Source organism: Hippoglossus hippoglossus, chromosome 20 (assembly GCF_009819705.1).
Source record: "Hippoglossus hippoglossus isolate fHipHip1 chromosome 20, fHipHip1.pri, whole genome shotgun sequence".
In the NCBI taxonomy this organism is placed as follows: Eukaryota; Metazoa; Chordata; class Actinopteri; order Pleuronectiformes; family Pleuronectidae; genus Hippoglossus; species Hippoglossus hippoglossus.
This window is the reverse complement of record NC_047170.1, coordinates 14878262-15009788: the sequence shown is the minus strand read 5'-3', so window position 1 is coordinate 15009788 and position 131527 is coordinate 14878262. Positions and strand designations below refer to the sequence as shown.

At 42.3% G+C, this 131527-nt stretch overlaps 9 protein-coding genes and 2 long non-coding RNA genes across 17 annotated transcripts; 6 read left to right on the top strand and 5 right to left on the bottom strand.

The window, feature by feature from the left end:
- The first annotated feature begins 21994 nt into the window (after positions 1-21994).
- Positions 21995-27696, top strand: LOC117753967 (delta-type opioid receptor-like). The gene is made up of 4 exons (XM_034572554.1): positions 21995-22188; positions 22379-22646; positions 24582-24934; positions 25303-27696. The coding sequence occupies exons 2-4, from the start codon at positions 22399-22401 to the stop codon at positions 25830-25832; spliced, it is 1131 nt and encodes a 376-aa protein (XP_034428445.1). The 5' UTR covers positions 21995-22188; positions 22379-22398; the 3' UTR covers positions 25833-27696.
- Positions 27697-28881: 1185 nt separating this feature from the next.
- On the top strand, positions 28882-32247 carry chmp5b (charged multivesicular body protein 5b). Its single transcript, XM_034572556.1, has 8 exons — positions 28882-29027; positions 29617-29721; positions 30421-30467; positions 30616-30709; positions 30798-30869; positions 30983-31091; positions 31681-31796; positions 31886-32247. The coding sequence occupies exons 1-8, from the start codon at positions 28959-28961 to the stop codon at positions 31934-31936; spliced, it is 663 nt and encodes a 220-aa protein (XP_034428447.1). The 5' UTR covers positions 28882-28958; the 3' UTR covers positions 31937-32247.
- Positions 32248-32291: 44 nt separating this feature from the next.
- On the bottom strand, positions 32292-35674 carry fastkd3 (FAST kinase domains 3). The gene is made up of 7 exons (XM_034572553.1): positions 35565-35674; positions 33805-35255; positions 33624-33709; positions 33090-33264; positions 32933-33002; positions 32718-32832; positions 32292-32554 (listed from the first exon to the last, which is right to left on the bottom strand). The coding sequence occupies exons 2-7, from the start codon at positions 35219-35221 to the stop codon at positions 32456-32458; spliced, it is 1962 nt and encodes a 653-aa protein (XP_034428444.1). The 5' UTR covers positions 35222-35255; positions 35565-35674; the 3' UTR covers positions 32292-32455.
- A 1609-nt stretch (positions 35675-37283) lies between these two features.
- On the bottom strand, positions 37284-40961 carry myl12.1 (myosin, light chain 12, genome duplicate 1). The gene is made up of 4 exons (XM_034572529.1): positions 40809-40961; positions 38504-38703; positions 38151-38312; positions 37284-37853 (listed from the first exon to the last, which is right to left on the bottom strand). The coding sequence occupies exons 2-4, from the start codon at positions 38685-38687 to the stop codon at positions 37681-37683; spliced, it is 519 nt and encodes a 172-aa protein (XP_034428420.1). The 5' UTR covers positions 38688-38703; positions 40809-40961; the 3' UTR covers positions 37284-37680.
- Positions 40962-44695: 3734 nt separating this feature from the next.
- On the top strand, positions 44696-65328 carry myom1b (myomesin 1b). 5 transcript variants are annotated; one of them, XM_034571875.1, is made up of 38 exons: positions 44725-44832; positions 45155-45374; positions 47598-47732; positions 47849-48011; positions 48957-49114; positions 49289-49381; positions 50255-50343; positions 50514-50555; positions 51366-51380; positions 52026-52187; positions 52376-52537; positions 54271-54412; positions 54493-54692; positions 54905-54958; positions 55040-55164; positions 55287-55470; positions 55678-55852; positions 55933-56054; positions 59240-59436; positions 59547-59673; positions 59766-59950; positions 60041-60155; positions 60243-60399; positions 60484-60590; positions 60673-60717; positions 60815-60951; positions 61040-61184; positions 61580-61639; positions 61961-62028; positions 62124-62237; positions 63045-63132; positions 63219-63257; positions 63359-63464; positions 63619-63782; positions 64021-64057; positions 64226-64248; positions 64576-64631; positions 64755-65328. In XM_034571875.1, exons 2-38 carry the CDS (start codon positions 45217-45219, stop codon positions 65013-65015), a joined length of 4410 nt encoding a protein of 1469 aa, XP_034427766.1. In that variant the 5' UTR covers positions 44725-44832; positions 45155-45216; the 3' UTR covers positions 65016-65328. The 5 variants fall into 5 exon arrangements, 4 of the variants coding, with proteins under 4 accessions (XP_034427769.1, XP_034427770.1, XP_034427766.1 ...); XM_034571879.1 differs by lacking the exon at positions 45155-45374 and having other exon boundaries at positions 44712-44832; XM_034571877.1 differs by lacking the exon at positions 51366-51380.
- On the bottom strand, positions 56021-82351 carry LOC117753668. The gene is made up of 3 exons (XR_004612291.1): positions 82338-82351; positions 81642-81646; positions 56021-56163 (listed from the first exon to the last, which is right to left on the bottom strand). It is a non-coding gene; the product is annotated as an uncharacterized LOC117753668 (long non-coding RNA).
- LOC117753667 lies at positions 66662-67874 on the top strand. The gene is made up of 2 exons (XR_004612290.1): positions 66662-67744; positions 67833-67874. It is a non-coding gene; the product is annotated as an uncharacterized LOC117753667 (long non-coding RNA).
- On the top strand, positions 69802-82486 carry LOC117753664 (phosphatidate phosphatase LPIN2-like). 3 transcript variants are annotated; one of them, XM_034571883.1, is made up of 20 exons: positions 69802-69859; positions 73718-73918; positions 75434-75520; positions 75608-75900; positions 76261-76374; positions 76540-76666; positions 76767-77220; positions 77608-77707; positions 77946-78133; positions 78481-78574; positions 78660-78729; positions 78808-78891; positions 79177-79256; positions 79635-79785; positions 79866-80014; positions 80115-80201; positions 80292-80444; positions 81070-81184; positions 81305-81408; positions 81490-82486. In XM_034571883.1, the coding sequence occupies exons 2-20, from the start codon at positions 73727-73729 to the stop codon at positions 81632-81634; spliced, it is 2787 nt and encodes a 928-aa protein (XP_034427774.1). In that variant the 5' UTR covers positions 69802-69859; positions 73718-73726; the 3' UTR covers positions 81635-82486. The 3 variants fall into 3 exon arrangements, with proteins under 3 accessions (XP_034427774.1, XP_034427773.1, XP_034427772.1); XM_034571882.1 differs by having other exon boundaries at positions 77587-77707; XM_034571881.1 differs by having other exon boundaries at positions 77584-77707.
- Positions 82487-82959: 473 nt separating this feature from the next.
- Positions 82960-92893, bottom strand: emilin2b (elastin microfibril interfacer 2b). The gene is made up of 9 exons (XM_034571880.1): positions 92595-92893; positions 92329-92454; positions 91614-91792; positions 89708-91498; positions 84368-84577; positions 84227-84280; positions 84096-84146; positions 83902-84015; positions 82960-83506 (listed from the first exon to the last, which is right to left on the bottom strand). The coding sequence occupies exons 1-9, from the start codon at positions 92720-92722 to the stop codon at positions 83169-83171; spliced, it is 2991 nt and encodes a 996-aa protein (XP_034427771.1). The 5' UTR covers positions 92723-92893; the 3' UTR covers positions 82960-83168.
- A 307-nt stretch (positions 92894-93200) lies between these two features.
- Positions 93201-111747, bottom strand: smchd1 (structural maintenance of chromosomes flexible hinge domain containing 1). The gene is made up of 46 exons (XM_034571874.1): positions 111459-111747; positions 110337-110412; positions 110027-110185; positions 109845-109927; positions 109083-109310; positions 108839-108958; positions 108554-108720; positions 108354-108444; positions 108059-108275; positions 107873-107972; positions 107348-107534; positions 107043-107240; positions 106839-106952; positions 106233-106339; positions 105948-106030; positions 105730-105843; positions 105150-105227; positions 104938-105057; positions 104704-104848; positions 103920-104022; positions 103659-103731; positions 103143-103282; positions 102644-102778; positions 102313-102537; positions 101536-101678; positions 101297-101382; positions 101087-101205; positions 100159-100320; positions 99488-99616; positions 99305-99384; positions 99029-99186; positions 98690-98805; positions 98535-98596; positions 98203-98290; positions 97943-98074; positions 97699-97854; positions 97126-97252; positions 96639-96758; positions 96387-96466; positions 96170-96292; positions 95891-96072; positions 94855-94964; positions 94256-94326; positions 94002-94170; positions 93551-93709; positions 93201-93462 (listed from the first exon to the last, which is right to left on the bottom strand). The coding sequence occupies exons 1-46, from the start codon at positions 111603-111605 to the stop codon at positions 93371-93373; spliced, it is 5874 nt and encodes a 1957-aa protein (XP_034427765.1). The 5' UTR covers positions 111606-111747; the 3' UTR covers positions 93201-93370.
- A 209-nt stretch (positions 111748-111956) lies between these two features.
- Positions 111957-121558, top strand: mettl4 (methyltransferase like 4). The gene is made up of 8 exons (XM_034571884.1): positions 111957-112353; positions 113087-113152; positions 113658-114015; positions 114267-114336; positions 115200-115374; positions 115456-115562; positions 115648-115739; positions 120437-121558. The coding sequence occupies exons 1-8, from the start codon at positions 112135-112137 to the stop codon at positions 120625-120627; spliced, it is 1278 nt and encodes a 425-aa protein (XP_034427775.1). The 5' UTR covers positions 111957-112134; the 3' UTR covers positions 120628-121558.
- The last annotated feature ends 9969 nt before the right edge of the window (positions 121559-131527 follow it).

Below are 131527 nucleotides of genomic sequence, written 5' to 3'. Positions count from 1 at the left end.
ATAAATATCGAAACATCTCAGCAACTATTGGACGGGTGGCAATGACATTTTGTTCAGACATTCAGGGGCCGAGAAGACGACGCCCACAGACTAGCGCCATCATCAGGTCAAAATGCCACACTGTAAAACACACTCATGAGCCCGACCTCCACCATGTTGGTGGATGGGACCCTAGACTCTATATAAAGAGGGACGACATGACACCTCTCCAAAAGTGTAGCCAAAGCGTCTTGATCGCCACCTGGTGGTTGGCTCTCGTATAGAAATAAACCCCACCTCCTCCATGTTAGTGGATGGTCATTATTTTTAATTAAAAGATAGTTTCTGTCATTTTAGGTATAACAATGTCTTCCTCTTGATTTACAATATCACCTTGATGCTCAACAATTTTCTTTATATTTCAAGACCAGAACTCGAGCAAAGTCAACTTACTGATTCTGTTACTTAACACATGTTTTATCAGCACATCTCCTGCGACTCTCAGTCTCGTTGAAATCTTAAAGCTGTGATCCAGGTGTTTCCTTTGTGAGACTGCCTCCGTCCTCTTGGCGGATTCCATCTGATGAGCCGTGCTTTGATGAGACGTAGCAGGCGTCTCCCTCTTGACTGTGACGAGCTGAGGTTTATCCCACATCTTCTGCAGGCGCTGGTTCACATCTGAATTATCTGCCCGCTCCTGCAGCCTCGGCCTGTTTTGTCATGTAAATCACTGAAGATACAGATTCGTCTTTCAATCAAGTCCAACATGCAGAAAGTCCCGTCTGAGACTATTTACACTGAAGTAGGGAAATAATTGCTCCGCATGTCGGGATCACACGTTTGAGAGAGGGTGTAAATTGCAGGGTTCACGGTACGCTGCTCGGTGCAAACTGTGATTTCACTATTGCTTATTGACAACCTTGTTTCTACAGGTCAGCTGTTATGTGATGTAAAAATCAAATGGGCTGAGAGTCTGTCATTCTCACAGCTGTAATCACATTTTAAACCTCTGTCTACGAAAGCAGTGAAAGGCAAAGATAAATATTAGATGACAGCATTGATGATCACTCATAATAACAACAGAGGTTCCCTTTTTTTTTTTAAATCATCTTTATTTATTTTGTAGATTGAAATTCGGGGGGGAAGAATAAAACCATTGTGTGTCTATCAGCTTCCAGAATCAGATTGATCTCACTCGTGCTGGAACGTGGAAGAGTCGGGACAGTTTTGTGAAAGATAGAACAATAAACTGGTGAACAACAGACTTCACACACACTCTTCTTGCCAAAGTGATGGAGGAAGAGTGGGAGCAAGTTGGCTGCGAGCGGGTGAAACCTTCGAAAGTCTTTACAACCACAATAATCAACTGTTTGTTGTTGTCCTGTTTTTCTTTTACCATAGACTGTATTTTTCCTGGTTGCTGGCTGCAGTCATAAACCCAGCCTCCTCCATGTTAGTGGATGGGACATGAACAAAATTAAAAACCAGCTATAAACACACAACACATTAAGATTATTCATATACTCTGAATATGTACTTGCCCATTTGAGTTATGTACAAAGCAGCAGAAAATGACTTCTAACTGTAGAAAAACATGTGTCTGAGAGTCGCTGTGTTTTTTTATGTATTAAACCAAGAGTATGAGGCCCTAGAAATATTTATATTTTATATTTTATACCATATTTTTATCTTCTGAACTGAACTTGGTCTCCTGCTGGTTCAGTGCAGCACAGACCACATGTGATCCATCCTGCCTCAAGCAGAACAACCTTAAGACCAGAAAACTGTTATCTGGCAAATGTCCGTGATGAGAAAACCCTCCAGTCACAGTGAGAACATTTAACACAACTGAAATGTATGAACTCTTAGCAGATTCATGGCTGAACTCATGTGTTGACTACATGTTATATGTTCATTTGTTCTTATGTGTCGAATGCCTGCATTTTATTTGGTTTAAATTGAGTTCTTCAAAAGGAGCAGCTTCCGTCACATTGCAGGATAATACGATGACTTGAGTGATTATCATCAAAGTGTCGCCTTTAAAAGACAATTAACACAAAACAAGGTTAACGAGCTAATTAACCTTTGTCAAACTCCTGATGTCTCCTGGGAGAAGCGTCTGTTGAAGGGACCTCAGCTTCCTCACCGACGAGTTTGATGTGTGTTAAACTGTCGTCTGTCGTCGTTGCGTCGGCAACAGTTTGCTTTTGTCGTTCCCCACGCGAGGCAAAGAGCGATTAGTCCAACGCACCTAGGACGTCGGCTTCGATCACTTCTAAACGAGCCGACATGATGTGACTGACAACAGCGGAGGGTGACGGAGCCTGAGGCAGAGCAGGGGAGAGGTGGTAATTAAACCAGTGGAGAAGGAAAAAAACTGAAAACACATTTCTCGTTTTGATCTGAACCATCTTTACTGTTTGGATGGTGGAATGTCTTTGACTTTGCGATTGGATTTCCGGGAAATCCGAGTCTGAGCGGTCGTAGCTTGTCGTTATAACCCAGTAAAGTTCAGGTCATTCTCCCAGAGCACAGTCACGACTTGAGGGATAACACAGATAAACAGTAAATAGGATTATTTAAAGTCCAAGTCAGTGAAGATAAAATCAGTGTAGAGAGTAGAAGAGAATCCAGGACTGTAAATACCGTAAATCAGCCACTGCAGCTTCTGTCAACACCAGAGTTTCTGTTCTTCTGGAACAAACAAACATCTTAATGCAAAGTTAATCAAGATAAACTGTTAGATGACTGCTGGAGCCATTTATAGTTAGATCAGTGACGGGCAAACCAGTCGGGCTTTAAATTATTCCGATTTCTTTGTGTATTTGAATAATTGAGTTGTCTCATTTTGCACTGGTCGTATTTCAAAGATAGAAAAATCCATCTGCCATTAATGATTTGATTTAGAGAAATGAAGGGGGCAACACTCAGCAATGGAACTGCAATTTAGAGGAATATTGTACTTTTCTGAGAGAGTTCAGATACACAGTTTTATAAAATATATTCAAGAGGGGAACTGATTCACTGATCCAAGTAAATGAGATAATCCATCCATCCATCAATAAATCCATCCCTCCTGCCTTCCACTTATCCAGGCTCCGGTGGTGAAGGTGCATGGACCAAGGAGGGTGTCCCAGATGTCCCTCTCCCATTCCAGCTCTTCCTGGAGGATCACGAGGCCTGATGGGATATGCTGTCCCTCCAGCGAGTTCTAGGCCTGCGCCTGTCTCCTCCCCCGGAGTAAACCGCCTACGGGAGTCTCCCAGGATGCTTACTGACTAGTTGCCCTTTTGAAATTAGAAATATAATTGGTTTTATATAACCTTTTATACAAATACTCTATGTAATATACTGAATATTATACAGAGCATGTGTTATTCATTCAAACATCACGTCCACCTCAGCTACAGTACAAATAAGCAGCATGTATTATTGTATTAGAGGAGTGGACGGTGCCAGTGTTTATCCGTTACTCCCATGTCAACGTGTTTCCCTTCCTGATTAAAAGTGACAGCGGCTGTCCTCAGTCCCCAGTTCTCCTCACCTGACCTCAACACCCAGCTGTGCACCTGCTTCTTCCTCTTCTTCCTCCTCGGTGATCCTCCCGTAAACAACACGTCCCCGTCCTCCACCTCAGATTGTTTATTCAGCCACAGCGTTACAGACTCTTTTCTACTTTTTCTTCTGCCCTTGGACACTTTTGCTGCCTCGACCATTTAGACGTGGCTGCCTGCTGTCTTTCAAACGAGCAATCAGCCCTGTGCAATTCAACCAACTGCGTACTTGATCTTCTTATTTTATCATTACATGTTCATTTATTGATACACATTTCGTCCTATTATGTGTGTTTTTCTTATTATAATCATTGTTTTTAAATTACTCACTTAATTTATTTATTTTTGCTTCTACCGAGCTTCCCTGTTTTTCACATGATTTTACTTTTAACAGGTGAATGAATAAAACTTCTTGGATTTTAAATGTAAACATCGTTGTTTTTCCATCTTCCTGCTTCTGGGTGCAAATATTGAGTTTCCATGTTGTTAGACATCAAATATTTACTCACCTAGTACAGTAATGTGAGCTCTATATATTATTTCACTGGTAACACTTTACTTGAACTCCCATCTGCAGCATTTATTAGCACTTCATGCATATTTGATTAGGTTCAGTTGTATGCAGCTGTAAGGACATTCGTAAATGTGTAATATTTAGTAGATACATTGAAAGAAACTTACATCTGTGTGGAATTGTCTGCCGCGTTGTTTGCCTCTTTGCTTCCACCAAGTTTTGTTGAAATCTCTTTGATAGTTTTTGCTCAATCCTGCTGGCAAACGAACAAATAGACAAACAAACCAAATGGACACTGGATGAAAGCTGAACCTCCTTCGTGGAGGTGTCGGCTATTTTATAGTTTAGTGTTCAAGCTGATCCAGGAGGTTAATAACGATCACAGAGATGCTCACACTTCAGTCATTCGGTGCAGATCACCTCTGACCTCCGAGCGGCTCAGTCTTTGGAAATAAACCGTTCTTATGTCGCCTGATGATGCTTCACGCTGAACCGAATCCATATGTGACTCTAATGCCCAAGTTACTGAAGTGTATTTCTGGCTGATGAATGTTTCTCAGACACTTTGGATGGAATGATAACAGTCCTATAATTGCCTCAGGCGTGTAGTTTAGAGGATGTAAGGTCAGTCAGGATACAGGCCCCATTAACAGGCCGCCTGTCAGGCTGATGACCATTAGTACAACGGTACTTGCTGGCTGTCACCTCCATCAGCCTGAAGAGCCGACTCTGGCCCCAAAAGGTCTGGAGAAATATGAAGCTGGATGATGTTGGATAAAAATCACAGATAAATAATTGATAGCTTGAGCCTCCGTGTGTTTGCTTCGGAAAAAAATTACAAAAACTCTGATTAAATCAATTAACAAATGGTGGTCAGATGCAAAGCTCAGCAGTTTCCAGTTGTGGTTTGAATACAGACGGAGGCATTTATGGATCTAATCACTGAGGCGTGCACGAGCATGAAGGATATTAGCATCATTATTGATGTTTACTTCTCACTGACCAGACCCCACTCATTTTGGTCGGCCTGGTTCTGACTTGAATTATTTGCACAATTATTGCTGTTTTCATGCAGCAGGCGATCGGCATGAACTCCCGTCTGAACCGCGTCTGAAATAGATGTTTACGACTCGATATCAACGACTCGATAACTTCAAATGTCAATCATCCACGTCCTGCGTGCGGCAACATCAGGGGTTTGTTGACGTGCTTCACTGATCCGAAAACACAACTCAAATAACGTCTCTAACATAAATACAGTGTTTTCCTGTGGTGATGTTTTCAAGCGAGGGAAAGATGTTGATGACATATAAAGTAAATATTCAATATCTCTTGTGTTTGGTGTCACTGAGCTACAAGAAACCAGTGCTGACATTTCCTGTGATTCTCGATGTCCTGAACACACCGCAGTTTCTTTATTTTAATGTTTTTTTTTAACATGGACATCTTATGATAATTTGTTTTGATGGTTAAACTCTTAATTTGAAAGCCTGAATGGCTGTTGAAAGAGATGATGGAGGATTCACATGCAAATATCTGCACACAATGTGTTTTGTATCTGCGAGATATTTGCATATTTGCAACGCACTAATCATGTTTTGATAGAAGGACTGTCATTTTTTTTTTAAAGTAAATTGCTTTGGAATATGATTTATGGCTTTTGAATTCTTTATTTTCAAGTTATTAGTATTTAGATTTTTCTGCCGGTGTAACATGAGAAATCAAAAACCCCATTTTCAAAATCTCATGTGTCCATTTGCACTTAGAATTCCAATCCATCTCCTTTCAGGCCCTAACTGAGAGAAACTTTATTCCTCAAAGGTCCATTTATTTTACATGAGTGGTGATAAACAGCGATCGCTCTGTGTGCGCGGACGTTCACAGCATAGTTTTGTTATTGGCTGATTGATGGGTGGCGTGTTCCACTCTGACGGCCCTCGTTAGTGAGATTAACGCCTGCTGTCTGGACGCCACCTCTGGCCTCCGACTGATTATTGCCGTGTGGACGTGCTGGTTCTCGGTTTTGGTCGTCACTGTCTCGCCTGCGGGACGATGTGTGAACACATTCGCTGACAAATGAGAAGAACGTCTGGTGGCTCCTCAGCTGGAACACGTATAAAATGATAAGGAGACTAATTGTGTTGCCATTAAAAAAAAGAAATCATCATCATTATTATCGTAAAAAAAAGACAAAAGGAACAGATTTTTAAGACGTTGCAGTGACAGATCTCGATCCTTTAAAGTTTAATCTCAAGATTCCATCTGCTCTATTGCCTGGAAATCAGTGATACAGCTTTTATTGGCCCAAATAAATCCAGTGAATCATCGCAGATCACTGAACAAGCCAAAGCATCAGCCCTTCTCCCTCTCTAGTGGAGTTAGGTTCAATCTGTGCCTGTGCAAGGTTTGACTCAACTGTTCTTGTTTCAAACATCAAACCGCAACTAAAATGACGTGAGCTCGATTCTCAGCTAAATCTGCAGGGATCCAGTTATTGTTAAGAGAGGACTTTAAAATGGCACAAAAACTTATTTGAGATAGCTTCTGGTTTAAAACAAACATACAACTAACTCCAGAGAGTCAAAACTCACAAAAGCAATGTATCATTTAACAGTTGTCACGTCATCAAGTTAATTATCAACACGGACTGAGTCACCATCGATGCGTCCAGGTGGGTGATGACGTGTCGTCCAACCGCCGGCGCACCTGGCACTCAGCTCCGTCAAACACACACAGCGTTAGAGAGCCACACATTATCTCAGATGAAAACTGTATAACGCTTTGGTTCTGACATTGTATTGATGTTGTGCTTATTAGTTTAGACACAGTATGCACAGTGCATCCTCCTATAGCATCGTTAGAGGACCTGTGATGATGCCGTCGGCTCAATCTGATACAACATGCGTTAATATTTGAAAGGACTCCGCTCCTCGTTGCTTTTAGCATCAAACTTTCAGCTCGGTGGAACGGATGCTGCATGGATTCGAGGAAACATGACATTAATGATTAAATATGTGAAAGACACGTGTTTCTGTGATGAACAGAAAGATGTCCACGGACAGTTTCCCCCCTGGAGTTTCTATCAATCCAAAAAACAAGGAGGGGATAATGTCAACTGTCAGATTGTTCTGACAAAATGAGCCCGAATCATCTCGTCCTCACAGTCAGCTGCTGCCTCTCTACTCTGCTGAGAGCTGAGAGTCTCCTGCTGTCACAGTCACCGGGTGTGAGGGATTTCATTTTGAATTCAGCTGCCACATGAATGATCAATTTTGAAGGGTTTTCTCGAGGGTTCACGTCTTACATTTGATCCAGTCACTGTTGGTTTCCCAGTAATTACACCATATTCAATCAAAATGTAATGTTTTTGCAGGTTTAACAAGTTCATGAGTTTCTGTACTTCTACTTAATAAGCTGTGATAAAAGAAATAATTCTGGGCGAATGCAATTTTGCTCAAATGGTCAAAATAACACAAAGTTAAGTTTATAACATCGATGCAATTATCGTCAACCAGATCCTGTGATAAGAACAAGACCCGTCTTCGTGCAGGAGTTGATTCCGATGTGTTCCGACAGGGTGGGAAGAAAATACAAGAGAAAAGAGTCTAAAATAGAAAAGAGTCCGAGACGACACCACTTAATTGCACTCAACAGCAACTTCACATTTGTTTATAAGCACAGGCTTCAGTAGTTTATTAGCTGCTGTTTATTTGGTACCACCTTGATGACAGTGGGGGGGGGGCGTTCATCAGCGCACTCGAGCTCAGCGGGGGGGTTCGGGCTGATCTTTGATAATGATCTCAACTGTGGCCTTAATGAGAAGTGACCGGCAGGAGAGGGTGTGGAGGCCTCGGGGTTTAAACTGAGACCTTTTCCTTTCGGGGACAAAGACTTTCCAGGTTCCCCGGTTGTCGCAGGTTTGTCGTTATCGTAAACACATTAGCGGTAATCGATTTTGTGACACGTTCAATGACTCCGAGGTAGTTTCGGTTTATCAGACGGACCGAGGCAGTTAATTAGTCGGGATTACGGATACTAAGACGTCCAATTATCGAGAACTCCACAGGATGACCAGAACAATATGTCGGGGTACAAGGGTTATAACTCACAATCTGGATCGCCCCCTGGTGTCTGGCCGCAGTATAGGTCATAAACCCGGCTTCCTCCGTGTTAGTGGATGGGACATGGATCACACTTACATGTCAAAGTACATGTTAAACTCAAGGATGGTTTCTCATTTTAGGTGTGATTATTTTCACACTGATTAGTAATATTTGTAGTAAGTCTGGTTTTAATTGGTTATTTGACGCTATAAAAACAGGGTGAAACTTCGTGATTGACAGCTGAGACTGAGAGTTTCCAGACGACTTAATCCGTTAACGGCTTTTCGTAACGTGGAGGATTCCAACAAGTAAGTCCACGACTAACACATGAAAATAAATAACATTCTCCGTAATATGGATAGAAGCATAAATGCCACCTCACCAGGATAAATTTTTTTAGACTTTGAACATTTTACTGTGAATCATCTCACATCTGGTTTTAAGGTCAAGTCTTAATGTCACATCTTTTGATCAACCCCCCACATACACACACACACACACACACACACACACACACACACACACACACACACACACACACACACACACACACACACACACACACACACACACACCCCCCAGCCAGCCTCTGATGTATTCAGATTCTCGGATGCGTTCACACTGGCTCAGTACCCTCTCAGGTCATTTATGGCTCCCAGCAGCATTTCAGATGAGAGCCAGAGGACTCAGCGCATGTTTAGATCTAATTGTCGCAGCAGCTGGGCTTTTAGCAAGACGCATTGTGCAGAAAATGACTCCAAATATTCCAGACTTGATTGAAGCGAACGCTGCGGAGCCTCCAAACAGCCACTGTGCCTGGACGCGTTCCAGAGAGAGAGAGGGACGGGGATCAGAATCTGATTCATCACATCACGACTGTCCACGGTGATCTGATTTAAAGTTTCCCGTCAGGAGTAAGAATAACACTTCAACTTTAAAACCTAGAGGAGACGCAGAGGTAAAAAATGAGCAGGGTGTAATTTGGTGATGTGTCGCCTGTGCTCCCAGATGAAAAGTGAAATAAATTATCACGTAGGACACCGCAGGAGATTCTCAGGAGGCCTGTGCTTCATCCTTTTGTTGCAACATCAAAGAACATTTCCCACGGGAACGTTCTTTCCTTTCTCCTCCTCCTCGCCTCCTGAGATCTGTCATGTTCGCCTGCTGAGTGTTGCATTCAGGCACTAACGTTGTTCTGCGGCTGATTCCGGAATTGACCTGTTTAGGAGTTCGGACTGTGGACGGAAATCGAACCGTAGATATTAAGATTGTGTTGGCAGTTGTAGTTGATAGTTTGAATCACAGACCACTTTTAATTCCACACATAATGAGCAAACTAATGAATAACATCATCAAAAGTACAAATCTTTAAATCAAAATGAGTATTAACGAGTGTGGGTCTATTCAAGATTAGATATGAATGAATAAGAAAAACTATAATGGCACTCAGTAGAGCAGATACCGAATAACAGGTCCTTCAGATTCAATCAAGCTGCACCAAGTTACACACACTCATAGATAACAGTCTACTAAATGCGCCTGATTTATTTAATCAAGAACCATGAATTATTCTCTATTCTGCAAAGGAGAAGAAAGTGCCCTCATATTGTTAAAGAAAGGGGAAAAGGAAGTTTTGTGGAAATCTGTTTGCTAGTTTTTGCGTAATCCTGCTGACAGACAAACAAACAAGAAAACACAACCTCAATTAGCGGAGGTAAATATCCTTAATTCTTACAATTGGTAAATTCCAATTCTCATCGGACTGCACATAATATGTGACCTAAGTGGCTGATCAGATGGATCCACGACCCTTAAGTCAAACAAAAGCCATCTTGAAATTTCAGAAAACCTTCACCTCAATCATCAATCCCCCTAACCCATCAGTCTGGTCTGATTTATTAATTTCATATCGAGGGCTCAGACGCAGGATTACGAGGATGTAGTGGAGGTAGCAGATGACAGAAACTGGGCTCAAATTAGGTTTCAGCGATGACAGGCCTGCGGGGATGGTTTCAAACGCAGCAGGTTGAATCACTCCTCGGTTCAGCTGCGGTTCAAGTGCCGCTGATGTGCCCTGGAGCAAGACGCTGAACGCCTGAAATCTCCTTCGTGCACCGAGGAAAGATCCGAAACAAGAAGAACATGACGACACGATTAAAGAAATGGGCTCAACTATGTTCAACGTTCAACAACCGGCCTGTTCTTGTCCTACACGAGCAGTGTTTTTAATTGGCTTGTCTCTTTTTGCAGATTTTACGATCAAAGTATTCAGGTGCTGCAGCGAAATGCTTGTTCAAGCTGTTCAATAGAACAACTCCACACTACGCAGGCTATTTGTACTCGGACCGCACTTCATTAAACTGTAGCTCAAGGTACAGTTTAATTGGCGAGAAAGAGCTTCCTCTGACTTTCCACTTACAATCCACCATTTAAACCAAATGCATCTCTCTCTCTCTCTCTCTCTCTCTCTCTCTCTCTCTCTCTCTCTCTCTCTCTCTCTCTCTCTCTCTCTCTCTCTCTCTCTCTCTCTCTTTCTCTTTCCATATGGCAATCAATGAACTTCTATCTCTCTGCTCGGATTTTAGTGGTGTGTGGATCTATTGCTAGGCACCAAACCAGCCGTCTATAGCACTCATCTTTATGCTCTGATAATTTATGTGCCGCTGACAGGACTTAATAGAAATGCATTTCCAGCACCTTAAACATCCTCCTCTGCGTAGCTGATGTATTTATTATGTTCTGTTCCCTGCAGTTTCCCCAGACGCAGCCATAAAAATCACATTCAGAAATGTCTGCTTCCCACCACGTTTCCCTTTCATTGAAATCACGTCAATCATTAGAGGAAATGGATCGTTAGGTTTGTTCATTATGAGTTTAAATTATCAGCAAGTTGGAAGCAACTTTGCAGAATAACTAGGAAGCAGCATTAAAGAAAAACGTTGGTTTTGGTCGTCAAAGTTTCAGTCAAAGTTTGATTAAGTTTCTGCTACAAAACTAAATAAAATAAATAAATAAGGACTTTAAAACAAAACTTGATTCAAGCAAAGCTGAACTCGTGGATTCACATAATTACCTCCTCACGTTTTCACCCCTTATGTTTGTTTGTTTGTTTGTAAGCAGGATTACGCAAAAACAACTGAATGGATTTCCACGAAACTTGGGTCAGGAAAGAACTAATCTTTATAAACAGATTCTGGTGAGGACCAAGATTGTGTGGATGGTAGCCCTCTGGTTTCTGTTTCGCCAATCACGTTTGAACAGATAAAAATGTCGTCTGCACCTAAAACACCAACAAAAAGTGCTGCTGTTTGTGTTTTATGTGGACAAATGTTTGACTTAGAAAGAAAACTAGACGGACTGTAAACAGTGTACAGCAGAAGGAAGATTCTTGGCCTCAGATATTCGCTGTCTACACCAAAAGACAGAATATATTGTCCATTGATCCCAGAGGCTAATTCGTCATCAGACTATAGCCAATGGGCACCAAGAATGGGGAAGAACCAATTCAATGTTGGTGCCAATTGTGAGGTAGTGTGTTTTTCCACGTTTTCATTGATTTCTCAACAAATAATTGATGAATCTTGATGCTGGCAGATTTTGGGGGGACTGATATTTATGAGTCTGTGCAATTTGGTTCAGATTGGTTGAATTTAAGGGGACTGCTGGGGCTTGGCAGAGGTATACGCCCGACTGACTTCCATTCCAGTTATATTAAACAACTGGAAAATAAGCAAAACCCCACAGAAGAAGGCTCAGAAGAACAGAATGTGGTGTAGTGACAGTGTCATTAAATCAAAATGTCTCGTCTCGGTTTTATAGTGAGAAAATTTCCCTCAAACTCTATCAGACTTTGCACCGAGTTGAAGGAAACTGTCCTGATATCAGTAACACGACGCCAAATAGAAATCAAATCAACGCAACAATCAGAGAGTCAGTGGAGCCTGATATTACACAGAGGAAACAAGGAGCAGCAGTAGAAATCCTCACAGCGTCAGACGTGCTCTCACTTCTCAATGATTCTCCGTCTTTTAACCCCTCTGACATCATGTGCATAATCCTGATCTATTCTCCGCCGTTGGCTCATGTGTGTATGTGTGTGTTTTTTTTTAAGTGCAAGGTGCCCCGGCCCCCTCCGCACATCCCCCAGGGGTAAATGTAGAAGCTTCTCTCTGTGATCCTCCACCAAGATGCACCATGGGAACTGTTGGCTGTTTGATGGACGCCTGCGACTTAATGAGACGTGAGAGCCGTCAATAGACACGATCAATAGGCGCACACTTCCACTGTAGATTCCCCCGACCCCTCCACCACAAACAAAGAGAGCTCTTGACCTTGATTGCGAGTGAGACACAAGTCAGCAGCGCAATCACATTCAAAAGATTGGAAACTAACATTCACAGCTAGTATTCACCGCTGCGTATATCAGGAGTTCTGCTTTTGAAGCAGGTAGTGATTTCCGATCTTTTCCATTGGTGACATTTAAAATCGATAAAGGGTGCGTTGTGTCCGGGCATGAATATGTAAAGAAATCGACGTTTTAGCAACATGTTGTCATGTTGTTGTCTCCGGGCAGAGCAGGGTTTAGTCATTTGACACTGATAGAAAATGGCACATCAAGAAAATATACATTATTATTAATATAAATATTGTCTTGTATTTTATCCACAGAAATCAGAGACCACCACCATAATTAAATGGTTAAATATGTATATATTTAAATATGTCTATATCTCTTGCTGCTATCGTTTGTATGTGATTGACTGTTTGTTTTCAGACTAAGGTAAATGGATTTTTCACGTGATAAGAATATAAAACACGTGTTTTTCTCTCATCTGTATTCTTCTGGGAAAGTGGACGTGTTTCATGTAAACATCAAATCCCAGCAGACGTCACGTTTGTTATGTATTTGTATGTATTATGTTATTATAAGGGAGTTGTATCACAGGTTATTGAAAATATTCCGATAGTAAAACCTCGCAGCAAATGTGAAAAAGCTGGGAAGAGATATAAATAAAAAGACAAATAAATTACAATCCCAACATCAGCAGATTAACTTCAACAATACTTGAGAACAGCAATACAGGAGAAACTGTCTCTGCAGAAAAAAATACAATTTGCAGTTCTCTTCTGAACTGGCTGTTAACGTGTGACATGCTGTAACACACACTGTGAAGTTTGCATTGGGCATCAGGTGCGTATCTGTGCTATATGTTCTGATCAGAGACAGATGGATAAAACATCGGTCACCTACTTTATGCACTGAGTCCTCCCCCACACTACAGAGAAACAAGCTCAGCTCCTCTGCATTCGTCACATTTATTGGATAATCGTTTCTGACAAACAACGTGGAAACATGATTGTGATTACCAATCTCCCGTCTCGGACGGTAATATATGAAGAAAAAAGTCTAACTTATTTCTGCAAGAAGGATGGAATTAATTAGATCTGGCTCCCTGCGGCTTGTAGAACGGATTTTAATTATTGGTTTACAAGACTATTTAATGGTTTAACAGGTGATTTGTCTTTTCTTTTTATGCAACTGCAGCCTATTGCATTATTTTATATTGTTAAATTGTAAAGTCAAGACAGAGAAGAGAGGAAGCGATTAGGTTCATGGACCAAACACATGTACAAGCATATTATCATTCATAGTAATAATGGTAATTGGTTGGATCTGGCATAATAATATGTGTGAGTATGTGATATTTGGTGCTTATTGATTTAATTTAAGAGAACTGTTGGGCCTTGGCTTCTCAATAATATATCAATTTATCACAACATGGATCTGTCGACAGAGATAAAAGCTAAAAAGCTGAAAGTACAATAGAAGCATGTCAGTGTTATACCAAATGGGAGGGAACAGATAATAAGTCTAGGTCACGATCAGGTCAAGATGCCCATTAACCTCATGAGAGTGCAGCTTCTCAACATTCCTCTTATCACAGAACCAGAAACAGGACGGTGACAACAAACACAAAACATGTGACATCTCATTTAAACCAGGTCAACCATGTGTGAAACATCATTTTTAGTCAGGCATAATATGTCATACACAACATTAAAGGTATTAAAGGTATTATAAGTAACAGGTTTCATGACAATGCGGTTTCCAGCACGAGGAGCAGAGCCGACTCCAGCGGAAACTGAAACTATGAGTCTGCCTTTAGAAGATGAAATAATAAAACAAACTTATTCTTCATTTCATTTCATAGATGTTTCTCTCCAGTAATATCACATCTTTTAATTTACATCTCGTATTCAGCTTCAGTTCTGTGTGAAAACAGATTCAATCTTAGGATTTCATTAAAATGTGTAATATTACTTTTTTCGGCGTCAGAAAACCTGTTAATGAAACCCTGTGCAACAACAGTGCATCACACTGTTCTCTGTAGTGAGCCGGTTTCACACTCAGACCAAAGAAACAAGTCTGTGAGATTTCCTGATGGTTTTTCTTTTAAAAGACCGATGATCCAGTGTTGCATGTGGATCACTGAAGAAGCACACGGACGGACAGATGAACAGATAATGAGTTGAAGGACCCCTCCTCATATTATTCATGTCAGCCCTGTGGTTCCTGTAATAAAACAGAAGCCATGTGAGCATCAGACCTGCTCCCTGCCTCGTCTGCAGATGGATGCTCTCGGCCGCTGACACACACCAGACGGATGGAGGTGAAGTGACGAGGTCTGCCGAGCGCCGAGTGAATCACTCGCTGCTCAGTTGCGTCCCCGTCGCCACAGCAACCATAAGCGGTGGTCACACCTGGAGAGAGTGGTGACCTTTCGATGGGATTCACTCTGATAGAATTTGGAGGAGCTCATGAGGGAAGTGTGTGAACTGTAAAGGATGAACGAATAACACAGAAAAAAAGTCGAGAGGCCTCAGCGAGTCGTAAATCAAAGACAAACTTGTCGAAACTCAAACATGAAAATGGGATTAGCACCGTTTATTACAGCTGCACCATAATTATTGCTTTATAATGTGGTTCTGCTGAATAATTAATTCTCTGTTACATGTGCTTTAAAAGTGGCCGCGGGTTTGTCGCTGGTGGTTCTCGGTTCTTCATAAAACGAATTGCGGATTAAAGTGATAAATCACTCTGACGCCGGGCTGAGAGGCTGCAGGCTGTTTTTCCAATCTGCACATAATAACATACGGCTGGAATAACACTGATTTGACTTCACGTTTTATAATAGAGGCACAGAGGCTAATGCCGCTGCATTAGGCCAAGAGAATAAGTGATTAGTCCGAAAAAGCTTTTGTGCTGCAACGTTATTAACACGGTTTAATCAACGCTGCTGATGCACGGAGGCCTCCAGGGCATTCTCAGGTACACATATTAATACGAGTCTGCGACACTGTGCGGCAGAGTATGCTAATAGTCCCATTTTATCAGTCAGATCAATTACCTCAGGGAAAATGAGTGCAATTTTAATAGCTGTCCTGAAATGTCCTCCAGGGAACGAGCTTGATCGGGAAATAAAAGGTAAATGGTGTCCTTTGTTTTTGTGAAAGAGCTGTTGGATTGATTTGTGCAGATCTCCTCTGTGTCATACAGGAGGAATCAGGATGACTGAAGTTTAGTGCATGAACTTAAATCGTCCAACAGAGAAGTGAAGTGAGAGTGATGCCAAAACTGTTCACTAAACAAAAGTCCCATTTATAATGTGTTGTGACTCACTGATGGAGCTACAGCTTGGATCAGCTTCAAACTCCCGTGGTTGGATCATCGGTACGACATGATCACGTGACTCCGGGTACGACTGTGACTCATGGGTAATGTAGTCCCGCGATACCATCTGCCATGCCAGACTGAAACAACAACTTCTTCAGCCCATCAGGAAAATGTTCAGACTCAAATCTGTTCTGAATAATAATGCAAATTGCTGCTAAAATGTTACTTTACTGTCAATCTTCACCATTATTTGGCGTTTCTATATTTCTGTGAATGTTCTAGCTGTGTCGGCAGATGTTTTAGTGACTGCAGATGTTCTGGTAGCTTCTGGTTAGTTAATTCTAGAAATCCATGCTTTTTTTTTAATTTAACACGTAAACAATGACATTAAACATGATTGGGATTAGATCCTTTTTGAAATATGTTTAAAAATCAACTGGTAAAGTTTAACTTCTCAGCAACATTATTAACTATAGTACCTTAACAGCAAGACACATGAATCACGAGTAAAGGTTTGAAGTCTCTTGTCCTCACCTGCCTCATCATTCCTGGCCTCCGTCCTCACCCTCCATCACCGCCGCCTCCTTCTCCAACTTTTTCCCCCACATCAACCCCTAGATTTTTACAACTTTCTCGCTCCCTGTGTGATGTAGAGGACCGTCTGTGTGCCGTCCAATCCCTCGGCCATTGATTGTAAATGTCTCTCGGTGCACATTCAGCATTTTTGAAGATGATCAGCTGTTCCTGTGGCTCATAGATCAAGTACAGTGTTCCCTGCTGGCTCCACAGCTCAAGGTGCAGCACATAAACAGCCACAGTATGGATGTGCATCAGGGGGACTTTTTCCTAGCAGTTATATATCTGTGTATGAAAGTGTTAGTTAGAAAATATGATACAATTTAGTTCAATGTTTGCTCACACCACTCATATCTTGACAGGAAAGACGTTCCTCTAATTACGATTATCAACGTCTTGAGTTCGCAAAATATTCAAAAGATATCAAAAAAGATTTATCAAACACAAAATAATTTACCCTCATATAGCTATGAAATAAAAAAAAAAGCAGGAAATCCTCATATTTAAAAACCTGAAACCAGCAAACGTTTGGTGTTTTTCCTGAAAAATTGTGACTCGTTGATGAAGTGGAGTCTCGTCCATCGTGTGGATGTGTAGCCTGTTTTTAATGTTACTTCCAGATCGAGGGTCGGACTCATTATTTAATATCATCACGTATCATCACAGTGTTTAATAACACATGAGTTTCACGTTGTAACAATATAGGAATTTATCACATTATAACTTAAAGATGTCAAATGTCCTCAATTCTACATTTTTGTAACATTTGATAAGTTTGTAAGTTGTAAAAACATGAAAATATCTTTTGAAAAATATCTTTTTACGTATATTACAATAAACTTTTCAGGTTATAACATGACACTGATAGTTTTTTCTTTTTCTGACGTGGCAGTAATATGCTTCCGTAGAATTGAGTTTATCGTCTTATCAAGGGATCAGACGTTTGAGTCCAAAAAGAAACGCGGTCAGAGCGTCTGATGTGTTTGAGCAAGAAGAAACATTGTTGAGGCATTTTGCAATAACAACATTTTCCACGTCAGTCCACTCAAAGACAAATCCCTGAGGTTCATCCCACATGGAGTCTCCTCGGTGAGATTTATATCAGCCTCAGTTACTGACAGATTCTTTCTTCTTGATTTTTTTCAATATCACAAAAATGCAATACCGCTGTGCACACACATCGTGCTGGGAGGAAGTCGACTGACTCCCCACAGCAGAACAACACACTTGATATCCCACACAGCGCTGCGTGTATCCAGCAGGGACCGCCTCCAGCTGCTCCTCTGAACCTACACATTTTCCATCTCTGCTTCATGCCTCGTGTTACCTGGTGCAGCTCGGATGCTTACTCACAACAATACAACACTCGCACCACGCAGCACTGTACACACGGCAGACACACACAGAGGTGATTTATTGGCTGGCATCACTGGGATGACCTCTGCTACTGCTCCTGGCGAGATTAGGAAGAGAAAAGGAATCAACAGCTGAAGCTCGAGGAGTTTAGAAATCAGAAATGAAATGTGCCTCACATGCAACATGTCTGCCAAGGACGTTATGTTTTTATCGCTGATGTCTGAGACATGACCCAAAGGAGAACTTGTTAAATTTTGGAGTGAATTCAGATAAATGGGCAGATTCAGGAACTGTTTTCTCTTCCTTTAACAAAGTGAGATTGGAGATTAGCCTTGTGGGAGCTATGTGGCCTCAGAGCGCCTTTCTGGTGAAGTAGTTGTTTTGTTGCCACACCAATTGATTTTGTTGATTTTCAAGCTAACTCTTTGATTTAATCTTGATTCAAAAGTAGGAGGGGGCAGCAAATTTATGTTCATGACGTTTGGTTTGGTTTGGAGATAATCTATATAATTGATGATGATGATGGTGATGACGACGATGACGACGACGACGATGATGATGATGATATATGATTACAGTTCCAATCTAACAGGAACGTGGATGTCCCTGAAGGTGGCACTGTAGGAAATGTCAGGAGATCTTTCGAGTCCATATGGTGCATCCTCTGGAAAGTCTGAACCAAAGTGGTGGATGGATTGGCGGATTGTGAATAAACATTTTAAACCTCCGACAATTGCTGTAGAACCAGACCTTTGTTTTAATCCACTGTAGATCCCCCGCTGTAATCCTCTGTCCACAGATGTGGATCTCCTCTGTGTCATAAGAGATTCAAACAAATCCGGTTCAAGCTGAGCTGGCAAACGTCCCGCCGATGCTTCCTGGAGTGAAACCATTAAATCAGCATCACCTCCAGGACTCTGCTACCGGCCGTGACCCCGTGACCCGACACCGAGGAGGAGCAGGCCTTGATCAGGATGAATATGAAAAGATTATTATCAACCACGTTTATCCTTTAACAAGCATCACAGCTTTGACTTATTTATTTTAACCCAATTACCAGAACGTGGTGTGAAGGCACATTGATCCTCTCCTGGTTAGTTGATGACTAATGTGCATCACCGACGATGACATTCACAGTTTAGTTTGCAGCTTTGGTGACGACGTGTGGGCGGCGGTGGAATATCTTTCACAGCGTTGTCTTTATTCAGAGCCCGGAGAGGACAGATGGACGACATCACGTGTTTGTGATGTGAGGGAATCTTGGATCTAACTTAAGCTTTTGGAATTATGTAAGGGCAGTGACGACTCGCTCAGTTTTCCTTTTGGTCACAAAGGATTTCCGAGTAAGTCTGTTCAAAACCCCAAAAAAGACACTGAAATACAACTTAAAACCTGACTGTTTTTAAAGATGGACGACATGACGGCTCCCTGAAAGTGAAGCCAAAATATTGCAATCGCCCCCTGGTGGCTGGCTGCAGTATAGGTCATGAACCTCCTCCATGTCATTAGAAGGAAATCAAACTAAAAAGTCAGAGTACACATCAAATAAAATGTTTTTTCATGTAGCTCTTATCACACTGATGTTTGTTCAAGTGTTTCACTGAAAAGTTTGGTTTTAATTAGTTGATTGATGCATGATTGCTGATACTGACTCCTGATTGGTCGAGCCTCTGTATCAGAGTATTGACTTGTGGAGTCACAAAAAGAAGATGAATAAGAAAATAAATCTTTGAATACTTTTCCATCTCTTTAACTCAAATAACTTTAAGGGCTCGAAGTCATTGACCTGAAAACCACCCAGAGAAAATCCTGACTACAAAGACACATAATGAAAGCAGATACTGAGCCGGATCATTACTTGGATTGAGTCAGCAGCTAAACTGTTTAAATTATTTCCTTGCTGCTGTAATGGCTCTTGACTTTTCATTGGTTTTTCCTCCTTATATTTCCCATAATTACCGACTCACAGATCTGCGGCTGCTCCTGAGCCCTGAGGACAATTTAATATCCTCCGACGTCAGCAGCTCTGGATACTTCACCGACCGACGTCATGCTGAGTATAACTCACATCATGATAATATTCGGAAAAAGCATCAGCCTAATGCATCGAATGTAAATGTGTACGTTTTCATATGATCCACGAGTAAGAGCAGCCTGAATGTTAGGTATAGCTGAATAATACGATATATGGTGTAATGCATATATCTAATTGTATTCCTTTATATAGATTTTCCTTTTTATGACCTTAAGCAGTTTTCTACAACAGTAAAATATATGATTCTTCCCTTCAACACAAACTGAGCTTGTATGTTTCTTTTGAAGGTGATAAAATACAGAAAAGATCTTTTTTTTTATGTCACAAAACATTATTAAATACTATATGTTATATGTGCTGTTGTGTTACATGTTATTTACTAACTCTGCTATAAAGAGGTTATGTTTTGACCCATGTCTGAGCAGGATTACACAAAAAGCGCTGATTTGTACAAAACGTGCTGGAGGGATGAGAAATGGGCCGAAGAAGAACCCATTGAAATTTGAGGTTAGTTCTGAATCATTACCTCTGCTGAGGAGTTCATGCCTCCATTACTGTTGGTAATTCTATTAATTCATCCATTGAATTTGTCGTTGTCTCTTATCTTTGTACTGTTAGTTATCATTTCACTTTTTATAATTTCTACTTCTTGTGTGCATCTGCCTCAAGTTATTGCATAATTCATATTTGTTTTGTCAGACACACATTTTGTGCACCTCTGTCATCTAACACACTTCACCAGCTTTCATCAGACTTTGTTTAATAATGGCGTGTGATGCTGGTCTTGCAAAATAAAGGAGAGCTTTACATCAGGCTTCTGGGTTCATACAGCACGTCGCAGTGTGCTATTAAAAATCTCTGCACTTATTAGAGTAGAAATAAACTCTTGCACTGCATGTGGCTCCTCGGATCTTGACAGGTCAGGACAATTTGCATTTTTCGCTCTTGAATTCCTTTTTAAAAAGCAACAATACAACCTACATTTGCTCTTAAAAATCTGTCAAATTGAATCGTCATTAGTAAAGCAGCAGAAGCCTGAGATCCATGACTTCAATGTTCCAGCGTTTACTTAAAAAAAAAAAAAGACTTAAATAGTGAAATTGTGGTGTGAAGGTTTGAATCCCATCTGTGTTGGAGCGTGGTCATACATCATCTCCCTCTCCCGTCCCTGAACTGTTCTCTGTCCACTAAAGCAGAAATGTCCTGAAATGTGCAGCGCTGAGAGTGGTTATGACCCTTAACTGCGACCACCCAGGGCTGAATGTCTCCAGATTCATGTCACACCTCCCTCCAACCCTCTGTCCATCATTTATTTTTAATATGGAGTAAATTGGGATGTCCACAAATGAGGGATGTCTCGGTCAATGATGCTCAACACTTGTTACTCCGCTGTGACGTAAGACTGTGGGAAGCCCAGTGTCTGCCTGCAGGTGACTGTCATCGCTCTGTCGTCTCATATTTTGGGTGAAGCTTGACAGTCGTGTACACGTGCATGTGCATGTGCATGTGCATGTGCGTGTGTGTGTGTGTGTGTAGTGTTACCTCTTTGGGGCCTTTTCCAGCATAAACACTAAACCTTGTGCAGGAGCAGGGGAGCTAATGGGGACCAAAGCCTGTTCGAGACTAAATATAATTTCTGAGGTCCTGGTTTAGGTTCAGGGATGTGAATCGTGGTTAGGTTAAGTTTTGGCATGAATCATGTGTCATAGTTAAGGTAAGGGGTTAAGGTTAGGCTGTCCACAATGAATGGAAGTCAATGCAAAGGATAACTGCGTATATCTGTGTGTATGATGCCGGTATTACTCATGTTGTGGGGACCTATATGTTTATGTTTATGTTAAGGTTATGGGTAAGTGTTTTCGGTTAGGTTTAGGTTAGGTTTAGGTTAGGTTAGTGTAGGTCTCTAGGAAATCAATGCAATGTCCTATGAAGTGATTCAAAGTGCTGTTTGAGGGTTATGACTTGGCTTTAGGGTTAGGGTTAGAATTAGGTTTAGGATAGGGTTAGGTTAAGGTTTAGGTTAGGTTTAGGGTTAGGCATTGAGTTGTGATGGTTACGGTTAGGGTAAGGGGCCAGGGAATGCGTTATGTGTCCTCCCAACTATGACAAGACAAGTGTGTGTGGTGTGTGTGTGTGTGTGTGGGTGCATGCGTGCGTTTCTATCCTGATTGCGCGCCCCCACCTCCTCTCCATCAGTGCGAGTGCACGAGTGTCCGCAAAGCTGTTGGCTGCTCCTCTCCAGGCGCGCAGAGCCGTCCACAAACTTTGATGAGCTGTTACCTTCAGCAGGACAACACAAACAACCCGGGCTGAATATTAACTCCGGGGATACATTATTAAATATTACATATTGTGGTTAATTTAACGGGAGCGTGCGCTGATTCCTGTGGATAAAGGTGAGTAACCTGCGAGCTTCACATCACAGTGATATGTGATTTTATTCCAGATTTATTCCGGACTGTGTTTTGCATCATCCACAAAGTGTCTCCTGCTGCAAAGTGAAGTTTGTGCCTCGTCTTTCTCCATTTTCACGATCACACATATTTTACGCATCTGGTTTTTACGCACGTCTCCTACTTTACGCAGCCGGACAAACAGGTGCGACGATGGAAAACACCCCGGTTGAAATTTTCAAAGAAGACAGTAAGTGCCTGTCCACGCTGCTGGAGGACTGTCCGCTCAATTCCTCCACCGCCTGGGTGTCCGGGTCCTCAGAGAGCCGCAACGTGAGCCACGACGATGGCTGGGAGTCGGAGAGCATGTCCCCCATCATCCCCATCATCACCGCGGTCTACTCCGTAGTGTTTGTGGTCGGCTTGCTGGGCAACTGCCTCGTCATGTATGTCATCATTAGGTAAGGTCTGATTTAAATGACTATAACACATATTCCTGAGAGAGAAATAAAAAATATGAATCTTGCAGTTATTTCAACTGATGTGGCAGCTATGAGACTAATTATAAGGAACAATATCTCTGTTGGCACATGCAGATAAGTCGAATTTATATGTAGGTGATAAAAAACAGAAGTCCAGGTGTTTTATTGTTTATGCAGAAGCCACTGGCCCCAGTCCATGGGCGGTCTGGTTTGTGTCAGAGTTCTTTTAGTGCCTGTATTTTGTTCTTGAACGCTCTCCAGAGACAAGTCCTACACAGAAAAAAAAGATATTGCTCATATGTCCACTTATGCTGCGAGTTTATTAGAAGAATAAGTATGTAAAGTGAATTTAAATGACTGTCCACAGAATCTAAAGTTGAAAAATCTTTTTATCTATAAGTCACAAAACTGGGCTTCAAATTAATGCTCCCATTTCTCACCCAGCATTAAATGTGTGAAACACTGCAATATATATAGAATTGATTTCTGCCTCCTCCAGTGCCTGAAACCTTCAGAGTGGCCCATTTTATGAATCTAATAACCCTCAAGACCCCGAGGTATAATAACAATATACAATAAATCAGCCCCATAGTGTGGTGACCATGATATTAATTATAGTTGAAACCAGCAGCGCTTTATCAAGCTGATAGTCGGCCTGCACCTCATTGGGGGGATATTTATGGCGTATGAGAGCCACAAATCTCCTCTGATGTAATGTGAAAAGCAGCAGTGCCATCCAGAATGCCGCGGTCCATGGACAACAATTACCTCAGATCAGACTGATGGCGTCGCCTCTCGGCAGAAGCTGATGCTATCACAACGGTTTTAGAAAATAACGATAATATTTTACTGTTCGGTTGCTCAGTTAACTGAAGGAGGAAGAGGTTTATGTTGACTTAGTGTAAACAAATTACTCTCAGCCAAAGTCAACATAGGCCATGTAAACACTGAACCTCAAGCCATTAGTAGAAGTAATGTAAGTGCACGTTGTAGGTCTTTAAAACTGCTCTAATGGATATTTTGTATTGACAATGAATCGAAACACAATGGGTGTCAAAGAGAGTTCCTCAGCTCCCCAGAGCGTTTTAGGATCTCTCAGCTCATTGTTTCGGTTTGAGGACGCACAAACATTACCCCCATTAGCCTTCCACACTTTCTTCCAGCTGAAAATCTCTGATAAACCAATTGTACATTAAATCCAACCCTGAACCAATCTGCAGAGATGGTGGAGACCAAAACAGAGCATTGATACAAGACTATATCTGCCAGTGAATGAACAATAATGTTCATTCACAGGCACATCTTGTTGCCATTGGACTGAGACTATTTTTTTAAGCTAATGGGCTGTAGCTTCGTATTTAATGTTCAAACAAATGAATGCATATTTCCAGAAATGTCAATTTATACTTTATACTTTTAAAAATTTGGATGCAAGAATGACAATCATGGGTTTATCATTGTTTTTTATTCTGATCCAGTTTACATGTGTTTACTATAAACAAAAAATGCATCACTTTCTGTGAGCCATGACTGTTTAATGTGGTAGACCCACTTCAAATGAGGATATTTTAATTCTAAAGGGTTAATCTCAGTGTTATAGGTGCTCAATAAAACTTTAAATTAAACTTAGTAAAAGTCATCACACGGAGCTTTAATGCTGTGACAATTTAATGAGGTGAAAACGAATTGATTAAACATTGGACTCCAATCAGCAGCCAATATACATAACAATGAAGCGTGAGTCTGACAAATAACATTACTGATTCAAGGAAGCCGTGTGGACTAATGATGAATGTTTAATTCATAATGAGCGAGGTCCACCACAGAGTCAGGAAGCCTGGATGGATGTTTGGCTCTGGTCACCTCTCTCTCCTCACTAATTAAGGACAACCTGGTGTTGTGCATGTTGAGCAGGTACACGAAGATGAAGACAGCCACCAACATATACATCTTCAACCTGGCCCTCGCCGACGCCCTCGTCACCACCACCATGCCCTTCCAGAGCACCGACTACCTGCTGAACACCTGGCCCTTCGGCGAGGTCGTGTGCAAGGTCTTCATCTCCATCGACTACTACAACATGTTCATCAGCATCTTCACCCTCACCATGATGAGCGTGGATCGCTACGTGGCCGTGTGCCACCCGGTAAAAGCCCTGGACTTCCGCACTCCGATCAAAGCCAAGATGATCAACGTGTGCATCTGGCTCCTGTCGTCGGCCGCGGGGATTCCGGCATTTATTCTGGGTGGCACCCAAACAAACAGCGGTGAGGAAGTGCTTTCACCATCCACCCGATAAAGCCTCGAGGTTTCTTTCTGTATTCTCTGGACATCCAATTCAAGCATGTGTTAATAGTAGTAGTTTAAAAGCAGAAATATATTCTATCTCGTCCATCCATCAGTTTCCCATTAGCCACACATCACGCGTCGCCCTTCCTGAATATAGATGGTGTTAGACGGATAGTTGTTTCGAGCAAAATGTTCCCTGTAGATTAGTTCCTCTGTTACCAGCTTGTTAACTTGATAATAGAAAGGCACAGAGTGGAATTTTATTTATGATGAAGCACAAGTGCACTTCATCACTTAGTTCTCATTTTCCTCCTCCCTCCCTCCCCCTCTCCTTCTCCTCCTGCAGACATAACTGAGTGTGCCTTACAGTTCCCCGAGCCGTACGTGTACTGGGACACTCTGATGAAGGTCTGCGTGTTTGTCTTCGCCTTCGTCGTGCCTGTGCTCATTATCACCGTGTGCTACTCCCTGATGGTGCTGAGGCTGAAGAGCGTCCGAATGTTGTCCGGCTCGCGCGAGAAGGATCGCAACCTGCGCCGGATCACCAGACTGGTGGTGGTGGTGGTGGCCGTGTTCGTGGTCTGCTGGACGCCCATTCACATCTTCATCCTGATCAAGGCGCTCGTCAGCGTGCCGGAAACCACCGCCATCATGGCCGCCTACTTCTTCTGCGTGGCTCTGGGCTACACCAACAGCAGCCTCAACCCTGTGCTCTATGCCTTCCTGGACGAGAACTTCAAGAGGTGTTTCAAAGACTTCTGCCTGTCGGCCAAACTGAAAGGGGAGAGGGTGTCTGGGGGCAAAAAGGCCCCGAGCACAGTGCGGGAGGCCTCCGTTCCCCGGGAGAACCAAGGCGGGACTAGTAAACCGACATGACTAGCAGTGGAACTGTCTTCAATTTCCCACATCGGAAAAGAAGACTCACACGACCTGGGCTTAACCCACATCACGTCAGCAATGTAGAATCCATGACTCTATTGCAAAGGTTGACTGGATTTATTTTTATCACCCGAAGTTTAATCCGTGCCAACGTCGGTGATTTCGTTTCAGAGCTCAAATGAAAGTTTCAAATCATACATTGTATATAATCTTTTCCATCAATCCACATAGAATCAAAAACACAAACCGGCTCTGCATGAAAACAATCTCATCGTCCTCCTCTGCTCTGACTTCAGCCTCTCGAAGCAATTTACTTCCTCGTGGAAGATTGTGTGTATTTATTATCTAAACGTTCAGGTGGATTTAAAGTGGGGGAGGGTTTGTTTATGTTGGAAAAGAAAACCTGATGGGATTGAAACTTTTTTCTTTCTTAAGATTAATATTATGATTTATTGAACTACAATGATAAACTTTATAAATGATTAAATCTTCAACTAGTTACATTTATTGGTTCAAGTCTAAGATGGTCAATTGAATAACTTTTTTCTTTTGATTGGACGAAGAAGACATTTCTTAAGGCATCGTTTTGGGCCGAGGGAAATGATAACAGGCGTTTTCACTATTTTTCGCCCCCAAAAAGTTGCATGTCCCAAACATACTGCATAAGAGGTCAGAAGAATATAATTTGATATATATAAATTATTTTAGTTGCATTTTCTTCACACCTCTCTCCTCCTCCTGTCATTTCCGCCTATATTTTTTTTCTATGACCAAATGTGCCTTTGATAGTCCAGGATAAGATGTTTGTAGCAGCGGGAAATGATTTCAGGGATGATTACTGAAGAGTACATGTATAATATTTTCAGATCTGTGCCAAAAGCTTCTGAAGTCATTGAGATGGGAAAAAAAAATTGTTAGCAGGTGAATCCTGGACTTGAATGTGCATTTAAAATTTGACAGAGGGCTCTCTATCAGCTTTGACTCTGGAGTTGTGTCCAGATGGATAAGTTGTTAAATTATATATATATATATATTTCAATCACGTGTGCTGTGTATGGCTTTTACCATGATACACATAGTCCTATTGAAATGCTCATGCTTTTACTGTAGAGACATATTCAATGAGTGCAATCTGAAAACATGAATATCTGTTTACCATGTTGAATCAGTTTATTCTGTCCAATGTACAGCATTATAATTATGTATATGATTATTTTGTATAGAGGAGAAAAGAAAATCTTTGCACAAACATCATTGAGATAAACTGTATTTGTAGCATGTCAGTAACCATTGCTATGATAGTAAATGCAACATCAGCTGCCTATATGCTCAATGGACTGTGCTGTTATTTTTGAATGTATTTGCAAATAGACTATGTATTATACAAACATGATATTTAATCATGGGATGAACTCATCTCTCTCATTAGAAAGAAAGACGACAATATTTAAGAAATTAATTTACACAAACACTTTCAGTTTCTCTTGTGCTGCTAAAACCAGAGCTTGAGATAAAAACCTTTTTCAAATAGTTAATTAATCTTTCGCCACAAGGTGTCCGCTGGCATAAAAATGAATAAAGCACAGTAGACCAGGGCGTCATTATAATTTTTCTTTTCTGTGTGTTTTACTGGTTCATCCTGGGACTGTACATTGGCTTCGTCTGCTGTCGGCCGAGCAGGAGATATATTGTTCAAAAACATCTTGTCTGTGAAGAGCTCAATATTAAAGACAGTTAAACAAATCCACATCGATTCTCTTCTCTCGCTGTGACACAATCAACTGGTTGACAGTTGGAATCTGTCGTGTGGCAGCAGTGATATTCACCTTTCGCCTCATTCTCTCTACCATTTGATATGTGATTAAAATAAAAACAACTTTGTAAATCGGACTGGCTAATTTGAAGAAGAGCGTTTTTTGTTTTCAATACATTTCCAGCATGGAGATGAGTTTTAATGAAGAGTCTTTGGTTTTAGTGTGAGTTCCTCTGCAGGTTTAGATTTGATTTTATACTCTATGACAGCAGCTCCCTCCAGAGGACAGTAAAAGACATAACTATAGATGTGGTCCAATTAAAAAAAGAAAAACAGTGATTGATAGTTTCATACACACAACTTGTCGTGTGCAGAAGCTTCAGATTCTTTATTAGCCGATTACATGATTCCCTATAGGGAGTTTTTGATCCCCTGTGAACTGGACATATATCAGAAGTTTAATCCATAGAGTGAAATCGATTGGTCAGCTCAATTTGTACCAGTTTAGTACTTTCATTTTTATTCCTAGTCGAGTGAATGTTTTTTATTGTCTAGTTTTCCATTTCCTTTAATTAGATTTGATTTTCAATGGTATGGCATCTTTTGTATCAAATGTAATTTAAAATGTGCAAATGACATATGCAACTTTAGTATTATCTCAGGCAGGAAAAAACTAATATCACTAATTAAATACACCTGAACAGCCACAAATAGAGCAACGAATAACAAGGTATAGTTCTCAGTATGATAAATGTATGCAAGTATTACATAGGTGGTGATTAAGCTTTTCAGTGACAACAGAAATGATAAAAAGAGTCTGTAATCCAGCGTATAGGAACTCGTCATCATCGTTAAATATTATATTGAGCTTTAATGGATCAACCTTTTCCTACATTCTTCTTAACCTCCTGCTCGCTGCACCCTGGTCACCTCCTGCTCACCCAGGGTAGTATTTTGATCTGTTTTTATAACTTGTCTAAGGAAATCACACCAAACAACTATATGAAGTCAATAACTAAAAAAGAAGGCCCATTATCAATACTTTTACAAAGTACAGGGCCCTGGTACCAGCACGTGAGGTGAGGAAATTAATAGAAATACAAACAGAAACAGCAAAACTACACAGACAAAAAACAAAAACTTGAAGCTGAAGCAGATAAACAAGTTTTGAAAAATAAAAAAATCCATCAAATCTGAACACAGTAAACGGAGCGCTGAAGGAGGGCGGGGCCGAGCGAGAAATTAACACGTGACTCCTGTGACGTCACGCAGAAGGCTCTTCCGGGTGTTTTCCCCCCTCCTCAGTCGGACGGTGACGGTGACAGCGAGCGCCGCAGTTTTTCTACTTCTGAAGCCTCAACTCCGCCGACATGAACCGTATCTTCGGCCGAGGAACCCCGAAGGCGCCACCGCCGAACCTCTCCGACTGCATCGGAAGCGTGAGTGTCGTGTTTCCGACGGGTTTTAACCGCTGTCTCGAGCAAAGTAAACAAAAGATGGAGCCCTGCTGCTAGCTGCTAGCTAACTGCTAGCCGTGTTTATGAGCAGGAACCAGGCCAGGGCTCGTCTTGTTGTTCCTCCCTTTTCTCAAAATAACCGAGTTTAATATCTTACGAATTGATAAATACAAACAATAGCTCGATTGTGTAAAGTAGGACGTTTCCCTTTTACACTTTGTATATCAGCTGATGTTTCCATAAAACAATGTGTATCTGTTCAGGTTAGGAATCCGCGTCATGCAACTGAGCAGGAATTTGAGTCATTTGACAGCCACACAGCTGAGACTGTTTTATTCTCTGTGAGGTGGCTCACACACTTCAACCAGTTATACAGGTTACCAGTCACAGCTATTGTCAGCTGTCTGGAGTTTACTGGGGAGGAAGAAACCTGTGACAGGTTGTATTTAATGGTGATCAATTAGCTTTCACACCAGCCCACAGAAATAGCAAAGTCATCTCTTTATGGAGTCTGATGGTAACAGTCACCTCACACAAAGCTGATGCCTGATGTTCTGTTTTCTACTTTCAGGTTGATTCTCGGGCGGACTCCGTCGAGAAGAAGATCGCCAAACTAGATGCTGAACTTGTCAAGTACAAGGATCAGATGAAAAAGATGAGGGACGGACCCTCGAAGGTGAGAGTTCATGTGGGAATGTTACTTCCTGGTACAGATTACGATACATGGACTTTGTGTATTGTCAATTACTGAGTACTTATCCGATGCCTGTGAATTTAATAAAACATAACATAAAACACAGTTTAACACATGTATGCTTCTATCACTGTATGGAAGTGAGGATTGCCATCATTGTTGTACGGCCTTGCTCAGGGTAAACCGTTTGTAAAACAAATACATACAGAGAATAAAGGCCAAAGAACTTATTTAGTTTCAGAGTCATAACTGAAATAAAATAGAATAAGAAAATAATCCAGGAATACACAACAATGAACTTGACAAGTTTGTTGGTTATCTCTCATTCTGAAAGGCTGTGTTTGAAATGTGTGCGTTTAATTGACTAGCGGTTATTGAAATTAAAAAAGTAGGAAGACCGTGAGTTCTCATCTTTTCTTTTATTCTGTTAAATTAACAGGTTTTGTCATTATTATGACACCCTTCAGTCAGACCTCTGAAATGTTAAATACTGTCGAAAACATCTCCTCAAAGAAAAGTAAATCTGTGAAGGTGACATCTTCTGTTTTTTTTGTGCTAGGCAAACATTTAGGCTGTTTTTTTAAAAAAGTGCTGATAAACATACTCTTGTATCTAGTTCATGTTTATTTTGTTTGGTATTAACATGTTTACTAAGTGCTTTCATTCATTTTCCTCTATTAGAACATGGTCAAGCAAAAGGCATTGAGAGTTCTGAAGCAGAAGAGGATGTAAGTACTTTTACTTTGAGAGACCTCCGGGTTTTTATTATTGACCATATAAAATGCATTTTAATCTTCAATACTTCTATTACCAAATCCAGTCATGTTCCTTATTCCAGCTCTCGTCAAGGCCTAACTTTATCTGTGTGTCCTCCAGGTATGAGGGTCAGAAAGATAACCTGATGCAGCAGTCGTTCAATATGGAACAAACAAACTACACTATATCGACGCTTAAAGACACTAAAACCACAGTAAGAGACATTATATTTTAATCCAGAAAACTAAATGTGTTGAAAAGTAATGAGTTTAATTTCTGCTAACATCTGTTTTTCTTTGTAGGTCGATGCCATGAAACTCGGCCTCAAAGACATGAAGAAAGCTTACAAGAAAGTGAACATCGATCAGATTGAGGTAATTGATTTGGACTTAAATTTGTTAAACTTTCCTCACAGTAAAAGTATTTGATTGTTTTCACAGAGAATGTGAATGAAAGAGAATCATGACCTCTGTTATTTTGTATACAGGACGTCCAAGATCAGCTGGAGGACATGATGGAGGACGCCAATGACATCCAGGAGGCACTGGGCAGAAGCTATGGCACACCCGACATCGATGAAGACGACTTGGAAGCAGGTCAGGAAAAACTATTTTTCTTCATCGTTATAACTATAGTATTGAGTCCAAAGCTGCAGTGGTGCTAACAAATTTAGCTTTGTTATATTTGCATTGTTTATAAGGTGTATAAGGAGTTCATAGATACTGCTGTCCTCTGCTAATGTTGAATAATAGTCTTTTTTCACTCATTAACAGATTTTATTGAAAACTATGAAAGTGGTTTGGCTAATATATAGATAGATATAGATTATAGGACATATTTGTTTCGGGATTTTATTTTTATGATAGACGAAAGTCGAGAAACTATTGTCTCTTGACCAATCAAAAGGCTGCCGGGTCAGGCATCAATGAATATGCAAGTCTTTAAAGAATATTAGTTTCACTCAGACTGAACTGGCAAGTACTGTTCAGTCTGAAAGAGTGGCAAAGAGGAAGTGATTTCCAGTAGTGTAGGAAACGTTGGCCTCCCCCTCTGACATTACGTGGCTTTGTTAGAGGCCGTGCAGGACTATACAATGGTTTTGCATTATGCAGATGTGGGTTATCATGATATCATGGCTGAGTGATGGACGTTTTGTGATGGTACCTTACGCTGCTGTGTCCACAGAGCTGGATGCTTTGGGAGACGAGCTCCTGATGGACGAGGACAGCTCCTACCTGGACGACGCCGCGACAGCTCCTTCCATCCCAGAGGGTATGCCTGGCGACAAGTCGACCAACCGGGTACGTCACAGCTTTAGGATTTTTCAGTTTCACATCATCTACATTACTCATTGGCTTGATTAATGAATATTCTTTTCCCTTTCTGACAGGATGGTATTCTGGTGGACGAGTTTGGCCTTCCTCAGATTCCTGCTACATAAAGAAGTTATCGCTGCACTCATGCTGGTTTTATATGTATCATAGCCTTTTTTTGTATTTATCCAAATGACACTCCCAGCCTTTAGAGGGAAGCCTTGAAAATCAAAGCATCTACTGTACAAGGAATGATGGAAAATTACATCAAATCAGGTTTCTTGAATAAAAGTGGATTATTAATTACTAGTGAGCTTCTTTCATATGTATCTAAGGTGATTGGTGGAACTGGGATTCTCTCTCTCTCTCTTCTCTCTTTGTACAGTCTCTGCAGCTTGTGTTTACCAAGAACCAAATAAATTATATTTTTCAATCCATACTTCACTTGGTGTGATGCATTCGAGTCATTCAAAAGTCAATATGTACTCAAAGTAAATTTATTAAAAAGATAAATATGTGGATGCGCAGAATCAATAACTTAAACACCTTCATTTGACAACTTATTAGCAAAAATAAATATTGATTTATTTTAATAAGAAAAAACAAAAATTCCTGATGTCACATCTGCAGCAAAGTCATTTGTGTCATCACCAGCTCAGCCTGTACGTGTGAGGGAAGATCTTCTGGTGCAGGTACTCAACCACGCTGGTCATGCTTTGGAGTTTCTCAAATTCATGGTAAGGAATCTAGAAAAAAGATATAGCAGGTTCACATTTAACTGATACATTTTTGAGCCACTTAGCATTGTAAAAATACACGGATCTAACATTTGGGCGGATAGAGATGTGGCAGAACTCTCCCTGAGGAAAACAAACAGATGACTCTAAAACGTGAATGTGAGGGTCTAACCTGAACAACTTCATATCCCAGAAGCCTCAGGTGTCGCTGCTTGATGGCCTCTTTTCCCAGCAGGTGCCTCGTGTTTGTAGTGAATCTCTTTGGTCCATCAATACAAAGAGCTACCCTGCAATCACACGTCAGCTCTAAAAGATCAACTCCAGAACTCTCACATCTAATACATGAAAAATCTTGCAATCGTGCATAGTGACCATAACACAATTTACCTTTTGTACACATCGTCAGTTTGACTGGCAGTCAGCACATATCCCTCCTCATCAAGTTTAATCTCCACGTCTACAAGAACGGAACAAACGTTAAGTTATTTGTAAATAAAACTCTGGGAACCATTGAGAAGATTAACAGCTGTTTTGTGTCTGTTACCGAGTGTGTAGCAGTACGGCGTGAGAACTTTGGATCCAAAGTATGCACGAGCCCCGAGCAACTCGATCAGTCCAGTTTTCACAGAGTTGTACAGATGTGCATCCACCGGCGTCTCCAGGGAGCGCCCAGACATGAGGAAAGACTTAACACGGAACTTTGGAAGCAGCTTGGGACCCTGAAGAATAAATGCATACATTCATTCACATGAGAATGAGATATCAGATCTTAACGTCTATTTATGACACAACCAAGAGAAAAGGAGACAGTGGGGTTCTTATGTCTGAGAAAACTTTACTTGATTAGTGGTACCTCTGCCTCTCAAATTGAAAATAAATCATTATGGGCTTATAGATGTTTACATTACAAGCAAAGACACATATTTCTTGTCTTGCTGTCTGTTGGTTTTTATCACAGGTAACTTGGAATGCACTGAACCTCACGTATTGACTGCGTGTTAAGCCAGAGGGTTTGTTTAAAGGCTTCTGCTCATCCATTGGTCACATTTAACCCTTCGCATAGTCTAAAATACTTTACCTGATAGAAAGGACACTCCAGCTTCACGGTCATGTAGAGCTGAGTCAACTGTGCCAGGACGATCCGATCCATCCCTGTGCCTTGCTCTGAGGCACAGAAATAAACACAAACATACATGTCAACAATGTTTTTAATCTCTTATCGTGCATTAATCTGTCAGCTGCCTGTTGAGGTGTTTTACCTTGTAACTGCTGCAGGAAGTAACTGCTGAAGACCTTGGAGACAAAATTAACAGGGAACCTCTCCACCAGGACGCAGGCGTGGAGCAGGTTGAGCAGTGTTCGAGGTTGGAAGTGTGAAAAGCGCGTGTGCAGGATGGTTTCAACCTTCCTGAACACCTCGCCTGCGTTTGGCGGGAGGTATCCCAGCTTCCCGAAAGCCATGATCTGCGTGGCCACCTGGCTGGTGCTGTAGTCGTCTGCTCGGTACACAAAGCTCTCCGCGATGGCGTCGAACACAGTTGGGGAGAGGATGTTCCTCCGGCTAAAGAACTGCATCACCTTGGTAATGGTCTCTGGGTGGGAGGCGAATGCCATGGTGGGGATATACTTCTCCATCGCCTCCACAAAATAATGATCGCTGTGACCAAAGTATATTAGCGCCCCGACCACAAGGGTGAGCTCCTCATCAGTGAAGTGAGGTACATGCCGCACAGCCTGTTTACACAGATTGATAACCAGAGGCATGGCCTGGGTCTGGTTCAAGGTCACAAGAGCACTGAGCAGCCCGCTGACAGAGGTAGGGTCCATACGGGAGGTGAGTCTCAGAGCAGGCGTGTGCATGGCATTCAACAGGTCTCTGTATTTTCCATCTTCACCCACACCACCCTGCAGAAGCCTGTAAACTGCAGTGAGGTCTGATAGGCTCCACTGGGCAGGCTCCTGCTTCTGGATGTCCTCCATCACCTGCTCCAGCATCACACAGCCAGGTCCCTCCACGGCGAGCATTGCCTGGCCTAAGGTACACAGCTCACCTACACTCATCTTCCCCCTGTCGAGCCGCTCCTGGCTCTCAGACACCAGCCGCACCATCAGAGTGCTCCAGGGATCCAGGAAGAGGCGAGTGCAGGCCAGGAGAGCTGATACCAGCCCGGCATCCGTCAGCCGCCCGGAGTCCTGCTCCAGCTGGAAGCACAGGGCCCTGATGGTGTCCTTCTCCAGCACGGCAGGGTCCTTCAGTGACTTTCCCCCCTGCTCCAGGTCGGCCACTCGATGAAGCGCTGCAGCAGCCATGGTGTCAGACAGGATCTCCACCGAGCGCAGCAGTCTGAGGACCTGCCGGGAGGAGGAGCAGCCGTCCAGACGCTGCTGGAAAGCCTGCTCCTCTGCAGAGGTGGGTCGGTGCAGCTGGGTCAGACGGAGCAGGGGGATGTCTGCATCCTTGTGGAGTCCTACAGAGCTGCTGGCGACAAAGGACGGCTCCCTGATGATGGTGGTGAGGCCCCTGGTCCCACAGCCCGGCTTGAGTTCCCTGCTACCCGGGCCGGCTGCACATGAGGGCCGACCCGCACTGCTGGTGCTCAGGAGCCGGGTGGAGGGGCAGACGGAGGGGAAACGTTGAATCCCGAGCCGGCCGAGCAGAGGAAGTCTCCGGATCATCTTGAGACCCTGGTCCAGGACCCCTCAGGACCAGCTGATTCAGAAACAACAACAAACACGTTCATAACTACAACAACACGTTTACACAACCTGGTTAGAAAACAGTACATCAGTAAATCAGAGAATAGAACCAGCAGCAATGACAGAACTCAGCCTCCTCCTCCTGTTAACTAACCAACCTTGAAGGATGCTGTTAGCTAACGCTAGCCTTAGCCGCTAGCGCCCTGGCTAGCACAGGAGAGTCGCACTTTTCCCGGTTATTAGCGCTTTTTATGACTGAAACTTGAGCTTCGTGTGATAAACAGAATAAAAAATGACAACATGGAGTCAGTAAAGTTCATACCTGGTCCTGTCCAGCAGCGGGAACGTGTCAGAGAACCGGCGGCAGAGAAGAAGTCAAACTAGCGTGGTTCCGTAAGGAGCGAGAGGCGTTCAGGGGCATGTCGGTAGTTTGTATACCGTAAGTACACTAAATCAAACCTCGTGTAAAATCTTTTTTTTATAAATCAAAAACAAATGTGGATATCAACAGAAAAATCGCTTCTAGAGAGACAGACACTGTTTAACCTTCACTGCAGTAGGATGAATGCTTGATTCATGCAATCTTTAGCTACAAAACATACTTTCAAGTCATGTCATATATTCCAACAGCACCTGAAGGCATCACCCCCTGTTTTCCTTTAGCCTGTAAAGAGAGTTCAAGTGAGGAGAGTGTTCAATAAAAAGATGATGTCATGTAATGATTGTTTTACTTGTTTTCTATTTATTTAATCTTTGAAATAGAGGGTAAGTGTATTTACAACTTGAAAAATGCCTATTTCAATGCATTGTTGGCTTATTTAATCCAGTTCTGATTTTACAGACTAATAATTGTACAATGTTTTATTTCATTCTTTTGCTCTTTTCCAACATTTCCATTCTTGTATTTGCTCTTAATTGTTTATTTATGTTTGCCTTCAGTTCTGTATTTTTTAACTTGTAAAGCACCTTGTAACTGTATTTGAAATGTGCTATATAAATAAAGTTTATTATTATTGCTGTATTATTGTTTTGACCCCTGTCCTTTGATTTGTATGTTTGCTTTATTTTATGATTACTTAAAAACTACTGACTGGATTATTACAAAACATGACGGAAGGATGTGGTATGGGTCAGAGAAAAACCATTACATTTTAATGCAGATCCAGTATAACTTCCCTTTGCATTATGAGAAAGGGAGTTTTGTTTTCTGATTTCCCAGGGGGAAAATGTATGGATCTTGATGGGGGAAAAAATCTGATATGTTTAGGGGACTAATATTCATGTATGTATGTCTGTAATTTGATGCAACGCCAAATACAAATCTGAATCTAGTGCTCTTAAATGTGGCTCCATAAGAGGAATGTTGGGCCGGCTGTTTGATGAACACTTTGGCTTATTTTCATGCCAGTTTCCTGCAGTGTACTTATTATAGCTACTTGTTAACAGCTCCTGTATCGGCTAACATGATAATGCATGACTATATACTAAAACACTTGTGTTGTCATATGAGAAAACATTTCTATTATGAACCGAAAAAGCCAGAGACATGTACTCTGTGAAATTAGACTTTGTTGTTGATCAGAGTAAAACATGAGCTCAGGAACTTCTGTTGAATCAACTGTAGCCTGATGCAATCATCAACCAGGAGAATTTCATTGTGCTTGTCTAATCGACAGCTGTGTCCTCAAACATCTGCTTTGAAAAATATGTTTTGCTACACCAGGCCACTTCCTGTACGACATAACTGAGTCACCACCAAATAGAGCAAATCCTAACATAGGGGCACTTTCCTTTTCTCTCTAAGAGGTTCATTTTAAATATGCCACACCAATACACTGTTTTCTGTGCAAGTCGTATCCATTTCAAGCCAGAATTTTCCCTTTCAGAGAAGGAATTCAGCTGACGCTCGTCTGCACACGCTCAATGAATTCTGTGGAGGAGGGAGAGTTGACTTGTCAGGACTTGACAAGCTCCTGAAGAAGTGGGACTGAGCATTTAAGTTCATTAGCCCCAGGAAAAATAAAGACAGAGTAATGCAACACGTATTTCAGTTGTCGTTTATGGAAGGGAAACAGTCAGCAGAGTATAACTTGATAGAGGGCTTTATTTAAAAAGTTTATATTATAAAATGTAAAAATTCAGCTATACCCGATCACATGAATTGCAAAGACTTATCCCCCAAAGAGCTTCCAAAGAGCTGCCACTTCACATCTTTAAATGACAGAAGAAAAACGCTTTAGACAAATGTTAGAATATTTTCTTCTAATTAGAGACGTGTAAATTTGGCAGTACTCGAAGTTCACTACAAAGAGAGTGGATAGTTATTGCTTTGGTTTGGTTGAAAGGGTTCTATACTGGAGAGTTGAGCCATGCAGCACGGTCATCTAGCTGATGGAAAGAGGCGAAGAGGGTGAGGAGGTCAATGCGGGGGTGGCTCTTCAATCGTCCTTATCCTTGGCACCATGCTTTAGGATGCGTGTGAACTCCACGTAGTTGAAGTTGTTTTTCTTGTCAATGGGGGCCTCCCTGAAGAGCTCGTCCACCTCCTCGTCTGTAAACCGGTCACCCATTGTTGTCAGCAGCTCTCTGAGGTATTCATCCTGGATGAAACCTGACGAGGGAGAACAGAGAGAACAGATAAGACTGAGAAGGAAATCACCAGAATCTTCTCCTAGAGAGATTACCTTTGTTGACCATGATTTAATTACACCTCATTTGTATTGATACAGCTGGATTGTTTTAGGCAAGTAGTCTGCATTACACCTTTCAAAACACACCTCAAATTAAAAAAACAAGTAGGTGTGCTACTTTCCTTTTTAAATTTTCTATCATCTATATATTAGCATACGCCACTTGGACACCACAGGCTACACACATGGGAGAAAAGAATAAATGTATATATATTTACCTGTTCCCTCTTCATCGAAGCAGGCGAATGCATTTCTGATCACATCCTCGGGGTCTGTGCCATTGAGCTTCTCTCCAAACATGGTGAGGAACATGGTGAAGTTAATGGGTCCGGGAGCTTCATTCATCATGGCCTCCAGGTACTCATCAGTTGGATTTTTTCCTGTAAAAAGGTAAAGTGCACTCAAATGAGTGGTGAGCCTTTACAAATGCAGCGCTGGTTCTACATTAACAGCTGATGAAAAACTAAATCAGTATGCTTCAAGAACTACTTTTCTAACAGCTCACAGCTTCACACCGACATGTTTGATCTTGTTTTTATTCTTGAGGTTCTGAAAGACTCCCCCCACTCACCCAGCGAGGCCAGCATGTCGTGCAGGTCCTCTTTGTCGACAAACCCGTCACGGTTCTGGTCGATCATGTTGAAGGCCTCCTTGAACTCCTGGATCTGAGACTGGTCAAACATGGCGAAGACATTGGAAGTGGCGCGCTGAGGGCGCTTCTTGGTGGTCTTTCCCTTTGCTCTTTTGCTCGACATGTTGACGGTTTTGTGTCTGTAAAAAAACACATGATTAGATATCCTGTTACAGACAACTAGGGACATACTCCTTAAAGAAGACCAACAAAAACCTAATAGCAGTGTCAATGAGAGTCCTGAAGACAACAGCTGTAGCTGGGACTTTAACAAAGGCGGTTCTTTTCTTTTGAGTTCTTGAGCAGGTTTGTTGTGTGGAATGTGTGCGCATGTCTGTCTGTGGAAAGATTTTAAACACTGTGATGATGGCTGTTGTCCAACCCATGAATACCAAGCAGTCATGTTTTATTAACTCCAGAGTAATCATGGGTCAAATAACATCAAGTTGAGGGATGTTGCAGCTGGTGTGAGTCTATCACAACATTAATTCCCCTAAATGATGATTGAGCCTCATTTTGAGAGGAATTAGTGGCTCATAAAGGTTTATGACGGAAAATAATCAGTCAACAAATTGACTATAAGTATTTTAGATTCGTTCTTTTGCTCACCAAATTTTAGTTGCCAAAGCAGAAGAAAAATGCCAATTATTCTACTGTTCTTTGTTCAATGTGAGAGTAAAATATTTCTATACACTTAAATAAAAGTTACAATCAAAGAAAACAACTCTGAGTTGCAGCCCTATTTTGTCTCCATGACTTTAACATATTTCACATAATATGAGCCTGTCCCCATGAGACAGAAGTTGACAGTACACGTGCCAGGCAGGGAGACGATCTGGTCTAAACTAAAGTGGATCATGCTGTTACTCAAAATAATATTTCGTCAGCCGTGCCCACAACTCGGTGGCAGTCATTTAATTCTCTGGGAGTGATTCCCCTGTGTGGTGTCCCTCTCTCTGAGCTATAAATGGGAATGTTTCTCATCTTTCTAGGTTGATCAGCTCGCTGGCTTCACAGAGGGCGAGAAAATTACCTCACAGAGGGCAGGAAAGTTAGTGATGTGAGGACACATGTCCTTATCAGGCAATGTCTTGAATGTAGACTTTTAACTGTCCAACAGTCACAAATTTATGTTGACAGACACGTATGTTTTAGCTACACAGCGCTGATGGAAAATGGACTCCACCATCTTGGATAGCAGGGATTACGCAGAGCCGGGTCATGTGTTAATGCAATGATAGTATCTGAGACGTTGATAAGTATATTCAGTGATACAAATCTGAATTTGGGATTAAACACTGTTTTAACTACACTCATATTTTAAGACTCATTTTACAATGAAAACAGAGCAGCAAATACTTTTGCTTTGACATGAAAATGACTAAGAACTGACATCTTCAACAGATTATTGTTGAATACTTTGGTGTCTTCTGATCATTAGATAAGGATAAACAACAGGACTATATCTCTAAGATCTTTGAAGCTATAAAGGCTCTTTAGTTCATGCTATTTTATTGCTAACAGTAGAAAGTGTATAATTAAAACTGCATTACTCAAAATGAAAAGGGTTTGGACTTTGAACAGGAAAAAATATTTATAATGATAAATGATGCCAATAACTATAACTTGGCAGATGATCATTGTTTTTTGAATTCAGTTTTAAGAAGAAAAAAAACTAAATACTCGAGTAGCATTTTAAACACTATTGATAATCGATTAATCGAGGACACAAATTGTAATTCACTACTTTACTTATATTTACTGTGATTATTATTACTTGTGGACTTTGCTAACAGTTCAAGTCAATAATCAGCTTTTACCAAAACAAATCGATCTCCATGTTGAAATGTTTGAAGAAATAACTTTAGCACGATACTTTATAAAGTACGTACACAGTCCTGGTGGTTCGCGGCCTGGTTGACGCTTCCTGACACAGTTCGTGTTCAAACCGCAGCTCATTAAAAAGCAACACGGTTTAAATTTACTCAAAAGCAAAAAAATCCAACTTTAGAAGTCTACAACATAACAGCTGATTTGAAATAACTACGCTAGCTTCCGAGGTGTTAGCCGCGCAGCTAACAGTTAGCCGTGTTTTCAACGCTACCAAGCGAACCCTCAAAATGGCAAGAGAGCATCTAATCCACGTGAAGAGCTTTAATACCGCAGATATATATTAGAGGAGTATTAATAACTCGGCTAACTGTTGTGTAAAGACACGGGAACACAGATAAAAACACGGTCTTACCTGACTACGAGGAGAAATGTCAGTTAGCCCGGTGCTGCTCAGTCTTCTCAACCACCGCCCTTCACTTCCTCATCCTCCTGTTGGCTTCCGCACAGAGCACCAGGCCGGACCAAAGCAGGAGAATAGGGGGGTTCAACAAACACGAAACCCTTATTACTTGTTTTAAAAGCACTTCACTCCTCACTACTATCTTACTTTCACTATGAAAGATTCTCTACTACATTATGTTTGAAGAAACGTGTCTTAATATCTCAGTATTAGCAGTAATAAAACACACAGTGCAGACGTTAACTCCCCCGCGGGAGTAAATGTAACGTCCTCAAACGCTCCCTTGACATTCCTGGATTTGTCCTTTTAAGGAGAGAAAGAACACATCCTGCTTCGTATGTGCAATTAAAGGAAAGGGAACAGTTTAAATAATGGGAATGAACTGGAGTTACCATCAATAAAACAATATATTTATCATTTTATTGTTAGTATTGACCCATTTTATTTTGTTGTAAAGATGCAAATAATCACAATCTCTCTAATAAATGTGCATAGGGATACTATTAGAATATTGGCATGATATATACAAGAAAAATAGTACTAATGGGTTTTTTCTTATTATTTAACAAATACATGTGCAAAAGGTGACATCAGAATTTGGTTTGGATCTGATACAAGCTATTATGAGGACCAGCATCACTGATATCAATACCAATATCAATAACTCTTAATATTGTTAAAGATAGTGCTAACATATAAGAGTAGGGAAATATAAATGTTGTTTGTGCCCATTAATCTGCATCCGTATTCCTGACCTAAAAGTGATAAATGATGACAACCCTCACGTACTGAAAGCAAAACAATAAGTTCAAAATGTTGATAGGATGGGTAATAATAGACACTGATGGCCCAGCGTGGGTCAGACAACAGTTGTCGTCCAGGTCATTACTGTGAAGAGAGGCTTACTGCTGCAGGGCTTCAACAGTAAGATGTGGAACCGTTGACTCACAGGTTAAAACAAGCCACATCTGTCTTTCTGTCCAGCGACCGTATCAATTTCAGCGTCGATAACAAAATTGTTGAACATAAGCCACGAGCCATTTATAGTTAAACAAACAGATTAGGTCAAAAGCTGCATAGTCCAAAAACATCATGACTGGTGTTTCTGAGCGATACAATAGAAGTTGACTGTTTGAAAAAAAGACTTTGGAACTAAACATTGTTATTGATATTTTTCTGGTCTCTCAAAGGCCCAAATTAAATCCATTTCCTAACATAGTGTTGTTTTTAACAGACAAAATAAAAGATCCTTTTTGAAAAACAAACACAAGTCAGGAACATTAACCATTTCTGCTTTACCTCTTTGCATGTACGTAACACAGAATTATATGGGTGAAAAAAGACTACCCCTGTTAATAATTTTTTTTAAATTGTCCACCAAATTGCACACAATCATAAACATGAGAGAACTTTATATGACAGATTATAAAAGATAAAGGTCCATGAATTAGTCCCTGAAAAAACAATGCAAATATTGAAAAATGCTGCTATGTTAAATAGTGTTTAGTGGAAATCAGTTAAATCGTTTTTGTGTAATCCTGCTGAAAAATAAACCAACAAACAAATAAAGGGGAAAACTGAACCTCCTCTGCAGAGGTAAACATCATTTGATATTGTAGTGCTGCTTTAAACCACTAGAGGGTGCTAGTTTTATTGGAAACCTTTCATTTCCTCAGTGTTACAGAGACTTTTCTTGAGCTAATGAATAGATTGTCTCTCCTGTGTGTCCTCAGTGAATTTCTTTATGTCTACAGTTGTTCACTTAAATGTTCATACAGCAACTGTGTAAGGAAATTATTCAAAACAAGACTTAAAATAGTCCAAATAAATCCCTGGAGGCGGCCACACAGTTGGAATTTTCTGGACAGCTGAACTCAGACACATAAGTGGGACCATGAACAAGATTCATTTCATGGACTTGGAGAAGATTTGGAGGGAACCAAACCACTTGTGTATACATGTGGGATTGGACAGAATATTAGAAAAACCTCTTATGCAGTGTATTACGATCCCATTACCATCTATTTAATATACCTTTTTGTCCAAGCGTCAACAAAACTGATCGTTATAGTCCGTTACAGTTGCAGGGTTCATTAGATTGAACTGATGCATTTGCTGTTATAAAACAATAACTGAGTATAGGTGATGATATTCCCCTATTAAGCTGCAGACATTTTTATAGCGCTACCGCTAAAATAGATTTATACTCCTCAAATACCCTGGGATACAAGTGGATAAGGTCATTAGGTGTCCGTGTTATCACATTACAGCGAAGATATTTGGGCTACCTCAGGTTTTCTTATGAACTGCAGAGTTTCATGGAAGAGACTCTTCTATACGAGCTGTGATTGGCAGCTGTTCAGTTATTTGGGCTCAAAATCAGATCAGCACAAAGCCCAAGATGTTTGTAATAAAAGCTACAGAGGCCGTGTGGGATTCTTTGACACTCAGTCATTAATCCTGTTGGTTACTCTACCTTTGTGCCAGACAGGGTACTAAGATATGAATGTATTTAATGTGAACAATTTTAATACAGCTAAAACGTGAAGGAATTTAACTCTTAATTTTAATTTAATGAAAGGAGGCAATTTAATGCCATCCATTGTATAACTGTCCTTGCCAGCGAGCAATGGAAAGGCATTTATTTGGTTTTATGCATTTGAATTACACATACAGGCTTTTAAAGAGTCAACTGAACACATATGTATATCACTTTCACTTTTTTAGGCTATGGTCCAGTGGCGAATTATGTAGCTTGACATTATATTCCATTTGATTCCATTTCATATCAGCCAGCACGTAGTGTTGTGACCCTGCTTAATGTCTCGTTTTAGCTCCCCTCACTGTTGATCTCTGGTAACGAGCTTACACTTCAGACTGCTGCCATAACATTTTAAACATGTTGTCGTACTGATCATTGTGCTGGATGGTGATTGTGGGTGAGGACCAAAAAGGTTCAGCATTTCTTTGGCTTGGAAATTACCACGTGTTTGTGTTGCAGACAATTTCCAGAACAATAGGCAAAACATCTGTAGTGATTTGAATTAAATCTAACTGCCAAGCAACCTTTTAACATCCATGTATTATCAAGCATGTGCTTTTATAACAACTGGAATCCAACATCAACCACTGGATCATGAGTCTCTCATCTATTTCCACTTTTGCTTTCAGTAGCTGTTAATGAGCACAGGCCACAAGAGGGGGCTTTTGTGTACCTCCACAAGTGAGCGAGACAGAAAGAGAGAGTGAAAAGAAACAGTAACTGGCATTTGTTGAATGTGAAGCAAGTAACAATAGCATAGCTAAAGTTAGCAACAGCCACAGCTGAGACTGCTGCGGATAAACCTCAGTCTATACGTCAGCGAGGCCTTTACGGACAAAAACATACATTCAATTAAATATAAGTGAAATAAGATTGATCACTGACCCTTTGAAGGTTGGATATTGAGGTATTTGTATTCTGATCCAACCCTTTGTCATGTTCTTTTTGTCTATGGTCATATTCATAAATGGTGGACTAAAATGTGTGTCTCATCCTTTATCTCAGGAGATTAAACAAGTATGCAATACAAAATAAAAATAAAAATAATATATACAATATATCTTTTCCATACAGGTAACAACAGGAGGCCAAAAAGGAGATTAAAAGATTAAATGCTAATACAAAAATTAACCCTGTGTTTACCTGCATATCAGCCTTTGCTGCTCAGAGGCAGAGACCCTCACCCATAAGTGCGCTGCACTACGGGAGCTGACTTGCCCCCCAGCTCTGCTCCCAGCTATATATATCTCCACCCTCACCATAAAAGGCTGCGACTGCTGCTGGACACTCTGGCAAGGGCCAATATTATTTTTGTTGTGTAGACCACAGCCCTGTACGCACCTACCTGTACGACTGCTGGGATATCGAGCTCGAAGTGTGGAGTTGGACCATATTTTCCTTTAAAGCTTTTGAGTCTGAGGGGTTTCGTCTGGGGTAAGTGCTGCACATGCTGTGCAGGGATAAGATGTGATGAAGCAGGTTGTGTTTGTTTCATATGTCTGTGTAAGCATGAGGAGAATGTGCCTGATTGCCTGAATCTTAAATCATGTCTTGCAAAAACTCTTTGCAAGTAAATTTCATTTCTCTTGTTGTTTTCTTTTTTTGATCAAGGGGATATGATGCATTTTTCGCCGGAATATTTTCATTACACTTATGGCACGTTTAATGGAGCCAGTTTTTAAAAAGTCTGTAAGTCATGATGAGCCAAAAGTATAATAACGATAAATCCACCTGCTCTTGAACATCAACTCACCAGACAGACAAACAAATAGGTGAAACTCGGAAACTCAGCGCTCGTTACCAAGAGCGGCCTGCAGCATGTCTGGATCTTTACCGTTCTACCAGAAGAACCACCGCCACTATGACCGTGGCTACCGTAACAAGGAGACGGCGTCTAAAATGAGCCAGTACCAGTCCAGCAGCAGCAGCAGATACTTTGCGGGCAGCAGCACCTCCGCCACCAGCAGCAGCAGAGGGTAAGGAGCAGGAGGAAGATGAGGAGGAGGAGGAGGATGGAGGGGTCATGCCCTGCCTTCATCAACCCATGTCTTTGTCACAGGAAAGCTCTACCTCCCCCCCACCACCGCCATCCCGTTAACACCATCACCCCCCCGATCCAACTGATCAAGTTCCCCTCCATCACAGTCACACGATCATCTTTCCTGCTCTGCAGTAACCTTCCTTCTCCCACTTTTGTCTTCATTTTCATCAACCCTCAGTTACACCTGAGGATCACACACCTGAATCCTGCACGACCGGCTTTGCATGTGGGCTGATATGAGCCCAGTGTGCTCTCATGCATGCCGACCAACTAATACAACCACAACTCAATGGAGATGGGAAACATAACAGCTCTGAGCAGGAACCCTGGTTAGATACGCTGTATGGAAATGCACTGTTATGTAATGGCTGAGTTATGGTATAGGGCATAGACCGAAATAGACTGTTGACCTGTGAATACCAATGACAGTTTCTCAGTCGTGTCCTCTTAAAGACAGGTCACAATTCTTCCTTAAAATATCAAAACAATGAGACATATGTTGTTTATTTTCTTTACTTGTGAACTTACGTTATCAAAAGTGTTTCCAACAAAAAACTGAAAACAAGGTTACAGAAGCAGCAGATTTCCTTTGCCCGTGGTTTGGCAAAAGAAAAAACACACTGCTAGCCTGTTAGCCGGTTGGTTGTTCATATTGGTCACGCGTAATGGATCACAATTATTCATTGACGTTTGCTACGTAAAAAATGAATGAAACTTTTATACGTTACCCATTTTGAGAACATGATTTGCACTTGGGTTGCATCAGACAGATTTTCATTGGCAATGGTGGTGAAGACAGAAACTCCCATGATCCCACGCTGCTTCACCACATCACCAAACTGGGTCTTTTGCAGGTCTTCACTTTCTTTTAAACCTGATAGTATCCACATTGATTATCAGGTCTTGATTGCTTTCAGTAAATATCCAATAAGGATGAAGACAGTTGTTAGCAGATGGTTTTGAGATTTGTTCGGCCCCTGCTGAATGCACCGTCAGCTGCCTGGTGTTTACATATACAGTACCTGGTTACAATCTATTGATAGAACGAAGATATATATATTCAGATTTCCTGATATTTAAAGGAGGAAGTGTACTGAGCTTTATCGTTTACCCCAGGATTCACAAAACGGTCAGTTTACATGTTACAGTGTCTTTAAATACTCTGGCCTGGAGAGTGTGAACAGGTCAGAGGGCTTAGGTTTTACTAACATCTGATCTTTACTCTGATACTGTGGATCGCTGGGCAACACATCAGGAATCTGTGCTGCAGTGAGGAGAGGAGGATTATGATGTGACGATGATTTAACAGGCAGGGTGGTTATAATAATGTGGTCACTGCAGAGATTCATGAACATTTCATGGGCTTCATTCATACATAATAATACATCGTCGCAGCCCTGGTCCTGGAGAGTCAAGTGGATGGACACGGTGTGAGCTAAATGGACACTGACCCTTCCTGCCCCTGCCTCTTTATCGTGTTCATGTTACCTCACACCCTGAGCTCCTACCCCCAACTCTCCAGTACGACAGATAGTGTTTCCCCTTCCTGCAAAACGACAAAGAGTCTGAGCTACAGTCTGCAATGGAGAGTCTGGAAAAAATATACAAGATGGATTTTTCTGTGCGCACTTCTTTTTAGACTTAATTATATTTCATAGCATTTTTCTAGCTTAAACACAAAATGATTGCCAAGTGAAAAGAACAGAGTAGAAATTAAAATCAGAAACCTATCTCTTAAAATCCATTAAGGCAAGTGGAATTTACATAAAGTAATACATTTTAATGGGCAGTCGTACATTGAGTTGGATTGATGTAACATTACTTTGAATGTAGACTAGAGTATTGTTATAAACGGTGCATCAAGAGGATGAAGTGTCAATATCAGTATCAGTTGTATTGAGGATCTGGAATCCCCAACCTGTTCTACTGAATTCAGTTGCAGTCGTGTTGTCTGGGTGTTTTAATGATTCAGTAATAATTGATTTCAGTTGTCTTTGATATTATAATCATGACTAAACCATCAACACCTCCCTCCCACTGAACACTAATCTACCACTCATCTACACGTGACCCGAGAGGCACCCCCACATGTTGATGTCATGTTATTGGTTGCTCTTTCTGGCTGTGAGCCAGGCTGATGGTATTCTGTATGTCTCAGACTTAGAGTGTCTTCACACTCTGGGCTGGAAGAGAGCCGACTGAGCCCCATACCCAAGAGAACCAAGCCAACTTACTTGGCTGTGGATAAAGAGAACCAAATCATCGGCTATGTAATTCCTATCTTCAGGGGCAGGTAACAAACTCCTCGCCGTCGGAAAGTGGAACACTGAAAATGCTGTTCTCTTGAAGTTATTTCAGTTTTAATGCTATTCCTTACTCCCCTCCGACATCGATCCATGCGACTCCCAGTCAAGAGTTTGCTACAGGATTTTCGGATACAGAGGAATCAAGGGTGAGGGACATGGCCCGCAGGGATTTGTTCAGCAGTGGCCTGGAGATGGAGAGGTCAGAGCTGATCTCCAGGAAGGAGGCCATGCGCGAGTCAGCTGATCGCATCTGTCTGAATAAAAGGGTCAGTGAAGGGGTTTCAAGCTGTTCCAAGGTCGTAGAGGAAGGCAGAGTCTTTTATTTATATCGAAAACACGTCTATGACACGGTCGTGACATCATTGATTGATCTTGATTTGCTCTGCGACATTAGAAGTTTGCTTTTCTTGCTCATGACATCATCGTAAAGAATTATTATGGGAACAACACAAACTGACGGACAGGACGAACATCAATGTGACATCACTGATGTTAGTCTCCTTAATGACATCACAGTGGACATTGTCCTTCGTGACATCATCAGTTCTTTTGTCACAGAAGTAGATCATCTTCTTTTATCCCATCACAAAAAGTATTTCCTTTACGACTCCATTCTTAAACATTTAAAATGTATTCAGCTTCAAAACCCAGTCAGGTTATCTGCATGGTTGTGTATCTGAACAACTAATTGATTGCAGCATGTCTGAGGAACGCCAAGTGCCTGTGGCTGAGTGGTCGGGTTTACTATTCCTTACACAAGGGAGTTATTTAAGTCTGAGTGATTATGTGAAGTACGCAGCCATTCACTGATCTTCATAAAAGCCACAGTGAGCTCCTCACTGTTTTCATCTGACTGCCCTCTGCCAGATTACTGGGTGACAAATACCTCAGGAGATTGTGTTTCTTGAGACACAGGGAAGGAGTTGTCCCGTGGGTGTCGTCATGTTATGTGCTGAGTTACTGGTCGCACAACGAGACAAGACCTCAACTCCACTAGCTATTCATAGGACATAATGAACAACACGTTGTCACACTGGTACTGTGACACGTGTCAAATGAACACCTTGCATGTGTAAACAAATGAAGATATGATGGGAAAGCTTCGATTTTGCTTCAAGCATGCATTCTGAATTCTGAATTTTTTGATGTTTAACAGTTTATGCTCTGGAAAACGTCCAGTTGCCCTGAGTGACTTACTCTGCTGTCTCTAGATCCATGATCAAGAGGAACACTCCAAGCGTATGAACGAAGACAGCCTGATGCATCCCCCGGAGTTTGTGATTAAACCTCGCTCCCACACTGTGTGGGAGAAGCAGTGTGTGCGGCTGCACTGCACTGTCACTGGCTGGCCTAACCCACGGGTCGTCTGGTAGGTCACCAACACACAGCGACCTAACACACAACCTCAAGTCTGTCCTCTGTTCTCTCAACAACATGCTTATTTCATAGGCTCCATCTGTTTTCCATTGCTTTCCTTTTCTATCCTTTTCAAGCTTCTTCCCTTTGTCTTTCCTCTATCCTGTTTTCTGCCTCCCTCTAAAAGGTACAAAAACAATGTGGCCATTGAATCGATTGCAAACCCTGGCAAGTATAAACTTGAGAGCAGATACAGCGTCCATTCACTGGATATTAACAGGTGGGTGTAGCATTACCTAATGTAAAGGCATCTTGTAACATCCCTCACATTTCACCACCTTGGTGTCTTTTGTAGCTTGTGTGGATCACTCTCTGTTTCAACAACTCCTGGATCCTAATTCTTTACCACTGCTTATTTTAAAAAGGCCACTGGCATAACATATGTTTATTTCTTTCAATTATCCAATGAACAATGAATCACAGATATTTGTTTCCGGCAGTTAGCTGTAGCATTAGCAACATTGTCAACCTGGTTACTGTCCAAAGCAAGAAACAACCCCAAAAACACAATTAGAACAGGAGACCCCGATGTCAGTGCTACGATAAAGTCAGAGTATAACATCCGATTTTGTTATGTTCTGATTTGTATAAATATGACTAAATGTCCAGCTCTCCACTATCATTTGAGACTACGGTGGGGCAATGGATGGTAAACAAATCCATAATGATTTTACCATCCTTGCATTTACCTCATTACCAACCCTCTCTGCCTGTCACAACAAAAGAAAAAAGTAACATCCACTGCCACTTTAAAATGTCCTTTTAATTTTAAATGTATGATATTATACTTTAGAGCACAAAGCTTTGGGGGATATTGATTGTGGTTCCCATCATGTACAGCACACACCAGATACTTTAATGTTCAGAAATTCACACCACGTGGTACAAATGACATCACCAGTCGTGTCTATTTATTGCTGCAGTATTCCTGGCCAGGAGCTATGGAACACTTCAGAGTCAGGCCTCACATAGTCGGTATTATTTACATGGTTCAGAGGGCTGAGGTTGAGGAGGGGGAAGGGCTCCTTGCACACGAATCCTTGAAGAATGTGTGCATCATGGACATTGATCCCCTGATCCTCTACTCTTTCAGATGCGATTTTGATGACACAGCTCAGTATCATGTCTCTGCCATGAACTCCAAGGGGGAGCTCTCTGCGTTCGCCTCCGTTGTTGTTAAAAGTAGGTTTTGATGAGCCCCTACATCACACCTTAGTTTTCCCACAACCACCGATTTACTTAAATCACAATAAAAACTATTCTACACTCTGTTTTTAATATTTTTTCTGTATAATATTGTACATGCAGTCCATCAGTAGAGTTATATATCAATATGTATGTGTTCTCCATAGGGTTCAAAGGTGAAGTTGATGAGTATATGCCAGCTCCCAGACGTAAGTGTTTGTTCACTGTATTCGTTGTTCTTATGTATATTTAATGCTGCATTTTTGAATTCATGGTCACTAGGGTGTAAAAAATCTTCTAAACAAGTTGAAAGACACATACATTATTGTCCTATTAAATTGCTACTGCTAAAATTCTAGCATTTGGCATTCACCTAGAGCAATTTTGTGTCTTATGTTCAAGAGACGTCCACAATTCACTCCCCTTATAGCTCTGGTTTGTTCTCCACCAGTTCTTTAGCTCAACTGCTCAACTTTCTTCCCCAGCTAAATGTGCTAAATGTTGTCTGTCTCCTGTTATCGCAGCAGCAAACCTGACAGTAAAACCAAATGAATGGGCTAAAAGAAGCTGTGTGATAATGCTCTGTTTGTTATTATAAGTGATCACTTTTGCTTCACATGTTCTTATTTGATTCAGTGTTAAAATGATGCCACTACTATTTTGTTTTCATGTATTTTTTGTTCAATCTTAAAGGTCCAGTGTGTAAGATTTAGGTCTATGGGCAGAAATTGAATATCAAATAATCCTAGAGATGTTTTCACTAGTGCGTTTCATCTTAATTGTACAAATTGCTGGTGTTTTATTTACCCCAGAATGAGCCCTTTATATTTACATCCGGAGCGGCTCCTCTCTACGGAGGCTGATGTCACTAAATTCTACAAACTGAACCTTTAAAACATAAATCTAATCTTTCAGTATCTAAAGAAGATGTATCTGTTTTTAACGTTTAACGGAGATCAGTGGGAGCTTCTGCACTAACAACCTTTTTGTCTCTCTGATGCTGCGGGGCGACAATGCAGGGGCCAGTACTAAAGGTAACAGGTTCAAAGGAATCTGGTTTGTTGAAGTTGATGCTTCCTGCATGGCCACTCACTGTAAAGTCCACAGTGTTCTCCTGGAACTGTGAGGTCTGACGTAGCCGATCTGAGGGTTTTTTCAGTGTTTCTGGTAGAGAAACAGTCTGTGTTCCTCATCAATGTTGCTAGTGGGCAACATTGTAAGCTTAAGTTGTCCTAGTTTGTAGGCAGAGAGTTCCTAATGAACTGCTGAAGCATTTGGCAAACCCTGGCTTCAGAGTGAGATATTACTTTTAATTTTGGGAACCATTATTTCATCCTGGATACTCTCTGGACTGTTTTTATTTTAGCGATTTTTCACTTGCATTTGTGGTGCTTCACTGTTCTTTGCATGCAGGTTGTCACACACACTTTTTGTGAGCACTGTGTTTCAGAGTCACTCTGTCGCACACCTCTGATCCACGTTTTTTTTTCCTCTGTCTTCTTCTGTGTGGCTACAACATTTTTATCTTCATGTGTCTTCTTTCTTTTGGATGTGATTTGATCTGCTCCCTCTTTTTTATTCAAGAGACTGTTTGGTCTTTTCACTTTTTCTTTGAATTTAGTTTAGCACAACAGCACCAGTCCAAACTCTGACTCTGCTGTGTCTCGCTTCCTCCGCAGATGGCCCAGTGTCTGAGTATGGCGTCACCTTCCAGACTCACATTGTTGATAAGTTTGGTGTTTCATTTGGAAGAGAGGGGGAGACCATGAGTCTGGGGTGCACAGTCGTCATCTACCCGTCCCTGCACCGCTACCAGCCAGAGGTTCAGTGGTACAAAGATGGTGAGTAGACAATTCAGGGTTGCTTGTCTTTGACTTCCAGCAGGATGATGGAATTTAGACTCACATTTTAAAGCTCTTGCAAAAGTTCTTCGTATATGATGGGCTCTAAAAAATTGTATTATATAAGACTTAATTTCTGTCCTTGGTGTTTTTTTAACCTTGCTAACATTCACTGGCATGTCTTCCAGGTGTTCTGCTGTCTCCATCTAAATGGTACCAAATGCACTGGAGCGGAGACAGAGCCACACTGACGCTCGCGCACCTCAACAAGGAGGACGAGGGTCTCTACACCCTGCGAGTCACCACCAAGTCGGGATATGAAACCTACTCCTCCTATGTCTTCGTCAGAGGTGAAGGAACCTTCTATAAAACTTAAATTGCTGACTAAATGAGGCATTATGATCTATTCTTATGATTCTATGTGTAAAATCTGGGAGATAACAATCCTTATGCTGTGTGTTCAACGCATAGTTTCAACGCACCTACATTTCACACTCCAGAATTATCTTAGCTGATTTATTTCTTTAAGTTTTACTGATTTTGGAACATTTCATCATGAATATTCCCCAATTTGACTGTTACTTGCCTCGGACCCTAAGGACCCTAACCTCTGACTCTTATTTATTCACCGCCATGCTAAATATCAAACCACCAACAAGGCCTGTTCCAAACTCCCTAAGGGCTTGAGTGGGCACACTCAAGCCCTTAATTCCTCAAAATGTTGTGTATCTAAGAAATCTCCCCTCAGACATTTTAACTGCAACCATCAGTCAACACAAGATAAATACAATCCATTGGCCCCGGCTTTGTTTTGGTCGAGTGATGTTATCAAATCGAGGTCGAAGTCACAACAGCACGTCCTCTGGCACCTCATGACCAAACGGCATTTAACAGTCAAAGTGTTGTGAATGTGAGTGGCTGGTTTTAAATAGGATGTCTCCAATAGAGAGACGCTGCAAAGTGGCAGCTCCCTGGCATCTGTTTGAATGCCGTGGAAAACAGCGAAGCTTATCTCTGCTGCCTTCAGAGACAATCTGACCTTTGAGGCTCTTTGACAGAGGAACCATGTTCAGTATCAACAAGCTAGGAAATAGACCCCAGTTAAGAAGATGCCAGGTACAACCTCCACAGCAAAAACACTGCATGAGCCTGGCTATTCTCAGAGAGCTCAGCTGAGGAATGAGTCTGGCTGTGGGCGCAGAGAGATACTGTGAATATCTGCCTCAAGGAGAAACAATAGGCTGCCCACTTTCCTTCCTGCACTCTGGTTCCTTCAATACCGTCTCTATAATTACTCTTTCTTGAATTGTCCAATCTCTTCCACCTTCCAGGGAGAATGTTAGAAAAATAATAGAATATAACGTTGCTGATTTTGCCTTAATGGCTGTAACAAAGGCTACACACACACACACACACACACGCTGTTAATACTTAGTCTTAGGTTATGATGCAACTCATGTCTGTAGTGACGCCTCTTTGAGACGGCCTCACTTTACCTTGATGCTGCTTATAAGAGTCACCTCTCTTATCCCCTTTCACTCGGGGCTGGGCTGCTGCTAATTCTGTCCCCCTGCCACCGACTGCTCTCGGCTTGTGTTTGACTCCAGGACCCAGAGACATTCCTGGCATACAGCCCTGCAGCTACACAGATAAACTCAGGGCAAAGCGAAGCACACTTAAACAGCTAGAAATAAACTGTTTTGTAGTTGCATCTTAGGGTCAAAGTTGAATAAATATAAAAACTAGAATGGCACTCAGTATAGTGCATGCCTCCCCCCAAGTACACATGATTGTTTTATTTATTTGTCGTAAAACATAGTCAAAGAATGTTAAAAAATATATATACCTGGATTCGCCCCGTTAATCCACATCCACACCACCCACTCCCCATCCCTCCATCAAGTTTGGTGGAAACCAGTTCAGTAATTTTAACATAGTCTTGCAAACACATTAACAAACAAAACCAGACCCAGGTGGAAATCTTTATATACAGTCTATGGTGAAAACACAACTGAACACAAAGGTTTGTATAGGAGCGTATGCATATAGTCATCAATAATGGTGTTTTTCATGTTTGTTTCAGATTCTGATGCTGAGATGGAAGGCGCTCCAGGAGCCCCTCTGGACGTTCGCTGTCTCGACGCCAACAAGGACTACATCATTGTCACTTGGAAGCAGCCGGCTGTCGATGGCGGCCACTCCATCCTGGGCTACTTCGTGGACAGGTCAGTCAGTGCGTTGCTGCCTGAGCTGTGCGTCAGTCGTTGATAAAAAGCTGTGATTTAAATGTATAATATACATACAGGTGTGAGGTTGGAACCAACCACTGGATCCAGTGCAATGACACTCCGGTCAAGTTCGCCCGTTTCCCTGTGACCGGTTTGGTGGAGGGTCGTTCTTATGTCTTCCGCGTGCGTGCTATCAACAACAGCGGCATGAGTCATCCGTCCAGAGTGTCCGAACCAGTGGCCGCCATGGACCCGGGTGACCGCGCCCGCTTGAGAGGTACAACTGATACAGCATGTGTGATCCTATGCCATACTCCCACTGTCCAAGAGCTTTGTTACCTGAAAACCGTAGAATAACGGCAGTAAACTATTATATATCTTATCTTATTATTTAACGATTACAACAAATACAATTCTCGTCAGAATTACTGATTTGAAAATGCACCAATTAACAATTACATGATAATGATGATGATTATTTGCTGACAGGTACTTCTGCTCCCTGGACCGGACAAATCATTGTCACAGAGGAGGAACCTGCAGGTAGGAGATGAACATATTCTCCATGAAACCCAGCGACATGACTGCTATGTTACCTTATCCTTTATATCTTTTGACCAACAGAGGGCATTGTTCCTGGCAGACCTCTTGAACTCCAGGTGACGGAGGCGACCAAGAATTACGTGGTGCTGAGCTGGAAGCCACCTGGAGAGAAAGGCCTGGAGGGAGTCAGGTACTACGTGGAGAAGGTAAATATTATTCTTACGTGTTACAGTAAAATCGGAATTAAATAGTATAAACTACTAATACATTTTTCAGTATCTGTAACTGTGACGGCTGACGGATGGATTCTTGTGTCCTTGTTTGTCAGTGTGTGTCGGGCACAGACACCTGGCAGAGGGTGAACACAGAGATCCCAGTCAAGTCCCCTCGCTTTGCGTTGTTCGATCTGGCCGAGGGGAAGTCCTACAGCTTCCGCGTCCGGTGCTGCAACCCTGCCGGGGTCGGTGAACCCTCCGACCCGACTGAGGCCACCACAGTTGGCGACAAGCTTGGTGAGTAAACGTACATAGACGATAAATAAAGATGTACGACGCGTCTTGTCTTCCTCCCATTGAACAAGCAAAAAACTACTGAAAAAAACAAATTTTGTGGGAAAATGTACCTTTGATCAGTGGTCCATGTCCCAACCACTAACATGGAGGAGGTGAGGCTTAGTTTCATTCTCAGTTCAAGTATCTGAAATATACTTTGTTCTGCAGATATCCCATCAGCCCCCAGCAAAGTCGTCCCCATTCGAAACACAGACACATCAGTCGTCGTGTCTTGGGTAGCGTCCAGTGATGCCAAAGAGTTGGTCGGTTACTACATCGAGGGGAGCATCGTGGGCAGCAACGTGTGGGAGCCGTGCAACAACAAGCCTGTAAATGTAACCAGGTAAAACCACACCCCCTATTATTGTTTTTATGAGGATGTAGGTTATTAAGACAACCAAACATTTACGTCTATGTTCCCAGGTTCATCTGCCACGGTCTGATGACGGGAGAGAAGTACGTGTTTAGGGTGAGGGCAGTGAACGCAGCAGGGCTCAGCGGGTTCTCCCCTGAGTCTGAGCCTGTGGAGGTGAAGGCTGCTATTGGTGAGTGAGATGTCGGGTTCATACCACAGACATGGTCATTTCATTTTGAATTAAAACTTAATTTTGGGTTAAAAATGTTAGAAAGTAATGTAAGATTCAATATTCTTCTCTGAGACATGTCTCCAGCTGTTTTTATCATCAGCATCTACTGTACACCCCCCCCCCCCCCCACACACTTTCTCCACCATGGTCCCACCCCTTCACCCTGTCACCTTATTCTGTGTGACCCACCCACCCCCCCACCCTGTTCAGCCGCACGTCCACCCTCCTCCCACCTCCTCCACCTCCCTGCTCAGCCTGAGTCAGGACTTGTAGACTTCCTCTAATCTGGGTCAGAGTGATCCAATTCAGCTGTTAAACCAGCACAATGTCACACACCACCCCCCCCCCCTCCATTATCCCGAATCCCTCACCCGTCCTGGGCACAAAACGTGTCGGCAACCCCACGTGGTGCTAAAGGTATCAACGCACACTCTCTCCCACCCTCACCGTTACCTTTAAATAAATAAACTCTCTCCTAACCTCTTTCTAAGCAGTTAACCTGGCAGTGGTATTGTTCTGTTGAGTATCTGTATCTGAATTATGAGATCAGAAGTTATTTTTTGAAATCAGATAGAAATAGTCTCAGTCAGTGAGAGGCTGTATTTTTTTCTCTACATCAGAATTAATGGCTCAGACACAGAGCAGTTACTCACCGTGTGTGGCTGTAGAGGGCGCTGTTGCTCAGTAAAGGTTATATAGTGTCACTTTAAAGAACAATGTTTTGCTCAAGTTGGGACAGAATTAATTCAAACAGAATTCAGTAAAAGAAGAGTAACTAAACATCTTCATATTATCAAGATATGATTGTACTGAAAGTCGATCGATGATTATATTGATCTGGAGCCTGATTCTAAAACAAACAATGCAAAACAGAACAAAGCTGCCATTGTAGTAATTGTCTCTTTCTAATCTCCTGCACGTGTTCCCTAAATTCTCTCTGCATTAAAACTAACACAACTCTCAAGCTTTGGATCTCACTCATTCACTGGTTGACTTTGTGCTGAGCCGCATGCTCTGTTTTCCTTTGTGAAACACACTTGGTAAAAATGTCGATTAGATTCGCTGCTCATTGGTACTGACATCCATCGACATTGTTACGAAAGTAAAGTGGGTTTTTTTCACGAAGGGCTCGTGCAAAGTCTGCACATCCACGCTCTTCGGCTGTTCTTCTTCACGCAACTGCATGTTCTCATACTCCTACCAGTCTCCTCACATGGATGTCACTTTTTGATCATCTTGTCTTCATTTTTCACTTCCAGTCAGATGAAGACATTTTATTGAACGTGATGTAATGACTATAGATTTTTTTAGTCTTTAAAGCCTGTTTCTATCTTGTGGGACTGAGATAAGAGCTGTGATTTTTTTTGCCTGTTTTTAAAGAAGCCTCTTCTGCTTTAACTCCTGTAGGGGGCGGCATCCCTCATGGTGTGTTGCCGGAGATGGGGCCGGGGGGTAACGTTGGCCAACTAACTGAGCACAGGCCACGCTGGACGGGCGCGCATGAAACTGTCCAGTCCTCCCCTGACACAAAGCAAAAGTGCAATAAAAAAGCTCAGACTGACACCGGAGCCAGGGAGGGGGCCGGGGCTGCTGGGCCCGGCTGCTGCACAGAGCCCGACCCCTCCAAGAGTAAAAACAAGGGGGGCAAGAGAGGCAGTGTGTCCCGGGCCCCTGACCTGGCAAAAGACCTGGTCCCAGAGTCCGTGTCAGGCTCGGTTTCTAACTCACACACTGACAAAGACACAGCTACATGCTTAGAGCCAGTCACTGCTGAGGTTCAGGATGTAGAGACAGCTGACGGGCCTGAGGCAGCACAGGCACGTAAGTTCTCTGTAGACGCTAACCAGGAGACAGCGAGGCCGAGGAGGGAGTCGACAGGTGAGCACCGGTTACTGATGAAAACCCTCAAATACAACACCATCCCCCCCCCACCCAACCTACGATCCAATAAATACGCTGCTCTGACTTTCAAAATAAAAATAAAAGAGTTTCCGATGTTTTATCAATTCTACAAGGCTAAATAATCAATAAACAGAAGTTGATCAGCTCTACCTCCAATCAAAGGTAAGTCTTTGTAAAAGCAGCAAAGTTTAACTGGACACTACAGTCACGCTTGTCAATACCTTTTGCTGGACGCCACTCTCCCACAACCTCCTGCACTCGGTGGTCTGGCGTCAGTCGTGTGGCGCCTGGGAGCTGCCGCCACTCTGAGCACTTTAACACGCAAACACACGTGTATGTCACGGGAGCACAAGTGGTTTATCCAGCGAACACAAGTGCAGCACACGTGTGATCTGAGACCTTTAATGAGTTAACGTGTTCCATTATATAGATGCAATTATCGACCTATTTCTTTATGTCCCTCCTTCAACCAACTTTCTTTCAATTTGAGACTATTAAGTAATACATTTAATTTTGGAACACATGCTTCTTTCCTTTCTTGCTGGGAATTTGCTGATGAAATCTATTCTACTTCTAAGTACTTATTAAGTTTAATAATTTACATGTTGCTTTTGACTAATAATTAGAATGTGACAATTTCAAGTTGTGGTTATACTGGGGTTATTTGACAGATCTTTTACCAGCTAAACGTAGTGACTTCCTGGTTTTCACATGTTTCTTGTGCAGAGCATTTATTAGCAAGTTATCAAATGTGTTGTTTGTTGGATTTGTTTTTGAAACAGTCATTTCCAGTTTGTATGCTAGGCTAGCTACATATGTAGCATACAGATATGGTCGCAAAAATCTCGTCTAACTCTTGGCAAGAAAGATAATTTCCAAAACCTTAAATGTACAATTATGTTGAGGGTTTTGACAATATTCTGTTAAAGCAGATGTTTGTCCATCACTGTCTGTAAAATTATACACAATCCAGTGATGGCTGTGGTAGTTTTTTGGCCTTTGAAGAAACTGTATCGACAGATACTTTGTGTAAACTGAATAATTTCAATAAGACGATGAGGCCAAACGGCATCTGTAAAACTCACCAAATACATGAATTCAATAGATCGAGGGTTTTAAATTGCTGAGAGCAGCTGGACAGAGGTGTGATCGCAGATGGGATTTAAAAGTTATAGTAATGTTATAGTTTCTCATGACATCATCGTGTTTGTGGTGTTAATTTGAGTTTTCTGTCCTCTCAGCCTCCCCTGCTCCACCCTTTGGCATCAGTGTCCTGGAGTGTGTGCGCGACTCCATGGTGCTGGCCTGGAAACAGCCAAGCTTCATCGGCGGTGCTGACATCTCCGGCTACTTCGTGGATTACCGTGAGGTCGTCGATGGCGTGCCGGGGAAGTGGCACGAGGCCAACATCAAGGCTGTCAGTGAGCGGGCCTACAGAGTGAGTATGAAACACCCGTCTCAAGTTTAAAACCAATGTGGATGTGGATCGTAATGGTAAACAAACAATCTGTATAGCAAGGTTTCATCACCATGTGTCTTTTTCTTCAGGTGTCCGACCTGATGGAGAACAGGAAGTACCAGTTCCAGGTGCGAGCAGCCAACATGGCAGGTGTTGGCATCCCGTCACTGCCCAGTGACACCTTCCCGTGTAAGGAGTGGACCATCGCTGTGCCAGGTTGGTTCCACCAGCTGTTTCACCTCCTGACAGAAAGTGTACTGTGCTGATCTGCAGATTTTTATCACATTTTCTCATTATGTTTCCCACAGGACCTCCTCATGACCTGCAGGTGAGAGAGGTGCGCAACGACTCTCTGGTGTTGCTATGGAAACCACCTGTGTACCAGGGCCGCGATGCGGTCAACGGGTTCTACATCGACATCAAGGAAGAGGACGCCCCAGTGGAGGCGTGGAGAAGCGTCAACAACAAGGCCACGGAGAAGACGTACATGAAGGTCACCATCACCTGGAGTCCCTCTCATCATTCATGGTCACATGTCTCTGAAGCTGGTCTGTAATCTGGTTATTTTTATGTAATTTCACAGATCAAGAACCTGAAGGAGGGAGAGGTGTTCGTGTTCCGTGTTCGTGCTCAGAATAAAGCCGGTGTTGGAAAAACGTCTGAAGTGACAGAGCCGGTTTCAGCTGTGACCAAACCTGGTAAGAGGAAATACAGGCGGTGTGATGAAATGATGGTGATAATAAAATACATTTCTACAGCATTACGATATTTCTCCGTGGTTTCAGGCACTAATGAGATCAGCGTGGCTGTGGACGATGACGGCATCATCTCCCTGAACTTCGAATGCTGTGACCTGACCCCTGACTCCAAATTTGTGTGGTCCAAGAATTACGAGGAGATCACAGACGCCTCCCGCTTGACTATGGAGACCAAGGGAAACAAGTGAGACGTCCAAATCTGTAAAGCCGAGAGACTCTTTGATGTACACACAGTTGTTCAAATTTATAATACTGTGTTTTCCTGCAGATCTAAAGCTGTCTTCAACACACCTGCAGAGGAGGACATCGGGATTTACTCCTGTATCGTCACCCACACTGATGGAGCTTCATCCAGCTACGATCTCTCTGAGCAAGGTAGGAACACATTTCAACAATCATTTCAGTTTTTTAACTTTTCGTAAATCTCTGTTTATTAATCTTCTCTTATCTCTGACAGAGTTGAAGAGGCTGCTGGAGGTCAGTCACGACCACAAATTCCCCAGTGAGTACTTCAGCCTCACATCCTCTCACTGCTGTGTTTAGGACTGGATTGGTTTCTCTGAGCTTCTTCATTCCCCCCCTCTCTTCTATATATTTAGTTATTCCCCTGAAGTCAGAGTTGGCTGTGGAGCTGCTGGAGAAAGGCAGAGTTCGCTTCTGGCTGCAGGCCGAGAAGATTTCCGCTGATGGCAAAGTCGATTACGTGTTCAATGAAAACCTCATCTCTCAGGGGGAGGTCAGTGAGCAGCAAAGGAAACTCATCTTAAACAAATGCTTTTCTGTGCTAAATTAACACTTCTGAAGTTGTCCTCCTTGTTTTGCAGAAATACAAGATGAACTTTGACAAGAGCACCGGCGTGATCGAGATGATCATGGAGTCTCTGACCCCGGCGGACGAGGGCACCTTCACCTTCCGGCTGAAAGACGGGAAAGCAACCAACCAGTCCAGCTTGGTCCTGATAGGAGACGGTATGTTCGGCAAATGAAAACATCTCGGAAAGGTTTCTGGACCAAACTTGTATACAACTGGACTCCAGTAAGACTTCTTTACTTCAAGATAATGAAATTACATCAGAGGCTTAAATCTATGGGAAATTCAGTGGGTATTTACTCACTTCTTTGGCATTAATATATGATAAATAGAAATGACTGAAGCCCAAATAAGGGTTTATGTGTAGCTGGCAGAGATGCAGATCTGAGTCCAGCAGCTCCATACTCCGGACACTAGAGGGCAGTAAAACATTTAAGAAGGCACATTGTAAACCAGCGTCACAAACTATATTTGGATACTGTAACCTGGATTGAGACGGATTCACCAGATTCAAGTATAACATATCAATGTTTTAAACTTTTTTTATTTGCAGTGTTCAAGGGGCTGCAGAAGGAATCAGAGTTCCAGATGAAAGAGTGGGTCAGAAAGCAAGGTATGTTACAGTCACTGGAAACTAGAGCTTTAACTAACTCAAATTATGGTTTTCTCTTTATCATTTAATCTGCTGATTATTTGACTGATTACATTTTTTTTTAAAACAGATGATTTCTCCTGTCAACAGTTCATAACCAAACATATTCAATAAATAATCCCAATTAAGAGAAAAGCAGAAAATTCTCATACTGAAAAATCTGTAACCAGCAAATATTTGGAATTAAAATACTAAACATTTTAGCTCTACCAAATACAGATGATTCTTAATCTATATTTGCTTTAAAGGTTATGATTTCCATCCTCATTATGTTTGTTCCAGGTCCTCACTTTATCGAGTATCTGAGTTATGAGGTGACGCCCGAGTGCTGTGTTCTGCTGAAGTGCAAGGTGAGACAGAACTTTTAAAGAGTTTCCACGTAGAACATCTTTAATAAAACCCTGTGAGACATTCCCTCACATCCTGCTGTTGTGCTGCGTTTCAGGTCGGCAATGTGAAGAAGGAGACCTCGGCGCTGTGGTACAAAGACGGACAAGAGATCAAGGCAGACGAGCATCTGGGCTTCACAGAGGGAGTGCTGAAACTGGAAATAGCTCAGGTGAGGATGTGAGAGAAGACGCCTGCTTGAAGTGTGAACTGATGGGTATATATATTTATATATGTGTATATCTGTGTACTGTATATCTGTCCCTGAATACATTTACACATATGACTGTGAAGGGTGATATCCTTGCACAGCTCTGTTTGTCTCTATACTTCTTTACATTTAACGGTTTTCTTCTTCAAGATACTGTCTTTGAGTAAGAGGACGTAAGTTAAAAGATAAAGACTAATAAAAACATTTATTTATATCATGAGTCCTCAGCATTAACTTTATTTTTAAATAAATGTTCACTTTCTTTCTCTAACTTCCCTGTCGTCGTCCCTCAGCTCTTTTCTCTCAACCTTGATTTAAACCCTGTCCTCTGTCTCCACTCTGTCTCTCTCAGCTCACTCTCATCCACTGTATTGTCTCTAAGTGTCTGTCTGTCCATCTCAGTTTAACCCATAAACATGATGTCATGTGTCCCATTTCAGTGTGACTGCCCGGCAGACACAGCCGACAGCGACGTAATCTGGAGAAAGATAAAAGTTGGGATCAGTTTTCTGTTGTCGTCATCGCTCATTTCTGTTTTGCCTGAGAATGCTTTTTCTTTTTTTTTTATATATATATTTGTTTGTTTGTTTGTCTGTTGGCTTTTTTGCTTTTGCGTCCTATATATGTGTTTTCTGCAGCATCCAAAGCAGAAGACAAAAAGCTTGTCTTTTCTCATGAATACAAACATCTTCCTGTACAAAGTCTTGGTGATGCTCAGTGTTGTTTTTTTTACGACTGAGGTTAACTTCATTGTTTTCTCTCTGTCAGATTTCCAAGAAGGATTCCGGTGTGTACGAGGTTGTTCTGAAGGACGACAGAGGAAAAGACACGTCCAAGTTGAATTTGACGGATCAAGGTGACCTTCAGTGGAGAACACACTCACATAAATGTTACTTATCCCTTTTATATCACTTCAAATGATCAAAACCTCTTGTTTTAAAGGTTTCAAGGACTTGATGAATGAAGTTTTCAGTTTTATCGGTAAGAAGAAACATTTTGTCGCTTCATAATGTTGCAGCCGATAAATTTAAAACTTGTTCTTTTACTGAAAATAAAACCTTTTTTGTTTTCTATACTTGCAGCCAATTCCTCCACTCCGCTGAAGATCACAAGCACAGATGAGGGCATCCGACTCTACACCTTCGTCAACTTCTATAACGATTTACTCCAAGTGACATGGCACTACAAGTTAGTCCTCCATGCACTTTTATATATATATAAAACCAAGCACATGCACACCTGTGTTGAAATGGATTAACTGTTAGCTACTCTAGCAACTAGAACGGCATTTCATGTGGACATGTTTGTCACTGTCCTCTCGTCTGTATCGTCTCCCTGACAGAGATTCAGCCATCTCCTTCTCTGACCGTATAAAGAGCGGCGTGGTGGGGGAGCAGCTGTGGCTGCAGATCACTGAGCCCACAGAGAAAGACACGGGCAAATACGCCATCGAGTTCCACGACGGAAAGGGAGGCCTGAGGAGGACCGTGGAGTTGGCTGGTCAAGGTGAGAGCGAGAGTGTATTTATAACCTCCTGCTCCAAAGTGACGTCATACATTCACTGAGATAGCTTTTTAATCTATATTTCACATGCAGTATGTCTGAATTTAAAAGTTTTAGTTTTATGACCATTAACTGACTTTTTATACTTCTGTTTTGTAGTATTTTGCATTCATCAAGCTGAATGGCTACATCTCATTTAGCCAATAAATAAATATTAAGATTCCTAACTTTTGTTTTGCAGCATTTGATGACGCTTTTGCAGAATTCCAGAGACTCAAGTAAGTTATTATCCACTTGATAACCGACACATTAAGATGTATGGTGTGTTTTTCTTATTTGAGGAAATAAATAAATAAGTTCTGTATGATGAAGGTTAAGTCTTAAATTTCACTTCTCAGCAACTTTGATGTAATTTGTTGTTCCCTCTTTTTTTTTTACCTCCTCAGATCCGCTGCCATTGCAGAGAAAGGTAAGTAACATCTGATGATGAACCATCAGCAAGACCTGTTTGTTTTCTACTTTTATATTAACAATATAATGTTTCATATGATTTTTAAAAGCTATGTTTTTATTGTGACTAAAATTGAAAAATATGAGCAAACAACTTATGGATCCAGGGTGTTGATTTATCAGAAGTCTTTAAATACCGTCATAGAACAGGAGCTTTTAAGTGTGCGGATCTTTTCAGACTATAATTTAAAACACATTTCATATTACTCTGATTCATTCTAACAAGTCAAAGCTATCGGAGAAATGAAATGTTTATTCCATGTAATAAAATACATGTTTCTTTCAGGTCGTGCTCGAGTAGCAGGAGGTTTGCCTGATGTGGTCACCATCCAGGAGGGCAAGGTGCTGAAATAACAAACTAATTCATATGAGTCTTATAAACTCGACAGCTGACAGTTATTCCAAATGCTAAAATATAATTGTAATTTCTGTAATGTTCGATATTGTTTATGATCTGTGCCTCAGGCCCTGAATCTCACCTGCAACATTTCGGGCGACCCCGTGCCAAAGGTCACCTGGCTGAAGAACGACAGGGAGATCACGTCCGACGACCACTGCATCCTGAAGTTCGAGTCCGGCAAGTTCGCCAGCTTCACCATCACGGCCGTGAACACGTCGGACACCGGCAAATACAGCATCCTGGTGAAGAACAAGTACGGCACAGAGAGCGGGGACTTCACCGTAAGTGTCTTCATCCCTGAAGAGGCGGCCGGCAAGAAAAAATAGAAGCGGTCCAAATCTTGTCGTAAATATGTATAAAAGAAAGAAGAAAAAAAAACACTGGAAAAAAATATTTAAGGAGAAATAAAGGTGTGAGGTGTTTGTGTAGAATTTAAAAATTTACTCTAGAGGTGCTAAAACACAAAATGTGAAACAGTTTGGAGAGAATTTGATAAGATTTGATCAAATGAATCTGACTGAACATGAAGAGGTATTTGTGACCCATTCAAAAATGTCACTGGTGCAATTTTAGTTTGTGTAAAGTTGTGTTTGTGCAGAGAGGCACGTGTTGGCTTCTGTTTGCTGTAGAATAGGAAACGACACATTAGTTGAAGATAATGTCGTGTTGGTCGGACGCAACGTGGAGAAAACAAATCCTGAAGTCAGTGTCGAATGAATTTTAAACCCATGTTTTATCCTGTTTGCCTCAAATTATGTTGACTTACTTGCTGAAGCACATGAAAACTTAAATAAGCAGAGCTACTACTTTTTGTTCACGTCCTTGATATCAGTCTGTCAAGGACAAAACTGTTTTTGTGTAATCCTGATGATGAACAGACAAAGGGACAGGGGTGAAAACATAACCTCCTTGGCGAAGGTAAAAAAAGAAGAAGACAGTGTTTACAGACAACTTTAAAATCTCAAAATCACAAATGGCTTTTCTTTGATCCCTGTCCCCTCTAATGGGATTCACTGTCACAAAGAACAATCCACAATGTACCTTTCTAGCGGCTCGAGCTTGTTGGCTAATCAAGCTGAGATCATCTCTACGAGTTCCTCACACTTCTTGTGTTTTTGGTTTTTGGAGAACAACCTTTAAAGTCTGCCGTGACTCCACAGTCACTGCTGGAGAAAAGTTTGTCTCCTAACAAACTTGTTGCAAATGGACTAAAACGTGGTTCTTTAATGAAACGTGTCATTTCATCAGCCCTGTTTTCTGTTTGTTCCATTTGATTCACAGTCACTTTGAATGTTGTGATCATGACGACACTTCCCTTGTTTCATGTCTGTAACGAACACGTCAGCCCACCTACTACTCATCATTATTATTATTATTCACCGCTGTGATGACTTCCCCTTCACTGTGCACCATGTCTCCTTTACTCATAATGATGATGATGATGTGATGAAGATCACCATGGTGATTATTTCCTGTTCTCCCTGTTTCTTGATGAGACTAATAAAAAATGAGCATGTTCTCCCCCACTTCCTCTTCCTGCTCCTCCTCTTCCTTCTTTCTGAGTCGTCTCACTTTGGTCTGAACCCTTCACCCTTCACCTTCTCACTCGTTTCAGTAGATTCACCCCCCCCCCCCCCCCCCCCCCCCCCCCCCCACACCACCATTTCTGTACACTCGGACCTCCTGAGGATCAACCACCAGCATGGAGTCAACCCTCCCCTCCACTGTAATCCAACCCCAAACCCCTATTGGTTTATTGTTCATGGTGCACTTCACTGATGGTGCGTTGGAAACTCAAATAATGTGACATTCACGTCACTAAACAAATATACGGTAGAAATATACATTAACAACAACGGCAAACTTTATTATATAGCATTTTCTATGTGTAAAAAATGCAGCTCAAGGTCCTTTACATTAAACAGATTAAAAATAGAACATAGTAAGACAGGAAGCGAAAAAAGGGTTAATATGTCGACAGAGGATGCATTTCTAATATGTTCTATCATATAATATCTGAAACTTGTCTCGGCCTCTTCATCCAGACAAGCTTAAAATCTTTTTTTTGTTTCCTCCTGTCAGAGAACATGTGGATTAGCAGATCCACGTCTCTATTTAAGTTCACTGACTGGAAGTTATAGATGATGTAAAGCAACAGTGTTTTCACAGCAGCTCTAATAACACACAGAGTTAAAGGGGCACGAGTTCTCACGACAAAGTTCTTCTTCTATAGACGACAAATCTCTGCAGGAAGTCTGTGCAGCTGGGGACGTTTGGTTTGAAAGATGTGGGAATTTCCCAGACAGGGTAGATGTAACAAATACATTCTCAGATTGCATGATGTAGAGTTTTATTCTCTTACTTGTCTTATCCTGTAACTATTATCATGATGGAGGCCTCACTGTCTAAATCTGCTTCTGATTGAAATTGTATTAGATAAGATCAAATTATATTATGTAAACTGAGGAACACTTGCTTTAGCATTATAATAATATAAGATAATAATCACAACATGATTATAATAGAGTTTTTTAAACAGTAACTGGGCCTAAAAGTGTGTGTGGGCTAACTGACTTTTTGAATTTGGTCATTTAGGTTAAAATAAAAACATTGTCCCAGAGGGCTTCATAATTTTATACACGATATAATGAAGACCCTTCATATGGAAAAGTCATAAAATGTGTTTCAAAGAGAAATCATGTGATAAACATGATTCACTACAACACACTTAAAAATTAAACAAAGTCATATGACTAGATGACTTATTTTATGCAAGATTTCTTGTTTTTACTGTGATCAAGTGGATTATTTTGACAATGGTAGCTCTGCCCTCATTGCACTTCATGGGTAAGTAGTGGACCACAATTCTTTGGCTGATGATGTGATGGTTGAGTTTGCTGATTGGTTTCTAATCTCACGTTTGCCTCCTTTCAGCTGGAGACCACAGAGGGGACGCCTGACCAGGGCGTGACGTCATACTGGACCGACGCAGATGGAAATGTGGTGTTTGGCCCAAACACTCCCCAGGAAAAGATTGAGATGCAAAAGCGAAAGGGTGAGAGGGAATGAAACAGGTTTATATATGTGTGTGTGTGTGTGTGTGTGAAATGTTACTAATGATTGTTCACCTGCATAATCTCTAGCTAAGACGCCCCCTGTGAAAATGAAGGAAGACAAAAAGGAGAGAAAAAGTGAGGAATCGAAGGAGCAGAAGAATAAGATTAAAGTCGATGTCGCTGCCGAAACAAAAGCTTCAGATTCAGCCGAGAGGACACAGCCGGAGTGAATGAGAAAAGTATTATTTACTCATACATATATATATTATCTACAAGTTTGATGTGCAGTTTCATGTCAACTGTGATAGTTGTGTTTTCAGTTATCACAACTTTGATCACGTCTGTTTCTACTGTTTTTCAAATCTTTTTGATCTGGATATTTTATCTGTCAGTTTTATCCTTTTCCTATTTGTTTGAATAAAGAAGCTGTTGAAAATATTTCTGGATTGAACTCATCTCACTTGTTGGTATATGGTGTTTATAATGAGATTTGAGAATGCACAGAGTTACACAGGCTCGGAGGATTAAAGAGGCACAACACTCTCCTGTTGGAGAGAAGAACAAAGCAAACAGGAGAAATTCTTCAGGTGAAACAGAGCAGAAGTGATTCAAATCAACAAGTGTAAAAAGTTTCAGGGGTTCAGTTAAGATCATGGAGCTGCAAGGAGAACTGCAGCCCCTCAAATACTCACACGTGCAGATTTGGTGTTTTAAGGTTTATATAAATTCTTCTGCTTTAATGAAGCTAATTTTAATTCCAAATTAGTTTCGTAAACATTTTACTGGATCAGAACAAATAAAATAATACTTGTGGTGTATTTTAGCAAGAAAAAGGAAAAAAAAAATAGGAAGCATTAGTAAAAAAGTAATAAAGTGGAATTACATTAAAAACATGATTTTTGAGGTCATCGTGACCTTGAACTTCACAGTTTGTGACATTCCCCTCGAGGTGTTCTTGAGATATCATGATAACACGATGCCTCCAGCCGCTGGTTGTCACCGGCGCTGGGCCATAAAAAGTAAACATGCAATATAAACACAGAAATATAAAATAATATACACAGGGGTAATAAAGTGTTAACAGGATTGCAGACGGGAAGATGTTGACATTGCGTAGACATATTGAAACTGAACAGATAAGATGTGTCACACACGTCAATGAGGTATCAGTCCTCCTGAATCTATCCTCTGTGACTCAGCTGCTCATGAAGAAATGATACTTCCCCCTCCAGAGCCAGTGCACGGTTCACTTCATTTCTTCCTCCTCATGTTCATTTATCTGGTGACACTCCTGGAGCTGACGATTCAGGCTCAGTGTTGTGGAAATGTTCCGCCCTGTTGAGCTGCACAGGAGCAAATCCCCTGAAATCCTCCACCATCTGCAGAGCTGCTGCTGCTGCTCTGCTGCTGGAGCTGACCCCTGACCTCAGAATGGAGAAGGTGGTAAAATTAACTTTGTCCCAGTAAATGATTATAATAACTGACTGAAATAAAAAATATATATATGTTATTTTACACATGATTTATATTTTATCTGCGGACCATAGACTGTAAATAAAGAAACAAAGATGCTCACACAATCAACAAATTAAATAAAAACTGTCATCACTGTGTGATAAGAAATGTTTAAAATGACAGAAACCATAGAAACCATTATTTAACACGTGGGCTACTTTGACCTTTTTAATTTGGCCCATGTCCAAAGTGCTAACAAGGTTACAACAATAAAACAAGCTCAACCTTCAGCACACACACAATAACAAGTGGCAGTATGTTGTAAAACTGTATTATAACTATATACATGTACAATGTAACTCTGATAATGAACTTTAGTGTCCTTGTGCGGGAGGTGCAGGATGATCACGTGCAGGCTGAGCGGTGCGGAGTCACGTGGTGCGGCGGCTTCAGCAGCAGCAGAGAGGGAGAGAGAGAGAGCAGAGAGAGAGAGGGCAGAGAGAGGGCAGAGAGAGAGCAGACAGAGAGAGAGAGAGAGAGAGAGAGAGAGAGCGAGAGAGATAGAGCAGACAGAGATAGAGAGAGAGAGAGAGAGAGAGAGCAGACAGAGATAGAGAGAGAGGGACCGACTACTCCTGCTGCTGCTGCTGCTGTTGCAGGTACGATCATTTCACCTCTCATTATCCTCTATATACATGTATATAATAATAATAATAATTAAGACTCTGAGTTAGTGTTTGTTAAAGTCTCCTGTGTGATCGTGAACATCGCATGTGAACGGGCGAGAGCGGAAATTAGCGGTGAGCACGAGAGAGGAAACATTGTTTTTACAACAGCAATTTATTTATGTGCAATCTTTCTCTTTCTCTTTCTATGAAAAGATTGTTGTGTGTCCCTGAACGCATCATATCTGTGGATACCTGCAGGTTCCAACGTCCAATCTTAAGATACAAGTCACATTAACATCATCGACAGGTGCATGTGAGGCTGTGGAGCACAGTTTAAATATGTCATGAACCTCAGATCCTGTGGGGCTGATTGTTGCTTGATTGTGTGTTAACAGTAGCCTGTACTCGGATTTAAGAGATGTACACATCAACATACTGCCTCACATATGATCTGGGATATGAGAGTCAAATATTTACTGAGATTTATGGTGTTGTGACTCTGTTGCTATCATTTTAATAACTGATTCACTGTATGAGATATTTTAATAGAAAATCCTCTAAGTGGTGAGGATTTGCTGCTTCTCTGTTTAAAAAAAAAAATCACTTTTAACTGGAGCTGAACGATATGACTACAAAATATATATGAAGATAAATATTTTCATATATTTTGATAAATGTCAAATTCAAATTTCTGATAATTTATTACGGTTTTATCATCTGAAGTGAATTAAAACTTATTGTAGGCACCAGAATATTGCCGTGTTTTGTTGGTTACACACAGTGGCCATCGATCGAATACTTTTTTTATTGTATATGTTACTTTGCCGCTTCTTATTTTAAACCAGGGCTGAGCAATATGGCCCAAAAGTATATCATCATTTTAATATCAGTCATAATTATCAAGACAAGTGTCACATTACATAAGTGTAAAGACTGATTGTTGCCCCTGAGTGAAGGTTGTGGTTTTAAACTCTTCTTTATTAGCAGAGAATGAAAAATCTGATAAACAGCAAAAGATTTTGCTGTATTTTATTTGACGAATATTATATTGGGATAATTGCTGATATGGTTTTATTGCCCAGCCTCACTTTAAATTTAACATTTTCCAGGTTTGAGCTGTTTAGAACCTTTGATGGGTTTTTTTTCACAATTTTAAAAATAGATTAATCGTTATCCTTATCTGGATCCTTAATTTACAGTTGAGTCAAAACCCTGTGGTGCTAATTTGATTAGTTTGGTATTTATGTCTGAAATGAAAACATCAGTGACACGACACACTGGCTGACGCAGGCTCACGTTGGACACTTGGACGCATCGAGCAGGAGAAACGTGCAGAGACAGGGAAAGCTAGATTAGTCCTAATCCAGTGAACAGGATTAACACCTCTTTAAGGTCCCCTCTTTCCAAACAGGGAGTGTCATGGGTTGTGTTGGATTCGTCCTCAAACTCTGGCTCGAGAAGGAACCTGGATCTGTCAAGTTTAGGGAGCTCGGTCAGCTCATTATCATCTTATTATAATTGTACTGTCTCCATGGAGATCAAGTTAATGTGTTGAAACTTTAAACATCAAGCTCAACCAATCACAGGTCGGTCTCAGCTGTCAATCATGACGTTTCACCCGAATTCTATAGTGTCAAATAACCAATTAAAATCAAACTCATCATAAAAACACCTGAACATAGATCGGTGTGATAAGAACTACCTAAAATGACACAAACCAATTTAGAAAATTCATTTGACCTGTATTTTGACCTTTTCGTTTGTTCCATGTCCCATCAACTAACATGGAGGAGACAGGGTTAATGACCCATTCTGCAGACAGCCACCAGGGGGCGATAACAATGATTTGGCTTCACTTTTAGAGAGCAGTCATGTCGTCCTACTTTATTTACAGTATGAGCCATATACCTATATATCCAAACTCCTCCAGTCTAACTCCCTCAGTGGGTTTGAGTGGCAGTGGTCCCCACCTCAGCGAGAGGGGTTATGTAAGGGCTCAGGCTGGGGGTAGTCCTGTGGCTGTGGGGCTGGAGAGGTTGTGGGACGTGTGGTGCAGGAGCAGGGAGGCTGAGGACGGTCCACGCAGACCAGATCCAGTGCTCCTGTTAGATCTTGTTGGGGACACATGGAGCTCTCGGAGCGGTCACCCATAGAGCAGCAGGGCCAGCGGCTGCACCTGAAGTCCTCCTGGACTCTGGTGAGTTTGGGACTTTTTAAGTCTGGGCCATTATTATTCTTTGCGCTTTATAAAGATAAATGTCTGACTGGACGTTTTAGTAGGAATTTATTTGAAGCGTTCACAGTTTTCCTCTAACAATCTGGTGATAAAAGTATCTGATAGGGCTGCTAGCAGTGATTTTAATCATTGATTAATCTGCAGATTATTGTTGGATTAATCGAATATTGTTTAGTCCAAACAAATGTGAAAAAATTTGTGTCCCAGTTTCCCAGAGTCCAATGTGACGTCTTTGATATTCAAATCAACAAATATGAAACCAATCAGTTTCTGTCACCCAAACACTGAACCTCTGCAGATCATATTAGATTATGTGAAATGCTATTATGGGATGTGTTTTATAGTCTCATCCAATGAATGAAATACTTGAAAATGTATTACAAATCAAACTACTTTACCACACACACCAATTATGTTACCATGGAGCTGTTACCCTGATTTATTTGCAACTAGCCACACTGATGTCAAATGAAAGTGAAACCTTTACCTGAGCTGAATAACATGTTGTGGTAGAAACATCTCCATCATGGTATCCGTTGCCATAGTACCCAGTCATACTGTACATACTTTCCCATTGTGGTTGATATAATTTAGTGTTGTTTACTTTCAGCAGATGGTTTCTTTTGTATTTTCTCTTTGCCGTCCTCTAAGTTCATTCGAGTTTAGCTGGTGCAGAAGCTGCCAGTCATAGAAACTGAATGGTGTCAAAGTCCATCAGCTGGTATGCAGCTCCGATTTAGTCCATTGTGTTCAATACTGAAACACACACACACACACACACACACACACACACACACACACACACACACACACACACACACACACACTCACACTCACACTCACACACACACACACACACACACACACACACACACACACACACACACAGGAAAGACACAGAACGATTCTGAAAGTCGTGGTTGACGAGGATCAGGTTCATCCACATCCGTCACCGTCCACTGATCACAGCTGTGCGTAGAAGTGCTGTGACGTCATGTTGATGCCGAGTTAAGATGCACAGATTCGTTTTTTATCATCATTCAGTCGACCTGGATTCAAACTTTCATGCTCAAATCCATAAGTCTTTGTCCATTACAGATTTTCATTGGCTTTATGTTTTAGAAATCCACCACAGTGACATTGCCCTAAGTCCTTGTAGTCTCATTAGCCAAAGTGAATCATAAATAAACACAAAAAGCAAGTATTTACAGCACATTCAAATCCTTTTAACCTATTTGTTAGACCACAAACATTGAAAGTCGCCTATTCTATACTCACAGTTAAAGCCACAAGCATTAAACACAAAATTTGGGGTTCACCCTGGACAGATCTCCAGTCCACCACAGGGCCGACACACAGAAAGAACCATTCACACCTACAGGCCTTTTAAAGCCTCCTATCGACCTAAGCTTCATGTCTATGTGTTCTTTGTGGAGACAGAAACACTGAGTGTCTCCTCTGCAGCCGCCGTGTTGCTGCATTCAAGGACCTGATCAGCTCAGCTCTCTTTTGAGGCGCTGCGTTTAGGGACCAGCTTGCCTTTTCTTTGCAGACTTCATGGTGCCTTCTGAGATGTTTTTTTCCACAGGTAATTCAGGTGTGTTTGTGGACAGGTGGACACCATGAACTACGTGGGGCAGCTGGCGGGCCAGGTGCTGGTGACAGTAAAGGAGCTGTATAAGGGGATTAATCAGGCAACTCTGTCGGGCTGCATCGACGTGATCGTGGTGCGACAGCCTGACGGGACGTTCCAGTGCTCCCCTTTTCACGTCCGCTTCGGTAAACTGGGAGTGCTGCGCTCCAGGGAGAAAGTGGTGAGCCAACATTTTGTAGAAGGGAAATAATACGATTTTATTTTTGTTATCAACATGAGTAATTATTGCATTTTTTTTACCAACAATCAGAACCTGTTGTCTCTGTGCAAATCTGGCATTCTGCAGATTAAGGAGGATTAACTGGAGATAAGACGTAATACCTTATTAATTGGGCAACTATTAAAATCTAAAAAAGCTCCATCATTTATTTATCTATCAATAGCTGCACACTGATAGATTTTAGTCCTCCAAGCAAAACAGACTCAGGTGCCTGAGGACAAGAAGTAAAACTGTGACGCTTGAACTATTTCCGTCACTCTGCTTCTCACAGGAGCAGGTCGCCCTCTCGCTCTATTTATAGCCTCTGTGTGTAGTCGTCACTGTGGTGGTGGGACAAACAGGCTAAATCTCATCTTACCCTCTTACTGTCCTCCCACCTTGTTAAGATTCATCCCATTGAAGACGAGTGTCTCACAGAAGAGTCTTATCTGCCACAGACGAGCACGGAGACAGGCCGAGCGGCAAACAGTCACAGATAAGACTGAAAACCCTGTGGGTTCCAAAAACATCCTGTGTCACTGTGAAGGAGACAACCAGGAAGAGTTAAACCATCTTTACCTCTTATTAAATGTCAGTTGTGATCAATTTCACAAACTTTCTGATAATGAAAAGGTTGAAGGAGACTTTTCTCTGCACTAGAGAGCGATAAGAATTATATGAGCTGATGCAAATATAATTTAAAAAAAGAAGAATTGGCAATGTAATTGAGGTTTGATGTGAAAAAAAGTTCATATTGGTCTATTTTTGATCGATTAACCAATAAATTGTTTGGGCTTCACAAATTCTAATGAAAAAAGAAAATTGTTTCCCAACTTAGAAGAAATTACTCCAGTTGGTAACATACTTCAGTTATTAACACGTAAACGAATTAAGTTTGTTCAAATTTAAGTTGAAGACTTTGATTTGAAAGAACTTAAATCATTTGTGTGTGACCAATTTTTCAAACTGGTGAACAATTCTCTTTTTTCAGTAATACGTTGACTTGTTTTTAAACCAATTCAGAGAAAACCCCAGTTTGTTAAATCCAGGGACAGAAGTTGTGGTACAAGCTGTTCCCTGTTTTTCTCTGTGGATTAACTCTAATTCTTCCGGTAAATCTGTGGCACAGTTTTATCCACGAACCGTATTGTACACATTCCTATGGTGCTTTAACACCTCATACATGCTTGTTTAAAACCTGAGGCCAACTGAGGAGAACATGGTGACCTGGCGAGTATCAAGCTATTTTCAGACTCAGGAAAATGGCTGAAAAATTGGGTCTGGACATTTTCCAGAGTCTGTTTCAGATAAGAGGAGCGTAGCAGGAGATTGTCGGATCAATCACATTCACAACAACAGGAAAACGTCCGGAAGCCCCGATAGAGCAAACGGAAAATCACGTGTATTTGTTTGCAGCACATCGACATCAACTGTTATCACCAACAGCTCCTGAAGTGTTTTTGTTTGACTCTGCAGATTGACATAGAAATCAATGGAGAACCTGTGGAGCTACAAATGAAGCTTGGAGACAACGGAGAGGCCTTTTTTGTTCAGGAGCACAATGTGAGTTCTGTACAGTAGGTGGTTAAAATGAAGCTGTTCACTCGTAGAAATCAATCACGTTGATGCACGTCTCCTCCCCCGACACAGGACATCGTCCCGGCCCACCTGGTGACCTCGCCCATCCCCACAGAGGAGCTTCAGTTCCGGAGCAGGGAGCCCAGATGTGGGGGATCAGCGGCGGAGATCGGTCTGAGTCCGGAGGACCCGGCCTCTGGAAACATCCAGCCCTGCTCCAGCTCAGGAGGCAAGAAGAAGAAGAGGCGCCGGAGGAAGCACAAAGCTGAGCCACGCAAGGAGGAGCAAGCGGCCACAGCTGCAGGCGGAGAGCTGGAGCTGTGTGAGCTCAGTTCAGACGAGGAGCTCAATGCACACAACGGACGGTGAGTGGAGACGTTAGGTTGGTTGCTTAGAATCTCTTATAAAGATGGATGACACGACCGCCAAAACACCTGGATTGCCCCCTGGTGGAGAACATCTCATAAGCCCAGCCTCCTCCATTTGAGATAATTGGACAAAGTCTAAATACGCGTTAATACTGTAATCAGGGAAAACATCAGGCTTAGTTCAGGCTCGGACACAATAAACAGAATTCCTGTCCGGTTTGGTTAGTTTTCTGTCAGGCTCGGACCGGTTCGGACAGATTTTTGCACGACAACTCTTTATTCTTTAAATCTTTATTTACAGTCTATTGTTTATTGTTCTTTGTTGTGGACCTTTTGTTGATCGTCTCCCGTCTCCAGGGCGTCTTCTCTCTCCACGGTGAACAGCAATGACCACAGACAACCTTCCCCCTTCACCGCCCTCGAATGGGACAGCTACCCCTTCTCCGACGGCGACTGGTCCCCCTGCTCCACGTACGACCCCCCCACACGCTGTCTACTTACACATTTACACTGTTCATACAAGCAGAGAGAAGAAGCAACATTTCAAATTCACTTGATCAAAACAGACAGGGCCAAGTAGAACAACTCACTCCCACCCGTTACAGCCGACTCAGTGAAAATGTGTTTTTCTTGCAGGAGGGAGATGTCCGAGCCCATGTCCCCCAAGAGTGACTCCGAGCTGATGGTGAAGTCGACAGGGAGCGCGCTCAGGGCCGAGTCCCACATGCAGTGGACGTGGGGGGAGTTTCCAGAATCTACAAGGGTAATGGCTCAGATCTAGACTCGTAGAATCTGCGCTAAACATATATATTGTATACACGTATATTAAAGCTTTACTTTGTGCCGCACTGTCTTTCATTCAGGTCAACAAAAAGGACAAACCCGTGCCAAAGGTGTTGACCATCACTCCCTTGGGGAAAACACATTTCAGGGTTATCTTGAGCTCCGAAGAGATGGAGGAGGGGTCGAGGGAAAGAGCGAGGGACACGTATCCCATTTGCAGTATTGTTAAACCAGAGCCTCGCACCATCAAACCACAGCCCGCTGGAGCTTCGCAGCATGATATAAACATCGAACAGCACCAACCCGACCTCTCAAATTCAGCGTGCAGCAGTTTCACCTCTGAGCCGTGTCAGAATAACTCCGACCCCAACATAAAAAATGAGCGGAAGACCCGGTGGACGTCCTCGCCGCCCGGCCGCAGGGAGAGCCGCTCTACTGCCAGCGGAGGCAGCAGAGTGGCCGGAGACTCTTCGGCAGTTTGTGTCGAGACAGAAGCTTCGTCCAAACCCACAGACTCCCCTTTGGGCAGGAGAGGTAACATAGCTCACTTCGTTTTATAAAAACAATGAGGTACCCAAACCAAAAAATGACCTTTAATGAAAAGAGACTTAAGGACAAGTGTCTGTATAGGGACCAGATGAAACTTGTTGGAGTGGGGAAAACGCTGCAATACCCTCATCCTAATTTCTCAATATAATGCAGTATATTTATGTTTATATATGAGAAGATGAAAATGGTACCAAAAAAAGAAGCAAATAAAATAAAAAATACGTTTTGGATAAATTAGTCCTAAGAAGTGAAGAAGCATTGTTATTTGAATGTCAGGAAGGATGTGGTTTCTGTCTGGGCCTGAGTAGAAAAAAGGAAGTGAAACTAATGCATTCAGCGTTTTCTCAGCAGACTCGTCTTCGTTTCACTCAGGTGTGAGGAAGAGGAGTCAGCATCAGGGCCCTGAAGACATTTACCTGGACGATCTGAACGCACTCGAGCCGGATGTGGTCGCCCGCTACTTTCCCAAGAGGTACAAACCAATAAAGTCGTATTCACTTCCTCAAACGGCTGCAGCAAGCAGGCAAGACCGTCGCAGGTTAAAGTGACACCAAGCAACTTTTTATATTACCTTAAAATAGCTGCTTCAAAATTAGTTTGATGAGAATCAGCTCCAGCAGGTTGAAGAATAGAGCTGAACTGTGAAAATAAGTCATATCATAGAAACTGAGTGACTTTAATGTGTTAAACTGGAGCGTGTGTGTTTCCAGTGAGTCCGAGCAGGTTCCTAAACACTGGGTGGAGATGGGACGGCGCTCTGGGTCTCAGTCGCCACAGTCGGTGGGCAGCGCCGCAGCGGACAGCGGCACCGAGTGTCTGTCCGACTCTGCCGGCGACCTCCCTGACGTCACGCTGTCGCTGTGCGGAGGCGTGGGCGAGAACTGTGAGATCCCTAAAGGTAATTCATCATGTGTATTACAAACTATTATTATATTGATTTCTCATACAGGAAGTTCAAAGTTAGTTTGTATTTCAGGGATTTAAAATAAAAGGATTTCCATTAAATCCCTTTAATCTGCCCCACATGTTACTTTCTAGTGACATATGTTAATTTTACTTTTTATCTACATGTGTAGATTTCTATTTCTTTATTTCAATGTGACAAATTAAGCTTTAAATCTTTGAAATCCTTCTATGTGTGAATTAAATTAGGCTGAATTACATATTGAATTTATTTGGACTGTTTGCGCTCTGCTGACTGACTTTCTATCTCATAATGAGGCTTTTATGTTTCATTTATTCCAGAAAAATTCATGGAGCACATCATCACCTACAACGAATTCGTAGAGAATCCAGGGATCATTGATAATCCTAATCTGGTGGTGAGGATTGCAAACAGGTGAAGCTTCCTCCTCTCTAATCCACACTCTCTCTTGTTACTAATTGAGTGCACATCACAGCTCACAAGCTTTCTCTCCCTCCAGGTATTACAACTGGACTCTGGCAGCACCGTTGATACTCAGCATGCAGGCTTTCCAGAAGAATTTACCCAAGGTATCCTCTGGTGTGATGTGTTTTTTATCCAGCGTCAGCACATGACATCTGTTTACACATGACATATTTATTCTGCAGGCGACAGAGGAGGCCTGGGTGAAGGAGAAGATGCCAAAAAAGTCGGGACGCTGGTGGTTCTGGAGGAAGAGCAGCGTGAAGCAGGTATCAAACGTGTGACTCGGCCAATAATCTGCAGGCGTAATGAGTCACAACTCCGTCTGTGTGTGTGTGTGTAACACTGCAGAGATCAGTGGGGATCCCACACTGTTTAAGTATATTTGCATTGTAAATATGACACAAATGAGCCGGTACAACAAATTCATCCTCCTGATTTGCATCATTATGTAAAGACTAATTTATATCTTGCATTTCACTGCCCATTGATTTTAACGATAGATTCTTACGTCACGTCATTAAAAGGACGATAATATCTCCTCCTCTCCTCAGTCGTCAACAGAGACAAAGCTAGAGAGACAGGAGTCGCTGACCAGGGAGAGTCCAGCCCTGCACCAGGCCCCAGAAACACAGTGAGTCAGCAGCAACACACACACTCACACACTCACACACTCACACACACTCACACACTCACACACTCACACACTCACACACACTCACACACAGTGTTGGGTAAACATGTGCCACAGAGGCTGGGATAGCATGAAGATTTTGAACAATTTACACATAAGCAGCTATTTCGATTCTTCTTTTTGCTTTGATCTCAATATCTTTAAGGATTTTTTTTTCGTTTTTAGAGTAAAGTTATGAGTTAAAAACAAAAAAAAGCAAATTTTGTACCTAAAAAGCCACAGCTACTCGCAGGCGATGAGCTCTGCTGCCCTCTGGTGACCGTAAATCACTCTTCTACTCTACTCGTCCTGCTTCAGACTGCGTTCTCTCTCCCACAGGCACAAAACATCCGAGTGGTCGAGCGATGACGAGACTAAAGAGCTCAACGCCGCGGCACCTGCTCTGATGCCTAATGAGCGTGAGCAGACAGAGGACCCGGCGCCTTGTCCCTCCTACAAGAAATCCCTCCGCCTCTCGTCTGACCAGATAGTGAGACCACCCAGTACTCATTTACTTTGGCTAAAACTGTGGTGATTGTTTTTCTAAACTCTGAGTATTTTCTCTCACAGTCCAGGCTGAAGCTCAGGGACGGGCCTAATGACGTCAGCTTCAGCATAACCACGCAGTACCAGGGCACGTGCCGCTGCGTGGGAACCATCTACCTGTGGAACTGGGACGACAAGGTCATAATCTCCGACATCGACGGCACCATCACCAAGTATGGGAACATCCAAAACTTGTATTCCAGTCTATTCCCAGGCAGTTAAATCCCCCTGGATAAGATGATGTTTACTACCCAGATCATTTCCTTCCCACAGATCCGACGTGTTTGGTCAGATTCTGCCTCAGCTTGGCAAAGACTGGACTCACCAAGGCATCGCTAAGCTCTACCACTCAGTGCACGAGTAAGACCGACGACTGTGAACTAAAAATGGTAAAGATGGCAAATCTGATCTAATAAATCTAATCTATCAATGACTATCTTCCCTCTTCAGGAACGGGTACAAGTTCCTGTACTGTTCGGCCCGAGCGATCGGCATGGCTGACATGACGCGGGGATATCTGCACTGGGTGAACGACAGGGGGACCCTCCTGCCTCAGGGGCCCCTCATGCTCTCCCCCAGCAGCCTCTTCTCTGCCTTCCACAGGTGGGAAACCTCGTCCCTGAGCATCATCATCGTCTGGATGAGACACAGTAAAGATGAAATAAGACCTCTGGTCTCTGGAGATAACAGTAGTGTTATTAAAGCCAGAAGCAGGCGGTGTCTGTGTGTGTATGTGTACAAAATAACTCAACAATGCACTGACGGATTTACACCAAACCTGGTGTGAACATTATGAGGGTGTTTATCTCAAGGTGATTAACTTTTGGAGCTTAAAGGTCAAATGTCAAGGTCAACAAAATATGATCTTTAAAAAAATTCACATATATATCTCCACAAATAATCGAGCTAGAGAGACAATGTCAAGATTTTATGTCATAAAATATGTGACCAACAATTTTCTACAGGTATCTCTTTATCCTATAAGACACGACCTACAGTTTATATAGACAGCTTTGTCTTTGCTCAAATTAAATCTAAAGTACTTGTTACATCATCCTGAATAATTCTTAAAATCCTCAGACTTTACTGCAACATTTGATTTATTCTCTCAGATTTTTAACGCGTAATATCCCGTTATTATGGTTATTTTGTGGATTGTTTTTGATGCCCACCGACTCAAATGAAGCCGTCAGAGTCTGTAACACTTTATTTGTAATTCTCTTGTCAGAGAGGTCATAGAGAAGAAGCCGGAGAAGTTCAAGATCGAATGTCTCACCGACATCAAGAACCTGTTCTTCCCAAACATGCATCCCTTCTACGCAGCCTTCGGAAACAGAGACAGTGTAATGTTTAATCATTTTTTTCTCTTTCCCTCTACGGATTATATTTTATTAAAAGTGAAGGATTTGCTGACCACAATGAAAAATGATCCTTATTGTCTGTTTCTTTCTTCCTGTATTTAGGACGTCTTTGCCTACAAGCAGGTGGGTGTGCCCGTGTTCCGGATATTCACCGTGAATCCCAGAGGGGAGTTAATCCTCGAGCAAGCCAAAGGAAATAAAACATCGTAAGTACCAAATCACCACTGGAGTCAGTGTTTTTGTTTCAGTATTTATTCATTTTTTACTTTATTGTTGTTTCTGTGTAGTTACAGTCGGCTGAGCGAGCTGGTGGAGCACGTGTTTCCTCTGCGGAGCTCTGAGCACAGCGCCACCTTCAGCTGCCCAGAGTTCAGCTCCTTCTGTTTCTGGAGGCAGCCGATCGGCGAGCTGTGTTTAGAGGAGCTGCTGTAACTCAGACTGGTGCTAATGTTATTGATTCATTACCTGAAATCAACTGAACTGAGCTGTGATCTATTTTACACATCTGTATGCACTGACTTCAAACTGACTGAATCCAGTCTCTCCTCCACACACCGACTCAAGCACTTATTTAGTCAGTGGAGGTTAAACTTTTCTTAGAATGTGATCAGTATGAAATTTAAGTACTTGACTGAAGTGGAACATTATCTGCCTGACTTAGGAACCAAACATCCAGTACATGGAGTATTTATCGCCCTAGACGTCCCATTAAAGGCCTTATTTGCTCTGTGATGGTTATTTACTGTATATGAATCATATATCTCTGCTCCAGAGCTTTAGGATTTTGCAATATGATGCTAAGGAGAAATGTGAAATGATTTTTCACAGGTGAGAATTTGTAGAATCTGGAGGAAAAAGCTCTTTCTGAACTGGAGCTGCTGCTGCTGCTAGTTAAAGTATTACATCAAGAAAAACTGTTTTTGACAAATTCTGGAACTCATCTTTGAGACATTTCTGCCGGACTTGTGAGAGCTGCAGTATGATATTAATGTTCTGCCAATTTTCTTTCCATGCTCGGTAACAGCTGCTGGTTAAATTGAATGCCTTCTTTCTATGAAAGTGATAAACTTTGTGTGACAGGAACACACAGTATTAACTCTTTAGTTTTACTTTGTGAAACTTTACAATGAAGAACTTTTGCTGCTGCTGCTGCTGGATGTGTTTCCTGCTGATGTTTCTACCTTGTGTTGATCCAAGGTGTCAAACCTATAGATTCTTGTGTGTGTAAAGTGTTGTCACTGTAAAAGTGTTCAATAAAAAGTATTTTGTAGAATGGTTCTTTCATAAAAGCTCAAAATGTATTGTGCAAAACTTATTTACCAACTGATTTTTGCCCAATAATTAACAAATTCAATGAACTGGAATTAAAATTGTAACACTTACAAACCATTAACATCAGAAATTAATTAGGTTTTTTTATATTAAAGGAGATATATTATGCGTCTGTCTCTTTAAGCCCCTCCCTTCCGATGAAGCCAAGTCTGCTCTGATTGGCCTGCTGGCTCGCTCTTTTGGGATTGGTCCACCGCTTCCAGCACGTGTAGGAAATGTCGGCCTCCTCGCTTTACCTGGCGTTGTTAGGGGATGTGCATGACTATAGGCTAGGTGTGCATTATGAACATGTGGGGCACTGTGATGTCATGGACGTATTGTGCGGATGTCTGACGACTGACCTCTGTTTGATAACTTTGAGGAACTTTTACATTCATAAAAAAACCTTTAAAGAAGAAGTTAATACGTATTGTATTTAATTAAATGTGTGTATTTGGTTGGTTTAGGTTGTAAACAAACCTTTACAATAAAAAATACAATTTCACTAATATAAATGCACTATATATTAGTACTCATGATAGAAATAATCTCTTACTTCGGTTCTGGCTAAATAATTTGTCTTTCCCTCGATAATACACACCGCACTGTGTCTATGGCTTATATAAGGTCTCAGCTGTCTCTGGAAGTGGCGGGGCTACCGTTTTGACAGGCTGGGGTAAAGAAGCACGGCGCTGAAAGACGACAGGATCTCAGAGGAGGAGAAGGCCGAGGTGGCGAGCTTCCCGGCCGTCAGGACGAGTCCCGCTCGGTCTCCTCGCTTCAGTGAGAGGACCAGACTCAGCGAGGTCGGACTGCTGCAGTTACACTGTTGGTGGGACGTTGGCACAGCCGCTCCGGACAGGAAACCCGTGGAGTCCAACCTCTGGATGCTCCGATTGGACACCGAGAGGACGGCCTCGACCTTCTCACCTCGCTGGGCTGCGAGCACGGCACTGACCAGGTAGCGGCCGTCTGTGGGAGCCGTGAAGACGCCTGAGGACGCAGGGGGGAGACATTATTACTTCATCATGCAGACTGGAGGAGGTGGGGATTCGAACCATCGACCTTCTGGTTAATGGACGACACGCTCTACCTCCTGCCCGATTTTCATAAACAATAAAATCTTCACTAGGCTTCTTGCCGCTGTTCTCTGGATCATTTATTCAGTATATATTGAATATTTTGACGTTTGAGCTTGTTTGTAGAACAAAACGTGGCCTTGGGTGTCGAAACAATTAATCAATTAATAAAAATAATAATTGTTATATGACTCACAGACCAGTGGGTGTCGCCACTTGGTTGCAAAAAAAATCAAATGCATTAGAGTGAAAAACCTGCGTCTCTGTGCTTCATGGTTCGGGCCACAGCGACTTAAATATAAAAGTTACCTGTGTGAGGGTCGTAGTGTCCTCCGTCATTGACCAACACCTTGTTGAATCGAATGATTCCGACCTCTCCTTGGAACGATGGAAGAGTCAGACCGGCTGAGAACGACACCTCACCTGAACATGGGAGAGGAAACTTCACAAACTAATAATCGTTACAGTGACAGAAGCAGGATCGATAATCAATCAATTCTGACTTGAACTCGTGGCAGGTTCCTGTGGTGAGGGTCCGTGGGGCAGGTTCATATCTGATGATCAAACAAAAATATTGTAATCCACCCTTTAGAGGCTTTATTGTATTGTATTGTTATAAAATCTAAGTATTTACCTGAGATGTGTGGCAAGCTGGTCATTAGTGAGTCAGTAGATTTGACTGGAGAAGCTGGGAATTTAACAAAACGATGAGAAACCATTAACCAGTGTGGGAAACATGCAGGACAGAGTTAATGCGCATGTGGGCGTCTCACACCTGGAGCTCCAGCAAAGCCCTGAACAGGCATCAGGCTGCCGCTGGTCCCCTGGGGCAACTTGGACGAGGTCATCTTGCCGGGGGGACCCGCCTCTCCGGTCTCCATCACAGGTGGCTGAGGGAGAGAGGCGTCCATGGGGACCACAGGCACCACGAGGCCTTTACTTGAACCCTGGGAAAGTCCTGCGTCGTCCACTGCGACCTGAACACCTGACAGGGACAGATACGGCGTGAGCGATGGGGTCACGGCTGCAGGTCAGGCCGAGACAGATGTGCGGAGGTCAGACGAGTTAACGGAGCAGCTGGTTTCTTAGAGAACCAGACCTCACCCCTCCTCACTCTGTAATATCTCCCCCATAAATCCAGACGAGGAGCTTTCAATTACGAGCAGAGGAGACAAATCACTGTCAGGTTTATGAACTTGTGACTATCTAGGGGCTGCAAGAGTCTAATGAACGTGACCTTTTAAAACAACTGTAGTTATCTGTAGTTGTGATTTTTAAATCTTGTGAACTAAGAATATTTAATGGAAACTTAGCAATGTATTTGGTGCAAGGACTTGATTATGTTTCAAAATTGTGAATTTTGACCAGAATGGCCAGCTGTGGTTTAGGAAGGGGGGGGGGCAGGTCGTCCACTAAACAGAAGGTCACTGGTTTGAGCCCCGCCTCCTCCTGTCCACATGCCAAAGTGTCCTTGGGCAAGACACTGAACCCTGAATCGCCCCCGACGGCTGTGACAGCATGTTGATGATGTGTGATAGAAAAATGAATGGGTGAATGCAACTTGTACTGCAAAGCACTGAGTGGTAGATAAGACTGGAGAAGGTCTGAATAAATAATGTTAATTTACAATTAAAGATTGGTAAACATAACTAATGGTAACCGTCCACATGTGGAAAACACAGGTTACATCCCTCCGACTCTGTAAAGTAGTGACACTTATCTGAACATCTAGATGTTTAACTGCAGGTGATTTAACTCAAAACTTAGTAAATAGTCCAAGATCTGTTCGAATCTGACGTCTGCACTCACCATAAATCAAACCTTGGCCCCGAGGTACCGTCTCTCACAGGGAAAACATGTAATTACATGTGATGTTGTCACTGTCACTTTGTGAAATGCAAGAAACGAGCATTTATGTTCAGGGTCAACTCTCATTAACAAACACAGTGATTATCTGAGCCTGTCTTTTGGACACAAAGAGAGACAATGACAGACCTCTGCCCTCATCATTCGACGATCATCTCTAATCTACATGTGCCGCTGCATTCCTGAGAACCACGGCAGAGACCAACCCTGGAGTTTATCAACAAATCAAACCTCCTGGCTCGAGGGCACTTAGTCGCTGTTGCTCTCTAAGCCAACAGGCCCCAAATCTGCTGCTCCGAGAGGGAACACCAGCACATAAAAGACATACCAGCAGCATACCAGGGCCCGGCCACATGTTCAATCACCAGAGGGCCTGTCCCCTCACCCCGGGAAAAGGGTCATTTAGTGCAGAAGCCAGAAGCGTCTGCCTGTTAAACACAACATGTGGAGCGGGACGGATGTGTAACCATATAAAAAGAGCACAGGGGGTATGTCTGCGCGTAGCCACACATGTGAATGTGTTTCATTGGTCTGCGTTTGTTAGCCGTGTTGCTCCTCGTATTTAAAGCACGTGCCCCAGTGAGTGGGCTTTGATGGGAGCAAATGAAAACGGCTTTCGGTACCTGGAGAAGAAGAAAGAAGAGGCGAGCGCAGGATGCATGCGAGGGAGTTTGTCGTGATGAAAGAGGTGAGCGGTAAACAACTGCAGCTGGATCTGCTGTGGACCATAAACCCTCAGCACAGAGCAGCATGGGAAACCCTCACTCTGTCGTTAGTCACTTATCCCCACCGCCTCCCACACCCTCCCCCGGGGACGCAACAGCCCCCTGTGCCACAATAAAGGCCATTTTCCGCATTACATACCACATTATGATGACTGCGGGGCAAGACTTGGTGTGTGCTCACTTTATGAGTCACTGTGACCGAAAACACATTGAACGCCTCAGACTTTGATTCAGGAAAAAATAAATCCAGAATTTATGGCCAAGCAGAAAAAGGAAAAGAGTCAGAACATCAGATAATGTGACACCGACACTGTCGCGTTAAATGAGCGGAGGCAGACAAACACTTCTGGACGAGAGCATTCTGTCAGGCCCCGTCTTGTTTCGGGCTCCTGAGGGTTATCAGGGTTGGCCGCTGAGCAGAGTGTGTCACCCGACAAGTCTCCTTATCCGTCGTTGACCTACGAGCCGAAACCACTGAGCTTTGTCAAAAGCAGGAAAGCATCTCAAGATGTCCCTATAATGGAGCCTGACTGAGCTGTGGGAAGAACATAGACGCCGCCCTGTCAAACACAATGAGAGCGATGTCCTTCAACACAAGTGCAGGGATCGGGAGAAATATATACGCTTTACATGTGGAGGCTGACACACGGAGGAAGTGACCGTCTCTGTGTATGTAAATACTCGTATACATGAGTATACAATGAGGGTCCAGAGTGGGCATGTGTTTACATTCAGTGATTCTCACAAAAACACTCAGTGTGAATCCTTCACGTGTTGAAAGCATTTCCTCGTAAAACATTTATGAGCAAAAAATGATTTCTTTAGAAAAATTCAAATTGTTATAGACTGTATAAACATGGACGACATGACGGTGAAGTGAAGCCAAATCATCTTGATCGCCCCCTAGTGGCTGACTCCAGTATAGGTAATAACCCTGCCTCCTCCATGTAGGTATATGGGACTGTAGACTATACATATAAAGATGGACGACATGAATGCTCAGTAAAAGTGTAATCAAACTGTCTCAATCCCCCCCTAGTGGCTGGCTGTGGTATCAGTCATAAAACCCGCCTCTTCCATGTTAGTGGATGGGACATGGGCCAAGCTGAAAAGTCATAAATACATGTAATACAATAATGTTTCCTCAATTTTGTTTCTGTCATTTTAAGTATACTGATGTCTCGTGATTGACTCATGATTGGTCAAGATCACGATCGGCTCCACCCCCCGATCGCCACTGCGCTCACTCCGGCTCCAAATGTGCCAGATGGCAGCGTTCCTGTCCAGAAAAGTTTGGCTTGATCTCTGGATACTGGGAGGAAGTGGGGAAACGTCATGTTTATTCACAGGCTATTGATGGACCAAAGTAAAACGTCAAACGCTAAATAAAGCAACAAAATCAGTTCAAGGATGACATATTGCATCTCTCCTCACCCCTTCCCTCACCCTCTCGTCTGAGGTTAATGGCGGGTATGACATCATGGTGAACACACTGACATGTTGCCCTGGGGACCCCAGAGCAGCTCTGGCTGTTTACACTATTTGTTTAAACAGAAAAGGAACTCAACCGTGGAAGTTTAAAATGTGAGAAAGCTGCAGATGGGACTGACGAAACGGGAGAAAAAACGTGACTGTGGACTGGGAGGAGAAGCAGTCGTTAAAATTTCTGTGTAGTCGCACCACTAAAAGAACAACAGAAGCATTTGGCTCTGAAATAAAGACGCCCACGAGTGGTCCTTATGAGGTTTGTTGATAAGCTGTGTGCAGATCTCCCTGTAAGGACCCCTCCAAGCAGTGTTTTCCACCCTCTTCAGATAAGCAGGGAGGGAGACATTAGGATGAGGTAGCAGAGACACAGAGCCAAGCACTGAGTGGCCCCTAACATCGCTGAGAGAGAGTGGAAATCATGATTAATCGTGCAGTACTTCCCAATGACAGAATGATGAATTAAATGCAAAATTATGACAAGAACCACTGGGTGGAGTGGCAACATTTCCCCACCAGTACTGAATCATTATTTGGCAAGAATGAGTAAACTGGCATCTGCAAACTACAGAGAGGAATCGGAAGAAAAGCTGAAACATATCTTGATGCAAAGCCTCTGGCTTGACTTGTAATGGGACCAGAAGAGGGACTAGTTCTTTCCAGCTCACCTCCCTTGGGACTCTGGACTGGATCGCATGATGCATCACCTGCCCCATAAACCAGCATCTGAAAACTAACAGGTCCCAGAGGAAGAGATTGGCTTGTAAACATCATGTGTGAGCTTCCGGTTCGCATTTACAACAATGAGGCTCCGAGGTCCAGCTCGGTCTCCTAGGTGGTGTCATTAATGAGCAGGCTCATATGAGAAGTATGCAACACATGGTCTGATAGGGAGAACTATCAAATATGCTCACAGCCACATGTCCAGCATCAGTGATACTCAAATGACAATGGATCCACATGTTGACGCTGAGTGTACAAGTTCAGCCTGATGTCCTCAAAGCAACGCAAATATTTTACACCCCGACCAATAAAAACTACACATATATTGGGAAAGAGATTGTGGGCGAACGAAGACACGAATCAAATCTTGGATGCACAAAAAAGCCAAGCGAACACCATGTCGTTGAGCCAAGGCATTGCTCAACACAAGTGGGCTCTATTAAATCGAGCATGTGTCTTCAATCAACCCAGCCTCCTTACACTCTCAAACACTGTTTAATGAAACTCCAACCTCATCTCACTCTCAAACACACAACGATACTGAAACCTCTCCAACCACACAGTCAGCCCCGGGACGAATAACCGGGCTCCGGTCCGAGTTATGATCTAAAAGGAAAGGACGTATTGCAGCTATTTGAAGTTCTACAATGGAAAGTTTTAGTGGGTAATAAATCAGATTTAGCTGGTATTTATAATAAACTGACAGGATGTGGCAGCGGCAGTAACCACAAGTAACGTTTATAGGATAGTAGTAAATGCTTACATGTTGTACAACAGTAGCACGAGTAGAGTCGGGAATGTCTGCTTTACATTAGCTAACATTAGCCAAGAAAAGCTATAGTGTTAATACCAACTAAGGGAGTACAGCAGCAAAACTGTTGAAAAGAGTGTGTTTTAGTGTTTCAACTTTTCATTTGCAAGATTAAGGACATCTCCTTCCGTCTGTCTGTGGCTCGAAAACTGTCCATCCTATAGGCTTCACACTTGGCCACACAAGACATTCAATATTTTGAAACGGCAATGACAACTGATTCGGATTCAATAATTCAGGGTTCTATGTACTGAATCTCTTTGTACCACAATGGTGGTGTTGCTTCAGGGTTCTGTGGACTGAGTCCCGCAGCCAATGTTTATTTGCCTTGGATAAATTAGTGCATGCTACTTTTGTAGTTTCAGAAGGAAAGCTGCAAACGGAATGATTAGAACGGGCACTGCACTAATTAAACGTTACATGGTGCTGCTATAAAAGCTAAATCATGGGAACAAAGTGATGGACCACACCATTAGGTGAGGATTGTTTTGAGTTTGCAGCTTACCTGTCTTCTCAGAGTTGTTGTCCGTTAGCACCTGAAGGTCTCTGGCTATGTTTGCGATGTGGTTCTGGAGATTCAAGCAAGTTCCCCTCACTCCTCCAATATCTTTTGTATGAGCTCTGACTGTGCCGTTCAGCTGGTTGACACAGGTCCACAACGCAGTGACGTGTTTATTCAGCCCCTCTTTGATTCTCTGGAGGCTAGCAGAGATCGGATCCAGCTTGCCGCATAAATCCTCCATGCGAACGATGCGGCTGTCCATGTGGGCAATCTCCTTACCAACGTCTTCAGTTTTTCCCCTGCACTCTTCGGCCTCGGCTTTCACCTCCGTGCTCAGCCCATCCAGCCGCTCTCTGAGCTCCTGATGCTGTGTTCTGTGGAGCTCTGAAAGGTCCTTGAGCTCCTGCTCAGCTCCTGTTTTAACTTGACCCCAGGTGGAGTTGAGGCTCTGCGAGGTCAGGGACTGCTGATTGACTACATCTGATAAGGAGTCCTCCAATATGCCCATGCGGCTTCTCATGGAGCTCAGCTCGTTGTGCGCATTCTCAATGTGAGAGCTGTAGTTGACGAGTTGTCCCTCAATGGCTCCAAGGCCATTTAACTTGACATTTAGACTCATCTCCATAGCATCAGTAGCAGTTTTGCAGCTCTGGAAATCTTGCTGAAGGTTTTCTGCAACAGCTAAATTAACCTTGTGCTCATTGGACTGTAACTGGTCCAAGATGTTGAGTCTGTCTTCCAGAGTCTGAACAGAGCTCTTTAGAGAGTTCATGTCCCTCTGCTGTGCGTCCTGACTCACCGGCTGAATCCCTGATTGGGAGTTGGTGCTTATATCTACCAACAGTGTGGTGAGTTGATCTTCCATAGAGGCCAGCTTGTCCTCCAGAGTCCCCCTCAAGTCTTTAATGGCCTCTGCCCGCTCTTTCCTCTGCTTTTCCTCCACCGAGAGGCACTGCTCTGTCACAGTCTTCTGAGAGGAGTTCAGATGGATCTCAAGGTTTTCTACACGAGCGAGAACAGAGTCAGATACACGAGTGCCTTCTTTTTCTGGATATTCCAGCTGGGTTTTAAGGTCCTGGATCTCCTGTCGAAGGTCAGTTTCCTTTGAGTCTATGAGCTCAGCCAGGCTCAGGTAATTGGCCTCTGTTCCCTCACATTGCTCCTGAACCGACATGATTTTATAATCACAAGCATTCTTCAAGTCTGCAAGTTTGATTTCCATGCCTTCCATCAACTCCTCTCTCAGAGCATGGATCTTAGCGTCCAGGTAGGCACGCAGGTCTGGATCACTGGCTGGGGGAGTAGGAGGAGATGAAGATGATGGATTCTGACCTGCCTCCATCAGCAGACGAATCTGTCCATCATGACGGTCGATGCGGCCCAGCAGGTCATCCAGGGTATTGGTCTTAGACGCTAGATCGTCTGTGACCTGGGTAATCTTGTTCATAACTTCATCCATTGGCGTTATCTCGTGGTTGGGGAAGATGTCCTGCAACTGGAAGGCGTGGGTTTCTGTGCCTCGTGCACCTGCAGGTTCTCTGACGTTATTCAGCAGTGTGATGAGCATTTTACTGGCGTCCTCCTGGAAATCCAGCCTCAGATTGGAGGTCATGTCTGTCATTCTTGCCTGCATGTCAAGGACCATCTGGGACAGTTGCTGCACCTCCTCCTCCAGGTGTTGAGCCCTTTGAGATCCTCCGTGACCCCCGAGTGGTCTCTGAACTGTCTGACCTCCAAAGTGCCCCTCCCCTACCCATGGATGATTTCTCTGGCCATCTGCTGGCTGCTCTGGAGCTATAGGGAGAAATCCCAGAGAGTTAGGAGACAGCAATATGGATTATCTTGCATTTTAATTTGTGCGATGGTGAATTTCATGCTGCATTTTCTCATTTCTAATCATATATTTTACCTTGTGGGACTGGAATATGTCCAGTGGAGGGTGCATGAGGAAAATTCTCTACTTGGAGTATCCTGAAGTCTTTCACCTCCATGCAGTCATGGCCCTGGTACCCCGGGCAGCACCTCCACTCCAGCTCGGTGACAGTCTTGTATGCAATCTTATACGTGGGCCTGAAGTGCGTCCGGTATCTGGAAGCATTTAAACAGAAAAACAGAAAGTACTCTGGTTTTCTACAAATGTAACCTTGGAACAACAAAGTACTAGTAAATAATGTTTGTTGATGACTGAGTCTAAACAAACAGAGCCACATTTGCAGTTAATTAAGCGTGCAGTTGGCAGGAAGCTGTTTCAGACTTGCCACCATGATTGAGTGGAAAGTCATCCAGTGATTGAGTGCATCTCAGGGTTTGTTGCTCAATCCACACTCAAGCAAAACAAAGACAGCCCATGTTTGCCATTCGTTAAATTTAACATAAATGCCTGAATATTTGTCTGCTTTATAAGTAAAAGACTCTTCTAAGAGTAAATCTCTTTCACATTAGTCCAAAAATTAAGAGACATTCGTTTCATATTCATGCGTAGACATCAATGTTAATGGTGGATCAAAACATCACTTGTGATTTTTCGGACCCACAATGTTTGATAGTAGCATGAAGTATCCCAATATACTGTTTAACAAAAGTAAAGAATATCCACCCAGAGTGCACGACTCCGGGGAACTTACATCACTTGTTGCGCACAGTCTGGCAGCTCCGGAGGACACGGGAACAGCTCCGGCTGCACGAAGCTGTCTGTGCCTCCCACGACGGCACAGCTCACGTTCTTGTGCACAACGTAGGCGCACCAGTTCCTGCAGAAACCCCGTGTTAATCACTCAGTTGCTGCATCCTCACACTAACACGAAGTAGAACTGGAGCTCATGAACACATAATTTTTTACACACATGCATTTCATTCATATGCAAAGTGTGTAATAATCCAGTTTACTCACTTGTTTCTCTGTCGTGCGTCTGTGCCAGAATACGCGTTTCCCTGGAACCTGCCGTGTTGGAAAGGTGTCCCAGTGGTGAGAGGGATTAAAATGAGAATAAGTGTAAAACCACAAAGTCCGTGCGTCATGGTTGAAATGTTGAAAAAGCTCCTCAGGTTGAGATCAGTAGTCGTGAATGTCTGCGGGATCAGTGGAAGCACCGCGGGTTCTTCCTCCTCTCGCTGGTGCGCACAAGCTCCTCCAGCGTCTTTGGATGTGACGCTGCGCAGACCCCCTCCAACACTGACGGACGTTTTCCGTGTTCTCACATCACACATACACACAAACACAGAGATCTCGTTGCCTTCCAGCATCAAAAAACCCCAAGATCATCCACCTACAGGATTTCCGGACGCCTACGTTTGGATAATGATGGTCTTTGTTCCCAAAATCCACCGCAATTATCCCGTGCGTAAAATGCGTGCCCAGATTTTATATTTACAATGTGCGTTCCACCTTAGTTATTATTGAGCAGAAATGATAACACAGAAAAAGAGAGAGCTTAGTAAATACAGAACTTCTTTAATATAAAAAGATATTCTCAAGACACACATTATGCTTTTGTAAATCAAGTTTTGTTCACACACAAACAAACATAAGAAGACAAATTAGTACTTTTAAAAACAGCGACTTCACTGACCCCAAATAACAAAAAATATATTAATAATAAAGGTACCAATAAAATTATTATAAAAAAATCAAGTCAGGTTGGATTAATCCATTTCTTATGTGAGTCTTCATTTAGCTCTTTTTGCGATGCTGTCCAGAGGCCCGGCAGCGTCCTCCAGACCCCGTTTCATGCGTCTCTGGGGTCCCATGGTTGTAGAGTCTAGAAGATGAAACAAAGAGCAATGAGAAATCATCATTAAAATCCTGCAATTTACTCTCTGCCTTTTCTCCCAGGCGGACAAACATACTTAGTTGTCTTTCAATCTCCTCGAGCTGCTTCTCTTTCGTCTCCTTGTCTTGTTGCTTTTTTATCATGACAGGAGACTTCATCTTGTTCGAGTGGTCGTCACGATCCTTTTCTGCCTTCTCTTTCTTTTCCACAGCTGTCCGGTACTGACGGAGCAGGTCTATCAGTGAAGTAAAGAAATAAAAAAAACGGAAAAGAGAAATTGAAGCACAAGCCGAGTGAACACAGCCAAAAAAATAAAAGGCATTACAAGACTATAGCTGCTCTTAGACGTGCACTGAACTCCGGATAATCTCTGGACAATCTCCAGAGAGTCTCCTGTGTGACGCAGCAGGAGGATTGACTGCGAGCGAGTGGATGTTTCCATCAAGTTTCTAACATGCGACAGACTCAAAACTGAAAGAAAAAAAACAATAAGTTCACGTCTGAAAAGGACACATGAGAGATGTCACCTATTTGTTCTTGAAGAGTGTAGAAATGCTGTGGGAGGGGGGCTCCGAACACTTTTAATGAGGTAATCGGCGGGCATCTGTTCTGTGTGCCGCCGAACTTGCCCCTGGCACTGACCCTGTCCCCCTGCCTGGTCAGAATGGTGGGACACCGGATCTTCCTCTGCACCAGCTGAAAGCAGAAGCACATTTGAAAACGATCAATAACCAGCGGCCGGTTCTATTCTGCTGCTGCTCTGTCAGTGGGCGTCACTCACCGCCCGTCTGTAGTCGTTTGCAGAATCCAGGTCGTCCATCAGAATCGTGTCACTGAGGAAGTTTGCAAACACTGAAAAGTGAGCAGAAAACTTTATTTAAAGACTCAGAATTTCAACTTGTTTACAGGAGGAAGTGGAGACGTGTCATCCATCTTTATTTACAGTCTATGATTATCTCTTTATACGACAAGAACAATGTAAAGTCATTGAAATCTGAAAAAAAAAAAAAATTATGTTTCCCTGTAAACAAGCTTGACAATTATGTTACATTAAACAATGAATAATACATAATCTGAATGATTTGGCGGAACCCACTTTTATCTACTCAAAAGAAAATCATCACTACATAAAAAAATTATAATTTTAATGTGGTGCAAGAGGCCCAGTTTCTGCTCCAGTGGAAGGGCCCCTAACGAGGGACCCCTAAAACCCCAGAAAGCTGGACCCCAGGTGGAAACATTTACCCAAAGCTCAATGGGCAAAGAGACGTGGGAACCTCGAATAGAAACCATGTACTCTTTTAATAAGTCTGCACTGAAAAAACAAAAACTGTTAGTGACGTTTCACTGAGCAGCAGAAATCTATGACTGAAAACTCACCGATGGCACAGTTCTCCTCGTCCCGCGGGAAAATCAGGAGGTCTCTGGCAAACACCGGGTTCCCACGGGGCTCAAAGAGGCTGCGGCCGTTTCTTATGTGTGGCAGCGGTCTGCAGGAAATTCAGATGTTAAAGAAAGATTACTGCAGAGACGACTTTGCAAGATGTATGAAGGCAGTAACTCCGGGCTTTCAGATACTGTGATGGGCGTGTTTGACAATTTTCACACATTTTTAAGGCCCAATAAAATAAATTAAAGAAGAAAGATTTACAGAAATAAAGACATTTTCCACATTAATAATGATGATAACTGTTACACACAATTTAAACCAATCTGCACTTAAACAGTTTTACTAATCAACAAAACTGCATTATGATTAGAAATCAGAGCTGTTAACAGCAAGAAAAATAGATTAAAACATCTAAACCTGTACAGCATGGTTTGTTAAATGGCTGGTTGTATTGTAAAGTATTTCATTCATTGGAATGGGCTGAAACAGTAAACACTGACGGGATGATCCTTTAAGTACAGCAACTGTCACCAGGAGCAGGAAACTGTACTTCCTCCTGTATGATAATAATCATCACCATTATTTGTATAGTGAAATAGAAATAAATAACTTTTACATGAAGTCTTGTATCATAAAACACTAAACTTTTTATTGCCCTTTATTAATTTATATTGAGGTAAATGAATGAAAGCAGGAATTCACTATAGGTGCGTGTGTGTTGCTTAGTTACAGAAGGAGCTGCACAAGATGTTTAAATTACTGTTTTGGAAGCCTCACATTGGACTATAATCACACAGACACACACACACACACACACACACTCACACAAACAAACACACACACACGGAAGCTACTCAGACGCCAACAACAAACCTCAAACGACTGATGAAGGTGTTGGGACTTGATGGAAAAACACTCAGATGCAGAATTAAATCTCTGCAACCAAACCGTCAAACTGACCTTTTCAGCGTCGGAGAAACGACCTTCAACTTTATTTGTTAAGAAAATAACCTGAAAGAAGTTTACCTGTTCATTTGTGGCACAAGCACGCTGTCGAGGGCCATGACCTGCTGCCGGCCCCGAGTGTCGTCGTAGATCCTCCGAGCTGCCTCTGTCGTCCCGGTGACGACACAGTCCATGTCACCACTGATTTGCCAGGAGATGACTCTGGCTGCCGCGTCGTCCTGCACGTAGGCCAAGTGACCGACCTGCATTCAAAAAGCAAAGAGTATGAATGAAAAAAAAAAACTATAACCTCTACACACTTGATATGTTTTTGTAAAGATACAAAAGAACAAACATTACCATTCCCAAAACATCCTGCTGCCCCCTGAAGTCGTCACGAATGGAGCAGACTCTTTTGGCGGCAGTCCGAATCCCATCAGCTTCCTTGGTCTTCTCTGTCAGGAGCCGGTCAATAGCAGGAATCTGCAAAAAATACAAACATATAGAAATATCATCTCAGGATAAATGTATGTAGAAGGGATCCGAAGGAAAAGTGTGGGCGGAACCGCCATCTTACAGATTCTGTTACTGTCATATTCTGCCTCTTCAGAACTTCTCTCTGGTCGGCCACTTTGATACTCGCAGTCTCGCGTTGAACTGGTTTCAGAAGAGGACTCTCAATTAGAGACAAAAATAATAGACACAAGCCAACCACCAGGGGGTGATAAAGGTGATTCGGCTTCACTTTTAGGGAATGTCGTCCATCTTTATATACAGTCTTTGATTCAAACTAACAACTTAAAACAAACCGAGGAAGTAGAAATCGTACCTGTGAACAGATTGAGGAGTTCAGAGTAACCATCGAACAATTGTTTCAGAACAGAAACAGCAGAACTGAGAGATTCTTTCTTCTTCAGCAGGTCACACACTCTCTGTTGGTTCACTGCATCTGAAATGAAAAAACAAAAAGAAAAAGGTTAAATAAAGCAAATTAGAAATGATGTTTTGTTTGCCCAGACTTCAGATATTTGTCTTCTTCTTTCTTAAAATAAAATCTGCTCTTAAAAAACTAAAAAGCAACATTTAGAAACTTTAACAGCACTGCGTCTTTGCAGAATGACAGTTTTTGAATCATGCAATCATCAACCGCTGCATTAAAAAGGTACTGATGTATAATTAAGAGACGCTAATCCCAGAACCTCAGCAAATACAAAACACAACGAAAGGGCAAGTGAGTTAAATCAAATCACATGTGAAGTGTCAGATTTCGTTCAGTCGCGCTGCACAGATTTGTTAATGAATGAAGTTTGTTATACCGTCGTAAAAATGGAAGGTGAGCTCAAACGGAGCGAGGGGCGTGGGAACCTGTGGCACGTCCGGCTGGAAGCGGAGGGTGTATTCACTGCCGTCCTCGCCTGGGCTGTTCTCCATGATGGCCAACCTCTGTGGACAGTAAGAGCACAGTGAGACCTGGAAGACGCCAAAATAATCTCATCATAGGATTAGCGGTTAAGAGTCTTCCAATCACCAAGAAGACAAAAGCTTGGATGGGCGGTCGCCGACTAGATTTCTAACAGGCTGAATATCTTACTCCAGTTAATCAGAGCGCAGGACTGGTTAAAGGTGGTGACGGTAAATATGGTGTCAGGGGCTCCCTGATTTTTTACGCTGCACACGTCTAATCTGGGAAAACAAGCAGCAACGGTGAGAGAGAGTTACACAAAGTCAGTGCAGCTTACATTAATTGCATGGAGTGGAGGGGATCAGAGGGGTTTTTCAGATAAGATTAAATACGATAATCCCAGTTGGGGATTTCTCCCGGTGGAAGATCGAAGTAGTGTGAACTGGTGACTGAGCCAGTTGTGCAGTGGGAACGTGGCTTTACTCACGGTGAAGTGGACCTGTCCCTCCGCCAGGCTAATTTCATATCTGTTGATTCTGCCATCAAACAGAGGAGTGGGTTTTGCTCCATCACCGCTACAGTTGGTTATTGAAACCACCAGTTTGCCGTCCAGGTCCTTCCCTGCTGGGTTTCCGTAGGAGTCCTGAAAACCATTAAGTCAACATTTTAGTGGTTTATCAGCTGGTATTTGTCGCCTGACTGAAATCCTTAGGCTCTTCTTTTTTTTTTACCATGATCCTCAGAGTCATATCCTGCACCAGTGTTCGGTTTTTAACGTCCCTGCAGCAGGAAACGACTGGAGCTGGAGGCTGGGACTCGGGCGCCAGTTTGACGGGCTGATTGGCCACCACGTTTATAGGGATCTACGAGACAGAGCTGAAGTCAGTCTCCTCTCTCAGGGATCATGGACGATAGCCACAGTCTCCCAGCTTGGAGTGTTTGAGAAGTTGTCAGGAAGAAACAGATTTGATAGATTTTGTGTTCAACCGACCTGATCGCTGAGCAGGAAGTTTGTTTGGTCGATGAGCAGAGAGAACTGGACGGTGTGATTTCCAGCGGTTTCTGGGATTTTTTTATCCCTGCAGTTAAACACAAATATACATATTTACCCCGCAGACATCACATCTGTTTTAATCTTCTCAGTTCAAACCTAGAGCCTGACCGATTGATTTGTTGGATGATAGACGTCATAGGTAGAGTCTGTTTTATTTTACAGAACAAACACTGCAGAAAAGATGTGTATTTATATTTATAATTAACATAAACAGTTTATTTATGGGGTCGGGTTCGACCGATTTAACCCTGAAACTTAAGATATCTTACCTAAAGTGAAAACAGTCTTTCCTTTCATTCTCCATGGGTTTACTACACTTCAGCTCAGTGGGCTACAGAGGAGAAGTACAAGAGTGTATTTCAACAAGCATTAGTTGATGGAAAGTTAAAATCGGTGTCAGTCCCCGAGTTAGTAAAGCACTGACTGTCTGTGGAGGTCTTCTGTTTGAGGCCTCTCCCTCCCACAGCAACATGGTCACAGCAGCTGGGTTAAAAGTCGTCATCGGGCTTCCTTCATCGGACACCACAGTCACTGAGAACACTGGACACACACACACACACACACACACACACACACACACACACACACACACACACACACACACACACACACACACACACACACACACACACACACACACACACACACACACACACACACACACACACACACACACACACACACACACACTCTCTAAGCCTGTTGCACCACGTGAAACCAGTCACATTGTGTCAGAACACAAACCACAGATACAAACACAAACCTGGGAAAGTTCCTCCGGCAGGAAACCTGGCGGCGGTGCTGTATTCCACTGTCAGACACACAGGTTTGTTGGGATTAGGTAAAACAGTGAGATTCACTGTTGGACCAGGGATGAGTTTGTTGTTAAGGGAACCGTTAAAGTCCAGCTGATAGCACCCCCTGGTGGAACAACAGGGTAGCATTAAGTGACTGATGAACTAGTTCATCCTGTTATTGTAATAATATGATAATAATCATAATAATACAGTTTTCTATTATGTTAAAAGGTGACACTCACCTTTGACCGCTCACACTATTAACAGTGAAGGAGGCTTTCCCTTCTGAATCCACTGGTTGTGAAACAACAGCTGACGACACCTAAAACAACAACAGGATCTCATGGCATTTCTCCAGTTAGATTACTCATAAGTGACATTTTATAAAGTGTAAATGGGCCGTTTGTATTCCTCGTCACGCTAACCTTCAGTTCTGATGGAGAAGATTTCATTACCACGACGACCCTCTTGTCAGTGGAGACGTTTCCCCACTCGTCGACGAGTTGGATGAGGAACGGTGTGGGGATGCTGTGATCGTTAATCACCTGCAAAGGCTTGTACGTAGAGAAGAGGTGTGATTTGAGTGTTTAGTCGGGGTCTCGTTGGGTCTCAGAGCCCGAATATCCAAAAACTGCCACTTCAGTAACTACGAGAGACGGAGAAAGACTCAACGACGTTTACTGGAATGGAGCAAAGTTTGCTGCGGAAGAAACTTTGAAATTCTCACATATTTATAATGTTTAACGTTTTATTGCTTTTCTATTTTCTGTTTATATATATTTCACATTCATATTTTAATGCCCTTACAGCACTTCGGTCGACTGTGGTTGTTTTAAACATGCTGTAAAAATAAACTTTTCCAGAATAGCCGTTCTGACTCCATTAGTTACAAACCTGCGCATATTTTATAAATACAAAACCGTTTTAATCCACACACGTGTAGTTGTGAACACAGAATAAACAAGTTTTACAAATCATGTTATATAGTTTTAACACACAGAGTAAAAATAAGCAGATTTGTAAAATTTAAGATTTAATTTATGACAACAACCTGCAGAGCTAAAAAAGCTATGAGCCAATTAGAACCTGTTCTTACCTGCGAAGGTCCACCGACTAGTTTCAGCATTGCAGGGTCTCCAGCCGTCACATTAACGATCTGATACGTCGTGTAGGTCTGGTACGTGAAGAGCAGGTTTTTAATGCCGGGGGTCCCACGGTGGAAACAGATTCCCGTCACATCCACAGACCTGCTGCTCTCCTGGTAGCAACACACAGAGTGAGAGTGTTTACGTCACCGCTCTCACACACTGTCCCTTTTCAAACAAACGTCAAACACCCATTCAAAAGTCTGAAGTCGTTTGCCTCAAGATCCTGCAGAGGGCGCTCACTATCAGCTTAACTTATGAGTGCTGGGCCTCTTGCCCCATCAGTAAAGTTAGCCACTAATGTGATGTTGTTTTGAGCAAGAAAAGCCACAGGGTTTATATTTGAATATGTTCCAGCAAATCATGCGTCAATCAAATTGTTTTCAAACTTGACAGTTGGAAAAGTGACATCCCTATATGCACCTGAAGCATCAAATATAAAAGAAAAGTGCTATATAATAATAATAATAATAATAATAATAATAAATAGTTTATAATTATCATCAAGTTTTGTAAGTAAACATTTTGATGACGTGTTTTTACTGTTTTTATCGTTTTCTTTTCACCTTTTATTTCACATGTTCATTTATTTTTATTGTCATATTACTTCTTTAATGTGCTCAGGTTTTCATGTGTCACAGCTCTATGTTTATAAAATTAATTTGAACACCACCATGTTTCCGACCACCTAAACGTGGTTGTCTGGTCTCCTTGTCGCATCCTGTTGATTGTTATTTCTCATATTTACTTTTGTCGCTTTGCTGTCAAAGCACTTTGTAAACCCTTGATTTAAAAAGTGCTATATAAATAATGTTTATTTTTATTATTAGTATTTTATAAAGGAAAATTCTGGCGTGAACAAATCCTTGAATCTCTCACCCGCCACTTAAAGGTGACGGCTTCTTTGTCCAGACCCTCGGCTTTCACATTCAAGTCGTTCACACATGTGGCCGTTAGCGTCCTGGTTGCATTGTCGTACTTGTCCACAAGCTCCAAGTCTGTATCAGGTAGAACAAAAGCAGTGTGTTGTCCTGGGTGAAACCATATCGGAGTAAAATCTGATCCTTGTGTGATAAGGTTCATACTCACTGATGTTTCCAGACAGAGTTTCCCCCAGCTTCACTGTGTCGTTGAGCAGAGTCGTCTTTAATTTTGCTGGTTCATCTGGACGAGGTCTACAAACGAAACACGCAAGGATGAGGCGATAACGCTATCTTAGCTTAGCATCAAGACTGGAAACAGAGGGGATCTGAGAACGGCTCGAGTGAGCTTCAGAGTTTGAATTCACTTTGTGCAAACAGTTTGTCTTAAGTTGGGTTTGTGCTTACACGATGCTAAAGGAGACAGTCACGCTCTGGTCTTGGTAAGAGACCTGGTAGAAACGCTCCTCCTGCACCTGCGTGGGCACCTGAGCGACTGGCAGCTTCCCCAGCACCAAGTCTTTGAGATCAACTTGATTCGTCCAGTTAACCTGAAATAAATAAATACAAAACAATGAAGCTTATTGATAAATACTTGATTTACTGCAGCTTCTTACGAAAAAAAGAATTCCTCTGACATTTACAAAAACAAGCATCTCCATAATCTGACAGGATCACAGGCTGTGCATAAAGATGGACGACATGACAGCTCCCCAACAGTGAAGCCAGATCATCTTGATCATCGCCCCCTGGTGGGTGGCTGGCTGCAGCATTATTCATAAATCCCCCCTCCTCGGTGTTAGTGGATGGGACACGGACCAGACTAATAAGTCAAAGTAAACGTTAAATAACCCATTAATGGTGCCAGTTATCTGAAGGACAGAATCACTAGATGGTTTCTGTCATTTTGAGTAGCTCTTATCACGATGATGTTTGTTCAAGTGTTCATTTTTCCTTAAGTTTGGTTTTAATTTGTTATTTGATTCTGTAAATATGAGGTAATGATTGACAGCTGAGACTGACCTTTTGATTGGTCAAACACGATCACTACTACGCAGGGTCAGTGTCCAAATGGCGTAAAAAGAGCAAGATCACTGTTGTACCGCAGGAGGAAGTGGAGACGCGTCCTCCATGTTTGAGGTAGGATACGTAAACAGACCACACGTCATGCAGCGTCAGACACACCTTGATCATAGAAGCTATTTCCGTCGTGATGGGCACAACTCTGCCCGCCTCATCATGCAGCTTATAGAACAGGTTGTCCAGTGAGCCTCCAGCCAGCCACTCGATCTTCTCATCGCTCCTCAGCACCAGACTCTCATCATTTTGGCTGCAGACCATGATCTGGGAGACTCTGGTGCTGGGTATCACAGTCAGCTCCCTCACGACCGACTCGACATTCCTTCGACTCTGGCAAAACAAAGAGGTGGGCGCATTAGGAATAAAGTGTTTATTTTAGAGAACGTTACACTAAATAGAAAACTTAGGGTGTTGTTTTTTGTTTTTTTTAACTTACAGGCATTTCAAATTGAACTCTCAGCTTCTGAGGTTCACCCCTGACTATTTTCAGGTTTATGGGCTTTGTCACCAGCTGACCTGCTCCTGTTCTGCTGTAGTCGACCGTTGTCGGCGTGAGCCCCGGAACCTGGACGTGCACAAAGGGAGGGATGAGGATAAATCAAAATGCACACTGAACAATCCATGTTTAATCAAACGGTATTATTCAATCAAGAGAGAGAGGTAAAGATACGACTTTTCACTATGAGCACAACCTGAAACATTTTAATAGTGAAATGAAAAAGTGTCTAAAAGAAGTGCATGTGCTAATCCTGCGTTTTTATAAGGGTGAGTCTTAAAACACACACACACACACACACACACACACACACACACACACACACACACACACACACACACACACACACACACACACACACACACACACACACACACACACACACACACACACACACACACACACACACACACACACACACACACACACACACACACACCTGGCAGTGAACTATCTGCCTGGGGTGAGTGGTGACGTTTCCAGCCTCGTCGTGAACTTCCACGTTAAACCTGGCAGCGGTTCCATTCTGTACCACGATTGGATTGTCGTCTGTCTTCACATGGAGAGTATGCGGAGTACCTGGAAAACATTATAATGCATCCCAAGAAAGTTGTTTGTATAAAGTATAGTGTAAATGTTTGTAGATAAATAGCTGTGACTGGTGTCGTCCAAACAGTAAAAAACTGTATTTCTAAACCCCTTGCACACCAGACATGTTTTTAAATAAAGGTTTATCTTCTGTTATTATGAACAATTAGTTTAGTTTGACAAGATGCAGTTTTACAAGTGTAGATTAAAAAAGAAAATCATGTTCATTAACAAATCAACATGGATTGCATCATTGTTATATCATAGAAAAAGTTACCATCTCTAGCATCAAAATGATTCCTGCACACGGATTCCTATAATGAACAGCTGACTTCAAATCTAACTGAATTGATAAATGCATTCGTACCGGGGAGCAGACTGATCTTGATGGTCTGTGTGGGTTTTTTCAGGCCGGTCAGGGTCACTCTCAGGTCGTATTTCTGCGAAATAAGACGCAGGATGGAGAAAGTCAACAGGAGACGACCCGGGCTCGAGAAGTGATGTTTTATTTGTGTTGTAATATGAGCTGTGATTTTACTGCATGAGCAAAATGGAGGTCCTCTTTTCTATCAACCCCTGTGACAGAGTGTGGTCTTCTGAAAAGAGAGCATGTGGGTTTTCTTCTCACCTTGACCGGTTGGTTATTCAGGAGCTTTCCTCTTGCTTTGACACCTTTGATGATGAACTTGCTCCCACTGCAGTCCACTGCCGCAAAACTCACCTCCAGGCCCCTGAATGATAACAATGATAATGTCACAGCAAGGGCCACATAATGAGATTATTAATAAACCATGTCAAGTTTATAATAAAAGATTCATGTGCACGTAATCTTATATACACATAAATATGCAGAAGGTTCATCTTTCTTATGAGTCATCTTCTGAAAAGAAAGGAAACACAAAAAACAACTGGGGATTTAAAACAACAGTACATACAAACATGACATATTCCCTGAACCAAACTGGAAAGAGCAGATTATACGGTGCAATCACAATCAGAACATTTCCGACAATAATAAAAAACATGACTAGAGACTAGAGAATTCTAGAACGTCTCTGTAGTTGTATGCCTCCGCCCACAAGTGCAATTCAAGTCCTGACATTCGTGTTTTTTACAGATTCACAGGAGGTCACCATGACCTTTAATTTTTAACCACTGAAATCAAACAAGTTTATATTTTCCAAGTGAGCGTTAGTAACAAATTTGATAAGACGTACGTGGAAGCTACGCCTCTGGCCACCAATCAGATGGCAGCGCTCTCACAAAGCTGAAAAGCAACAACAACTATCCCAGAAGAATTTCAGAACAGTTTGAGTTCTGTTCCAGAAAAAAACCAAAATGTACTACAGACAAAACCACAGACTGACAAACATACTGATCACTACCCCACCCTCGAGGATATAATGACCCACCTGCATTCGAGTTCAGGCAGGAGACTGGGAAGAGGCTTTGTGGAGTTTCCATAACCATCTGTTATCTGCAGGGGAATGTCAAATGGCACACCGACATGAAGAGTGGAGCTCATCTCGCCCAAAACAAACGCCTCAGCTGTCCCCGCTGAGAAGGAGACAAGCAGCGGAGGTGTGTGAGATCAGGGCTCTCACTCAGGATGACAAACAGGACAGTAAATGCTCTGCGTTCCTTACCCGTGATGGTGAAACTGATTTTGGAGCTTGGAAGGTCTCGGCCTCCGAAGACTGTGGCACTGGTGTCATGTAACAGGGTGTTGAGGGACAGCGTGTAACTCCCCGGGTCATTTAATCTCTCTGCCAAAGGTGAAATGATTGCAACAATGACAAATGATACTTTCATTTCATCCTTCTATTCGTTTTATAACGACGCATACAAAGAAACGTACCAATTTTTTTGAACCCGAAACCCCACCTCGCCGAGTGCAGGGCAACCAAACTGAGAACCTCTTCAGCCTTTTCAGGACCTACGTGGGAAAGAGGAAACAAACATGGTTACAAGCTCCACACGAAGAGGCTGAACGATGAAGAATCGTAAGAAGAAGAAGAAGAAGAAGAAGAGCTATTTAAGAGTAATGAAGGTGACTCTAAGTTACAGAATTTTATATTTACATGTTTATTTCCAGTACAGACATCTACATGAACCCCAATAATTCAATATTAAACCTGATTGGACAATTACAGCATTAACCCCAATAATAATATTCAAAATAAGACATTCCCACTTGAGGGCTCATTGATAACCAAGGTTAGATAAGTGTTTTGTTTTTTTTTACATTTTCACAGATTTTCCAGGGAATAAATCAAGACGAAAAAAGTGAGTGTAATTCCGTGCAGCTCTTTTGACTTGAAACGATTAAGAGTTTGATGTCTGACGCTTTGTGTTCGTTTGGGATCCGTGTGATGGAGGGTCTCAACTCATCAGGCGTGATGGAACATTTCTCTCTTTCGCAACACGGACGATCTTACCGTTCTTGAGCACTGTTAGCTTGACGCTCAGTCTGATCACCGTCCCCTGGCTTGTTGCTGGCATCCTCGACATCACCTCTCCCTTTTTGTTCATGATCTCAACACTGAGTGGCCCTGATATATTGAAGTAAAACACAAAACAAACTTTTCGGTGTTATAACTGACGACTGGGGTGTGCGTGTGAAGAGGCGAGATGAGGAGGCGACACAATATTTTACCTAACGGAGTCCCAGCTGGACAAAAACCATTCTGTGGCCATCCGTTAGGTTCCTGCCAGATCACCTTCAGCTCGTGTGGAAGCCTGGAACCAAGCAATCATGTACTTGAGCTGATTAGGTGCAATCCGGCATTAAATACAACATGAAGGCAATGAAACAGAAATGGTAACTAGAGCCAGACCGAATTATTGATTGGCCTGAATAAAATCTATCGATGTGAGCTTGTCATGAACATTTCGGTGTCAGAGCAGCGCTGCGGAACGCTTCCTCTCGCTGCTCACTCACCTGCCGAGGTCATTTTCAATGTTTTTCTTGATGCCTTCGTCCGTGGCGTTCTTGTCGATCCTGAAAATGGGTATGATCTTGTTCTTGTTGTAAAGTGATTTGGGTTCCTAGGAAGCAGAATTTGTTCGTTTGTCTCATGTTAAATAGTAAAACTCAAATAAGAATCAAAATGAAAACAAAGACTTTTTAAAAACACCTTCCAAAAATGGAGATTTTTCAAAAACTCTGGTTTCTGTGCGTCCGTGTGTAATAAGTTTGGGAAACAATGACGTCGCAGCTCACTGAGCAAATTCCCACTGTTGCTTTGTGTGTATGCACCAGAAAGAAGAACAACAACAAAATACAGTTTTTTCCACATTTGTACCTGCTAGGACTCATAACTGCACCAAATCAGTGGGGATTAAAGGAGCCTCGCCCAATGTTACTTGGACCACAATGTTCTTCTCAGGTATTTCCACCTCCAGGCGTGTTCCCGTTTGGGTGGAAATATTTTGTAAAACAAGGTTGTGTGGAGATTTTATTAAAAAAACGTTCAAATAATATCTGCAGTAGTGTAGACCGGGGAATAAATGACAGTAATACGTTGTAGACATTTTCCTTCCTTACCAGGCGAACTTCAACCTGTCCTCCTGTGGCAAAGACGTCTCTGTCATGATCTCCATACAGCAAAAACTGGACCACGGTGCCATGGATGATCGGCTGCGTTTTCTGAGACTTCACCTGTGTGAAAATGTGAGTAAGCATTGATACAAGGTAGAGTGCAGAACAATCAGAATACACTTTCAGTATGTAGAGAAAAAACAGGCTCACCAGTTGGCCTGTTTTGTATATTTTGCCGTCCCATTCGATGGCGGAGAACGTGGCCCAGGGATGCTGCATTTTCTTCGGGGTCATATCTGGTCGAGTTACGATCTTCCCGAAGCTGAGGAACTTCACCTGCTTGTCCAAATTCTCGTGACAGTTTTTTAGCCACTGCGTGAACTGCGTCTGTATGTGAGTTCTTTGTTCCTGTGGAAGGTTTCACCACTTTATCTCAAAGAAGCTGCACCAAGAGATCTTTGACCACAAACTCATTGTCTTTCCGATAGAAAAAGAAAATATGTGTGTATGATCACCTGTCCGTTAACAACCCGCGTGAAGATAGTTTCCCTGCCCTTCACTTTCTGCTCCAGGTCCATGAAGGTGAGCTTGTTCGTCGTGACCTGGAATTTGTCGTCAGTGAAGAGCACTCCTGAAAAGCGACCGTAACAATCTTCGGGCACCTTTGCTCCTTTGGCTCCTTTCCACGCACACCAGTCAAACCTGCAACAACGAGACATGACAAAAACCAGTAAACATATACACAAAGCAGCGAGGGGCAGCAGTGGGAGAAACTGATCTAAATCAGCACAAAACCACAAGGTTCAGCTCATGGGTTGAGGAGGTTTTCTTTAATTAATAGTGGAACAATTCAGTTTGGAGATTATGAGGCCACGAGAGATAAAGATTCCGCATCCCTGTACCAAGATGCATGGTAATGCATCCAGTAGTTTTTGCGTAATCCTGCATTTCCTGCCGGGAAAATCCATGTTGTACAACAATTCTTTCACAGTTAAAAGGGTTAAAAAAAAGTAATGAAAGACAATAATGAAAGTATTTACTCCTGTACTGTGGTGTAGGGTATGAGGCGTCCATTCCAGAAACACTCAAAGATCGGCCTCTTGCCTCTTGCCTTCATCTCATCTTCTTCATCGCGAGGTGCTGAAGAAACAGAGGATAAAATCTACAATTTGATCCAAAGCTGTCATACATCAAAGTATGTTGACTATTTAACAACGTTTTAATACCTTCCGCCACCTCCGGGCCTTCTGGGTATGTCTCCTTGTCGTAAAGGAAGGGATGATAGCGAATGATTCCCTCCACTCTGCCGGTGTCGACTCCAGTGGCGGCCTTAAACTCAAACGTGTCTGCAGCCGCTTTTATGTACAGAGTCTGCATGTCGTCATCGATTTCCCGGAGATTCACCACATGGGGTAATTTGAGTGGCTTTTCACGCAAGGTGACCTGATTCAAAGACAACAGGCGAATGGTAAGAATTCCCCTAAACAGGCTGTTTAAACTGTTTAAGACCAACAGCCTTACCTGAATGTCAATTTTGGAATGATCGGAGTTTGTGAAGCTGCTGCTTGGGTCATTTCCATTGACTCCATGTATGTAATAGTGATACGTGTGACTGAAACAAAGGAAAAAACGTTTTAACATGAAATAATGAAAATCAGAGAAGTTGGGGCTTGTAAAGACTTTGGATTATCGTTGTGGAGGATGTGGGTGAAATAACTCACGCTAGCTGTCTGGTCAACACCTTGAAATGTTGTTTCAGAAAGGTTATATGCTCCGGCCTGATCCCCGTGATGACCACGGCTGTGAAGCTTTCCTTCCCCGGTTCCTCAGCGATTAAGGAATGGAGGAATCGCTCGTCGTCTTTAATCACGTGTGACGGGTCGCCGGGCTGCAGGAGGAGGACGAAGCGTCACAGATGTTACCACAGAGAAATGCAAGTCATGATCATCTTCATTTTCAATCAAAGTACGAAACGCTTACAAAAATTTAAAATAAAGAATGTTTACCTTCCTGTTTTTGATGACGCTTTTGTAAATATCTTCCTTGTTCTGTTCTTTTCTCTTAAAATCTTCTTTTGACAAAATCAGCTCATGGACATCTGGGCAGCCGACTGGTTTGGTGATCATCTGGTGAAAGACAGGAAGAACGCAACACATAAATCCTGCTGCAAAGCCCACGTGCTTTTCTTTTGTTACTAGCTTTACAAATGTAGTAATGCTGCATTCTTAACTTTTATCACGAAAGACTTACCCTGACCGAGTCTCCGATGTAGAAAATTGCCTGTTTTCCTCCAACTCCAAAGTAGGATATATCACTGTTGAGACTCCGAGGGGCGGGATCAGGCCGAACGTACTTTTCACTCGCCCTGTTGAATTTAGAGCATCTGTACACTGCCCATTCTTTGAGCTTCTGTGAGGTCATCCCACATCCGTTATCTAAGGCAATGATGGCGGCTTTCCCCAGACTTTCATCAAAAAGCTGGAAAATAAAGAAAAGATATCATTTTGCCGATATAATTGTCTGCCTCCGAGATTTCATTCAACTGTATGAATGACATTAAAATAAAAAAAGTTAAAGGAGACATACTATGCTCATATTAAAATCTTCTTAACACATAATTAAAAATTTGTGTTAAGAGAGTATAGAGGGACATTGTTTATCACGCCCCAAACCAATCAAAAGCTGCCACGCCATCAAACCCAGCACCTGGGTGGTTATTTAAGTCCCGCCCCTCAGCCAATGAGAAGTGGGCATGTCGTGTTGACATTCACAAAAAGACCAATAGAACTTACTCGCGGACTGTTTGTGTAGCGCTTTGGTTCACTGATTTCCACTGTTCACACAATGGAAATCACTGTTACAATAACAGGCTGCGTTGCCACCACGCCCTCAGCGCTGTGTTACTCACCTTTCCACCCAGACAGGTTCTAGGTTCTGACAAGGACAGAAGAAGTGAAAAAGCACCATATGTCTCCTTTAAGATAAAAAGTTACGTGCAACTCCACAACCAACCATTCGTATCTCTATTGTCTTCATTTCTGTGTTTTTCGATGTGGCCCACAGAGAGTTGTCGATCAGCTCAGCAAGTGTGTACGCTAGAAAAATGAACAGAGGAATCAAGTGAGGAAAGATACAGTGCAGCTTAAGCTCTCTGTCAATCTCCAGCATGCTTACTAGAACAGGTAAGTGCTTACATAAGGACGTCTGGCCCTCACTATCGTAGTACTCATAAAGGCCGCCCTCGATCAACGTGTCATAATGTGGTACAAACGTGATTTGCTCCTCCATCGCCGCGGGGAGATCTTGGTCCAGCTTATGAAGCAAGTAGAGGGTACAGCCAGCCTGAAGCTCCTCTACAAGGAACATAAATAATCACAGCAAGTTCAGAACAGAGTCCGTCAAACCCGGGTTAACGACGAGGACCAGATTACTAAAGTTTAAAATGTATTTGTTTCATTTTCTCGTCTATAATTTGTGGAAACCCATGAAGGCCGATTTACTCACCAAATTTGTCAGAATCCAGAGCCGTTCTATCTGTAGTAGCCACCACAAATATTTCATCTGAACGGATTGGAAATTTCTGTATGAAAAAACAGACAATGTATTGAATGACTTGGTAAAGGGAGATGATAAGAGCAGGGAAATGAGTTGGTTTTACACACATTTAAAAAAAAAAAACCAGATCCTTGTTGGAGACAAAAACCTTAAAATGTCTCACAGACATTTTTAACATGAATCAAAGACGTCTTTACTCAAATTTAAGCTTTTTTCATTTGACACGGCTCCATTGGTTCCTCATACAACCAAATCAGCATTAAGAACGCCATTACAATCTGTGTCTGTGGTGAAGGAAGTGAAGGAAGTGTTCAGGAGTCCTATGATGAAATATTTATTGAAGCTTGGCCAGGGAGAAATTCAGAGTCGATCAATTCAACAACTGTGCGTGATGTCCTCTCATATTCTGAAGTCCTGCGGTCACACCTTACACTTCTACAGATCATGTGTTTTCTAGTTCTGGAGACAGCATTACCTGCCTCCACTGTTTGTGGTGTCTAGGGAGTGAAGCCGCCCTGTTCCGCCCCCAGACCTTGGCGACGGTTCCCGCACTTCCCCAAACACAACAGACAGCAGCACTTAGTCTCAACGCGAGGATTTGTCTATCTATCCATCTATCCATCCATTCATCCCTCTATCCATCTGTCTATCTATCCATATGTCTACCTATTCATTCATCTATCCATCCCTCTGTCTATCTATCTATCTATCTATCCATCCATTCATCCCTCTATCCATATGTCTACCTATTCATTCATCTATCCATCCCTCTGTCTATCTATCTATCTATCTATCTATCCATTCATCCCTCTATCCATCTGTCTATCTATCCATATGTCTACCTATTCATTCCTCTATCCATCCCTCTATCCATCTATCTATCTATCCATCCATTCATCCCTTTATCCAGCTATCTATCTATCTATACATATGTCTACCTATTCATCCCTCTATCCATCTATCTATCTAGTGTAAATAAATAGTTAGGTTTTATAATAACAGCCTGATATTTATGAAAGTGACATTATCTTTCAAACAGCCAGTGAGTAGAGTAAAGTAAAGAACCGTTACTTTGGACAGGTGTCTCAGAAAGTCATGGTAGTTCATCCCGGAGGTTTCCAGCTCCTGGCTGGAGGAGCCCGCGGAGGTTTGGAGGCGACAGTCGCAGACACGGATCCGTCTCTTCGGCCCCGTAACCAAGAACATGTTGGAGTCCATGTGTCGTTAGAAAGTTTCAGCGCGACGCCAACGAAGTTGTGTCTGTGTTTACTAGCCGCAAACTGAAGCATTTGTTGACATTCCCTAGTATACCTCCTTGCTGCGTTCACGTCCGCAAACACACGTAAAAAAACACGTACATTTCCCGAACTCTTAAAATACAGTACAGCTGGGAATTACAAAATAAAACGTTAATATAAATAAACAAACATAAAATCTGACAGAAGTCGTTGGAGAAACGCGTCAACACTCCCAAATTGGATTGTTACTCAAGCCGATAATCAGTTTTACGAAGTTTACGTGAACGCAGCACGCTTTCTACGGAAGTCCGTTAGGGACCAACATCAGAAATCTCTCTTTCCGCAAATACAAGCGAGAGGCTGTTGACTTTCGGTATCGTTTCCGGAGAACTCGAGTCGTGCGGGGACATTTCTGTTGATGTGAAACCGGGACAGTGCAGTTGGAGGTGGGGCAGATTCCAGCTGTAAGAGTCATCCGGGCGTTGTTAGTGGAACCGAGCAGCTTCTCCATGTCCGTGCTGGCGCAGAGCGAACACGGCTGCGTGCTGGATTCACGCGCCCTCATCGACCAGGGGTTCACGCGCTGCCTCCGCTGGAAACACGGTGAACGGACTCACGTGCAGTGTCGCTTTAAGAGCCAGTGGTTCCAGATGTTAAGGAGCCACGAGGCCGCAGCTGTGGATGCGGGACACGTGGAAATGTTGCAGAAAGCAAACAAACCACCGAAGGTAAAATGGCTGATGGTCGTGAACCCACAACATGACTTTACATCAGTCCTGGGAAGTAATCCAGTTAAGAATACATGTGCTTTACTCGGGTAAACCCAGTTCAGGTTACCATGGCAGGAACAGGGCCGGATCTAGGATGCTCAGATTGGGGTGGGGGGGCAATTAGAAATTAGAAAACACTTAGTGTTGAGAGTTTCCCCAAGTTTTAAAGAAGGTGTCACATTAGGAAATTCAACCACATCATGGTATAATAATACCAATTATACCAATTACTTTTGATTGGCAGATTCAATTGGCCCAGAATAAAGTTGACCAATTGGGTGGGAATCTGCCCACTTCTAGATCCGGGCCTGGGCAGGAAAAACCTCCAAAAAGACCCTAAAATGAAAACGACAGTAACAATGATGTTACTGTTATGAGTGCGGATAAGAAATAGTCGAAGGTTTAGAATCAGAATCAGAATCAGAATTCTTTTTAATTGCCAAGTATATTTTCACATACAAGAAATTGACTTGGTGTGGTTGGTGCATCGGACATAAAACAACAATATATACAAGTAGAAAGAACAATAAGTTATTGGGCACGTGCGGTACTGAGGTGCAGTGATTTATAATCATACTGTAGCATTTAGATGATTTGCATATTGCAGTATTATTTTTCATTAAAAAAAATGGATTTATTGCTCTTTTCTTGTTCTTCCCATTCATCTGTGTAAACACATTTTTATTTCCAGAAAAGAAAAAGAAAACACAGCGAACTCAACCAGGGGGAAATTGATTCACAAATCTTCCACGAGAAGGTAGGTCGATTCTCGTTCTGTAAATTTAAGTCCGAGCTGCACGTCTCCTCCCCTGAAATGAATCAGCCACACGAAGAACAACTTTCCTCGAGAAAATCAAACTTTTCAGTTCCAGTTACGTTTCTACGTAAATCTCCAACTGAGCTGTGAGCAGTTGCACTGTGGGTAATGTAGGCAGCCAGGTCCATTGTGCAACAGTTTATAAGGTTCTCAATGTGTTTCAGTTTATTGAATGCAGCATCTGTTTCATGAATGCTGCAATATTGCGCAATATTTGCAATATTGTGCAATATTTGCCCCTAGATGTTGTATAGTAAAAGTATAAAGTAAACCAAATTAATCAAATACTCAAGGCCTGCATATAAGTACAAGACTGAGTTTAATTTCATGCTTTTCAAACACCCCCTGGCAAAATCTTGAAATCTTGATATATATAATATATTCTGTATTTTCAGTTTATCTCACCACCCAAACTGAATCATCTCTGTATTGTGTTCTAATGCAGATCAGGTCTGTCGTCTCCGAAGGAACCAAGTCCTTGCTGGATTCTTCCCGATCCCTGGGTTATCTGAACGGAGCGACGGACACCGTTAAACAGCCACTTCCTGTCCAGGAGTGCAGCCTGGCCGCTCTTTGTGAAATGGCTAAAGAGCTACCTCTGGTGGACGACGAGGAGCAGGAACATGTCCAGTCACTTGTCGCTGAGGGTGGCTGCACGTCACATGTGGACTTGTTCTCTCGGGTGACGGAGAACAGGGCGGACCGGGCCACAGTGGTTACACTGATGGGAGAGGAGTACGTGATACCGCAGCACGCATCCTTCCTGCTGTCTGATTTCACACGAATACAACCGCTAGTCCACTGTGAGTACGACGTCAGAAACAGTTCTGAGAAAAATATGTTTGGCCTGAAAAATAACAAAATGCCTTCCAGCTGAAGTCACTGCATGTTTGTGGTAACATCATTTAAATGAGGGGGAAAAAGCCAGTGTGGCACAAACATGTCCGCCCCTCCCTCAATTCAAGTGTCACTCTGTGATTCCCATCATTCAAGTGAAACCATATTCTGTTGTTCTCTTTATTTAAAAAAAAAAAGCTGCTTGTTTCTCACACAGATGGAAGAAAGTTTGACTTAATCGTCATGGATCCACCGTGGGAAAACAAGTCTGTGAAAAGGAGTCGCAGGTAATTTGGCTGAAGGTGTAAAGCAGAAAGGAAGATAACAAAAAACACCTGATTTATCTCCAGGAATCAAATTCACACGTTAAAACAGCGAAAGAATCAGGCCTGAAAATGATGGAGGAGGAAACAGATAAAGGAGCTGTTACAAAAGTTCAATTCAATACAACAGAATACTACGTTATATTACAGAACATTGAAGCTGTGCCGACATGATATTATATTATCTGTTAGCTTGGTGTGTTAACAAGCCAACATTTGTTTATTAACATTAAGAGCGGCCGAGGTTGATGGGAATGTTTTGCAGACAGTTGCTCAGGAAACAAAGCATCAGGCAAATATTTGAGCTGATGAATGTGCAGCAAATTTCATGGCAATCCATCTGACAATTATAAAATTCCATATATTTGAAAATGACTAATTTCAACAGCAAGAGCAAATGTGAGGGGATCACTAACGTCTCACCTTAGCACCTTGATTATTTGCGAGATTTTTTTCTAATCCACCCAAGATATTGAGCCATTTCACCGAAGTTGTGCACATTTTAATCTGCTGGTGGCTCTAGAGGCAAAGCAGTTAAAGTAGCGTTCATGGCTAAAAACATAGAAAACAGTAAAACTTAACAATCCCAAAAGTTTTTCTTCCCTCTTCATTTCTTTCCTTTATCACCTTGAGATCTGTCAGATTTATCTTTGGAAACACAGAGAGGCACCGAGACCGAACCACTGCTCACTATGGCCTTTAAATTAGTCCAGTAGATCAGTAATTCATTAAATAGAGACTTGTTAAGCGTCATGTTGAAGTGGTGAAGGTTATGATGATTGCGTTTACTATCTTATCTTATGTAATCATTGTTTTTCCCGCTGCAGATACAGCTCTCTCCCCTCATCCCAGCTGAAACGTCTCCCTATCCCTCTACTGGCGTCTACGAACTGTTTGGTGGTCACCTGGGTCACAAACCGGCCCAGCCACCTGCGCTTCGTCCGTGAGGAGCTGTATCCACACTGGGGGTTAGAGGTCGTAGCCCAATGGCTCTGGGTCAAGGTACGGATAGATGAACAGATACAGCTCTCAACCTGTTGGTGGGATTCCAGATGATTTAAAGGGGTCGCTCTTTTCCTTCAGGTGACCACATCTGGACAGTTTGTGTATCCGCTGGATTCACCGCACAAGAAGCCGTATGAAGTGCTGCTTCTGGGCCGATACCGTCCCTCTGCAGATCCCTCCACGAGGTGACTTCCGTGTGTCAGTTTTATTAACATTTATAGTATGATAACCCTTAATGTCTCCTAATCATATTTGTTTGACCACTTTCAGCTCCTCAGAGACGTCAGAGGTTCCTGTAGAAGACTCGCGTTTGATTGTCAGCGTCCCATCAGCTCTCCACTCCCAGAAGCCCTCACTCTCAGGTGCATATCTTCCACTGCATCTACCAGTACAGTTGTGTTTTACTGTGCCACCAGAGGGCAATGCTGCAACATCACTGATTGTTATCTCGCTGTGCAGCTTCAGTGACGAGCTCTAAATCGTACGACAGCCTGCTACCACACATGCAAATCAATGGTTTAAGACAGAGTCAGTCACTCAGGTTTTTAAATTGCACCATCTAGATTTTCTTCCAGTTTAAAATTCAAAATGGTCAAAATTATGAAGGCAATATGCTTTTGTATGAAGAATGAACATACTCAAGTAAAAAGTATTGATTTATCTCATTATATAAGTGGAAATATCAGACGTGCTTTCTGCAGAAAGTTAGAATTTTCTTTTGAGAACCCCACTAGTGGTTGCAGATGTTGTTGGAGAGAGATCACTGCTCAGACACGCAACACAGGATCTCTACTGTATCCATAATAACTGCAGGGCTTGAATCCTCAACCTGTGACAGGTTGGATTTGTCAAAGCTTGAACTCCTGCTGCTCAGATGTGTCCAATTCCTCCTGTTTGCCATTATTGTGGTGTTGTGGCAAGACTAGTGTCCAAAGCGAACTCCGCTACTTGGAATCAACGTAAGACCTTGACGATGAATATGCAGGGACTGTGAACAAGCGAGGCTTGACGTCATTTCCCTCCCTCTCAGGGGAATGCAATTTATTGTGCGGTACGGAGAGCGAAAAACACAGCCAGTGTCGGCCAGTGCCCTTTCAGAAGCGCAGAAAAGCCTTCGCCTAACACTGGTGGCCGGTTATTGTTGAAATGCATTGATTTGCAACATACAGATGCTGTTGTGGAGCTGTGATACCGTAGAGAGTAAGTGGATTAGTAAACAGATGTGTGTGCGGTCTCCATATGGGATTCTTTGCTCAGTGCAAAGCCTCTCAGGTTTCCTCCAAGCAACATTTTTATTTAGGTGCACTCGGCTACACTAGTGATTAAATGTTTATTTGTGTCTGCACTACCAAACGGCTTGAATGAGTAGCATCTATAATTGTGTTTCATCTCCAGCTACAATGCCTCTTCTGTTGTTCTGCGAGAGGCAAGAAAGCTCTGACGGCAGTGGGTGCGGCTCAAATCTGCGAGTGTAGTAGATGATAATTGCACTGAGGCAAATATTAGAAGAGCTTGACCCAGATCTGCCAATAAAAATAAAATATCTAAGATGAAAATGAACACCTAGTTGCCTGAGGGGTGATTTTTCTCTTCTGTTCGCTCCTGCAATCGATTAGAAAACTGCTAGAAATTCCAGAAATCTAATTTAAAAGTCTCTCGACCTCTGAAACATTTAGCTCCCTGAACTCTCTTATCCTCATCTCCAGCTATCGTCCTTTAAAACCGGGCCGCACTTTGTGTTCGAGTCCAGCTCGTTGGGTCTGCTTCGAGCCAGCGGGCAGCCCGGTCGGTGTGACGCCACTGCCCTCGTGCCCGCCGCCTCGAGAAACCCTGACCCACTTCTGTCCCGCTACTGTCACTGACATCCTCGGTTGCCATGGAGAGATAGGGGACACCATTAGTCCGCTACAGACACAACACATCCTTGCCAGATGGTCAAGCTGCAAAAAGAGAGCACGGGGGGTATTGCACTTTGATGCCCCCCCTTCCGCAACTTTAGAAATTGTGAAAAATGGTATTTTAATTAGTGTTTCAATGACTCCATCACACTGCCAGGGTTTGTGGGTTGATTGGGAAATGGACTGCGCCTGTAATCACTGTAATCTGTGCACCAGTATGTTTCATTGGCAGCTGCAGCATTAAGCTTTTTCTCGGTCGACTTTCCCGTTTTGCACTTCACCCCTTGTCTTGAAACCCTGATTCCAATGGTCCGATTGTCTTTTGTTTCCTACACGTGTGAGACAGTGACACTGCAACGTGTCAGATGGTTCAAAATCCCTCCGGCTCTTTTGGGTGTAGGGAGCAGCTTCGCCACCAGGGGTTGCTTGTAGAGCATTTGACTTCCCAATATTGATCTGCATTTTTGGGATCCTCTGAGGAAGAAGTAATTGATTCAGTCCCCTCTTTGTTGTAAATTTGATCCGTGAAATCTTTTAAGCCCAAATTAGGTTAGATATATGCTTATTTTTTTTTTTTTTCAGAAATAACCCAGACTCCCTTGGCCACATGGGGGCAGCAGAACAAGCTTTGAAGTATCATCACCTCATACAGTTGATATAGCAAATTTAAGACCAACATTCTCTCTCCTTCTCTGCTCTCAACCAATCCTCAGGGAAATATCTGACCTTTTATGTGCAAAACGCTCCACCACGTCTGAAGAGGTTGTGTACAGTTGGTTTTCAGTGCTTGTCCATTGAAAACAATTCCAGGCTCGAGTTTAGTGGCGATTCTCAATAGGTTTGACACCACAACTAAGTGTATTCAGATTATAAATTCGTCATTTCATTCATGGTTAATATAAAAATATTGATTAGAGCAGCTTTTAAGAGTAATTGCACCAAGTAACTGAACTTTGACTTGAATCTCCCCAGACATAGGACAACAAAGAGGTCAGCACATTGCTTTTCATTCATGATTCAAGCTTTGTCTGCATTTGAATTTTTTAATAAGCTTTCCATTGATATAGAGAAAATATAAATAGAAACAAGACCCAAACTTAAAAACATTTTTATGTTCATTTAGAAGTGTGTGAAGATTAACATGGGACCAAGAATTAAATCCTGAGGGACTCCAAATTTGCACTGAGAATCAAAGTCATTTGTGAGTGATAAGGAAAATGAAACTGCAGGTCATGGCATTTTACTTCCATCATTAATGATAATGATTAATGCCGTGGTTGTGTTGCAGATATTTTATTCGAATTTGATATAGAGATGTGCAAATTGGATGAGAAGTATATAAAGGAAAAGTATGATATAAAACCTGAAGTTAATACTGTAATTCTACTGTATTGTATAAACTGTTTTACAACAGTTCTGGATTTCACAATTAAAAGACAACTTAGGACTTGTTATGTTACTCGTCCAGAGAACAGTTGAGTTCACACCCTCCTCTGCCACAAGCCTTCTCTTGGCAGAAGTTTCACTCTGTGTCCCATTTCAGAGTTAAGAGGATAATTAGACCTTTTATTCTCCGTTCAACTTTGAGAGCTGAGTCACCGCTTCGGGACGAATTAGTCGGAGAGCTGCATGTTTGGCCTTTCCATTCGGTGACTCTGTCTCCCTGACATACATCGGATGAGAAAGCTGGAGGCAGGACACCACATTGTGCAGGTTGGATGGGTTTAGGGGACGAGGCTTTTGAGCTCATTAACTCCCTGAGTGTTGGCTGAGTCGAGTGTCAGGGCGGGTTTGAGCATGCACAAGAGCAGGTAGTGTCGCACCGGGGCAGAGGAAGGGAAACGTATCTGTCAGGTGTGCTGCTGGAATATCATCACTTAAAGACTCAAGGTCACTTCCAGTCCAGAGAGAAAAAAACCTATTCAATGGTGTGATGGAGCTGGAGCGTCGCTAGTGCTGTTCTATTACCGAGTAACAAGAAAAGTACTCCGATAAGAAATGGATGCACTGCAGGAATTTTACAGCCCAACTTTCAATTTATTCAAATTTTCAATCGGATGTTTTACCTCTTTTGTCCTGTTCAAGGCTCGATTACCAAGTGGGCAAGAAGGGCAACTCCCCTCTTACCATGGCACCTGAACGCATCAGGGTCACTGCATTGTGCGCATTCTTGCTGAATGCATGTCCTTACTCATAAAAATAAATTGCCACTTTTCTGTCCTCTTGTAAAAAAAACAACCTCATAGGTCCCTTGTGCAGCAGCTTGTTACGACGCATAGTTGTGCTTTATTGTGAGGGAACCTCTAGCAGCTGTAGTAATTATGACAGGAATAAAGGATGAAGTCGGACGATAGTCTTGGTTGTTTCTTTTATCCATAACTGCAACCATAACCACATTTTTATTATTGTAACCATGACAACAAACATGGGTGCTTTAACAAAACCATTAAAAGTGTAATATTGCTTTCGTGGATCTTGTACTTCGAGATCTGCTTTTTTTGTGTTGTTTATGAACAATTTACTGATAAATTCTCTATCAATGTAATTAAGACTTGTCAAATACACAAAGGAACATTTACCCTATCAAGGTGCCTGATAGAAAACAAGCCATACACGCTCACACAGCTCATCCATCCACCCATGATGGAAAATCTGAGTTTCCAATTAACATAAGTTGTGAGGTGGCAGTGCTAACAACCAGATGTAGTTTAGTTGTATATAAATGTAATTTCTACGAGACAAGTTGCCTCTTGCATTTGTATGCAAATAGTCAAAGCAGGGACCCATTCATAAGAACGCTGCTCCCTACTTCGACTAGTGGTTAAAAGAAAGTATTTCATGGATGTGATTATTTCTGCAACATCCATGTAATGTATGTACTTGAGAATCGCTTGAAATAGCTTTTATTGTTACCGGCATATTCACAGGACACAATGCATGGACATACTGAATGTGACACAGAAGATAAAGAGCAGTGCATGCACACATTTTTCATGTGATACAGAAAATACCATTTGAACATGTTTTATGTGTTTTGTGCACCCATTGGTTGATACTTGTCATTTATTGAACTTTACATTTTGTTTTGTGTGTCAGGACGCTACAGTGACTTAATCTACTCATGATCATTAATCTTCCTCGTTTCTTCTTCTTCTCCACAGAGGTGTTGAAGCGGTACGTCGGAGCGGACGCCTCGTGCCTGGAGCTGTTTGCTCGAAGCCTGCAGCCCGGATGGACCAGCTGGGGCAACGAGGTGCTCAAGTTTCAGCACACGAGCTATTTCACTCTGACACCCGCAGACGATCTGGCAGACATTTCTAAAGATGAGGACAAACCCACAGTCACACTGTAGAGCCCAACTCCCCTGGTGAACCCTCTCCTCCTCCTCCCCTCTTCATCCCTGGCCCACCACTGTGGACTAATGACTGATTTTAAACACTTGTCACATCAGTATTTCTCTGTTTTTAATAAAGTTTCAACACCAAAATGCTTCTATACCAGTTTCCTTTTGATCTGCACTTCTCCTCATGCATGCGGGACCTTTGATTTCTTTTTGGGTTGGGGTACGTTTTTTATGTAGTTAACCACAGGGCTGCCTTTGGAGAGATGAAAGTGCATTTCTATTTTCGCTGTGTTTTGAACCTTACTTCCCAAATTGCAATGAGATAAACAGAGTTTGTTCTCTTTTAATATTTGCCTTTTGAGGAATCTCTGGCACAATATGTGTCTTAAGGATGATCAAAGTATTTTTTATTTTCTTACATTTCATGGTGTTTGAACTGATTCTCAAAATGTTTCCCAGTATTATACAGAATCGCTTAAAGATGTTTTTTTGTTTTTTTCTTGAACAATTCTCTAAAGGACACTTAGTTCAATAGATAATTTGTCCGTGGATTTTCCTTGTTTCCTCTGAAAGATGCCATCTTCTCTGTCAGCAAAGGCCACAGCCAGCCTCCTCCGACAAGGCAGGGCCTCCCTAATGAGTCTGTGGTATCCAGAGGATGGAGCGGAGGTGTGGCAGCGTGTGGGGATGAATAGCGCTGTCTTAAAGGCAGATGAGGATGAGTTACGGCCACTGCAGCACAGTATACATCACAGCTAATGAAGACAGAGTGTGAGTCCAGCAGGATCTTTTACACATTACCCTGTCATGCTCTCTCTCTCTCTCTAAAACACACACAATGCAGCAGCTTCCATTTCTCCTTATCGAGCCTGACGTGAGCTAATGATGAAAACCAGAGAAGTACTTTGTTGAGGAATGTTTCAGTAAAGATTGATCAGAATATTCATTTGATTTCTCCCACCACCTGTGCAACATCAAAAAGTTCATACGAATGAATGATCGAGACTTTTGACTTCATGACGTCAGGTCCCACAGTGGTAAAGGAGAAACAGGAAGTATAATGTTGCCATGGATTCAATTAAGTACAGTAGATGACAGTAACAAGGAAAGACAGACGTCATTTGTCCTTTTAGTGAAATATAAATTAGTATCACTAAAAGGATGCAAAAGGAGCAGCTCATGTTTGCTGTGGTTTCATGGAAGTGCAATCACAATGAAGAAAATAATTCTTATTAAAGTTCTAAAGCATCCTGTAGGTGCATATTAGACGTGGTTAAAGGTTACTCTTAATGTAATTATGACGTACTTTAACTGATACTAAAATGATAATGTGTCATAAGCGAGGTGGAGATGGAGATGTACTCAACTATACAGTCAGGTGGGCTCAGGACTTTATATCAGTGTTTGTGTTCCCACAGATATGAAAAGTTGACTCAGCGAAATGTTCACTCATCTATGAATTACCAGTGGCTTTTCATTGATGCTAATTCATCATCCTTCAAGCCGACTGGTCAAAACTACCAAGCTTCATCTGCAGGGGTGAGTGACCTTTTTAATAGTTTTTTATAAAATGTTGGTGTTTCTACCTTAATTCTAAGTGGTAAGAAGTAAGAGGGAACATTGTCTGCAGAGGAAAACTTCTCTGTTTTGCAGCTCTAAAACTCTGGAGTTGTGTGGACACCCGGCAGATCCACAGCGGAGTTGAAGCGTTTTCAAAAGAATACGTAGATCCGGCAAATGTAGCATCAGACACCTGACTAATAAATCAACTTTGACAAGTAACAACTGGCTAAGTGGCTCTTTCAAATCCATGCCCACCCCTCATTTTGCAGGAGTGCACTAAGATTTCAGTGAGTCACTTCTTCCGAAGTTGCTCCGACACCCTTTGATCAGATCAAACGCTTTGCTAGTCATGCTTAAGTGCGGCAAGGAGGGGTTCTGTGCAGTTCCTCCACTGTGTAAACTATCACAAGAGAATTTCCAATATTGCCCGTGGTAAACCGGCAGACATATTTCCCATGTAATTCTGGGTATGAGAGAGAGTCTGAGAAAAATGTTGCTGTAAATAGTCAGAAGCTTTGTCAACAACTCGGCTCGCAGAGGGGCAAAACAAAGCCTTTGGTTTGGAGACAGCCGTGCAGCAAACTGGCTCTCATCACAGCCAGATCTCCCACAGGACGCGGGGGAGAGAGGGAAGATGACTATTTCCTACGAGGAGCTGAGTCTCCTCATCTGTCTCAATCCCAAGGCCCCGTCGCCGGCGCTGCCTTCGCTCGGCACACACTCTCAACTTCTCAAAAAGTGGGAACCACAATGAACGAGCAGCAACACATTAGCAGTTTCGTCAGTCAGCATCATCAGAGAGAATGTGAAATCTGAAGTTGAGCGAGCAGACGTAGGAACAACTCCCAAGGTATAAATGTATTACCACAAACTCTTATGTTTATGGCAACAACTTCAGTACGTTGCTTCGATTCTGAAAGAAAGAAAAAACACCCCTAGATATTTTTAACTAAGTGGATTCTTATTTTTTTTCCTTTATAGGAAAATAAAGCGGCCATTAAAAAGATTAAAATACTGATTTCTTCACAATTTCTTATTGTTTTTTTGGTTTGTCACAGTCACTGGCTTCATGCTCTCTGACTCAGATTCCTTTATTAATCAGCAGAGACCTTAATATTTAATGTAAGTGTTTTTTTAAAACTCAGGTCTTCATACTGGCAATATGGTGAGCTTTGATTTCCTGTCTGATACACATTCACGTTATAATTTCTTCTTCTCAAAGGATTCATTTACCTCTAAATTTGAGATGAGAGGAATCAAAGCAAGCGCTCCGCTGAATATCTTATCCTAAATGTATTTATGAGGATGTAGACTCTGGTAATATAATCTGATTTAACGTAGTGCCATGTATTTTATGAAATGTTTCAAAGTCACCCAAGGGACAAGATATATCTGGCTGCCATTAAATATACAAACGGAGAGAGAAGAGGAAGAGAGACGAGAGTTTTAAGGAGCTAAATTGAGACGCTGCAGCTCCCACATCTCACACTTTCATCCTTTGGTGCTGAACAGCCACATTATCCGGACTTATGTGTAACAGATACACAAGAGGAACATGAACACGGTTTCCAGTTGAAGTGAATGGATGGTTAAGTAGTGGAATAACACTTAGATCAAAGTTTAATTACACTTAACTGGTAATTTAATACAAGTTTTACGATGCCCTTAACACCAATTTACAGACGACAGGTCATTGTGTTTTATCTCGTAGGAGTAGGACGTACTCAATGTGCATGTGAGGTATATTTGAGAATATCTCATCTTATCGTGTACAAAAACGAAGCCAAAATATTTTTGGTGTCTTTTAGCTCATTGTTTTGGTTTTACAACCCTAACCCTTGACTGTTTGGGTCCACTCTCATCGCATTGGATTCCAGTCATGGCGACAGTGCTGCCGACAAACAGGAAGTCCCGCCGCACACCGCTGTCCACCAAAAGCTAACAAGCACACACCACCGCGTCAAGGGGGCCGAGAAACAACCAGACACTAGGTGCTTTTATTTGCTGTCATTAAATCCCCACTGATCCCAGATGCTTCATTCTAATTATTTATTTACATCTCGTGTCATCAGTTTTACTTTGATTTACATTAATTAGTCCTCCCTGTCAACGTGTGGGTTTCGCTTCATGCGGCTGCGCCCCGTCACCTATCCAGAGACGAGCTCGTCAGGTGGAATGGAGACTCCTAATTGGCCACTGGTCTGAATGCGAGCTTTAGCACGTTTGATCTTCTAACTGGCGTCGAGTCCAGGGTGCCACCGTGCATAGAAATACACGTATGCAAACATGCTTAGATCCGTGTCTCTTCCGTGTCAGGCGAACCCAAACCTCTTTCTCTGCCTCTGCTAATTCTGACAGTCGCTCTCCTCATGTTCCCTGCTCGCTCAAAGCTAATAGTTCAAACGTCAAGCCTCCTCACTCTGTTTTACGAGGGGGTATAAAACGCAACTGAAAATATCCCCCCCACCCCCCTGGAAAAATATTAGAGCCTCGTTCAAATTGAGCGTTGTTCTGCCGTCTCAGCCTCTCGCTGGGCCCCCATCACCGTTCAGTCTGTCCATCTGCCTAACGTGGCAGATGGACAGCTCCATCCATATTCATTCACGGGATACCTCGTGTCACTCATGTAAGGATCTGTCTGTCAGCGAGCGGCACGTGTCAGTGTGAGTCCATGAAAAGGTGTCAGAGAGGGTAAGAAACAAAAAAAAAAGAAGGGGTGTTTGAACATCCAGACATGAGCAGCCAGTCCAAAATAGTCACCGACGGAGATAAATTGAGGGATATTAGGAGCTTGGGTGTCAAAATGGCTGACAGGTGGATGGCAGCAGGCAGGAAATCACTCTGTGCTGGATTTACAAATCTTTTGGCTTCGTTGAATAGAGAAAGAGTCATGACAGCTCTGTTTCCATGTGTGTCCCGACTCTGCTTGCTGCTCTTGGTCTGATTAATGCATTTCTACACACACACGACAAGGTGCAGAAGAATATTGGCAAAAGTGAGTAGTAATAGTCAAAAAGTTGTTTTTGTTCTTTCAGTTTTTAGAGCAGGACGATTCCTTTTAAAAGGTAAAACTCTGCCAAACCTCAGTAAAGACTCAAAAGCTACTTCCTCATGTCGGCTTAGCGTCAAATGACACCTCATTATTTCGCTTGGGAAGCTCTTCCTTAATATTGTTTCTGTGTCAGTGACGGGTCATGTTGCATCACAGTGGATATGCATCGCTGCAGGCTGTATTCCACTGTGAGAGAAGTAAACAAAGTCGTGGAAGTTTTCCATTCTGAGGAGGGCGGGGGAATATATCAATGCAAATGAAAAATGTGCCAAAGGCTCCTGTTTAATATAGATTACAGCCAAGAATCCCTGAGTGATGTGGCATCTTGGTGGTTGTTAAGATTATCTTTGATTGATCCATCGTCTGTCAGCGCTGATATAACTTTAAACAGTGACATTGAACTTCTCCAGGTGAGGACTTCAGACAATAGACTTAAAGATATATACGATAGGTTTTGATGTGATGAGTCTGATGTGGTTTTTCTTGCTCTAGAGAAAATGTTGATCATGATATTTTAGATAAGAGCATGTTTAGGGAAGACACGTTATTGTATAGTGAATCTACAAACTGATGCTGTGCAGCTTAATTTTCACTTCTGGCGGAAGTTTCTAAAAATACCAGCTATGTCAGGCAGAATCTTCGTTAAATGTGTGTATGACATGATGCAGAGGACATTTAGAATATTTCCATTTTGTGCTGTTGTGGGCAGCCATTAAAAAAACGTTCAATTTTTCATGAGGCAAGTCAACGCTTATTTGTTTGGTCAGTTTTATACACCGTGACATTTCCCTTGGTTTGCATAAGGCATTTAAAAACACAGTAAAATTGAAATACACTTCCTGATATAATGCAAACTATTGACCACCTGAATAATATTAACGAAATACTTACAACTGGACATATTATCGTTGTAAGGGTAGAATTTATGGCTAAGTTGTATTGGATTGCAATAGATTCTCTGGATGTACCAAATAAAGTGTTTACTGAATATTACAGCAGATATAGGGGTGGGCAGTATGGCCAAAACTTTTATTAAGATAAAAAATAAATGTCATATCAGTCGATATCGATAATATTCATGATAATTAAAATATTTCTTCAAAGTTTACAGACTGATTTTTTTTGCCAAACAGCAAATCATGTCCCAAATACGAGGTAGAATATTAAAACACATTATGGGTACTGTGCTTGCACAAGGCACAGACCATATATCGATATATATGTATATATCGAACTTTTGTTATGTTGCTATTGATGAAAATGCTATAGCGATGATTATTATCGTTCTAAGTCACACTTCTGTACAGACTGTCTACTCCAGATCACCCAGACGCAGGTTAATTCCAGGTGTACCGTGACGTTGAGCGCCATCGGCCCCGCCCACTGTGTTGACATCCTGCAGCCGACCGATGCCCTTACATACCAGCGGAGGAAACGCCAGATGAGACCACACCTGGTTTCTTTCTCCCAGTGGGTTAAAAATAGAGCGGATGTTAGATGAACTGCAGATGAGCGAAGAATTAGTTACAGCCATGCAGTATTAACAGGAAATCAGAGAAATGAGCGTAGCCGTCGCTGTGGAGCCGGAGGAGGAGAGTCGATCCTTGTGGGATGTGGGCTTGTGTTTGTGGCAGGTTGCTGCCGGTAAGAGCCGCCAGCTCTACCGAGTCCTTCAGAGGGTTTTTCCATCAATCACACTCTCAGTGGTTTGTCCACACCTGTCTGAACCCCCACCTCCGCACTGCAACAACCTCTATTTTTCCTTACTTGACCTTTAAGGACACAGGGAAGCAGGGACAGGATAAATGGCATAAAGGTAATTTTTTCACAAAGATGAAAGACTTTGCTTATACCTGATTTAAGATGTAATCAGCCATTTGGAAATAAACAGTGTCATGATTCTGCCCTCTGAACTTTAGTGAACTATTGAAATACTGTTGTATGGACTTTTTAGATTATGGATATTTACTGGACATTTAGTTTGTGTGTTCAACTTTGTCTTTGTCAGTTCGTCTGTATAAGTGACTCATGCTCGTGTTTTAGTTTTCATTTCTCTGACAGTGAGAGGAACTAAACCCAACAATTGTTTGTTTCAGTGCTTTATTTGATTGCATAAACTCATACAGTACATGTTTCTGTTACATTTGAAGAAATTTAACATTCATTAATGTTTTTCTGCAATTACCAAACAAACTTTTGAGTTTACGTTAACTTAAATCACTATATCTGCGAACATTTCTGTCATTTCTGCCACAAAAAAACAACAAACATGATTCATTTTCAAACCAGTTTTGTTATTGGTGAAAACATTTAATCTTATATTACTTTAAAAATGGTCATATTTAAATCTAACTTCTATATTTACTGAGCCTCGATATCATATCCGCTTTTATTCCGTTGAATGTCATCGAAGGCAAGTTTTACCCTTTTACTCGACAGGTTCTATATTTATCACATCTTGTGACCTGTCCTGTCCGAGGACCTTCTTCAACAAGGTGCAGAGATTCTCGCTAAAGATTAATGAGTTTCACCTTTAATGCTGAGTGGTTGTGATGGAAACTGACCTAAGTATAATGAATCTCACGTCAACTAACAGCGCCCTGCAGAGGCACACAACGGGTCACATGTATTTTTCTCCTTAATGTTAATTTCTTCTTGATCACAACAAGACTTTTTTATATCTTTGTCATTTAAGCCCCGTTTTTTGGCTTCGTGATTTCGCTTTGCCTTCGATAATAGTCAATGAAAAGTACTTAATACACTTTAAACCGTATGTAAGAGACTCTTCTACCTGGAAAACTAAATTAAATACGAATTTCACAGTTTAAATGACACTTACCCAAGCAGATAAAGATCTCGAAGTTTAGCTAAACTGGAGAAAAAAATCGCTCGAAAGATGAATTAAATTTCCTTTTTCTTCAAACATGCCCGCCTCTATAATATATTATCTATCTGTGGTTTGAAGATTTCTATTACTACACATCAGCGTCACAGACATGCAGCCACCCACGCTCTCAGTTATGACTTTTATCAACCCACAAATTACAATTTTGAATATTTTGCTCGGATATTAGGGACCGGATGCTACGCGGCACCTGCCAAACCACATTAAGCCTTTATTTGTAATTTAAGTCACATTTCCAAGTCCACACTATATCACTTCCCTCCTTATTCTCCTTCTTCCTGACAGCTCGCAAATCTGGTGCTATATGTGTTTCCTCTAATGACATAACACAGCGTTTCCAATAGTCGATGGTACTTATTCTTCCCTCTGGCACAAGGGAAGACTGTGGCTGTGAACCAAATGGACCAGCAGTGGAAATCATTCAGGTCTTCCCAGAACGCTCTCTTGTTTTATCCTAAAGTTTAAGGTTTGCCGGGAGAGAGACGGGTAGTTTAGAGGCTTCTTCCTCTCGGGAAAACTCTTGTGAAACTTTACATTGGGCGAGGGGGGGATTTCTGAGGCTGGTGTTAACAGCGCCAAGGTGATGAGACATCGTGCTACCGACCGGCCCAAGCAAGAGAGAGCGACAGGCTGGTGACAGGCCGGGGCACACAGGCCTCAGTGAGTCACTGATATGGGACAGCGATGACATGCCGTCACTTCAGCTTCTGCTCTCCAGGGCTCTGCAGCTCTATTTTAGCGAGGAGGGACATATGTGGAGGAACCGACTGCAAGAGCAAGACTAAGTCTGAGAGGGACAAAGGAGGGCAAAAGGATAAAGAAAAATACCAACCCTCCTTTTTTTTTTTTTGTCTACGAGCTTCAGAAAAAAGGATGATGTGCAATGAAAAAAAGGCGAATTGCGTCATCATGGACAAACAGGAGACTTTCCCTCGGAGAAAAGAAACTCAGACCTTCATTCCTCCAAAAAACGTCATATGCTTACGTCGAAGGGGTCAAAGCCAGAGCTGCCATAGTAATTGTGACTCCTGTCCTTTGAGAGCAAAGGGGGAGCGATGTGATGTTATTACAGAGCCACAAATATGAAGGGATAAAGACAGAGTTTCCCACCGACAACAGTATTTACTTTTAATCGTGACGGTAAACTTTCCTTATCCCCAAGGTTATTATTAACTTGTAATTTGAACCTAGAACATGACAAGTTGTTTTTGAGCATAAACAGATTTAAACCAACTAAATGAACTACTGCTGTGTAATACCCTGCCATTTACTCACATACAGATGATGGTATTGTGGACATCTGGATCGTGGTTTCGTGGATCGTGGTTTCACTTCTTAATGTGTTCATTTGTTAATACAAATGAACACATTAAGGTTCATTATTCAGCTCCTATTATTTCTAAGAGCTCATTGTATTTTCTTTGATGTGATGATTCATGTGGCCACTAGAAACTCCACAAATATGGTGCTAAAATATATTTTTGCCTGACACCCTGGAGAATATAATAACTGTGATTTCCTTCTAAAGTTTATTTTACTGACGAGCCAAAAAAAATCCTTGTAATGCCACGCAACCTTTTCTCGTCTCCCAACAATCCACTGAGTGAGACATTCATTTGTCCTCTTGTGTTTCATTGAGCTGAAGATTCAACAAAGGAGGAATAAGTGAGAAGCCAGTGACTCAACCTGCTCAACCTACGCACATACGAATGATCTGCACATCCACGCCCCTTAAAGCTAGAGGGAGACAGATCTCTTGACATATCACAAACAGCTAGAACACGAGCTTCAGGTGGAGGGTCGTCGCATTAAAGGAACGTCTGCTTTTACAAATACGAACAGCTCAGACTCCCCCTTTTAGGAGCGTCGTTGTTTCAGTTTGATAGAGAAAGGAAAGTGACAGGTACTTTAATAACACAGTCACTCCTGACAGCTTGTTATAAAGTTGAGACGGGGGCAGCCAGTCTGGCCCAAAACTTCACAGATATTCCGCTCACACTCTGGAGCCCCCCTCCGTCTTCGGACACACTCAGTCAATACATGATTGATGCTCATGCAAGCATGGCAGAGGATTTCCTCAAGGACTCATCCATACCATTTCATTAATGATTACGGGCCTGTTCTCTCGCCAAGGAGGACACGAAGTGAAAGGCAGAGATATAATGTTTCACAGCCAACGAACAGCTTAATTAGGCACCTTATAGCTGAATTTGGTATTTATTCCCGTCCAGCAGGAACAACCACACACGTGCACACACACCTTTCTCTTTTTTTATGCTCCAGACAGCCAGGTCCAGTAAACCCACTTTGCCCCGATTATGCAAGCTGATGGGATGAAGCTCTTCATCTCCCCTCAGACCAGTGAGGGATCTGGGTGTAGTGTCCCTGCATTAATGCTAAACTAATTCCTCCACTCGTCTGTGACTATGTGCCGGTTGGCCGAGACCCTGAGCTGGTTATAATTAGCACCGTGGCTGCGGCCGACACTTCATTAATGACCTTCAGACTCATTTATTTATTTTTAAATCAATTGTGCATATTATGTTTTCATTTACAAACATATTTACAGAAATGTGTTCTGGTTCTGAGCTCCCACACGTGCAGATTTTTTTTCATTCAGGAATCTGCACTGATAAATGCTTTTTTTGTACATTTTGTGTTGGTGAAAATTACATTAAGATAACATGAGATAAGTTCAGACTTTATTGATCCCACACCGGGGAAGTTCCCTTGTTACAGCAGCAGGCAAATCAGAATGAGGTAGGCAAGAGAATAAAGTAGAAGTCAACAGAATATGTACATAATATACACCCTTCACTACAGCAAAAAAATATTGTTTGTATAATAAAAAAAACTCAAGTAACTCAAGTATTTTGCTTCAGTTCAGTGCTGAGGTGCTTTACTTGAATTTTATTCTCAGTGTGACTTTATAAAAATGACTGAGGCACCAGCTGACCCCCTGTCAAAGTAGTAGAACGTTAACTGTAATGTAATGATTGAATTAAAATTTCTAATTCTAAGAGGGTGGCTACCTGACCTGAGACTGTCGGGATGTGTCGTGACCTGTTAGGACCTGTCGGGGCCCGGTGGGTTGGGCCGTGTTCGGACAAAAATGTTGGTTAGGTCGTGTTGGCTGAGCTTCCTACTTGATTTTTTTACACTGCACATGCCTGAAATGGTGTTTTTAGTGAAACCAGTACATAAATATAAGATGAATTAAACTAATAAGTGTTTTCTTATGTAAGAAAAACAAAATCTGTCTTACATAAACTATTTATGCAGAATTACTGTATGTGCTTTGATGCCTCCAAATTATAGCACATCACATTTCCTCTTATCCAATAAATGTCCGAACGAGACCAGGGCCTCCTGCATCAAATGATGAGATG

Coding starts and splice junctions, on each gene's coding strand:
- LOC117753967 (XM_034572554.1), top strand. CDS start 22,399: ATGGAAAACACCCCGGTTGAAATTTTCAAAGAAGACAGTAAGTGCCTG. Junction 22,647..24,581: donor GTCATGTATGTCATCATTAG/GTAAGGTCTGAT, acceptor CATGTTGAGCAG/GTACACGAAGATGAAGACAG. Junction 24,935..25,302: donor TGGCACCCAAACAAACAGCG/GTGAGGAAGTGC, acceptor CTCCTCCTGCAG/ACATAACTGAGTGTGCCTTA.
- chmp5b (XM_034572556.1), top strand. CDS start 28,959: ATGAACCGTATCTTCGGCCGAGGAACCCCGAAGGCGCCACCGCCGAAC. Junction 29,028..29,616: donor TCTCCGACTGCATCGGAAGC/GTGAGTGTCGTG, acceptor TTCTACTTTCAG/GTTGATTCTCGGGCGGACTC. Junction 30,870..30,982: donor TGAACATCGATCAGATTGAG/GTAATTGATTTG, acceptor TTTTGTATACAG/GACGTCCAAGATCAGCTGGA.
- fastkd3 (XM_034572553.1), bottom strand. CDS start 35,221: ATGATCCGGAGACTTCCTCTGCTCGGCCGGCTCGGGATTCAACGTTTC. Junction 33,710..33,804: donor CTTCCTGCAGCAGTTACAAG/GTAAAACACCTC, acceptor TCTGTGCCTCAG/AGCAAGGCACAGGGATGGAT. Junction 32,833..32,932: donor ACTGACGATGTGTACAAAAG/GTAAATTGTGTT, acceptor GTGTGATTGCAG/GGTAGCTCTTTGTATTGATG.
- myl12.1 (XM_034572529.1), bottom strand. CDS start 38,687: ATGTCGAGCAAAAGAGCAAAGGGAAAGACCACCAAGAAGCGCCCTCAG. Junction 38,313..38,503: donor CGACATGCTGGCCTCGCTGG/GTGAGTGGGGGG, acceptor ACCTTTTTACAG/GAAAAAATCCAACTGATGAG. Junction 37,854..38,150: donor CTTCGATGAAGAGGGAACAG/GTAAATATATAT, acceptor CTCCCTCGTCAG/GTTTCATCCAGGATGAATAC.
- myom1b (XM_034571875.1), top strand. CDS start 45,217: ATGTCTGGATCTTTACCGTTCTACCAGAAGAACCACCGCCACTATGAC. Junction 47,733..47,848: donor ATTCCTATCTTCAGGGGCAG/GTAACAAACTCC, acceptor TGCGACTCCCAG/TCAAGAGTTTGCTACAGGAT. Junction 63,258..63,358: donor TGAAGTTTTCAGTTTTATCG/GTAAGAAGAAAC, acceptor CTATACTTGCAG/CCAATTCCTCCACTCCGCTG.
- LOC117753664 (XM_034571881.1), top strand. CDS start 73,727: ATGAACTACGTGGGGCAGCTGGCGGGCCAGGTGCTGGTGACAGTAAAG. Junction 76,667..76,766: donor AGTTTCCAGAATCTACAAGG/GTAATGGCTCAG, acceptor TCTTTCATTCAG/GTCAACAAAAAGGACAAACC. Junction 77,708..77,945: donor GCCCGCTACTTTCCCAAGAG/GTACAAACCAAT, acceptor GTGTGTTTCCAG/TGAGTCCGAGCAGGTTCCTA.
- emilin2b (XM_034571880.1), bottom strand. CDS start 92,722: ATGACGCACGGACTTTGTGGTTTTACACTTATTCTCATTTTAATCCCT. Junction 84,147..84,226: donor CAGCTTGCCACACATCTCAG/GTAAATACTTAG, acceptor TTTGATCATCAG/ATATGAACCTGCCCCACGGA. Junction 84,016..84,095: donor GGAACCTGCCACGAGTTCAA/GTCAGAATTGAT, acceptor TCCCATGTTCAG/GTGAGGTGTCGTTCTCAGCC.
- smchd1 (XM_034571874.1), bottom strand. CDS start 111,605: ATGGACTCCAACATGTTCTTGGTTACGGGGCCGAAGAGACGGATCCGT. Junction 106,031..106,232: donor ATTGAAAATGACCTCGGCAG/GTGAGTGAGCAG, acceptor GCTTGGTTCCAG/GCTTCCACACGAGCTGAAGG. Junction 98,806..99,028: donor TGCCGGAGGAACTTTCCCAG/GTTTGTGTTTGT, acceptor GTGTGTGTCCAG/TGTTCTCAGTGACTGTGGTG.
- mettl4 (XM_034571884.1), top strand. CDS start 112,135: ATGTCCGTGCTGGCGCAGAGCGAACACGGCTGCGTGCTGGATTCACGC. Junction 113,153..113,657: donor CACAAATCTTCCACGAGAAG/GTAGGTCGATTC, acceptor GTTCTAATGCAG/ATCAGGTCTGTCGTCTCCGA. Junction 114,016..114,266: donor AATACAACCGCTAGTCCACT/GTGAGTACGACG, acceptor TTTCTCACACAG/ATGGAAGAAAGTTTGACTTA.